The sequence below is a fragment of the Hyperolius riggenbachi genome, chromosome 1 (genome assembly GCF_040937935.1).
Source record: "Hyperolius riggenbachi isolate aHypRig1 chromosome 1, aHypRig1.pri, whole genome shotgun sequence".
Classification (NCBI taxonomy): Eukaryota; Metazoa; Chordata; class Amphibia; order Anura; family Hyperoliidae; genus Hyperolius; species Hyperolius riggenbachi.
The window spans coordinates 537532505-537654400 of NC_090646.1; the positions used below are offsets into that span (position 1 = coordinate 537532505).

The 121896-nt window shown below is 44.1% G+C and overlaps 2 protein-coding genes across 2 annotated transcripts; one reads left to right on the forward strand and one right to left on the reverse strand.

Annotated features, from left to right (window-relative positions):
* Nucleotides 1-26166: 26166 nt before the first annotated feature.
* On the reverse strand, nt 26167-52804 carry PHAX (phosphorylated adaptor for RNA export). Its single transcript, XM_068246798.1, has 5 exons — nt 52618-52804; nt 46902-47494; nt 45049-45169; nt 33719-33802; nt 26167-29081 (listed from the first exon to the last, which is right to left on the reverse strand). The coding sequence occupies exons 1-5, from the start codon at nt 52699-52701 to the stop codon at nt 28821-28823; spliced, it is 1143 nt and encodes a 380-aa protein (XP_068102899.1). The 5' UTR covers nt 52702-52804; the 3' UTR covers nt 26167-28820.
* A 6706-nt stretch (nt 52805-59510) lies between these two features.
* ALDH7A1 (aldehyde dehydrogenase 7 family member A1) lies at nt 59511-118998 on the forward strand. The gene is made up of 18 exons (XM_068246807.1): nt 59511-59725; nt 70876-70929; nt 74548-74613; nt 78907-78987; nt 81518-81641; nt 84739-84871; nt 88098-88142; nt 90228-90305; nt 94301-94398; nt 96721-96762; nt 102294-102388; nt 102491-102575; nt 106988-107094; nt 107204-107320; nt 111346-111443; nt 111816-111889; nt 114830-114905; nt 118597-118998. Exons 1-18 carry the CDS (start codon nt 59534-59536, stop codon nt 118649-118651), a joined length of 1620 nt encoding a protein of 539 aa, XP_068102908.1. The 5' UTR covers nt 59511-59533; the 3' UTR covers nt 118652-118998.
* Nucleotides 118999-121896: the final 2898 nt, after the last annotated feature.

Genomic DNA, 121896 nt, shown 5'->3' on the forward strand with positions numbered 1-121896 from the left:
AATAATATAATAACATATTCTCTTGACATGCATATTTAAAAAGTTCAGACCCTTGGGTAACTATTTATGTTGTTTTTGTTTTTTTTTAATTGTATTTTTTATTTTTAACAAAAAAAAGTGTATGTGGGTAATTTTTGGTGTGGGAGGGAAACTGTTAATTTTTAATGTAAAATATATTTTTTTTTAATTAAAAATGAATTGTGGTGCAGTTTACTATTCGGCCACAAGATGGCCACAGTGAAAAAAGTCCTAGATGCGAACGATTTCGCATCTAGGAACTTAAAAGCAGGGGAAATGTTTCCTGGGGGCAGAAATTCCGCGCTCTCTGGAGAGAAAGCGACGGTATTTCTGCGGGGAAGATAGATCGGTGAATGGGAATTATATTCCCATTCACTGATCGGGGGCTAGCGGTGGGCAGCGGGAGCGCGCGCGGGGGCGCGCCCGATCGCGCGCACGAGGCGGCGGCAGCAGCAGTGCCTATCTGGACTAGGAAGCTCTTCCAGATAGGCCGAACTGGTTAATATAAAATATCGTAATCCCCCTGGCTACTATGTTCCGGCCTGCCCTAAATGCAAATTCTCTAACGCAGGCTTATTGCACTGTATGTGGGAGTGTTATGCAGTAGACCACTTCTGGCTTAAAGTTATATCATATGCAAATAACATTTGTGATAAAGATTTATCTAAAGATGTAAAACTATGTCTATTCAACCATCATAATAATGATGGAGATGAGAGCAAAAGGAAACCCTCTGCCCTATACCACATTATCCTTGCTGCAGCCAGAAGAGTCATCTTCCAAATGTGGATACACCCACAACACCCGACTATCTCTTTACTCAAAAAGGAACTCTCCCACTTATTCATGATGGAAAAACTATATACACTGCAAGCAGTGGATAGGCGAGCCAAGTCCTTTTTCAAAACCTGGAAAAGATACATCATAGAGAACAAATAGTAGGGACTCTGGGACGATTGGAGCACAGACTGGAAGAGACAAACGAACCACCACCTACACCAGATTAGAAAGTGGTAAAACCTTCAGGAACAATCTTCTTGAAAAATAGTGTTTTTTTTTCTGAAAGAAAAAGCAGCAAAAATAAGAAACACACCAAGAGAGAAGGGGGGGAGGGGGGGGGAAGAGAATAGAGGGGGGGGGGGTAAGAATAGTTGTTGGGTTTAGCTTAATTATTTTTCTGTTTTGTTCCCTACAAGCATCTACGGGGATTGTTATTATTGCATGTCTTATGTCAATTGTTAGTCAGATCCCTGCGTGGAACCATTATGTACAATAAATATATGTTTTTTAAGGAATATTTCTGGAAAATGTCCTGAAAATTTGAAACAAAACATTTTTGAAAAAAAATAAAATACAATTGCTGTATAAAGAATGTAAAGGTTTACTTACCTGGGGCTTTTTCTAGCCCCATAAGTCATAAGTCTGTGTGTCTTTAACTACAGCTCCGCTGTACTGCAGAGTCCCGCTGTCAGTCCTGTAGTCTTCTTCGCATCCATAATTCAGCCCCCTCCTCTTGCCGCTATAGTTCCCCTTATGATCTACGGCAAACAACGCGCAGGTGAGCTGCGCTGTGTGCGGGCTTGTGGTGATTGAGGTCAGAAGGATATCTGATCTCAATTGTCACAAGCCCGCACACAGCGCTGCTCCCCTGCTCGCTGTGTGCAATGGATTGTAAGGAGAACTATAGCCGTGAGCAGAGCCGGATTAAGGCTAAATGGGGCCCTAAGCAAAGTAACTGATTTGGGCCCCCCCCATCATGTCGTAATAGAATCAGAAGATGCAGCTGCACAGCAATATGCCGCACACACCGGGCAGCCGAGCTACTGGTTGCTATGGGCAACAGCACGCTTTCCTCTGTGGGTGCACAATGCAGGGAATAGCAGCGGCAAAATGCAGAGTGAGAGATGAATGGCTGGGACATTTGCACTCAGGGGCTGGGGCACCCCTGTGAAGAGTGCGCCAGATATCACAGCAGCAGCACTTTCCCCTGCATCTCCAGCCTGGCAATAGCAGAAAGCTCTGGACACCGCCAAACCGGAAGCCGTTCCCCAGACAGAATTACATAACCACTCCCACCACCGAACAATCAATTTCCTCCCAAACTAGACAGCCACCATGCAGCCTCCATCCCAGTGAATACGATAGTCCAGCAGAGAAGGCAGCCGCAGTGGGGGAGAATGACAGCACCAGATGAATCACATTCACCTATTGCGATCCAAGCAATAGAGGTCCCGTCACCTGGAGCCCATCTGTCTCCTCTAGAGTGCTGCCGCTCTGTTACTACTACTATTACTTACTTCCTACTTCCTGTCTGATCTGAGAATCAGGAAGTTCAGAGCAAGCGGCTGCACTGTAGAAGAGACAGATGGGTTTCAGATGTCGAGATCTCTATCGCTTGGATCATGGATAGGTGAGTGAGCATTTGCCATCTGCTGCTATCATTTTTGCTGCAGCTGTGGTTCTCTGTGGGAAGGGAGGGTGGAGTGGGCAGCGGCAGAGCGCACAGTAGCAGGAGGGGGACCTAGGAGGAGAGCCTGGCTCTGAAGACAATCAGCAGCGCACGGCATCATTTGACAAGACAAGACAAATAATATTTATATCACGCTTTTCTCCTGGTGGACTCAAAGTGCCAGAGCTGCAGCCACTAGGACGCGCCCTATAAGCAGTAGCAGTGTTAGAGAGACTTGCCTACGGTCTCCTACTGAATAGGTGCTGGCTTACTGAACAGGCAGAGCTGAGATTCGAACCCTGGTCTCCTGTGTCAGCGGCAGAGCCCTTAAAGGGACTCCAAGCAGTGCCTGTGGATATGCCTTTAAGCCTACCCACAACTAATTCATTACATCCTCACACCTACCAGCATGATGTTTGTAATTATATCCCCCTGGGTTCCTTATATTTCATCGCATTGTGCTGAATCGAGCTGCCAACTTTGGAGAAAAGTCGTCCTGTGGCCGTGATTTCGATCGCAAAAATATCAAAAACTAAAAGGCATAGAGCAGCCGTTTATATATCCTTGGAAAGAGGAGAAAGAGAGCTTTAAAATGATATGCATCTTTCCATAGTTACTGCACTGCTCAGAGTCCCTTTAACCATTATACCATCCAGCCACCGCTGACTTTGGAGAAAAGTCGTCCTGTGGCCGCGATTTCGATCGCGAGAATATCAAAAACTAAAAGGCATAGAGCAGCCGTTTATATATCATTGGAAAGAGGAGAAAGAGAGCTTTAAAATGATATGCATCTTTCCATAGTTACTGCACTGCTCAGAGTCCCTTTAACCATTATACCATCCAGCCACCGCTGACTTTGGAGAAAAGTCGTCCTGTGGCCAAGATTTCGATCGCGAAAATATCGAAAACTAAAAGGCATAGAGCAGCTGTTTATATATCATTGGAAAGAGGAGAAAGAGAGCTTTAAAATGATATGAATCTTTCCATAGTTACTGCACTGCTCAGAGTCCCTTTAACCATTATACCATCCAGCCACCGCTGACTTTGGAGAAAAGTCGTCCTGTGGCCGCGATTTCGATCGCGAAAATATCGAAAACTAAAAGGCATAGAGCAGCCGTTTATATATCATTGGAAAGAGGAGAAAGAGAGCTTTAAAATGATATGCATCTTTCCATAGTTACTGCACTGCTCAGAGTCCCTTTAACCATTATACCATCCAGCCACCGCTGACTTTGGAGAAAAGTCGTCCTGTGGCCGCGATTTCGATCGCGAGAATATCAAAAACTAAAAGGCATAGAGCAGCCGTTTATATATCATTGGAAAGAGGAGAAAGAGAGCTTTAAAATGATATGCATCTTTCCATAGTTACTGCACTGCTCAGAGTCCCTTTAACCATTATACCATCCAGCCACCGCTGACTTTGGAGAAAAGTCGTCCTGTGGCCGAGATTTCGATCGCGAAAATATCGAAAACTAAAAGGCATAGAGCAGCTGTTTATATATCATTGGAAAGAGGAGAAAGAGAGCTTTAAAATGATATGAATCTTTCCATAGTTACTGCACTGCTCAGAGTCCCTTTAACCATTATACCATCCAGCCACCGCTGACTTTGGAGAAAAGTCGTCCTGTGGCCGCGATTTCGATCGCGAAAATATCGAAAACTAAAAGGCATAGAGCAGCCGTTTATATATCATTGGAAAGAGGAGAAAGAGAGCTTTAAAATGATATGCATCTTTCCATAGTTACTGCACTGCTTAGAGTCTCTTTAACCATTATACCATCCAGCCACCGCTGACAGGATGGCAAGGGCTGGTTTATGTGCTGATGGGGCCCCTTTGACTCTGAATGGGGCCCCAAGCGACTGCTTTTGTTGCCTAAACATACATATATCCAGGCACATCGCCTCTAGTTAGGACATTAAATAAATTATTAGGGAAAGGGAGGTGCTGAAGGGGGTGTGGCTAGAAACAGCAAAAATCAATTAACCCTTCGCACACTCACATGCAAATGTTCAAACAAATGCATTCACAGATTTACTCATCCAGGCACAACAGTTATCCCTACAGCTAAATTAAAAGCCAGGGTTTTAGTTCACAGAAGAATGCATTCTTATGCTTAGTCACCTATACTGCGTAGAAGTACCCAGGTAAACATAGGTGTCCTAACTCTGGCCCTGTAACATGCATAGTGCAGACATGCAAACACATTCATTGCATCAAACCTATCAATGGATTAGGAGCACACATCCTAACTTCCTCTCCTGGGAAAGACAGTGCATCTTACCAATCGCACAAGGGAGCTAATGTTATGTGTCCATGTGCACCATGCGCATACACCAGCATAAGCTGTCTGCATGCTGACAAACATACAGGGGAAGGGGGGAGTGCACCGAATTGGACCCTAGCCACAGGGGTCAATGATAAGAATAAACATACATATATCCAGGCACATCGCCTCTAGTTAGGACATTAAATAAATTATTAGGGAAAGGGAGGTGCTGAAGGGGGTGTGGCTAGAAACAGCAAAAATCAATTAACCCTTCGCACACTCACATGCAAATGTTCAAACAAATGCATTCACAGATTTACTCATCCAGGCACAACAGTTATCCCTACAGCTAAATTAAAAGCCAGGGTTTTAGTTCACAGAAGAATGCATTCTTATGCTTAGTCACCTATACTGCGTAGAAGTACCCAGGTAAACATAGGTGTCCTAACTCTGGCCCTGTAACATGCATAGTGCAGACATGCAAACACATTCATTGCATCAAACCTATCAATGGGTTAGGAGCACACATCCTAACTTCCTCTCCTGGGAAAGACAGTGCATCTTACCAATCGCACAAGGGAGCTAATGTTATGTGTCCATGTGCACCATGCGCATACACCAGCATAAGCTGTCTGCATGCTGACAAACATACAGGGGAAGGGGGGAGTGCACCGAATTGGACCCTAGCCACAGGGGTCAATGATAAGAATAAACATACATATATCCAGGCACATCGCCTCCCCCCTTCCCCTGTATGTTTGTCAGCATGCAGACAGCTTATGCTGGTGTATGCGCATGGTGCACATGGACACATAACATTAGCTCCCTTGTGCGATTGGTAAGATGCACTGTCTTTCCCAGGAGAGGAAGTTAGGATGTGTGCTCCTAATCCATTGATAGGTTTGATGCAATGAATGTGTTTGCATGTCTGCACTATGCATGTTACAGGGCCAGAGTTAGGACACCTATGTTTACCTGGGTACTTCTACGCAGTATAGGTGACTAAGCATAAGAATGCATTCTTCTGTGAACTAAAACCCTGGCTTTTAATTTAGCTGTAGGGATAACTGTTGTGCCTGGATGAGTAAATCTGTGAATGCATTTGTTTGAACATTTGCATGTGAGTGTGCGAAGGGTTAATTGATTTTTGCTGTTTCTAGCCACACCCCCTTCAGCACCTCCCTTTCCCTAATAATTTATTTAATGTCCTAACTAGAGGCGATGTGCCTGGATATATGTATGTTTATTCTTATCATTGACCCCTGTGGCTAGGGTCCAATTCGGTGCACTCCCCCCTTCCCCTGTATGTTTGTCAGCATGCAGACAGCTTATGCTGGTGTATGCGCATGGTGCACATGGACACATAACATTAGCTCCCTTGTGCGATTGGTAAGATGCACTGTCTTTCCCAGGAGAGGAAGTTAGGATGTGTGCTCCTAATCCATTGATAGGTTTGATGCAATGAATGTGTTTGCATGTCTGCACTATGCATGTTACAGGGCCAGAGTTAGGACACCTATGTTTACCTGGGTACTTCTACGCAGTATAGGTGACTAAGCATAAGAATGCATTCTTCTGTGAACTAAAACCCTGGCTTTTAATTTAGCTGTAGGGATAACTGTTGTGCCTGGATGAGTAAATCTGTGAATGCATTTGTTTGAACATTTGCATGTGAGTGTGCGAAGGGTTAATTGATTTTTGCTTTTGTTGCCTGGTCGGTAATCCGGCCCTGGCCGTGAGTGGAGGGGGCTTAATTATGGATGCACAGAAGGGAGGAAGAACTGCCACTTCCTCCCCGCTTATATTCGACGTTCTGCTCAGTCAAAGATTACAACTAAGCAGAACAGGGGATACAGGGGGCACTAGAGGGGGGAGGATGGTGCTGTGTGCTAGTTGCAGCACCAGTAATTAAACGATATTAAAAGTATGGTGGAGGAGGGAACTAGGTCAGGGGCACTTTAAGCGGTAAGATTTGGACAGGATAAAGCCGAAAAATAAGCATTTGTCTTTTTTTCAACTACTGTATTTTTTGGACCATAAGATCCTCCTGACCATAAGACGCACATAGATTTAGAGGACAAAAAACAGGGAAAAAAATATACTAAACCTAGTGCGTCTTTCCTCCCAATTACTATGTCCCCTTGTACCTTTTGTATCTCCCCTTGTACTTTTTGGTTTTCTCCTCTGTCCCTCCTGTGTCCTCCTCAGTCCCCTGCATCTTCCCCTGTCCCCATGTTCTACTTGGTCTCCTTGCATCCTCATCTGTCCCTTTGTGCCCTCATCTGTGTCCTCCTCTGCCCCCCATGGGTCCTCCTCTGTCCCCATGTCCTTATCCATGTCTTCCTCTGTCCCTCCTGTGTCCAGTGTCCTTATCTGTTTCCTCCCCTGTCCACCTGTCCTCATCTGTATCCTCCTTTGTCTCCTGTGTACTCATCTGTGTCCTCCTCTGTCCCCATGTCCTCCTCTGTCCACCTGTGTCCTCCTCTGCCCCCCGCATCATCAACTGTCCCCATGTCTCCTCATCTGAGTCCTCCTCAGTCTCCCCAGCTGTCTTACTATCCCCTGCACCGACAGTACCTTTGTGAAGCAGAATGATGCCTCTGCTGTCTCCTTTTTCATGCAGGCTGAATTTGATCCTCCCGCTGCTCCATTTGTTCATTGGAGCAGATGGTCTCGAGGGCAAGACTACAGCTCATCATTGGGGCCAATCACAGCACTACCTGACTTTTCTTCCCCACTTTTGGGGAAGAAAAAGTGTATCATATAGTCCAAAAAATTCATAAACATTAAGTGGATTAGGCTGCTAAGGGATCACAATAAATCCTACAACTAACTGATCATTGATCAGTGTGTAATGGGTAAAATGTAAAATCTATTCATACATGCTGCTGTACAGCCTCATAGAAACCAGTATGTGATGTACACATAATGAGATTCACTGGAAACCGCACCTGAATAACAATATTGAAGTAGTAGAGTCTTCTCAGGAATGTGATGAGGTGTGGCCTTACATGCAGCTGCACATCCCAGCTCACCTGAATAGTTAAACATGCACTTGTCACAAGAAACTCAATTCATTCCAGAGAATATGCTGTTCTAAGAATACTATACTAATATCAAGATTATTTACGGCTGCAGAATAAGAGCATAAAAGGTTCACTTCTGTATTCCTAACACTAACTTCATACTCCCTCTCCATTCTGTGCCTATGGGCTCCTTCTTACAAACTACTGACAAGTTGTAGGTTTATCACCTGGAAAGTGCAGCCACTGTCAATGCTGCCTGAGTTGTAGGGGTGGCAGAAATCAAGCGCTTGAATATCCCCATACCCAATCCAAGAACATCCAAGCCTGGGGCAACTACCTGCCAGATGTGGCATATAACGTTTTTTTTCAATATATGCTGAACTAATCAAAATGACAGGCATTCTGTAACCTGTTGTTCTTACTTACCGTGCTTGAATAAACTACCTCTGCATTGGAGTGCCGGAGTCCGCTTTTCTTTATTTCAGATTTAATCAAAATTATTACAGTTCATCACAGATTGAATTATTTGGTGTACAATACGGTCATTAGTCACATCTCATTAAGTTATAGAAGTACTTTGTTTGTTTACATTTATTTTTAATTTATTTATTTGTATTTATTTTACTTTTTTTGGGGGGGGGGGGGGGGGGCATATTTTAATGTAAGCAAGTTTGTTTGATTTTTTTTCTGAAATGTTGTTACTATATCACTTTGCTGTCATAAATCGTGTTGCGTAAATACAACTAGAATTTTTTTTCCATCAGCTGTTTAAAAAAATGTGAATATTTTGCAGGGGGTAATTCTGTTCTATACCTATTGCATAATTACCCATGATGCAGCTCATGTGGGAGGAGGGCCGGGGGCCAGGGACGCCTGTTTCTCCCCACCTCCCTCCTATACACAGACCTCCTTTTACACCTGGGCCCATATTCAATTAACTTTTTCTCCTGAGTAATCTACTAGGAGATACATTTCACCTTCTCGTTTAAGTAACCTTTCATAATTATACAATTGAAAAAGTACCGAAATGTTGGTGAAAATTTTTTATCAAAATTATTTGGAGTATTTTTTGCTTGCTGGTAGTTTAAAATGCATTTTATGACAAGGTACAAAAATATCACCTAGGAGAAAACTCAGGAGAAAAAGTGAATTACATATCGGCCCAGCAGTGCAGTCACAAAATCCAGCCTCCTCTTTAATGTGTTATGTCCAAATGCCCACATCATGCTTAGTGGCAGAAATAAAATCCACATTTTATTGGACATCCAGGAAAGGAGAAAATGGGCCTTTCTTTGATGTTTAGTAAAATTCAGATTTCATTGCTGCCACTTTTGTACATACTACTACTACTTTTGTTTAGTGAAAGGCTAATGAAAGGCTTAAGATGCCCATTAATGATACAATTTAGCGAATGATCGACCTTCAGATCAATAACATTGTATGGTGTTGATGGAGAGAATCGACAACAAATAACTGATTTGATTGATTGTTTCATTGATTCAACTCTCAGATTAATACCATTTGAAATTGTCTGAATGGGTAACTTTTTTATCCCATTTATGTGCCTGATTAATTGTTTTCTTATCACAATTATCTGATCGAAAGTTGGATAGTTTGGCAAAGTTGGGGTACATACACACAACTAATTTTGCCTGGCCAATTTACCACTTCCATGTAGTATAGAGATAACTTACACAATCTGCTCATAGTATTTAAAATCTGTAGGCTCTTATACTGCATACGAGTGGTAACATTGTCCAATCATTGAACAATCAAAATTCAATGTCGGTATGCAAAGTTGCTAATGATAAAATATTTTGTCCAATCTTACCATTTGTATGTAATATGAGGGACTACCTAAAATATCCATTCAAAGTATAATCACTCATTTGACCCTTCTACTACAAGGATTTGCTAAGATTGCACTAAAAAGACTGTATCATTAGCGGGCGCCATAAGTCCTGCACTGCTGTGGTACTGGTTGGAGTTTGAGTGGTGTTAATTGTTATCCCATAAGCTAATGGTGGCCAATGGTATCTCTCCAGTGAGGCCTGTGACTTTCTCCGGCCAACTGTTGCATAGTGACTTATTCTCTAATCTCTACATTTACAAGTAGGCAGCTGAGGCAGCAGGCCTCACTCTTCTCTTCTTCAGAAGAGCGATTTCCAGATAAAGACAACCACTTAAAGAGAACTACGCACCATTTCCCCCCTGCAGTTTCTCCTGATTTCTAATAGCTATAGGAGCTGCCATGTTTCTCCCCCCCCCCTTCCACCTGCCCTTATTTATCCACCGGGAATGTGTAAAGATAGCATCTGTGACTTCTCTAAACTCTTTGAAGCACAGTGTCCTACCCCCCACCCCTCCTCAGCTGATGAAAGCTTTTGTTTGTTTTCTGCTAATGTGTGCAATAAAATAATTACAGCAGTCCTTATCCGTCTGAAATTTATGCAGGTCAGTCAGGAACTGCCGTCCGCTGAAGTAAGGTAAGAAAAACCTGTTAAACTTTTAAATGTAAAAAGAAGAGGTAAAATGGAAGTTTTTTTATAATGAGCCACATTTTTAGCGTGCATTTTTAATGTGCTATTGAGATGCCCTGGGTGCTAAACATGGTGCTCAGTTCACTAAAGTCTCTGCATGGCTCTTCTGGTATATGAGGAAGGGGTTGCCAATGGATAAGAGCAGTTTCCACTATAGTTGTATTTATCCTTTATGCTCCTTAATAATCACTCACGTTATACAAAAACAATGTTATTTTGCTGAGTGAATAAATGTGTTTACTACAGCAGACACCCTCTTCCAGCAACTTGTACAGTCAAATTATTCAAAAGTATTGCACGCTAGCATGTGTTCACTTGAAATACCTTATACATTAGAATGAGTTATGGTTTGTTGTTTTTTAATTTCCCAGAACTTGATTGGGAGACTGAACTCAGGCTAGTATGAACATATTACCTGTAATGAATCGGCATCTAGGTTTGTATTTGATTTGGTATTGCTCCATTTTACAGACCTATTCATTCCTAACTGCAGCACCTGTGCCAGGCTATGGAATGTGTAGGAGGCTTGGCAGGAATGAAGTGATTTGTCAGGTGGAGATTTGCAAAGTCAACAACTATGTCTTACTAGATGCAGAAAGGCGCGGGAATCTGTTCTGTCCATTTGGCTGACTTCTGTTCTGATTATAATATTACACTGATGGCCACCGTTTTCAGCTCTTATTGTTGTGACCTGCAGAGCCAGGACAAGGTTCTTCAGCACTAAAGGCGGAGATTCCAAAGTGCATCCCCCCCCCCCCCCCTCGAATTATGCCTGCTCAAGTATAGGTAGCAGATGTGCCCGTAGTAATAGGCAGCCCCCTCCCTAGTTTAGATAGCCAGATGAGTCCCGAATTGTGCCTGCCAAAGTGAAGGTAGCAGATATGGCCCCAGTATTAGGTAGATCTCCCTCCCCAGTTTAGATAGCCACAGCAATAGAACCAATCACTAGCATGTAGGCTAGCAACACATCTGTAAACAACTTGGCCTTGTGCATGTGTACAGACTTTAAAGGACAACCGAGGTGACATGTGACATGAGATAGACAGGTGTATGTACAGTGCCAAGCTCACAAATAATTATGTAGTGTTGTTTTTCTTTCTTTGCCTTAAAGGGTTATTCGGAGGTGGTCCTGTACCTCATATGTATGCAGAATTGAGCAGCTGAAGCCTTATAGCATATTTCCTGTTCCTGGCGATCGTGTCTCCTCCACGTCCTCGTCAATTAGCAAGTGCCATGCTGCCAGCCAATCACCATGTGGTTTCAGTTCCTGCATGATGATTGGCCAAAATCTTAAGCCAGGTCCATACATCCAATTTTGATTAGCCAATCATTTTACCTCTTATATATAGTATGAGAGCTTACCTACACAACCTGTTTATCATATTCAAAATCTGTTCTAATACTACATGTAGGTAGTAAAATTGGCCAGCCATTGACGAATTAAAATTGGATGGGTGTACCAAGCTTTTGTCTGAAATGGCATATTGGACCCACAATAAAGATAGATGAAGAATAGTTGGATCTTTCCTAGTTTTCAATTTCAAAATGGTAAGCCTTCCAGGCTACCACTGTGGCTTTAATAGCCAAAAAAAACTATTGTTTACTATGGGCATCCACAGGGCAGGTTTAAGCAACAGCGGGGCCCCAGGGCAAAATAAACCTGCCCCCCCCAACATATACCCCGGAACAAAAATCGGCATTAGGGGACCTTTTTTGCAGCTGGTATAGTCAGGGTGTGAAGTCCCAATCGGTCGGAGCTCCACATTCTGGCTATCCCAGCCTGCATGGGGGACAAGGGGTTAAAAAGTTTCAGGAGGGGGGACCCCACATAATTTAAAAAAAAAAAATTCCCACACTCTAAACATAAAAAAAAAAAAATTGGGAAAATAGGAAAAAATGCCAGGGATCTTCATACAGCCATATTGCGGCTGTATAGCGATCCCTGGCCAAAGCGCTGCGGCTGCGTATAGACCCACTGGAAACCCCGTCAGGAAATTTATTGCGCTTTCGTTTGATGCATGTAAAATTACACTACCGTATAAAAGTATACTTTTTTCCTTCGAAATTTTAAAATCGATTTTCTCAAAAACTATAAGGTCTTTTTGAAAAATTGTTTTTCCTCTTATTCCTAATGATCTCCTTAACATATCCTGCAAATTTAGGGTTTCTAGCATTAAAGGTGGATTTGCTATTAACCATTAAAGTCGGCAGGTTTTTAAATGTGTATTTTTTTTCCTTTGAAACTTTACAATCGATTTTCTCAAAAACTATAAGGCCAATTTGAATTTTTTTTTCCTCTTGTAGCCACTGGGGGCCCCTACAAGCTCTGGGGGCCCTGGGGCAGCTGCCTCCTTTGCCTTAATTGTAGCGCTGGCCCTGGGCATCCAAAGCAATACCTACAGTGGGTTGCAAAAGTATTTGGCCCCCTTGAAGTTTTCCACATTTTGTCATATTACTGCCAAAAACATGAATCATTTTTATTGGAATTCCACATGAAAGACCAACACAAAGTGGTGTACACATGAGAAGTGGAACGAAAATCATACATGATTCCAAACATTTTTTACAAATAAATAACTGCAAAGTGGTGTGTGCATAATTATTCGGCCCCCTTTGATCTGAGTGCAGTCAGTTGCCTATAGACATTGCCTGATGAGTGCTAATGACTAAATAGAGTGCACCTGTGTGTAATCTAATGTCAGTACAAATACAGCTGCTCTGTGAGGGCCTCAGAGGTTGTCTAAGAGAATATTGGGAGCAACAACACTGTGAAGTCCAAAGAACACACAAGACAGGTCAGGTTTCAAGTTACTGAGAAATTTAAAGCAGACTTAGGCTACAAAAAGATTTCTAAAGCCTTAAACATCCCACGGAGCATCCCATGGCGGTAGTATCCATACCCTTGTCATATTTAAATAAACTATGTGTTTTAAATAAGTCTGTATGGGAAAGGAGAAAGCCTAGATTTTTGTCCATTGGTCAGGGTATCTTTACTGCAACTCTTCTTTAGGGCCCTTTTCCACCTGCAATCGCTAGCGTTCATGTTGAACGCTAGCGATTGCTGAATCGCAAAACCGGCGATTCCCCCGACGTTTGCGGCCGCGATTTTGCTATGCACTGCATAGCAAAATCGCGGCAATTATCGCTCCGCCGCGCGTTCGCGTTCCCGACAAAAGCGAATCGCGGTAGTGGAAATGACCTACCGCGATTCCTATGTTAAAAAGCAAACCGTAGCGATTGTAAAATCACTAGCGGTTTGCGGTTTTGCGATTCAGCCAGCGCAAACGCGCTGGTGGAAAAGGGCCCTTAGTGTGTTCTGAAATATTAATATTAAGACTCATGATTTGTGATTTGGTATTATTGACTTTGTACAAAATTCCCCAATTTTTTTCAATACATCTTGGACATAAACCAATGACTGTTCTTTAACTACATGACTTTTGATATTTAAAGCAGAATTATCAGAATTTTTATCAGCAGCTGTATGCTCCTCCTACCTTCTGAAAACCATGTTAACAGTGATTCCTTCCCCAAGTGTTCTGGTAGTACAAAGCACCTAGTGGCAGTGTAACGAATCCTGGAATCTGATCTGGTATTGACTGAAGGGTAATCAGTGTCTCGCTAAATTGCTTAAAGGACAACTGAAGTGAGAGGTATATGGAGGTTGCCATATTTATTTCCTTTTAACAAACACCAGTTGCCTGGAATGCCTGCTGATGTATTTGGCTGCAGCAGTGTCTGAATAACACCAGAAACAAGCATGCAGCTAATCTTGTCAGATCTTACAATAATGGCACATACACTTTCATATACTTGTTCGGGGTCTATGGCTAAAGCCCCATACACACACTCAACAGCGGTCTTTTATGCAGCACAATTATCAAACAACTTTTTGTGGTGAAACAAGTTGAACGACCCAAAAAATGTTGCTTGCCATTAAGGCTGCTCAAATCTGGAACCGGGAGATACCCGGGTAGCTGCTATCCGGATATCTCCCAGTAAACCTGTGCAGGTCAATCTTACCTGTCTGACGTCTTCTTCATCCGTCCCTCGGCGCCTCCCAACCCGGAAGGAGGAAGCGTTTGTAATCACGTGACCGCCGCTTGGAGCGCATCGTGGGAGGCGCCGAGGGACGGACCGAAGAAGACGTCAAACAGGTAAGATTGACCCCCCGCCCACCCCGCACAGGTAACTGGGAGATATCCTAGATAGAACTATCCAGATGTCTCCCGGATCCGGATTTGAGCAGCCCAGCTTGCTATTGTTCACACAACTGGTAAGACGTCAATCCAACTTTTGGATTGCCGTCTTATCAGCTGTGTGAACAACAGCAAACAACTTTTTTTTTTGGTCGTTCAACTTGTTTCACCACAAAAGTTGTTTGATAATTGAGCTGCAAAAAAAGGATCAGCAGGATAGCCAGGTAACTGGTATTGCTTAATAGGGAATAATAAATATGGCAGCCTCTATATACCTCTCATTTCAGTTGTCCTTTGAGTGTAGTACTCGTAGGTACATTAGCCCCTTTGAGGGGCAGTAACTGATATTATCAGTGCATTGTTCTCTGTAAAGCACTGTGAAGAATGTGAAAATATGATGTATATGTGTAATACAGGAATCAAAGCCAGGTGGTGCAGGTAAGAATATGAGGGCAATTCCTGAACTGCATTTTTAGGAGCTATTAAAACAAATTCTAATAAGAATAGAAGTCTATTCTATTGTAACCTGGTCTAGCTGAAAGTAGGACTGTCCCATCTCTGTGACTGGCAGTATATTTTACCACATATCACAACCATGCTACTGGTTTCAGTACATAGAGGTGATCATACAGTTTAAAGCAAAACCTCAGTTTTTTTGGCTACAGTACATTCACACAATATGCACATTGCGATACAATTGCAAGGCAATGGTGGTGAAAAGTCACCTCTACTGCCAACCAGGAAGTGGGAGGGGATGTGGCTGAGCTGTCACTTCACTCTCTCTCATTGGAGTCAATGGAGTGGGAGGTCTCTAGCTGCAGGCAGGTGTTTGCTTATAATTTCATTTTTATTGCGCAGACCTCTTCCGCAGCACTTTTCGTGTTTTATCATTATTTAGTACTTATAGCACAGACATATTCCGCAGCGCTTTACAGAGTACATAGTCTTGTCACTAACTGGCCCTCAGAGGAGCTCACAATCTAATCCCTACCATAGTCATATGCCCACTGTAGTCTAGGACTGTGGGAAGAAACTGAAGCGTCCGGAGGAAAGACACGGGGAGAATGTACAAACTCTATGCAGTTAAGTGTGCTGGCTGGGATTTGAACCAGGGACCAAGCGCTACAAGGTGAGATTGCTATCCACTATGACACAGGTCTTGGTGTCCACTATGGTTTACATCCACATAAGACATTTTGCTGCATTTTTATAATCTTAGTGTTATTGCTGGTCTAGAGGAAAGGAGGAAAAAGCCATTGAGACAGGGAACTAAGTCAAGCCTGCAGTGATTTTCCTGTTTATGTATACAGTTCTGAAAAAAACTGTTTTGTTTTGTTTTCACCTATTCACAGTATATACAGTGGAACAGGTTTGAGCAACTGAGTATTCAAATCCTATGGAGTATTCTTCAAACCCCATGTAAATGACCTGAATCACACCGGTACACATAAAGGCAACTGTTGCCTGCAGAGCAAAAGGAGACATGAGTGAAAGTGATCTAGAAGAATACCTCTTATAGTCTATATTTATACAGTGGTGTGAAAAAATATTTGCCCCCTTCCTGATTTCTTATTCTTTTACATGTTTGTCACACTGAAATGTTTCTGCTCATCAAAAACCGTTAACTATTAGTCAAAGATAGAATAATTGAACACAAAATGCAGTTTTAAATGATGGTTTTTATAATGCAAATACTCCAAATCTACATGGCCCTGTTTGAAAAAGTGATTGCCCCCCTTGTTAAAAAATAACTTAACTGTGGTTTATCACACCTGAGTTCAATTTCTGTAGTCACCCCCAGGCCTGATTACTGCCACACCTGTTTCAATCAAGAAATCACTTGAATAGGAGCTATCTGACACAAAGAAGTAGACCAAAAGCACCTCAAAAGCTAGACATCATGCCAGGATACAAAGAAATTCAGGAACAAATGAGAACAAAAGTACTGTAATTGAGATCCATCAGTCTGGTAAAGGTTATAAAGCCATTTCTAAAGCTTTGGGACTCCAGCGAACCACAGTGAGAGCCATTATCTACAAATGTGAAAAACATGGAACAGTGATGAACCTTCCCAGGAGTGGCCGGCCGACCAAAATTACCCCAAGAGCGCAGAGAAAACTCATCCGAGAGGCCACAAAAGACCCCAGGACAACATCTAAAGAACTGCAGGCCTCACTTGCCTCATTTAAGGTCAGTGTTCACGACTCCACCATAAGAAAGAGGCTGGGCAAAAACGGCCTGCATGGCAGATATCCAAGGCGCAAACCACTTTTAAGCAAAAAGAACATTAAGGCTCGTCTCAATTTTGCTAAAAAAAACAACATCTCAATGATTGTCAAGACTTTTGGGAAAATACCTTGTGGACCGACGAGACAAAAGTTGAACTTTTTGGAAATTGTGTGTCCCGTTACATCTGGGGTAGAAGTAACACAGCATTTCAGCAAAAGAACATCATACCAACAGTAAAATATGGCGGTGGTAGTGTGATGGTCTGGGGTTGTTTTGCTGATTCAGGACCTGGAAGGCTTGCTGTGATAGATGGAACCATGAATTCTACTGTCTACAAAAAAATCCTGAAGGAGAATGTCCGGCAATCTGTTCGTCACCTCAAGCTGAAGCGATCTTGGGTGCTGCAGCAGGACAATGACCCAAAACACACCAGCAAATCCACCTCTGAATGGCTGAAGAAAAACAAAATGAAGACTTTGGAGTGGCCTAGTAAAAGTCCTGACCTGAATCCTATTGAGATGTTGTGGCATGACCTTTAAAAGGCGGGTCATGCTATAAAACCCTCAAATAAAGCTGAATTACAACAATTCTGCAAAGATGAGTGGGCCAAAATTCCTCCAGAGCGCTGTAAAAGACTCATTGCAAGATATCGCAAACGCTTGATTGCAGTTATTGCTGCTAAGGGTGGCCCAAGCAGTTATTAGGTTCAGGGAGCAATTTTTTTTTCACACAGGGCCATGTAGGTTTTGAGAGTTTTTTTCTCACTAAATAATAAAAACCATCATTTAAAACTGCATTTTGTGTTTAATTATGTTATCTTTGACTAATAGTTAACGGTTTTTGATGAGCAGAAACATTTAAGTGTGACAAACATGCAAAAGAATAAGAAATCAGGAAGGGGGCAAATAGTTTTTCATACCACTGTACATATTAGTCATATAAAGTCCATTGTACTTAGTGGGAGCCTCATGTTATGTACAATAGTTCTAAAGTGCAATGTAGATTAAAAAAAAAGAATCCTAAAATCACAGATGAATAAAGGATTTCTACAGAGTACTGGAAAAATAAGGCTGCTAGTGTATAAGGCCCTGTTCAGACGGTCAGCGTTGTAGAACGCATATAAATTCAAAGAAACGCAAGTTGAAAAACGCATGCGTTTTCTTGCGTTCGAATGCATTTTCTATTGCGTTTTGCACACACACGTGACCCGGGAAACAGAAAAGAATTATGGGAACTGCAGAGGGAAACGTATGCTAAAACGCAATAGTACGCGTTTTTGATACGCGTCCATAGACTTTCTGTGCGTGACGGACAGAACTGCGTGCAGCAATGCGGATGAGAAACGTATGCATCTCATAAGCATACATGTGAACGAGGCCATTAGAAAACACTAGTAGCCGTTTCTATGAGTAAAATTTTTCTGTATGCATTCTGTAAAAACAGCTAGGAACGCACATAGTCTGAATGGGCCCTAACAACAAGGTGCAAAATAAATGCTTGCTGGTTGGGAAATACTGCTATATGTCTGGAGCCTTCTTACCATTGTGTGGAGCAGGGGGGTGACTGGTGACCATTAAGGTCCGTACACACGCCGGACTTTAGGCAACAACGGGTCCGTCGTTGCCTCCCGCTGGGTGGGCGTGCCAGTGACAGTCCGGCGTGTGTACGCTCTGTCGTCAGACTGATACGGCTGTTTCTGAGCGATCCGCCCGGCGGATCGCTCAGAAACATCCGTATCAGTCTGACGACAGAGCGTACACACGCCGGACTGTTGCTGGCACGCCCACCCAGCGGGAGGCAACGACGGACCCGTCGTTGCCTAAAGTCCGGCGTGTGTACGGACCTTTAGAAAAAGTCTTTCTAAGTCTTTAAAGCCCATAACAAGTCCGGGCCCATCTCTCTCTGTCACATGACAGCTGATGGACTCAGGGAACGACATGAGGGAGGAGCTGTATAGAATTAACAGGGAATCAAGCATGGTATCAACACTGCACTGCTCTAAATTATCTCATTGTGGGGGTCACATACAGGGCAGTGAGGAGGGAGCTATAACATCACAAATTTCCATCTAAACTGATAGGGAGATGGAGGCTGCCATATTCAGATTTCTTTTTAAACAATACCAGTTGCCTGGCATCCTGCTGATCTTTGTGGCATCAGTAGCATTTGAATCTCACACCTGCAACAAGTATGTGGCAAATTCAGTCAAAGATCCAGGCTTCAGGCTTGTTAAGGGCCCTATTCCACTAATAATCACAATTGATAAACGCTAGCGATTGCACGCCTTGTCACAATTTTTTTTTTACACGCGATCGAGAGCTTGCATATGTAATGCACTTGCAATGCAAAAATCGCAGTAAAAAAAAAAATAAACACTCCCGAACACAATCACACTTGTGTAAAAATCGAATTGCGGTAGTGGAAAATACCTACCGCAATTCCAATGTTAAAGTGGCAACCCTGGCGGAAAAAATAAATAAAATCGCTAACATTTTGCAGTTCTGCGATTCAGCATCACAATCGCTGCTACTGGAAAACGCCGCTATGGCTACCCCAGGACCTATGGCTGAAAGTAATAGAGGCAGAGGATCAGCTGGACAGCCAGACAATTTATATTGCTAAAAGGATATGTCCGAGCTATAATTAAACATGAGATCTACTTACCTGGGGCTTCCTCCAGCCGCTGGCAGCCTGTCTGCCCCTCACCGCAGCTCTGGTGTACCAGGATCCCCTCTGTTGCTGATGGCGACCTCGCCAGATCAGCATCTACTGTGCTTGCAAGCATGCCGCTCGCAATTGGGCTCACATAGTCTGGAGCTTTCTGTGCAGCCAACGGATGAGAGCAGGGCTGTTCGGGTGTCAAGCATAGCTGCGTCCCAGCAAATTTTGCTGCTGGCAGCCATTCAGGGGAGGGATGGGGAGATGCATGGCTGAAGTGAAGGAGAGGGCCTCTCCCCTTCAGCCGCACAGCTCACCACCCCATCCCTTCCCTGATTGGCCGTGAGCAGTGCTGGCAGCAGAAACAACTGCTGGAAGCAAAATTTGATGTGACGTGGCCACGATCTACCTACTGGGCCCCCCTGGTATAAATGCTGGTGGTTATTTTGTCTTAGGTACACTTTAGCCTCTTTAGGACCACAGAGGCTTACACCCCCTAGTGACCAGGCAATTTTTTACAATTCAGCACTCTGCAGCTTTAACAGTTTATAGCACAGCCATACAACTTAGCAGCCAAATGAAAGTGCAGGCTGCTTACCTGGTAGCAGTGTTTCGGCAAGTCCTCCAGGACGGCCCTCCTGAGATTGTGTTAGTCTCCCCTCTCAAATTGGAAACACCTTTAAAGAAATTAAACAATTAGCTCAGTATAAAGCCCACCCCCACACAATCTCCCTCAGTTTATTAAAAGAGAAGATTGTACAGTTTATAACCCCTTTATATATATATTCCATCAATAGGGCCGGGAACTAGGCGGCCGTCCTGGAGGACTTGCCGGAACACTGCTACCAGGTAAGCAGCCGGAACTTCCTGCCTGCGTCCTCTAGGACGGCCCTCCTGAGATTCAGCGAGAAAAAAATTTACCTTAGGGTGGGATGACTGCCTGCAGAACCTTACGCCCAAAAGCCTGGTCCTGGCTGGAGAGGAGTTCCACTCTATAATGTTTTATGAAAGTTGAGTGTCTGGACCAGGTTGCCGCCGTACAAATCTGTTCCAGTGAGGCTCCTGATCTTTCCGCCCAGGAAGTAGAGAGCGACCTCGTTGAGTGTGCAGTGACCTGAGCTGGCAACTCTATCTGGGCTTCCCTATAAGCTAGATTAATTACTTCCTTAATCCACCTAGAAATAGTGGATTTTGTCACTTGAACTCCCCTATTCGAACCACTAAAGGCTACTAGCAGACTGCTAGACTTCCTCCAGTCCCTGGTTCTATCTAGATAAATTAATACTGCTCGCCTCACATCTAGTGTATTCAATTTCCTTTCCTTCTCATTCTGTGGGTTGGAAACGAAAGAGGGCAGGATGATCTCTTGGGACCTATGAAAGGAAGTGGAAACCTTGGGTAGATAGGAAGGGTCTAATCTAAAAACAATCCTATCTGCGTGGATGACCATAAATGGGTCCTTAATTGACAAAGCCTGTATGTCACTCACTCTACGGGCTGACGTTATGGCAATAAGGAACACTACCTTGAGTGTAAGGAACTTTATTGCCACTGAATCTAATGGTTCGAATTTCCCTGTGGTTAGAAAATCTAAAACCAAAGATAAGTCCCATGGAGGAACCAACTTCTGCCGGACCGGCTGAGAGCGTTCCACTGACCTTAAGAAATTTCTTATATGGGTATCTGTTGATAAAGGTCTACCTAGAAATACAGAAAGTGCCAACACCTGAGCTCTTAAAGTACTTGCTGTTAGTCCCAGATGAACTCCTTGCTGCAAAAATTCCAGTATGGAGCAAATATTATCTGACCGGGAAGCATCCTTCTGCTTCCAGGATGAGAAAGTATACCATACCTTGTTATACTTCCTTCTAGTGCTAGGTTTTCTACAGGCTAATAACGTCTTAACCACTGGATCAGAAAACCCTTTTCCCTTTAACATCTGCTCCTCAGGATCCATGCAGTTAGTCTCAGGAATTGAGGATTCGGATGGTACTGCCCACTCTGTATCAAGAGATCCGGCCTGACTTGTAGGTGCCAGGGTCCCCTGACTGCTAGGTATTGAATCAGCGGGAACCATGCCCGCTTCGGCCACCAAGGTGCAATGAATATCACATGAGCCCTCTCCGATTGGATCTTTTTTAGAACCCTCGGAATTAACTTGAACGGGGGAATGCATAAAGCAAGCCCTCCGGCCAAGGTATTGACAGCGCATCTAGGCGATTCATTGAACAAGAAGGATCCAGGGTACAGAAATCGTCCACCTTTGCATTTTCTGGCGTGGCGAACAGATCCAGAGTGGGAACCCCCCAATTGGATGCTATTTCCTGGAAAACTTCCGGATTGAGTTCAAATTCTGATTCCTGACCCCAATTCCGACTTAGTGCGTCCGCACGTTTGTTGCAGATCCCCTGAATGTGTATCGCTGAAATGGATTCCAGATTCAGCTCTGACCATGCTAATATTTGAGATGTTAGCTCCTGGAGTTCCCGCACCCTGGTTCCTCCCTGCTTTCTGACATAGCACACAGACACAAAATTGTCCGAAAGCACCAGAACCTCTGAGTTGGCAATGACTGGATGTAATGCCTGCAGTGCTAGAAAGATTGCACTGAGTTCCCTGAAGTTTGACGACTTCTGAGACATCTCCAGATTCCATCTGTCCTGGACCTGATGTCCCAGACAATGAGCCCCCCAACCCCATGCACTGGCGTCCGTGTAAAGCTTTAGGGGTAACTCCTGGGCCCACTTGCGACCCAAACTGAGATTGGACGGAAGCATCCACCAATCCAGACTCCCTGATATCTGGACCGGTAGATCTACTCGTGCGTCCAAAGAGTGATGACTCCTGTTCCAAATAGACAGGAACCATGTCTGAAGTTCTCGCGAATGAGCTTGAGCCCATTCTACCGCTGGGAAGGCTGATGACATCAGCCCCAGAAGCGATACTATCTTCCGTAGCGGAATCCGTGAACTGATCCTGACTGAACTGACTTCTGAAATTATCCTTTGTACTTTCACGTCCGGTAAGAAGACACGCCTCACCGTCGTGTCCCACCGGAGCCCCAGGAATACCAGACTTGGTGCTGGGTTCAACTGTGATTTTTCCTTGCTCACAATCCAACCCAGTCTGGATAGTACCTGGAGAGAAAAATTGAGCCGCTCGCGTAAAATCTCCAGCGTCTCTCCTACAAACAGAAAATCGTCCAAGTAAGGGAGAACCCTTACATTGTGGAGATGAAGGAAAGACATAACCTGTGCAATTACTTTTGTGAAAATCCGCGGGGCCGATGAAATCCCGAACGGAAGGGCTCGATATTGAAAATGGCATACCGAGTCCCCCGACCGAATTGCAAATCTTAGAAACTGCTGAAAGATCGGATGGATGGGAACATGGAGGTAAGCATCCTCCAAGTCGACCGTCGCTAAAAAACTGCCCGGAAGAAGCAAGTTCCGGACCGAGGCTATGCTTTCCATTCTGAACTTCTTCTCCACAATGTAAGGGTTTAATGGCTTCAGATTCAAAATCATACGAAACTTTCCTGATTGTTTCTGAATCAGGAAAACCCTGGAGTAGAATCCCCTGTTCCGTTCCAGAACTGGAACCGGACAGATTACCTTCTTTTGAAGGAGAGATGAGACTGAATCCATCAGTGCTCTTGCTCTGATTGGCTCCCTGGGTAAGGTTGTTATTACAAACTGGGAGGGGGGCACGGATAAGAATTCTATCCTGTAACCGTATTGTATTAGATTCAAAATAAAAGGGTTTTGCGTGATCTCCTTCCAAAACTGAAGAAAATAAAGTAGTCTCCCCCCTACCGGTATCAACGAGTCATTTTGTAGGCTTAGTTGTGGTGGTAGGTTGGGGCCTATTGAAGAGAAACGGCCGTCCTCTTCCTGCATTATAAGTCCATCTTTTATTTTGTCCTTGTTTTCTGCGGTCCTGACTCGGTCTAAAGAAGGGCTTCTTACTCTGAAAGGGCTGCTTTGCTTTCTTACGTTTATCTGGAAATTTCTTAGCCTTACTTGAAGATCTTTCCAAAACTGTTTCAAGATCCCTACCAAACAGTAGGTTCCCCTGAAACTCCATGCCACAGAGCTTCTGTTTTGATGTCACATCCCCTTCCCATGTATTCAACCAAACTGCCCTGCGGGCTGAATTTATCAACGCCGCAGTTTTAGCTGCTGCTCTTAAAGATTCTGTAGCCGCATCAGCCAAAAAGGCAACCGATTTTAGAATCACCGGTAGGTTCTGTAAAATTTTAACATGTGCTGTGCCTGATTCTAAATGAGTCTGTAGACCTCTGACCCATTTATCCAAATTGCGAGCAATGCACATAGACGATATCGCCGGTTTAAAAGAGAACGATGTTGAGTCCCAAGCCCGCTTCAACAGAACGTCTACTTTTTTATCCATGGGATCCTTTAGTGCTCCCATGTCTTCAAAGGATAGGTCAGTATCCTTGGAATACTGGGAGAGGGGTGCGTCTAGCCTCGGACATTTGAATAAAGCTTCCTGTTCATCTAAATCAAAAGGGAACCTTCGTTTAAATGATCTAGGAATAAAGAGTTTAGTCTCTGGATCCTTCCATTGAGCAGTTATAATACTTTTAATGGCTCTATGCACCGGAAAAACTCTGGGCCCCTGATCCTCTAAACCCCTATAAATCTTGTCCTGAGGGGTAGTAGTAGATTTGGGCACCTCAATCTGTTCTGAGTCATAGACTGCTTTAAGAAGCTCTGAGGTGTCTTCGGCACTAAATAAATACCTAGGCACTTTACCCGCAGATTGAGGTACTGATGAATCTGAGTAGACCTCCCCGTCCTCTGATTCATCTGATATTTCCTCCAAGGATAAAGGCGCTGAATCCTCATCCGCACCCCCATGGGAGGGACCGAGCAACGGTAAAGGAGGGTCCCTTAATGCACTTGGAGGTACCGACCCCCCTGACGTGCTAGTCTGGGGTACCTGAGCCTGAGTTGTAATTACCTGCTGTATTACAGGAGAAGCGGTTAATTAGCCCTGTGGTTCTAGCTGAACTACCGGGGAAGATTGAACCGGACAACTAGGAAAGGCTGACCTAAGTGCCGTAAATGTAGTAGCCAATTCCTGTTTCATGGATCTCATCAGATCCAATAAAGCCACTGTGGTACTCTCAGGATTAGCTGTGGAAGAGGTTGATCTGCTAGACCTACTAGCCTTATCACAGTCCCCACATACTGTCTTACTAGACCCCTCAGGTAGCCTGACACCACACTTAGCACACTTTTTTGATTTTGAGGTGCTCTTAGCTGGTTTCTGCAAAGATAAACAAGATACAGGCCCAATAGTGTATTACTATATATGTAAATATAAAGACATGCTTAATACAATATAGCAATAATGCCTCTTACCGCTGGTTGAGATCCCGGCTGCTCAGGGTTACCAGCTGGAGGCGGCTCCTGTATCTCTGAGGCGGGCTCCATAGACTGCTGCATAGCCCCCTAGAGACTCCGGAGTTAGTGCAAGGCGTGCTGCAAGTGCGTCCAAACAAACCGCACTGCCTCCTTCCGGGATGGCTCTTATCCCCGCCTGCACGCGATGTACCGTACGCGTGACGTTGACGCATGCAAATTCTGCCAATGCGTCACGATACGCGTCGCGTCCAATGACGCGTACAATATGTCACATCCGGCGCCACCCGGAAATGTCAGTAGCGTCTATCGGTACAGCCGCCAGAGCCAGAAAAGCGGTGAACCGAGCAGGGTCTCTCCGAACCTCCTCCGATCCACAAGGAGTCCAGGTACCTCTGTCCATACCTCCATGTGCAGGTCGCACCACCATGCTGACCTAAACCGCTTCCCATTACAAACCAAACCAGTACTAACAAACACATGTAGGTGCCAACAGGCTCCCCTACAGCAGTACAATCCAGGTGCTTCCATGAAGAGTCTGGGAAACAAACTAAAAACTGAGGGAGATTGTGTGGGGGTGGGCTTTACACTGAGCTAATTGTTTAATTTCTTTAAAGGTGTTTCCAATTTGAGAGGGGAGACTAACACAATCTCAGGAGGGCCGTCCTGGAGGACGCAGGGAGGAATGAAACCTCCTTTTCTGCCCACCAACAGAGCTTTCGGTTGGTGGTATCTGATTGCTGCTGCAATTTTTTTAAAATTAGTTTTGTTGTTTTGTAAATAAAAACTGCAATTTTTCTTTAATTTTATCCCCCCCCCCCCCCCCCTCGAGATCCAACCACTATGAGAGGGATTAGATTGTGAGTCACTCCAGGGACAGCTAAGTGACATAGCTGTGGCCTGTACAGCGCTGCCCTAGATCAGAGCGCTGTACAAACGAAAATTGCCAGGTTTTTTTTGTTACATCCTGTTAGTTCCGATCACGGCTGACCACAGATCCCCGCAGTGCGTGACGTCAGGGAATGCTCGCACATTCCCTGCTAATCTCCGCCTCCAGGACCTGACACCAATCAGCGTTAGGCGGTCCTGGGGTAGCCACTCTGCAAACACCCATAGGCGTTAGGCAGTCTCAGAGCAGTTAAAAGGAAAAAAATATGGCAGCCTCCATATTCCTCTCACTTCAAGTGCCCTTTAAATATATTGGTGGGGAATTATCTAGAGTGGATGCCTGTATTTGTTTAATTTAAATTAGGCCCAGGTTTTATGACTTCCACTAGAGTGTATAAAATACATTCAAAACAAACAGCAGTACACACAATTTACTAGCAAATTATCTATCCAGTAGGTCAACCCAGGTCTTCATAAACGCAATCAACATTTCACAACACGGTTAAGGGTTATTTTTTTTCCAGTTTATTAAAAAAAAAAAAAAATTAAACGAAAAGCAGCATTTTTTAATTAAACAGCGAATCACCATCACTCTACAAGAAAAAAAGTGCACTTTAGAATGACTATGTAAGCCAGATTTTAGTATGTAAAAATATGGTGTGGTGTAAAGCGCCGTTTACACTAGTCAGATCAATTTATTAACATGTTATAGGGAATTCAGAATATAAATCCACAGTGACATGAAACTCATTAGAAATGACATTTACATTCATCTAATCCTTTTCATGAGAAAAGGATGGAAACATTACTACAAACTTACTTGTATCTTAGCTCCGCCTTACATTTCTAATATGTCTAAATGGAAATGAGAACAATGGCTTGTGAACAGAGGCATGGAAATAGTCCCGTATGGGAAGAAGCTGCTTCATGCACTTTGAACTGGTAGGAAACTTATAGATGATCAGCCCTTACTCAGAGCAGTCCGCTAAATGTAACATGCGGTTATTAGTCAGCCTTTACTGCCTCTGCGTGCAACTAATGCTTTCTTTTCTTTGGTTATGCCCCAACGTGCAAAACCAAAAGACAACAAGCAAATATAACTCAGAACAACAAATAAATGAAATGCAAAGACAAAGTCAAGACATATGGCTAAAGGGTGTGTGCTAATGCACATATGCAGTGCTACAACTGTTGTAGTGAGCTGCAGGTCCGGCTGAGTGCGGTGGGTCATAGGTGTGTGCGTGGGGGGTGCGTGTCTTTTTTTGATCTTTAAATGTCATTACTACGGTTATTCTTAGCTTTATGACATGTTTCGTAGAGTTTTGATGTGGCCTCTTATACCACGTAACCTTATCAAATGATAGAGCTGAAGAAAAAAATCCTTTGAGATCGCTGGACCCCCAGAAGCTCAGTGCACCACTCTCCTCACTTGTGAGCAGCTGGAGCGGCACACAAGCCACTTCCAGAAAATGCTGTGGAAGAGAGGAAGTCACTATTCTAAGGGAAGATGGGACAAACTTCTTTTTAAAATTAGACTACCATACATCTGATGTGCAGAAAGTAGAGACTGAAACAGGCTATCCTTGTAAAACCTTGGGAGTTCAGCTTTGAGGATTGGATGGCTTTCGCCTTAAAGACATAGTTGGTAGTTGAATAATAGTAAATCAAATAAAGGTAAACTCAAAAAGGGATAATACCTGAAATGATCGCCAACAATGTCACTTTATAACCACAATATTATACACACTATTATTTGAATGAATTACTGGCAGTTTTTATGAATGCAGTTAATAATAGTAGTATACCAACGGCTAACCTCTGACCCAATGAGTTATAGTAAATAAAAGGTAAACGCTAAAAAAAAGCTCTAGGGGTAATACAGTACCTGAAATTATACAGCCTGCAATGTCACCTTATAATCAGGATTATTGGCAAAACACAACACTACACTAAGCATTGTGAATATTAAATAATGTTTAGTCTACCTTTTCCAAAAATATTAATTCTAACCTATGCTTATACATTAACAGAAGTGGTCTAGTGTGACGTGTCTATTGGTAGGGATCACACTGCAACCCTGTGCCCACGCTGCCATGTCTAGCTATTCTCCTGAGGCAACTAGAAATGGACAATGAGATGCAAATAGGTTTATGCCAATTTAATGCAAATATATGCAGCTTGAAAATACAGCAGCATCATCATATGATTGGTCTGTTTTCCAACTGCATGCATTTTGCATGGCATCAGCATAAACATTTGCATTTCCCTGGTGGCATCACGGTAGCCTTTTGTTACTTGCTTCTTTTATAGCAGCACACACACACACACAACCAACTGATGTCACTCGTCAGGGATCAGCACCTGATCCCCTTGGCCAACATCACTGGGCCGGGCTGCACACACGCATGTCAGTTGTGTAGCCGAGTTGCTATGCACAGAGGGAGCAACGTCGAGCAGCACCTGCGTGATGTAACGTAGCGGCCAGGAAGCAGTGCAAAAATGGGATTGGCGTCGCTGGGGTTGAGTAGATCCACCAGGCAGATTGATCGTGGGTAGGGGGCGGTAGCTGCTGTACACACGCCTGATTATTGGTTGAGGCAGTCGTTATTGGTCACCTCAGCCGATTTAAGTCAGGTGTGTGTATGGGCCTCAATGTCTTTCTGGGATAATAAAAGTAAATGACTAGCGTGAAGGAAATGCCAACGGCAAAGGGGCTGCACCTGTGACTGGACTTGCAGGGGGGTCTTGTGGTCTCATCGGGAACACAACTAGAGAGTAAAAAGTAGTAATTGCTCATAAAGGATTTATTACTAGCAATAAGACAGTAAGCAGCCATACTATGCTTGAGAAGAACCTCCTCAGGACCCAGGCACTCGTGTCTGTAGCAATGCTTATAAGTTACTGATTACTTAAAAAAAAAAAAAAAGGAAAGGTCATAAGGCAGATGACAGACAGATGTACTTGATAAAGACTGACCCCAAAAAAACTGAGGCACATTTATTTAATAAGCAATATCAATTCTAATTTAATCTATATTTACTCCTTCTGGTGAATGCACTCATTTCTGTAACAAAAAAACAAAACAAAAAAAAAAAAAATAGCTTCACATCTGTACTAGTAGATGTACACTTGTGTAAAGTCCTAGAGAGATACGCTTTAAAAGGTTTCCAGGTCGTGGGAGTTGTCAATCTCAATGGCATCCTCTGTTTCTCCTTTCATCTCCTGATTCTCATCATCTAGAGATGCTAGAGCTTCATTAGTATCGCTGGCAAATGTCTCTCTTGATGTATCGTCATGTTCTTGAAAATTAAGGGACTTGATTGCTTCCTTTGCCTTCTTTCCGAGTATGTGACGCCACCTCTTTTTTGCAGCCTTTTTACTTTCATATTCCTTCTGATTTTCCACAAAAAATATTTCCTTGAAAAGATAAAAAACAAAAAAAAAAAAAAGTTGTGGTTAGCAAAAAACAAGCAAACAAAAAAACCACCCTACCAATACGATATTGTTTGAGTTTCTGCATACTTGAATTTCTGTCAGACTCATGCCCTCCAGCTTAAAGGACCACTGTTGCGAAAATCTTAAAATTTAAAATATAAGTAAACATATAAAAGACGAGAAGCGCATTTCCTCCAGAGTAAAATGAGCCATACATTACTTTTCTCCTATGTTGCTATCACTTACAGCAAGTAGTAGAAATCTGACAGAACCGGCAGGTTTTGTAATAGCCCATCTCTCAATCATGGGGGATTCACAGGGGATTTCTTTATTTTCAAAAGCTCTTAGTGAATGGCAGTTGCACCATCCAACTGCCAAAAAAAAGTGTATGGTGAGCAGGGAGGCTGGCCAGCATTTTTGTATAAAACTTCTTGAGGGAGTGTCTTTATAAAGAATAAAGGCCATGTTGAGAATCCCCTATGGAGAGATGGACTAGCATAAAACCTGTGGGTAATGTCAAATTTCTACTTCATAAAAGGGGCTTCAGAGGGAAAAAAAAAACAAAACAAAAAAAACACATTAGTACAGTGCTTTTCTCCTATCCGACTTAACCTTCTGCCGCCCGCGTCACGCCAGTAGGCGTGGCCGCGGCGGCAGCCCCAGGACCGCCTAACGCCAATTGGCGTAAAGTCCTGGGGCTCTATTTTGCATGAGATCGTGCGCATGGTGCGCGCGCATCTCATGCACGGAGGGCGGAGCTCCGCCCCGCCTTCAGTCTCCGAGCGGCTATTGCCGCTCGGGAGACTGTTAGACGGCGATCACGCCGTCTAATTACTTGGTGCAGCGCTGCGATGAGCAGCAGCGCTGCACTGGGGACAGCCGTGTGACACGGCTGTCCCCATGGGGGACAAGAGAGCGATCGGCTCTCATAGGCAGAAGCCTATGACAGCCGATCACCATAATTGGCCGGCTGTGGGGAGGGAGGGAGGGAGGGAATACATTTAAAGAAACAGGGGTTTTTAGAAAAAAAAAAAAAAACAATAATATTTATTTAAAGAAAAATAAACATGGAGGGAGCGATCAGTTCCCACCAACAGAGAGCTCTGTTGGTGGGGAGAAAAGGGGGGGGGGGGAAATCACTTGTGTGCCGAGTTGTGCGGCCCTGCAGCTTGGCCTTAAAGCTGCAGTGGCCAATTTTGCTAAAAATGGCCAGGTCACTAGGGGGGTTTAGCCCTGCAGTCCTCAAGTGGTTAAAGCACTTGAGAGCTGCAGCCACTAAGGGTTCACGCAGTAGGCCACCTTGCACTGGTGTCTTGCCTAATGACTCCTTACCAAATAGATGCTGGCTTACTGAAGGAGCCCAGATTTGAACCCTGATCTCCTGTGTCAGAGGCACCCGCAGGACGCCATGCCCCACTCCATGTGCTTACTTTTCTTCCTGGTAAGCACCAGCAATTTCATTCAGCGTGTGGACACTGTCTTCTTTCACACTTCCTATCTACTTGCACTTTCTTACTATAGCGTTCTTTACGCTATATTTGCACCCTCTTGCACTGACCCTGCACTTTTTTTTGCTATCCATGCACTTTCTACCTTCCTTCGGGATTCTACCTCACTTGTCATATTTTAGAAATATTTTATTAAGTTTGAGTACACTGTTTACTGCTGAGGCTTATTGGTCTATTTATTTATTTATGTGGCTGGCAGTGTGACTTATGAATTTGTTCCACACTGCCATTCAACTATCAATTGTGCCACTATTTATGCTTTGTATGTGGTGTGATACCTTATCAATTACTGTGACATTTATTGTCCTTATTTATTGATCATGTTTATGCATGGCGATCCTCATTGTTTAGGTGTTTTTATATATGTTTTTTGTAAATAAAGGGGATATTATACTGATTCATGTGAGTGGTGCGGTTTATACAGGGAACTACTTTCTCTTGCTTGTTTTATTGTAAACTATTTGGCCTAGTGCACACCAGAGCGGTTCTGCTGTGGTTTGCGATCCGCTTGCGGGTGCGGATCCGCTAGGGTAATGTATTTCAATGGGCTGGTGCACACCAGAGCGGGAGGCGTTTTGCAGAAACGCATACTCCCGGGCTGCTGCAGATTTTGGATTGCGGATGCATTTCTGCCTCAATGTTAAGTATAGGAAAAACGCAAACCGCTCTGAAAAACGGCACTTCAGAGCGTTTTGCCAGGCGTTTTTTGTTACAGTAGCTGTTCAGTAACAGCTTTACTGTAACAATACATGAAATCTACTACACCAAAAACGCTTCACAAAACCACAAAATGCTAGCTGAAACGCTACAGAAAGAAGAAAAAGCGTTTCAAAATCTGCTAGCATTTTGCGGATCTGCTAGCGGTTTTTGGTGTGCACCAGGCCATAGAGTTCCTTTCTGCACACTCATAGTGGACTACCCAGATACTTGGGTGCGGTTGATGGTGCTTGCCCTTTGTGTGTTGAATAGAGGCGGAGCCCTTTACCAAAATCCTCAGCAGTCCAATCTACTTTGTGTAGAATATCTGCCTGTCCCTGATTTTTTTTTTTTTTTTTTTTTCGAGAAGGAAACGTTTTTTTATTTACTGCACTTCTGGGCACAAGGCCAGTCTCCAAAAGTCTCTGCCTCACTGTACACTCAGGAATGAACCATTCCGAAGAAAGCTCTGCACTGGTGGCAAACCGATCTTGGAGCTGAATCATCTTTAAACAATGATCCTGGCCCTTGCTAGAAGTTTTTGGGTGCCCTGAAGCCTTTTCCTGAAGCCCACAATTGAACCTTTTTTTGGGGGGGGGGGGGTGATTAAGTTTATCTTCACGGCAAAGGACCATACGATTTATCTGATCACTCTTCGTAACATTCTGGAGTATTTGCATATTGCCATCATAAAAAAACTCAAGCAGCAAACAACCGTATTTGTGCCATTTTTAAAGGTGCACTATGGCAAAAGATTGTAAAATTTGAAATGTGTGCAAACACAGATAAATTTTCCAGAGTAAAATGAGCCATAAATTGCTTTTCTCCTATGTTGCTGTCAATTACAGTAGGTAGTAGAAATCTGACAGAAGTGACAGGTTTTGGACAAGTTCATCTCTTCATAGGGGATTCTCAGCAAGGCTTTTATTCCTTATAAAGATATTCCCTAAAAAAGGATTTAAACAATGATGCTGGCCAGCTTCTCTGCTCGCTAAACAGTTTTTTTGGCAGTTGGACAGAGCAACTGTCATTCACTAAGTGCTTTTGAAAATAAATAAATCTCTGAGAATTGCTGGATTGGTGAAGCCCCCCAGTGTGTGCCAGTATAGCTAGTATAGTGCACAGTATGGGTAGGTAGTGCCTCAGTATAGCTAGTATAGTGCCCAGTATAGGTATGTAGTGCCCAGTATAGCTAGTAAAGTGCCCAGTATGGCTAGTATAGTGCCCCAGTATGGCTAGTATAGTGCCCCAGTATGGCTAGTATAGTGCCCCAGTATGGCTAGTATAGTGCCCCAGTATGGCTAGTATAGTGCCCCAGTATGGCTAGTATAGTGCCCCAGTATGGCTAGTATAGTGCCCCAGTATGGCTAGTATAGTGCCCCAGTATGGCTAGTATATAGTGCCCCAGTATGGCTAGTATATAGTGCCCCAGTATGGCTAGTATATAGTGCCCCAGTATGGCTAGTAAAGTGCCCCAGTATGGCTAGTAAAGTGCCCAGTATGGCTAGTATAGTGCCCCAGTATGGCTAGTAAAGTGCCCCAGTATGGCTAGTAAAGTGCCCCAGTATGGCTAGTAAAGTGCCCCAGTATGGCTAGTAAAGTGCCCCAGTATGGCTAGTAAAGTGCCCCAGTTTAGCCAGTATAGTGCCAAGTATAGGTAGGTAGTGTCCAGTATAGCTAGTATAGTGCCCAGTATAGCTAGTATAGTGCCCAGTATTGCCAGTATAGTGCCCAGTATTGCCAGTATAGCTAGTAAAATGCCCAGTATAGCTAGTATAGTGCCCCAGTATAGCGCTCCCCCCTCCCGCCGCTGCTATTACCTGCTTTAGGCAGCGGCTATCTCTAATCCGGGTTCCCGTCTAATGTTCCATATAAGTGATCACAGCAGCACGCCCGGCGCTGCTGCTGTGAGATTGCAGAGGGCAGGAAAGAGCGCGGCTCCCTGTAGCGACGATCTGTATCGCCGTTACCAGGGGAACCGCTCTTTCCTGCCCCCTGCATCGTCACAGCAGCAGCGCCGGGCGCGCTGCTGTGATACATTTATACGGAACATGAGACGGGAACCCGGATTAGAGATAGCCGCTGCCTAAAGCAGGTAATAGCAGCGGCGGCCGCGGGGGGAGCGGGGCACGGACCACCCGACCACCAGGAAAGACTCGCATACAAGCCGACCCCCCAACTTTTGACCCCCTTTTTGGGGGTTAAAAATTCGGCTTGTATGCGAGTATATACGGTATTTGTATATGTATGCACATATTCTACATTTTACAATTTTTCGCCATAGTGGCCCTTTAAAATATTTGGCCATGACTGTATAATGAGCTGTAAGCTCTAGCAGAAAGATATGTCTGTAAACCAACAAATAAAAGAGGCATCTGTCAGTTCACCTTTATGTGGTGCAACCTGTGCACATACCTTCATTTGCACCGATGTAACATTTGGTGTGTTTTTCAAAAGATTTAAATAAACCCCACCGGGAGTTCTCCTTCTGCTTCCGTTCTGTAAGCAAACCAGAAAAAAAAATTAAATAGGATAAAAGCCACATCTGATGGTTTACTCTTCTATGGATTTTACTTATGGGCACTTATGGCCCATACTCACGAGGGACTTTTGTCGCCTCAACACGCGGCGCGCGCATGTTGCGGCGACAGGTCGCCCGTGAGTATGAGCCGTCGCGCGCGCGCGCACCCCGAACTGTCGCCCGTCGCTCATGTCGCCATGCGATTGAAAGTTTCAATCGCATGGCGACAGTCGCCGCCGCACCTCCCCCGCAACTGTCGCTAGTCCGCGTGAGTACGCGGACTAGCGACAGCAACCTCCATTGTGGTAAATGGAGCTTCCGGCGGGGGGGAGGAGGAACGTCGGCGACAGCTTCCGTCTCGCCGCTGGTCTCTCTTCCGCGTGTGTACGCGGAGGGACCTGGCGAGGAGCTGTCGCCGGCCTGTCGCCCACACGCTCACGTGTGCTGGCGACAGGCCACTTCTGCAGCCCGTGAGTACGGGCCATTAGGTTTCATAAAATAAGCAATTACAACCAGGTCCAGTCCAGGCAAGTGATGAAAACATCTTCATCAGCTGCAATAAAAAAATGTTTTTCTTTGAAGGTTATAATGCTGTTTATATTTTAGAGCAGAGAGGAAGTTCTGAGTTCAGGACCGCTTTAAAGTAAACCTGAAATGGGGACTTAAAGTGGATCCGAGGTGAACGTTTACTCATTGCATAATTGTGTTCCTTTCCTATTATTTATAGGGCATTCCTCAAGCCAAATACTTTTTTGTTTTTGTTTTAATACTCTAATTCCCTATAAACTAAATAAGCCACGCCCACAGGTTCAGAGAGCCTTGGCAGTAGAAAGGGCTCATGGGAGCTCAGTCTGGGCAGGAGGAGGGGGAGGTGTTACTGGCCATTGATTTCAGAGGCAGAGGGGAGGAGGGAGGAGGAGAGGGGATTAGGCTGATGGCTCAAGATACAGATAAGCCCGCCTCTGTGTAATGTTTACAAACAACATGGCTGCTGTCATTGTATCACAGGAAGAAATATTCTTATTCTATTAAAGCTGTTTGCAGCTAGATTTGCTGTGTAAACCATCTAAACTTTAGATAAGATATATAGACAAGTTACTTGTTATATAGTTAGTTTTTCATCTCGGATCCGCTTTAAAAAGAACCCGAGGTGGGTTGGTGAATTCATATTAGGACACAGAGGCACGTTCTGCATACAATGCCCAGCCTCTGTGTCCTTGCATTGTGCCTCCAGGCTCCCCGGGCTCTGCTGTCCCCTATTTAAAAAAGCGCCAGGCTAGCAACACGCATATTGTCGTTAGCCTGTTATTTACCTTTGACTGTCAGTCACCGACACTCCCCTGCCTCTGTCCCTCCCCTCCCCGTAAGCCGAATGGAGGAAGCTTACAGAGGCGGGGAGCAGCGCTATACAGGAGGCGGGGAAGCGGCGATGACTGACAGTCAAAGGTAAATAACAGGCTAGCGACAATCTGCGTGTCGCTAGCCTGTCGCTTTTTTAAATAAGGGACAGCAGAGCCCGGGGGGAGCCTGGAGGCAAACTGGAAGGGCACAGAGGCTGGGAATTGTATACAGAACGTGCCTCTGTGTCCTAATATGAATTCACAAACCCACCTCGGGTTGTCTTTAAGAATAAATTATATATAACTGGGGCTTCCTCCAGCCCCCTCCAAGCTTGTCGCTTCCACGCCGGCCTCCTCCGCCTCCTCTTTCGTCCGCAAATTGCCCCCAGAAAGTCCTCCGGTCCGGGGCCAACTGCAACGGGAACGTTCTGCGTCTGCTCAGTACTAATGTGCAGGTGCAAAACAATCCCGGCAACAGTAGCGAAACAGGGTAGTACGTGTGGTTGGACTGCGCTGACTGGAATGGCTTACCGGGGCCAGTTGTTGATGAACGAGGAGGCGGAGGAGGATGGCGTAGGAGCAGTAAGCCTGGAGGAAGCCCTAGGTATGTATATATTTTTTCTTAGGTCCCCATCTCAGGTACATTACGTACCAAGACAGGTTCCTAATTTACTGCACATTTCAGTTGTAATAAAGCAACCTCATATCTGCATTGAGCAATTCTCAGTATGGTCACATGATCAGTTTTCCTGCTCTTTATTTAAATTCCGTCTTTCCCTGAAAATAAGACACTGTCTAATATAAATTTTTTCCACCAAAATATGTTCTAGGGCTTATTTTCGGGAATGTCTTATTTTTGTGGGGGTGGCCAGATACCCCTAGTATCTAGCCAGATCTGCCCGCCCAGCATATACCCAGCTCCCCCCACCCCAGTATATAGACTTATCCCCCTAGTATTCAGTCAGTTCTGCCCCCCCCCCCCCCCCCCCCAAGTATATACCCAGACCCCTCACACCAGTATATAGCCTTACCACAAGTATAAAAAGTGTGGAGTAGCCTCTCTCTACTGCTCCCCCCACTGCTGCTGCAGCTGATTTACCTCCTCTACTCCTTACCCACCTCCTCCACAAAGTCGGATACCCCCTGCGGGTTGCGGCTGTGGCTAATGCTGTGCAGTATTCAGGTCTCAGATCAGCTGTGAATGCAGCTCAAGTTGTGCAGTAACAGAGCCAGTATGCAGGAAGTGATCTCTGTTTACTTCCTGTAAAGGGCAGCGCTGTTACTGCATAACTTTACCAAAGCTGCCTTTCACCGCTGATCTGAAAACTCAATGATGCACAGTATTAGCAGCAGCCTGCAGGGGGGGATCCGACTCTCTGAAGGAGGGGGGCCAGGAGTAGAGGTAAATCAGCGGCATGATGCAGGGGGAGGGGGGGGGGGGGGTTTGAAGCAGTGAGCATTACCCCAATTTCCCCAGCGCCAGCCGTCCTTGCAGATAGGGCTTATTTTCGGAGGCTGTCTTATATTTCAAGGGTGCTTGAAATATAAGATAGGGCTTACTTTCAGAGGATGCCTTATTTTAGGGGAAACTTTAAACTTTGTAGTGGACAGCACTCCCCAATGGTATCAATCGATGTGCCAGATCAAAGGTCCTGTAGCACTCAGGATCAACTTGTCATGAAGAAGTAGAGATCGGCACCATCTGATGTATTAAGCTCAAGTAGTTTATTGTGAAGACATCTTGACAATAAAACGACGTTTCGGAGGTGAACCTCCTTTATCAAGTTTCTGTCAGTGTCTGATTAACATTGAATCAAATTCTTTCTTTATATACACCTACCATGGAAAATAGACCAATTACGCCAGAGGGGTCGCCTTTGGCGACTAATCCCCTACTGTCACGCTCAGCGGACCTGATGGGGAACTATATATGCACATAAAAGCCACATCTGATGGTTTACTCTTCTATGGATTTTACTTATGGGCACTTATGGCCCATACTCACGAGGGACTTTTGTCGCCTCAACACGCGGCGCGCGCATGTTGCGGCGACAGGTCGCCCGTGAGTATGAGCCGTCGCGCGCGCGCGCACCCCGAACTGTCGCCCGTCGCTCATGTCGCCATGCGATTGAAAGTTTCAATCGCATGGCGACAGTCGCCGCCGCACCTCCCCCGCAACTGTCGCTAGTCCGCGTGAGTACGCGGACTAGCGACAGCAACCTCCATTGTGGTAAATGGAGCTTCCGGCGGGGGGAGGAGGAACGTCGGCGACAGCTTCCGTCTCGCCGCTGGTCTCTCTTCCGCGTGTGTACGCGGAGGGACCTGGCGAGGAGCTGTCGCCGGCCTGTCGCCCACACGCTCACGTGTGCTGGCGACAGGCCACTTCTGCAGCCCGTGAGTACGGGCCATTAGGTTTCATAAAATAAGCAATTACAACCAGGTCCAGTCCAGGCAAGTGATGAAAACATCTTCATCAGCTGCAATAAAAAAATGTTTTTCTTTGAAGGTTATAATGCTGTTTATATTTTAGAGCAGAGAGGAAGTTCTGAGTTCAGGACCGCTTTAAAGTAAACCTGAAATGGGGACTTAAAGTGGATCCGAGGTGAACGTTTACTCATTGCATAATTGTGTTCCTTTCCTATTATTTATAGGGCATTCCTCAAGCCAAATACTTTTTTGTTTTTGTTTTAATACTCTAATTCCCTATAAACTAAATAAGCCACGCCCACAGGTTCAGAGAGCCTTGGCAGTAGAAAGGGCTCATGGGAGCTCAGTCTGGGCAGGAGGAGGGGGAGGTGTTACTGGCCATTGATTTCAGAGGCAGAGGGGAGGAGGAGAGGGGATTAGGCTGATGGCTCAAGATACAGATAAGCCCGCCTCTGTGTAATGTTTACAAACAACATGGCTGCTGTCATTGTATCACAGGAAGAAATATTCTTATTCTATTAAAGCTGTTTGCAGCTAGATTTGCTGTGTAAACCATCTAAACTTTAGATAAGATATATAGACAAGTTACTTGTTATATAGTTAGTTTTTCATCTCGGATCCGCTTTAAAAAGAACCCGAGGTGGGTTGGTGAATTCATATTAGGACACAGAGGCACGTTCTGCATACAATGCCCAGCCTCTGTGTCCTTGCATTGTGCCTCCAGGCTCCCCGGGCTCTGCTGTCCCCTATTTAAAAAAGCGCCAGGCTAGCAACACGCATATTGTCGTTAGCCTGTTATTTACCTTTGACTGTCAGTCACCGACACTCCCCTGCCTCTGTCCCTCCCCTCCCCGTAAGCCGAATGGAGGAAGCTTACAGAGGCGGGGAGCAGCGCTATACAGGAGGCGGGGAAGCGGCGATGACTGACAGTCAAAGGTAAATAACAGGCTAGCGACAATCTGCGTGTCGCTAGCCTGTCGCTTTTTTAAATAAGGGACAGCAGAGCCCGGGGGGAGCCTGGAGGCAAACTGGAAGGGCACAGAGGCTGGGAATTGTATACAGAACGTGCCTCTGTGTCCTAATATGAATTCACAAACCCACCTCGGGTTGTCTTTAAGAATAAATTATATATAACTGGGGCTTCCTCCAGCCCCCTCCAAGCTTGTCGCTTCCACGCCGGCCTCCTCCGCCTCCTCTTTCGTCCGCAAATTGCCCCCAGAAAGTCCTCCGGTCCGGGGCCAACTGCAACGGGAACGTTCTGCGTCTGCTCAGTACTAATGTGCAGGTGCAAAACAATCCCGGCAACAGTAGCGAAACAGGGTAGTACGTGTGGTTGGACTGCGCTGACTGGAATGGCTTACCGGGGCCAGTTGTTGATGAACGAGGAGGCGGAGGAGGATGGCGTAGGAGCAGTAAGCCTGGAGGAAGCCCTAGGTATGTATATATTTTTTCTTAGGTCCCCATCTCAGGTACATTACGTACCAAGACAGGTTCCTAATTTACTGCACATTTCAGTTGTAATAAAGCAACCTCATATCTGCATTGAGCAATTCTCAGTATGGTCACATGATCAGTTTTCCTGCTCTTTATTTAAATTCCGTCTTTCCCTGAAAATAAGACACTGTCTAATATAAATTTTTTCCACCAAAATATGTTCTAGGGCTTATTTTCGGGAATGTCTTATTTTTGTGGGGGTGGCCAGATACCCCTAGTATCTAGCCAGATCTGCCCGCCCAGCATATACCCAGCTCCCCCCACCCCAGTATATAGACTTATCCCCCTAGTATTCAGTCAGTTCTGCCCCCCCCCCCCCCCCCCCCCCAAGTATATACCCAGACCCCTCACACCAGTATATAGCCTTACCACAAGTATAAAAAGTGTGGAGTAGCCTCTCTCTACTGCTCCCCCCACTGCTGCTGCAGCTGATTTACCTCCTCTACTCCTTACCCACCTCCTCCACAAAGTCGGATACCCCCTGCGGGTTGCGGCTGTGGCTAATGCTGTGCAGTATTCAGGTCTCAGATCAGCTGTGAATGCAGCTCAAGTTGTGCAGTAACAGAGCCAGTATGCAGGAAGTGATCTCTGTTTACTTCCTGTAAAGGGCAGCGCTGTTACTGCATAACTTTACCAAAGCTGCCTTTCACCGCTGATCTGAAAACTCAATGATGCACAGTATTAGCAGCAGCCTGCAGGGGGGGATCCGACTCTCTGGAGGAGGGGGGCCAGGAGTAGAGGTAAATCAGCGGCATGATGCAGGGGGAGGGGGGGGGGGGGGTTTGAAGCAGTGAGCATTACCCCAATTTCCCCAGCGCCAGCCGTCCTTGCAGATAGGGCTTATTTTCGGAGGCTGTCTTATATTTCAAGGGTGCTTGAAATATAAGATAGGGCTTACTTTCAGAGGATGCCTTATTTTAGGGGAAACTTTAAACTTTGTAGTGGACAGCACTCCCCAATGGTATCAATCGATGTGCCAGATCAAAGGTCCTGTAGCACTCAGGATCAACTTGTCATGAAGAAGTAGAGATCGGCACCATCTGATGTATTAAGCTCAAGTAGTTTATTGTGAAGACATCTTGACAATAAAACGACGTTTCGGAGGTGAACCTCCTTTATCAAGTTTCTGTCAGTGTCTGATTAACATTGAATCAAATTCTTTCTTTATATACACCTACCATGGAAAATAGACCAATTACGCCAGAGGGGTCGCCTTTGGCGACTAATCCCCTACTGTCACGCTCAGCGGACCTGATGGGGAACTATATATGCACATATAGCGTGCGCACAGTCTAGGAAAAAACTCTCCAGGCGGCGGGGCGGAAACGGCGCAGCCCGAGCCCACAGAGCGCACCGCCGACCAATAGGGGGACACCCAGTGTTGACATCACCATCAGGTCACGCCGTCTGGGCAAAGAGCCAATAGTATGCCTAGTACACGCCATACAATTTTCAGTTAGATTTTTCTGTTAAGCCCCATCTACACGATACAATTTTTTGTGCGATTTGATTCATCGATTCGATTCAATCCGACATGTCCGTTCGGGATTCATTTTGTGATGAATCGATTTGCATTTTGTAGATGGGGCTTAAGATTTTCTGTTTTATGTTGGGATTACACCATACATGTTTCTGTTAGATTCTTCTGTTAGATTTTTCTGTTATGCTGGGCATACACTGTAGGAACCTTCCTTATGAATCGAGCCGCTGATGGCTCGATTGATAATTTCCGACAGGTCGGATGACCCACCGGATCGATTCCCCGCTCAATCCCCGTGGGCGGATGGAAGATAAGGAGTGCCGTGGGGACGCGCCAGGAGTCGATCCGGCGACTAATCGAGCCGCCGGGTCGACTCGTGTATGCCCAGCATTAAGGTCTGTACACACGCCGGACTGCTGGCAACGACGGGTCCGTCGTCACCTCCCGCTGGGTGGGCGTTCCAGCGACAGTCCGGCGTGTGTACAGTCTGTCTGCGGATCGCTCAGAAACAGCCGTATCAGTCCGCAGTCTGTTCTGGGGGAGCATTGCAGTTTAGAAGGTACATTTTCCTATCATAAATAGAGCCTTCGAGGATAAACTGGCTCTTAATGTCTTCTTCTACTGAAACAACCTCAAGAGGTAGTGAATTTTCAATTAATATTACGACTCCTCTGTCCTTTCGAGAAGCATTTGCCATAAATACATTATTATAACTTTTTGGACTATATGGAGTAATCTTGGGTGGGAGTGAACCGTAAAATGAGTCTCCTGCAAACAAATTATGTTTGGCTTGTGCTGACTGAGGGATATAAATAGTTTTCTACATTTTGTGGGAGAGTTAAAATACCCTTACATTAAGGGTGAGTATTTTAAGAGTCAACATGGTACATCAAATACTTGGAGGAAGCTACCAATAGGTTGAGAAGTCATCCCATGTAGTTCAACATCATAAAACTTTTAACACGTATAATAAACCTACACACAGTGTAGTGCAAACCAGGGAGAGAACCTGGTATATAACAGGTGGGGGAAGAGCCCCTCCTCATAACACCTGCATCTCGAGGGCAAAAATGTTCACCTGAGCAGAGCATGATGCATAGCTTGATAGGAGCAGTAGTACAATTTTAGTCATAAACTGGAGGGAAGTCATTACTGTATATATAGGTTGAACCAATTACTGTATTAGTAATTGGTGCCATCTACTGGCACAAAGTATGGAAAAGCAAAGATATTAGCAAAGACATTAGCATTACGACCAAATGTAGACTAGTTCATGCCATTGTTTCCCCCATAACCATGTATGGCTGCAAAAGTTGGACACTAAGAAAAGCAGATAGAAGAAAAATCGACTCATTGGAGTTTTGGTGTTGGCGATGGTTGCTTTACATTCCATGGACAGCAAGAATGACGAAGAAAGAAGTATTGGAACGTATAAGACCAAACATGTCACTGGAAGGCAAGATCACCAGACTCACATATTTCGGCCACGTGATGCGATCAAATTCCTTAGAGAAAGACGTAATGCTAGGAGTGATCAGTGGCAAAAGGCAACAAGGCCGCCAGGGAACGCGTTGGCTTGATACCATCAAAGCTGACACAGGATTGAGCTTAAGGCAACTGGCAGAAAAGGTACAAGATCGGACAGCATGGAGAGAGCTAACCCATAGAACCGCCAAGAGTCGGACATGACTGAATGGATAACATCATCATCATCACTGGCAAACAGAGGAATAAATTGCATGACTCCAGATAAAGAAACATTATCGAGGCAGAGAGGCATAAAAAGGACAATGTCAAATGTTTTGGTAACAGGGACACCATCTAGCAGCAGAGGCTGTGGTTATCGCCTGCCTTGGCCCAGTTTCATCTAATGTGTGTACATAGCTTAATCTATGGCATTTGCAAAAAGCTTCACAATTCAAATATTTATGTTTAGATTGGAAATTCCAGTTCTTCGCTGTATCAAACCCGCCAGGAGTGTGGCCACATGCAAGTACCCTGATCAAGGTTTTGCACAGCTCTCAGCTGCATCAAGTAGTACAAAGCTTGCAGCTGCATTGGTCAGATCAGTATTAGACAGAAATACAATCATAAGACCCATTGCACAATTGCTCTGTTCCCTTCTTCCCAAACTGGACTTGGACAATAGCAGGGATTAGATTGCATGCACCTCTGACAGGACTATGTACTATGTGTGAAGTGCTGCAGGCACTGTCAGTGCTATACAAATACAAAATATGTCTTGCAGCTTTAAGAAATGCACGTGATGCAAATAGTTAAATAATCCTCCTAGCGTGTTATAAATTCCTGCTCCGCTTTCAGTGTGTTTGTCCTTAGCAAACATTCAGCAAAGCATAGAACCTGGGAAGCAGCGTACAGGCTGGCAACTACAAGATAATATGCCGATATCCTCTATAATCAAACCTGTAGTAACCAAATGGCTATTCTCTATCCTATACCAATACCACAAGAGGGCACTGATACAGGCAGTTCTACTCTTTGTGAACCGCTGCAGTTATGTGCAACAACTAATAGGTGGTTATTTATTCCATGCTGCAATATACTTGAATGGAGCAGATTATGAATACCTTGCAAAATGGATTTAGCATGAAATGATCCAAAATAGCACTAAGCTAACTGAAGAAAGTATTGTGCTCATGCATTTGCCTGGGTTGTGGTCACCTTTTCTTTTTTTTGTTGCCTTTATTTTTTGTTGCTATTGATTGCTGCTACTGTAGTAAGTGGTAATTTGTTAAAAGTCTAGAAAACTTCTTAAAAAAAAAAAGTTAACTGAAGCAATAGTTGCAAGCACCTTATGCAAGGCATTGCAGGACGAATTATCAAGGTGAAGGGTTTACACATTTCCAGCACATGGGACAGAACTATGGAAGCAGCCATATCTGACCTGCTTCTGAAAGTACTTTGTGTGTGGCTGTAATGCTGACCCGCTGGTTATAAGGCTTTCTGACTTACTAACCTGGAAACCGTAGGTAAGTACAGGAGTGTTAGAACTTGACATTTGCATATTCTTTCCAGGTGAGCGATTTACAAGGCCAAGTATTACAGCCACAAAATAAGCTTTTTCAGCAATGGCTGTTTCAGCTGGGCTAATTGACAAAGGCTGTAGAACCAGGGCTGTGGAGTCTGAGTCAAAGGTTCCATAAACTGAGGAGTCGGATGATTTTTATACAGACTCCACAGCCCTGTGTAGAACAATAGAGAACATAAGTGATCCTGAAAACCTGCACTGGATTTTGTAAAAATGGTGACAAAAGCTTGTAACTCATCAGTGTCAGACTGGTTTCAAAATTTACAAAATGGCTGCGCTTCCAGTAGTCCAGGTCACTTTCGGTAAAATGGACAGTACCCTAAAATAGATAAAACATGGCGAACATAGTGCCCAGTACTGTATGTTTAAAAACACAAAGAGCACCATGTGTTGCACTCCCCTGGGATGTGCCACCACCGGACAGAAACAGGGCAATGGTCCCCCCTCGTGAATCCACTCACCGGAATGACTCTTGCACACTGTGTATCATATATCACGTGTATAAACTTCCAGGCAGGCGGCTAGCCCCTGAATGAGACACATGACGAAATGCGTCGGGCGGAGCAGGATCACGCTGACGTTCCTACCGAGAGACGGCAGGCTTCCAGTGGACGCACTACCCTGAGTTCCGTGGCCAGGGTTGTCCTTGTCTGAAGTGCTGTCGCCTTCAGGTATAATAAAGTTTGCTTTTATGTGGACCCTGCTGCCTGCCTGGAAGTTTATACAGATGTGATATATGATACACAGTGTGCAAGAGTCATTCCGGTGAGTGGATTCACGAGGTGGGGGGGAGGGGGAACATTGCCCTGTGTCTGTCCGGTGGTGGCACATCCCATGGTGCTCTTTGTGTTTTTAAACATACAGTGCTGGGCACTATGTGCGCCATGTTTTAAGTATAAAAAAAAAAAAAAAAAAGAAAGAAAAAGACTTTTATTAAATATACAATATAAATATTGATTAAAACAAAAACACTGGGGGAGCGATCAGACCCAACCAACAGAGAGCTCTGTTGGTGGGGAGAAAAGGGGGGGGGGGGGGGGGGAGGAGAGATCACTTGTGTGCTGTGTTGTGCAGCCCTGCAGCTTGGCCTTAAAGCTGCAGTGGCCTATTTTAGAAAAAATGGCCTAGGCTTGGGGGGGGGGGGGGAGGGTAAAGCCTGTGGTCCTTAAGTGGTTAAAAAAAGTTGAGTGAAGAGTGACGGGTCTGGTTAAAAGTCCCTAGAACAGTGTTTCTCAAACCTGTCCTTGTGACTGCCCAACAGTGCACGTTTTGCAGGCAACCTCGCCTTTGCACAGGTGGGGTAATTAGTGTCTCAGCTACATGGTTTGAGAAACACTGTGCTAGAAGAACATGGGCTTCCATATTGATCTTTTAGCAAGATACATTTCCATCAGTGGTGTGGATAAGTCAAGGTACTAATGCAAAAAATCTTACCATAATAAAAAGGCCGCCATTCTGCTCCACTTCAGCAGTTTCTGCTAAAATTTCTAAAGCCTTTTTGGTGCCAAGGGTTTTCACTACTCGCTGTATCAAATCCTTCTTGGGCTCCCGGAGCCTACAGAGATACACAAAACATATTTATCTCACTCTCTTTCATACCTATCCATTATTTTTTTTGCAGAAATAAAGAAGCAGGTGATTAAATGTTGACAACTTCTGTATTGAATATAGTCCAACATAGAATAGCTAAAATATGGAAACTGTAGAAAAAGAAGCTACTCAGAGCAACCACATTTCTTTGCCCTCATAAGTCTGGTGGCCAGTCATGTTCCTCAGCAGGTCCTTATGGGCCTGTTTTCTCTACCTCCGAATATGCAACATTTGCCCGCATGGGAGCCGGACGTGAAATTATGCCTATTCAGACAATAGGCTTGCCGGTGCGATTCTGGACAGCATGCTGCAGTTTTCTGTAGTATGCATCTGAATCCCTATAGCTCTGCATGGCATGGCTATAGCGATTCAGCTGTACAGCAGCACGGGTGCGGCATCAGATTCAGAAATGGACACACCCCCTCCCAAATGGAAATAAGGCCTAACAATTTACCTCTGTTACTGCAAAATGCCAGGGCTGTGGAGTCGGAGGAATTTTGGGTATCTGGGTCAGGAGCTAATGAAACAGAGCTCTGCTGTTAGCGTGAGATCAATGGGTGCAGCATTAGCAGAGCGGCAAGAGTGAAGAGACTGCGCGGCATGCCCAATTGAAAAAACTACCCCTTAGCACAGATAAGAGCTGCCAAACAATGTAGTTTTCGAAGACCAAGGTCTGGAACCAGTTAAAGCAGCAGAGACAGCCATACCATCGCAGGAAAAAAACATAACATAACATTTTTACGTCTTCTGACTGAAGCCAATTCTGATGTCATTTCCATCCTGACCCCTTTTTATCTCCTTGAAAAATCACTGCCATAACCATCTTGTTTTGTAGACACCTGAGCACAGCATAGATCGTATTTCAGCAGCTTCACACTGAACTGTCCTCAGCCAATGGGTGAGGAGCAGGAATGTGGGAGGGGAGATGACAAGCTTCCTTCTCGTAGGCAGTGCACCAAATAGATAGAGAGATAAGATGTATTACAGCAGAAACATTTATGATTAGATTGGAATGCTTGCAATGCAGGGTCAGGTTGCATAATAAACACACGGCAGTGGGTAAATAGAATTTGATTTTGTGGCTGACAATCCCGCTTTAAGCAATAGGAACTTAACTCCCGTAATGTCTCTAGGATTCACTCATGGTAGTGAACGAGTAGCTGATCAGAGTATAGAGACAAAAAGTGTACACATATGGATAGCAGGTATATCTATTAAGTTCTGATTTTTTAATAATATGTTAAGATTATCTTTCTAAAGCTTTAACTGACAAAAATGTCATAAGGTTGATAAAAGAATCGCAGCATGGCGGCGTAGTGATTAGCCCTCTTGCTTTGCAGCGCTGAGTCACCAGTTCAAATCCCAGCCAGGGCACTATCTACAAGGAGTTTGTATGTTCTCCCTGTGTCTGCATGGATTTCCTCCGGGTACTCCCAAAACATACAGATAAGTTAATTGGCTTCCCCCTAAGTTGGCCCTAGACTATGATACATACACAGACATATGACTATGGTAGGTATTAGATTGTGGGAGAGTTAAGTGGCAAGACAATCTCTGTACAGTGCTACGGAAGATGCCAGCGCTGTAAAAATACTAAATAATAATAAAAAATCCTGAATTCATTTCAGGCAACAATTTGCCTTATACCTTGCCTGCTTGGAACTCAGCAAGAATAACCAATATGACCATAAACTTACCTATATGCTATTTCATCGGCAACCTTGTCTTCGGGATCATCATCTGCTATTTCATATCGACCTTTGTAGTTCATCTCTAGCCGCTCACCAAGCCTCTCTTTCACTGGTCGCTTCCTCTTTAGGTGACCATTCTCTTCTTTTGGCACACGGTCTTTGTCTTCATGCATATACTCGTCCAATTCTTTGTCTAACTTTTCTTTTTCTTCATTGCTTTCTTTTGCCATCATTTTTTTGGCCAAGATATAATTATAAGCCTCTGACTGTCGACTCATATCAAATTGGCCATCCATGTCCATAATCCCCAGCTCAGCAGCTACAGCCTCTTGTGTCTGCTCCTGAAGCACCGCCCCCCAGATGTTATTCTTTCTCGCTGGCCTGTTCTGGACAGGTACAGGAGCCACTGTTGGTCTTGACATCTGTGGAGGTGGATGTGAAGACTTCTGGCGTTTACGTTTCCACAGGGATCCCTCATCTTCATCAGAATCAGATGCACTGTCATCACTAGAGTCCAAACTTTTAATGTTTCTGTAAGGAGCGGTGGACGGAAGAGCTGTGTTGCTCCTGTACCCTCTAGATTCAGGTAATTCAGGCTTCTGCACAGGATTACATATTACAGAATTATAATAAGCCATTTGCAACATGGATAAAACAGAGTACACTTTGCGTTAATGTATAAGCTATATACTTGTGTATAGGCCCACCTGCCAATAAGCCCACCCCCCTTAATTTGTCTAAAAATAGGTCAAAAGCTATGACCCACCATAGCTCGCATGCAGAGTGTTTGTTGGAGCACGCTGTTGGGTGCAGGGTGTGTGTTGGAGAATGTGGCAGCATTTGTCCTCACTCTAGTCCCTGCTGCAGCTTCTGAACTAACCTGTAGAGTTCCAATTTCACTGTCATGTGACTGAAGGGAGCCTGGAGCTGTGGTGGCCAGTTTAGAGGTTGCAGGGTGGACACAAGCTGCAGCTGCATGCTACAGCACGCTCCAACATACACACAGCATGCACACTCCAACACACACATGCCACAGTACACTCCAACACCAGCTCTGCTTACAGACAGGGGCCCTGATGTATATCACCCAGGGATAAGCCATCCCACCACCACTTTCAATAAAAAGAAAATTATGTTGTATACATGAATGTTACACAAATAGTTTTGCTATTACGGTAATTGCAACAGGTAGCCCCCTGTTAATAAATAAGATAGGGACAATACATTTGTGCATAACCTAACTTTGTAACGCATAATTAGAAATCACAGAAGTTGGTCTACTATGAGAAAACTGGTGTAGGACAAAGCCACTTGAAGGCCTAAAATCCAAGGTATGTAGAGTCTGCAGCAACTGGGATAAGTCCAATAATTTTCATTAATACATGCAAAATTACAGGCGATATGAGTTAAGACACATTGACCTCAATTCACTAAGCTTAGTCAAACACTTTATCAAATGTTTCATAATTTAACTCATGGGTAAAATCTAAATTTGAATTCACTAAGGTGTTATATATTTATCAAATGTTTAATCGATAAAACGTTCAATAAATCTATAACACCTTAGTGAATTCAAAATTAGATTTTACCCAAGGTAAATTATCAAACGTTTGATAAAGCTTAGTGAACTGAGGCCCTAGTGTCTGAAACATGTTAGCCCCATTGTCTGTCTTTTGGCATGTATGAATAAAGTGACTGATTTTATTGGACTCATCATAGTGTGCTACAGACCTTCATATCTTTAACATTTCCCGCCCTTAATGAGACACAGCAATCAATAGACCATATATGAAATGCAGCTAGTATTAACCCACATTTAAAAATCTGCAGTCATTACCGCACATATGAAATGCAGCACTCATTATGCCACATACGAAATGTAAATTACATTTCCCCATGTATGAAAATTAGCAGTCATTACCCCACATATGGCAGTCATAGAGCAGGCTATGTGAAAGGTACTAGCACTACCAATATTGGGTTCCTAAATAGCAGCTACCATTCCACAATTTGCCCTTTACGTTTACTCTGGAACAAATTGTAGATCAATATCCAAACAGATACATTTCTGGCATAGAAACTTTCCTCAGAAGAGACTTTCAGGAGTGAAAGGGCCATTGGCCAATCTAGTGCCTGCCACCCGTCCATACACCCGGTTTGTGCACTCTTGCTCACCATTTACAGCCATGAAGTCAGCACTGACGCTTAACAAAAGCCACAGCAGTGCCGGAGATTGGTCTCTCTTCATTGGACATACGAAAATCAGCAGTTATAACCATATATGAAATGTGGCACTCATTAAGGCACATAAGAAATGCAACTAACATGTCCCCATATATTAAAATCAGCAGGGATTTCCCCAATTGTAACTCAACGTTTCTCATCCTAAACCACAAAACATAAGCAGGCAGAACACCTCCTTGAATCACAAAACATATTGCTCTTTTATCTTCAGCCCAGACTAACATGGATCCCTCTTCCCCTTCATAGTTTTTCCTGGTGCTCTGGCAGTTCCCCTTCCCCCTCTAGTGTGGTCTAGTGGTTCCACCCATAAAGCGAACCTCCGGTAAAAAAAAAAAAAGTCATACTTACCAAAGGAGAGGGAAGCCTCTAGTGCTGCAGAGGCTTCCAATGTTCTCCTTGTTGGGACACACTGTATGGGCTGGTGCACACCGAGCGGCTTTTTGGGCGTTTTCAGATCCGCTTGCGGCTGCGGATCTGCTTGGTCAATGTATCTCAATGGGGTGGTGCACACCAGAGCGGGAGGCGTTTTGCAGAAACGAAAAATGCCTGGGTGAGGCATTTTTTGGATTGTGGATGCGTTTCTGCCTCAATGTTAAGTATAGGAAAAACGCAAACCGCTCTGAAAAACGGCACTTCAGAGTGGTTTGCCAGGCGGTTTTGTTACAGAAGCTGTTCAGTAACAGCTTTACTGTAACAATATATAAAATCTACTATACTGAAATCCGCAGCAGCAATCCGCAAAACGCTAGCAAAACGCCATAGAAAAATTTAAAAAAAGCGTTTAAAAATCTGCTAGCATTTTGCGGATCTGCTAGCGGGTTTTGGTGTGCACCAGCCCTCAGTTCCCATTGCTGCAGCCTAACCACTTCCCTTCCCCTAAAGTCATGGGCTTAGGTGCACTGTAGTTGCACAGCCTACCGTATGTCTGCGCCAGCCCTGCTTAACCCTGCTGGCGTTTTGCTAAAAATCCGCCAGGGGGCAGCAAATCCGTTTTTTTTTATGTTCTTTTTCATGTAGCAGGACAAGGTCTCGCTACATGATGCTCAGCGGCATCCCCCCAGCCCAAAGAACGGGAACTCCTGGAGGGCTTCCCCCGTCGCCATGGCGACGGGCGGGATGACACCACTGACGTCAAAGGGGACTCCGATCCACCCCACAGCGCTGCCTGGCACTAATTGGCCAGGCAGCGCACGGGGTCGGGGGGGGGGGGGGGGGCGGCCGCGGCGCGACGAATAGCGGCGGGTAGCGGCAGCGATCGCATTGCACGCGCAGTTAGCAAAGTGCTAGCTGCGTGTAGCAAAGAAAAAAAATTATGCAAATCGGCCCAGTAGGGCCTTCCGGTGGCATAGCCCGTGCTAAGCACGGGCTTCCCGCCAGGGAGGTTAATGAAAACCTGAACTAAAAATGAAGTCAAAAGAAACATACACAAGTCATGCTGGCCTCCGGTGTAGTCTACCTCTCAATCTCCTTCTCCTCTCCTGCATCCTGTTTGTCCTCTGTGATCAAGGGAAATCTCCGTCCTCCATTTTGAAAATGGCCATTACCCCATAACAGCCTCCTGGTCGGCACACTGTTAAACTGTAACATCGCCCACTTGAACCATAGGGAAATATGGATATTACCTGGCACATCAGTTGTCCTCTCAGCGATAAATGACAGCAACTGATATATAACTGAAAGCAACTGATATATTTCAGTTTTGACAAAATGTTGTCAGAACTGGAAGGGATCATTGTCAGAAGAAAATGGTGAGCTTCTGAGAAGAACTCATGGCAAGGCAACTATGTAATGTTAAAGAGACACTGAAGCGATAAAAAATATGATATTATGAATTGGTTGTGTACTATGAATAATTACTAGAAGATTAGCAGCAAAGAAAATATTCTCATATTTTTATTTTCAGGTATATAGTGTTTTTTCTAACATTGCATCATTCTCTAATATGTGCACATTACACAACACTCAGCATTCAAAATGATTCTTTCAGAGCAGTCTGTGAACTAATGACCTCTCCTCTGGCAGAGAAAAAGTAAACAGTTGAGATAATAAAAGTCAGAAGACAGCCCTCTCCACGACTTTTGAAAGTCGTAGAAATGAATGGCTTTTTTGCATAGAGATAACAACTAGAGTGTCTTAACTCTTCCTGTACTGGAAACAATTAGACTGATGTATCTGAAGCTTAATGTTTTATTTTTTAGCTGTACTACACATACAAATCATATCAATTTTTTTTTCGCTTCAGTGTCTCTTTAATTTGAAGTCACCTCATGTGTATATTTTAAATAATTTTACTCAGTTCAGGTTCCCTTTAAGTGGGGAAAAGTAGTTTAGTTGTATTGACATGGGGCTTCTTCCAGCCCACCCCCCTCACCCAGATTGTATATGAGGTCCCAGTCCTCTTCACTGTGCAGCTCTCCCTCCTTGGATTCAGTGCATGTGCAGTTTGTAAACCTTGCAACTTTGCATTGCATGGAAGTGCAATCAAGGAGGAGCATGACTGGGATGGTGCATGGGGTGACAGCGGCACAACAGTGGGGAGGTCACCAAATGACTTTTTAATGATGTGCTGGGGAGAGGGGATTGTTGAATCTGGTTTGTTCCTTCTCGCATAGTACTTCCAGGGTGTAACAGGTCATATAACTTGTTGTCTGCAGTGCATTTCTGGATACCGTGCTCAAAACCATGCATGTTCCACAGCATCTCACCATGCTACGGAACAATGTGCAGGGTGTGCACTGGGTTGTGCCCACATTGTAAACCAGGCAACACAATGCATAAACTTACCATAAGGGGCTGTGAAAATAGCTTAAATGGAACCTGAACTGAGTAAAATTATATAAAATAAACACATACTTGCAAATTAAGGACTGCTCTTACCTCAAGTGATCACTTCCAGTTCTGACAATATTTTCTCAGAACTGAAATGTACCAGTTGCTGTCAGTTACAACTGAATGTGCCAGTTAATGTCCATGTTTCCCTATGGCTCAAGTGGGTGATATTACAGTTTAACAGTGTGCTGACCAGGAAGCAGTTATGCGCATTTTCAAAATGGAGGACAGAGAATTCCATTGATCACAATAGACAAACAGGAGGCAGGAGAGGAGAAAGAGATTGATGAGTAGACCACACAGGAGGTAAGTATGACGTATTTATGTTTATTTTTGACTTTTAATTTTCAGTTCAGGTTCTCTTTAAGCTGTATATAGATGCAAAACTGGTAATATTACTAGATTATAATTAGCTCACTCAGAATTCATCCCTGGGGTTTCTAACAATTCCTTGGGCATAAACGACAAGCCTTATACCACACATAGTAACCCCTTGGCTCCCAGCTTGGGAAAGCACTGGCCCTTGTGTGCAGGTGGATCCCTGCAGAATGACAGGGGAGCAGGGTAATGGCAGCTATGGCAGAGCTGCAGCACACACACCATGCATTCTGCACATTGCTATGCAGCCCCGTCACTACACTTCCGCTACCTGCTGCGCTGCCTTCTCCGCAGCCATCATGTCACTATCGGAACCGCTCAGCTCCCCGTCTTCCAGCTGTTCACCCTCCATCATCTCCCGGGCGGCCGCTATGAAACTGGAAGGAAGGAGGAAAAGCTGCAACCACTGGAGAGTCCACACTGCTTCCGGGGGAGAAGAGGGCGGGAAGCGTCTGGCTGGGCCTGGGAAGTGCGGGGGGATTAGGAGAACTGCGGTAACACGATTCTGCATTCAGCCGTATGTTTCCTAAAAAGCGGGCACTGTGGATGGGCGCCAGTGGTGTGACCCGCAATGGTCATTATTGAGACGATAGATATTTCACCATGCCTGCAAAGTATGCAGCTTCAATTTATACTGTTTGTAGTGGAGCTAGAATTATAGTAATAGTGTCTTATTAACAAAACAGCATTATGAGGCACTATAGGCAGGTGTGGGACGTTTTTAAATGTTTGTCTGGAATTTTATCGAATTTTGATATAATAAATTGATTAATTCTTGTTATTACACATTATACCGACTACTTATGATTAATATAGCTCCCAACTGTCCCTCTTTTGGAGGGACAGTCCCTCTTTGGGAGCCGGGTCCCTTTGTCCCTCTTTCCTCCCCATTTGTCTCTCTTTCAGGACTTCGTCCCTCTTTCTATGTAAATATACAGGTCCTTTTAAAAAAATTAGCATATTGTGATCAAGTTCATTATTTTCTGTAATGTACTGATAAACATTAGACTTTCATATATTTTAGATCCATTACACACAACTGAAGTAGTTCAAGCCTTTTATTGTTTTAATATTGATGATTTTGGCATACAGCTCATGAATACCCAAAATTCCTATCTCAAAAAATTAGCATATCATGAAAAGGTTCTCTAAACGAGCTATTAACCTAATCATCTGAATCAACTAATTAACTCTAAACACCTGCAAAAGATTCCTGAGGCTTTTAAAAACTCCCAGCCTGGTTCATTACTCAAAACCGCAATCATGGGTAAGACTGCCGACCTGACTGCTGTCCAGAAGGCCATCATTGACACCCTCAAGCAAGAGGGTAAGACACAGAAAGAAATTTCTGAACGAATAGGCTGTTCCCAGAGTGCTGTATCAAGGCACCTCAGTGGGAAGTCTGTGGGAAGGAAAAAGTGTAGCAGAAAACACTGCACAACGAGAAGAGGTGACCGGACCCTGAGGAAGATTGTGGAGAAGGACCGATTCCAGACCTTGGGGGACCTGCGGAAGCAGTGGACTGAGTCTGGAGTAGAAACATCCAGAGCCACCGTGTACAGGCGTGTGCAGGAAATGGGCTACAGGTGCCGCATTCCCCAGGTCAAGCCACTTTTGAACCAGAAACAGTGGCAGAAGCGCCTGACCTGGGCTACAGAGAAGCAACACTGGACATTTTTTAGCACGACCTGGCACCTGCTCACAGTGCCAAAACCACTGGTAAATGGTTTACTGACCATGGTATTACTGTGCTCAATTGGCCTGCCAACTCTCCTGACCTGAACGCCATAGAGAATTTGTGGAATATTGTGAAGAGAAAGTTGAGAGACGCAAGACCCAACACTCACCGCCACGTGGACCGGAGCGTACTGCGCAGGCCCAGTAGTTCTGCGTCTGCACAGTGCGCTCCGGTCCATGTGGCGGTTATTGGCAACACCACTCGCACAGGCGCAGTCGGCCTGACGTCATCGCCAGGGACCGGGAGGCAGCGGCAGCGAACAGCTGACTGCAGAGCTGCGACGAGGGACATGCTGGGAGCTTGGGGTTGGACGAAGCCCTGGGAAAGTATTATTATTTTCATTAAAAATGCCTGATAACTCCTTTAAGGTTAGGCATCAGACACAGACAGGTAGATTGTGCAGAGAAATGGGGTTAGGCATCAGGTACATAGTTTGTGTGCGTGGGGGGGGTGGGGCTGTTAGTCATCACAATATGAAGATTTGCACACAAGAAAGATATGGCTTGGGCTGGGGATGCCGTGAAACGGACCTCTATTTTGTGTTGTCCCCCCAGGCCAAAAGGTCCCAGTCCTCCCCTGAACAGGGTCCAGGACTCCAGGTGGATTCCTGAATTTTTAAGGCCGCTGCTAGCTAACAAAAACAATAACATTTTTTTCTTGCTGTGTGTACATGCCTGCATAATTTTTCTGCCTGCACTGCGTCTGCAACAACAAAATAAAAGGCATGTACATGTGTCAATTCCCCTTCGTGGTCACAACCTTGCTGTGGTGAAGGGGCTTGCGTATCACAATGAAGCAATGACCGCCGGCTATATGAGTGTGTTGGGGGGCACACCCAAGATAATAAGGTTGTTGCTTCATTGTGGACAGATCAAATTCGATTAGCTGGACAGTCACTGTTGTCCTGTCATTGAGCTACCTCAGCCCAGCGACCATATGTGCTTGAAAACTGCCATCGCCTGCACTGTGGTCATGGTGCGCACCAGTCCAGCACAGCCGTCACTACACAAACAGCTGTTTGCGGTGTGTTACACAGTGAGTTTGGTCTGTCAGTGAAACGCTGCTGTGCGTCAAATCCTGATTTTTTCCCCGGGACTTTTGGCGTGTATCCCACTCCGCCATGCCCCCCTCCAGATGTTAGACCCCTTGAAACATCTTTTCTATCACTTTTCTGGCCAGAATTAATGTTTGAAGTTTTGAAAGTTCGCCTGCCCATTGAAGTCTATTGCGGTTCAAAAACTTTGCAGGTTCGCAAACTTTTGCGGAAGTTCGCGTTCGAGGTTCGCGAACCCAAAATCGGAGGTTCGAGCCATCTCTACTTCTAATCACACACTTTCAATCACGCTCCCATTCACACACTTTCAGGCCTCGTTCACATCTAAAAACGTAATCGCAAACGCAAGTGTTTTGCGATTTTGTGCGGTGTTTTTTTTTCCCCTCCCAGCGCTCCACTGCGCACTGCGTTTTTGGTAAAATCGCTTTTCTATGCGCTTTTCCAGTGCGGTTTTTATATTCACTCCCTGATGCAAGTCAGGAAGTGAACTCTTTAACCTGGAAAAGAATAAATACAATGTATTAATTCTTAAATAGGCGAACACAATCGCTGCACAAAGCGATTTTGTGAGCGCTTGCGTTTTTCCTATATCTTCCATTGAGGCAAAATCGCCTCAAAAATGTTACAGGCACCGCTTTGCTGAGCGAATCGGAAACGAACCGCTCAGATGTGAACTCTCTCAAAGGGAGTCATTGTACAAGGGAACACTGACTCATCTCTTCCGGGTTTCCTGTGATAGAGCTCGCACTGCTGTTCTTCTCTGTCTCCAGCATCGCTCACTCTACCTCTGCTGGCAAGTAGAGTGAGTGGCGCTGGAGACAAGAGAAGACCAGCAGGGCGTGGAGCTTCACTGCAGGGAACCTGGATGAGGGGAGTCTGTGTTTCCTGCCTGCTGTGCTAATTTCTAGAGGGGGGAGCACTGAAGGGGGGCCCAAGGGGAAAGGGAGGAGTGCCCCCTTCCTGCGGCTGTGTGTGCCCGCTTCTCTCCCCTCCTGATCGACGGCCCTGGCTATTGCAAAGCTTACTAGAGGGGGTGGTGCAGACCCCTGCAGCACACAGGGTGGTCTCAACCGCTGCGACAATGGGCCCTACGCCACTGATAGCACAAAGTAACTACACCAGTGGGATGTATACAATGGCCTCAATTCACAAAGAATGAACGCATTAGGTAATGCAGAAAACAGCTAATTTTACAGAACATCTGGTCCACCCTCAATTCACTAAGGGCTATGCCCCACTAGAGTGCTTGTAGTTGATGGCTCTTCCAAAGGCACTAGGCTAGTGAACGTCAGAGGCAAACTCACAGGAGCATTTGCCATTAGGGAACTCACAATCGTGGGTCCCTGCAACATTTTTGGAGCGATTGCACTCCAATACAAAAGTTAGGAAAGCAGCAAAATTGCTTTTCAATGGCTGTACAAAAGAGTTTTTGCATCCATTTTACTACCTGAACCCCCCAAAAGTTAATATCGCCAATAGCAATTGCTCTGAAAAAGCAAGCACTAAAAACAAATTGCTTCAACAATCACCGGAAATTGCTATAAAATCGCTGCACAAAACACTACCAAAGACAATTGCAATTACGACAGGGGATCTGTAGAGCATACGAATGAAATCTCAGCTGGGAGACTTGGGTGCGGGATACAGCCGATATACGGCTTACTCTGCTCCTGCACAAGTCCCGGCGGCGTTAATTACTATTCCCTCTCCAGGTCTGCGTGGATGGTGGAGAATTATGTAATTCGGCTTCCAGCTATTGGTGGCGGCCGAAATTACAGTGTAACTTCAGCTACGACTTCTGATGGCGCCAAAATTACTCACTGTGCGCTGCTACAGCCGTAATTCCTATTACGGTCTATGGTGGCGCCAGGCTGCGCCCAAATCTCCTGCGCTGTATTTCACATGTTTGTCTATAGTGGGTCCCTGGCCTAAGACTGATACTGCATTGAAAACAAAAATTACTGACTAGTGAGCTTGGCGGGATTTCTGGTAAGGCCACACAGGCCATGGCCTAGGGCACCAGATAAACAAGGGGCAGCCTGCAAGCAGTGGGCTTTTCTTGCAGATTAAGTGTCTAAACAAAACCAACTCCACTTTTTGCACCAGCTAGCAGCTGCCTCTACAGCTGCACTCAGTTAATCAAGAGTGAATGATTAGCAAGCAGCCAGACCTGGTCCAATGACATAACAGCAGCTGCAGGCGGGTATGGAAGGCTGGGTCTGTGCAGCATGTGGTGTGTGTGTGTGTGTGTGTGGGGGGGGGGGGTGAAAGGACCCAGGGGAGTGCCAGCAAATAGTACAGAATACAGAAGGTAGTCTATCACACTCCCCATTTCCTAGTTATTGAATGGCCAGTGGTGGTCCACGTCACATTAACATGGAGACAGCAGCAGGTACAGGACTCCTTTTTACCTGTTGCTGACCCTACCCACTGTCCAGTTGTGAGCCACTTTTGACTACGTGGGTGTGGTGGACGGCTTACACCATGCCCTTCACCTACAGATCGCTGTTTAATTGACCATTGTCCCCGTGTGACGTGATTGGTTCATAGAGATCTCGACACTAATTGCCATAGTGGGCACCGGCAGTTTGGCACAATTTGCGTCAACAAAAAAATTGGGGAGGGGGGGAGTGGGACAGAGGTGGTAAGATATTGTTTGGTTAGGGGCACCTGGTAATAGTGAGCCTTGGGTGGTAAGAAGTACAAATCCGGTCCTGCTAGTGAGGTAAATTACCGACTTAGGCAGTAAATACCTCAATGTCAATTTACAAGAGGATTTGGGGGGAAAAGCAAAATAGCTGTCGCTAACTGACAAACAGGCATGCAGTGTAATTGACAGGCAAAGGAGACAGCCAATAGGAGTAGCCAAACTATCCTGCCACTCACTCCATTGATGCTTATACTGCCGGACAGGACAGCAGCATGCACTAGCAGAGCTGTGGTGAAGTCTGGGCTGCACTGAGCTGATTGTGGCAGACTGTCACCATCGAGAGAGAGGGGCAGAGTAGACCAGCATTCTGCACTCTTACTGAAGAAATAGTTCCAGCATTTACAATTGGGCTCCTGCATGTTTACATTAAAAGAAGGTCTAAAATAGCGCATGCGGTATTTGACCAAATGAAAATTGATTAGAGACCAGCCTTTAGCGAATCGAGGCCAGTATTTGTACAGTTAGTCAGTAAAGGAACCATCAGGCAGTTTTAATATATATCTGATTTTCTTACCTGGGGCTTTTCTCCTCGCAGCTAGTAGTTCTGCGCCTGCGCAGTATGCCGCGGACAACGTGGGCTGGATTGACAGAGGCACTTCACGCAGGCGCAGAAAGGACAACCTCAAGGTTGTCCTCTGCACTGTGCTGGGACCCTGGGCTGGCAGCTGCAAATGGAGCTGTCAGCATGGGACAGCTAGCTGCGAGGGACTGGAGAAAGCCCCAGACCAGGTAAGTAAATCAAATATATATTAAAACTGCCTGATGATTCCTTTAAAGGTAACACCTAAACAACTTTTGTTGTTATGTGTTCGGATTCTCTCCATGACTAAGGCCTCGTTCACATCAGGGCCGTTTCTGTGCGCTTTTCACAGCGCAATGCCCTGTGCGATCAGCAAGGTATTGATTTTCCCATGTAACTAAATGTAGCTGGTTCACATCTATGCACTGCGCTGAGCAGCGTTACAAAAACGTAGGGTTGCATGCACTTCTGTGTGTTCAGCTGTAAAGCATGAAGTGAAAGGACACGCAGCTGTAAAGCACACATCAATGCAAGTGAATGGCTGCGCTTTTTTAGCGCATAGAAACGTGTACAAGTGCATAGAAGCGCATGCGGTTTTTTTACCCCTAATTGGAGAAAAAAATACATTTACATAGAAAAACAAAGTTTTATTGACAACTGCTACTGCTACAATAAGCAAAACGTGCTTTAAAGAAGCGCAACGCACAGAAACGCGCACTAAAGCGCATGCGTCTTTTACCACGCGTTTTTGAGCACAGCAGATGTGAACGAGGAGGCCTAATACTGGACTACACGCAACTAGTATATTTACACAGTTCTCTGTCAGGCAAAAAAGAGGGACATTAGTAGAAGTAGAGATTGGCACCTCCAAAACAGGAACAATTGTAAGGTATAATAAAAGAAACAATGCTGGTACTAGTACTATTATAAAACATGTCTGCATTTCTTCAATGTGAGAAGCGAGATCTAGCAGCGTGCAGCAGGTGGCGGTAAGCTTGGTCTAGCCGAGCTGTGAGTGATACAAGCTAGCAGCCTATGCTGATACATCAGAGTCATCTCGTGTGGGCTGAGCCTGGGTCTTGCCAATGGCAGGCTCGGAAAGCTGGAGGTGGGTCTGCTCTCGCAGATTTTATTAGCCAGCTGCATCTGCCAGTGTGAATACACCATGCTGCAGCTAACACTTCCAGTATCCAGACATTTTCTGCTGAAGAGGAAAATCTTCTCTTCCTGTTGTAGACAGGCTGCAGCTATGTCTAACCTGCTAGTAAACCAGCCACAGTATTCCTGGCTGAAAGAGCTGGGACTGAGGGAGGACAACGATGGTGTGTACAATGGTACATGGGGAGGAAAAGGAGAGGTATGTCTGCAGCTAGCTTTGTGTCTGCCAGGAAGATTTGGGCACATGCCCAGGTTACATGTAGCATTGCTTGCAGCTCTCTGATGACGTGGAAAAGCAACATTTGGTTATTTTAATATCATCTGATTCTGCTCTGTGGACAGAATAGTTGAATTGTAATTAGATTACTAATGCATTCAGATTTCCTAACTGCCAATATTCTGCAACAATGACTTTTCCTGCATATTCATGATTCTGATAAATTACTTGTTTGTTGATAATTGGATGTTTATTTTGAACACTACATAGAGATGGGGTAAAAACATTAGGTGAATTGTTTGCACTACAAGATTCAGTACTGACATATTTTATTTCCCTTTAACTAATTCAGATTGCCTGGCTGCCCTGCTGATCCTCTGCCTCTAATACTTTTAGCCATAGACTCTGAACTAGCATGCAGATCAGAGATGTTTCTGATTGAAATTTGTCTGAATTAGCTGCATGCTTGTTTCAGGGTTCTGACACAAACACTACTGATGCCAGAAAGATTAGCAGGATGCCATGCAACTGGTATTCTTTAAAAGTAAATAAATATGGCAGCCTCCATATGCCTCTAGCTTCATAAGCTCTTTTAAAGTGTATCTGAGACAAGACACATCTCAGGTACCATACTCACCTGGGGCTTTCTTAAGGCTGCGTATCCCTCAATGTCTCCCCGGGTGATTCCTGTCACCCGTAATTCAGCCTGAGTCGCTCTTCCTCACGCATGCGCAAACCCGGCCAGGTGTGCTTCCCTGTGGCGCTCCCATGGCTGGGAGCACTCTGCTCTTGCACAGTACTACTGCACAGGTGCAGAACGCTCCCAGGGATGGGAGCGCAACAGGGGAGTGTGCGATGAGGCATGACTTGGCCAGGCTTTAGGGCTGAATTGCGGGTGTCGGGTATCACCCGGGGAGAAGGTGAGGGATGAGCGGCCTTAACCTCCTCAGCGGTATGGACGAATATATACGTCCATCACCGCCGGAGGTCGCCGCTCAGGCCCTGCTGGGCCGATTTTTGCGAAATAAAAAGCAGCACACGCAGCCGGCACTTTGCCAGCCGCGTGTGCTGCCTGATCGCCGCCGCTTTGCGGCGATCCGCTGCGAGCAGCGGCAAAAGAGGGTCCCCCCCCCCAGCCGCCCGAGCCCTGCGCAGCCGGAACAAAAGTTCCGGCCAGCGCTAAGGGCTGGATCGGAGGCGACTGACGTCAGGACGTCCATGACGTCACTCCGCTCGTCGCTATGGCGACGATGTAAGCAAAACAAGGAAGGCTGCTCATTGCGGCCTTCCTTGTTTATTCTGGTCGCCGGAGGCGATCAGAATGACGCTTCTGGAGCGCCCTCTAGTGGGCTTTCATGCAGCCAACTGAAAGTTGGCTGCATGAAACCGTTTTTTTTTTTTTTTTTTATTTAAAAAAACCCCTCCTGCAGCCGCCATGGCGGTCTTAATAGAACGCCAGGGAGGTTAAGGAAGCCCCAGGTAAGTATGGAACCTGAAACGCTTTTTGTCTTAGGTTCCCTTTAAGGTCTCTTTTAGACCGGAGGCTGATCTGCACCCTTGTCAGACAGTTCAGCCTCCCAGCTAAACCTCCTGGGCAAATTCTGCTAACAAGATTGGTTGATTGCACCCTCTAAAACTTCTAGGTTTTGGATAGGTTATGATAACTACGTCCACAATATTTGGCCAATTGGTCAGTTGCATAATGTACACGTTATAATAAACGTGAACTGCAATGGGGGCTGGACATAGATTTTTTTTTTTTTTTTTTTTAATACAATACACATCCTGCATGCAGTGAGTTAAAATGTGATCTTTTAGGCCTCTTTCACAGTAGGACGTTGCGTTTGATGCGACGTTAAAGTCGCACAACGTGCCCCTAACGCAGCGCATGTAGGTTATGACATTGGATGTTATTTTGCACTGCGTTGTCTCCTTGGTGAGCTTTTTTTCGTCGCATACTGATGGAACGAAAACGGCGCATGCGTTACATTTAAAAAAAATAAAAAAAAATTACTGAGCATGTGCAACACACAACGCAGCAAATTTATTGCCGAACGCACAGCATGCAGTACTTTCTAAATATTGTTACACACAACGCACAGACTTTGTATTGCTGTGCGTTAGTCTGCATTATACATTTTTATAACGTGCGACTTTAACGTCCCCACTGTGAAAGAGGCTTTACAACGCAGAACTGTGAGCAGGCCCATAGAATTGTATGGGCAGTGAGTTGACCTGCAGAACTATTCCTCAGCATAACTGATCACTGTGATTGGAGAACTATACCCTATGAGACTTCCTGCTGGGTCACCTAAACCAGTGTTCCCCCAACCCTGTCCTCAGGGCCCACCAACAGTGCATGTTTTGTGGAAATCTACAGAGGGAGTTAATCAGCTCTGCTGAGACACTAATTACCTCACCTGTGTGTTTGTGGTTTTCTGAAAAAACAACATATAGGCCTAGTGCACACCAGATCGGTTCGGCTGCGGTTTGCGATCCGCTTGCGGGTGCGAATCCGCTAGGGTAATGTATTTCAATGGGCTGGTGCACACCAGAGCGGGAGGCGTTTTGCAGAAACGCATACTCCCGGGCTGCAGCAGATTTTGGATTGCGGATGCGTTTCTGCCTCAATGTTAAGTATAGGAAAAACGCAAACAGCTCTGAAAAACGGCACTTCAGAGCGGTTTGCCAGGCGTTTTGTTACAGAAGCTGTTCAGTAACAGCTTTACTGTAACAATACATGAAATCTACTACACCAAAAACACTTCACAAAACCGCAAAATGCTAGCTGAAACGCTACAGAAAAAAAAAAAAAAAGCGTTTCAAAATCTGCTAGCATTTTGCGGATCTGCTAGCGTTCTTTGGTGTGCACCAGGCCATACTGTTGGTGGGCCCTGAGGACAGGGTTGGGGAACTCTGACCTAAACCATACTAGTGACCACTTTTGGTTTGTTGTTTTTGTTTTGTGTTTTCTGCATGGCCTTAGGCCCGGTTCACATTAGCGTTCGCTATCTGGTTTTTCCGGATCTGATCCGGACCGCATACTGTACAAACGGAACGTACGTTCCGCATAGCAATGTAAAGTCTATGCGGACGTTCACACGTGCCCGTTCCGTACAGTACGGAGCCGGATCGGATCCGGACTCCGGACTCTTTTCCAACATGCGCTATTTTTTGTGTCCGGATCTCTGGCCCACGCATCCTGACGGGAGCCTGACCTGAGCCTGACAGCACCATCAGGAACACAGAAACCAATGGGGAACGGAAGGCACAGAACACACTGCCTACAAAAACCTGACGTTCTACCCCACTTCCTATGCGTATGCAAGCGGCCATTTCGGATGGGGACACATGGGCCAAGCATGTCTGGAGTGGAGCAGCAGTGACAGACGTGCTGAAGCTGTTTGGCAGAATGTCGGAGGTGGAGGTGAGGCCTACAGCGGAGGAACCTGATTTTACACGTGCACCAGTTGCACCTTCTGCTGACCCCAACATTTTTTTTTTAATTTTTTTTTTAAATTTCACTTTTTTTGCCCACGGATCCGGATGGCAGCCTGATGCATGCCTGATACAAACGGTCCAGATCGGAACCGTACGGTTCTGATCAGGATCCGGTCCATTTATTTGCCAAAACGCAAGTGTGAACGGGGCCTTATACAGTCTGTACAGCATGCTGTTACTAATAACATACTGGCCTACAGGGTACTACAGTATTGACAGTGCAGTGTCTTAAGGACCCATTCACACCTAAAATCGCTAAATGCTAATGATTTGTTATTATTTTCTGTGGGTGATTTTTTTTTTTTTTTTTTTTTTTTTTATTTATTTTCTTTCCCCCGCGGAAAAATCACTGGACAAATTAGAGTTTTAGGAGCATTCGCGATTAGTGGTTCTATATATGCTAATGGCGATTGCTCCAGAATTGCCGGAAAATTGCTGCAGGTAGTGTGTTTGCGATTAACGATAATCGCGAAACTCCTGCGATCGTTGCAAATCACAGCAGTGAGAACACTGCCATAGGCTAGAATAGCACTAGTGAGTAGTGGATTAGCGGGAAGTGTTAATGGGTCCTAAGAAGCACATATTAGGTGTCTGAGGTGAATATAGCTTATTCTGGCTGATGACTATGCTACATTTATTTTATTTTTTTAGTAACTAACTTATTCCCTTACAAAGGCCTAGTGCACACCAGAGCGGTTCGGTTGCGTTTTTAGGAATGCTTGCGGCTGAGGAAACGCTTGGGTAATGTATTTCAGTGGGCTGGTGCACACTAGAGCGGGTCGGTTTTAGCTGAAACGCAAACTCCTGGGCTGCAGCATTTTTTGGATTTTGGAGGCGTTTCTGCCTCCAATGTTAAGTATAGGAAAAACGCTTGCTAAAACGCCAGATTAGAGCTGTTCTCCAGGCGTTTTTGTTACAGTAGCTGTTCAGTAACAGCTTTACTGTAACAATATCTGTAATCTGCTACACAAAAAGGCTACCAAAAACGCTTCACTTTAAGTAAAAAACGCTACACAAAACCACAACGCTTCATAATAAGAAAAAAACGCTTCAAAAACTAGCCTGCGTTTTGCGGATCTGCTAGCGGTTTTTGGTGTGCACTAGGCCAAAGTATTTGTGGTTCTGGTCCCCTATAACTTAGCTAGGTACTCAGTAAGACTGCTATAAAACTGAGGGAGGGTTCACACATTTGTCCATGTAATGTGTGTTTTACCGTGTCACCCATGGTCAGCTGACAGTAGCTGTCTGTCAGCAATGGGAATCACATGCAGTGTGCAATATTATGCTGCAAGTGTTTTTGTGTGGTGTGTGTGTGTTTTTTTTTTTTTTTTTTTTTTTTTTTTTTCCTGGCTAGTGGGAACTGCATTCAAATGGTAACAATCGATTAAAATGAGCTGTCACGTTGACATGCAATTCTGTATGCCTGGAAACCACATCCGATCACCTCAAGTGTGACCCCTGCCTGAGTGTCATGGTGGTGCTACAGCATTGCACCTATTTGCACCTGCTTACCTTCATTTACTCACAGTGATCATCAGACTAATTGTATAGATGCAGAGGATTATTGTGCAGCTATGACTCATTACATTTAATGGCATGCTACAGGAATAGACTTGTGTATTTGTGTATTGTGTATTGTGACTTGTGTATCCGGCATTGTGTTTCAATGTATGGTTGTTTTTCCAAAAGATAATGCTTACAGTTTGGATTTTAAGTTTTAGTGAATATGAGTAACTGGATGTGGTTCTCAAACTTACTACAGCATGAAGCCCTTTATGAATGACCATGTTTGCCAAGGACCCCCTGTTGAGGGCTACATCATCTCGAGCACCCTCTAACACATGTTTGTTGGAGGTACCCTGTAATTATGCATAAACTCTTTTCACACATTTACTTTTGCTTTTAATTAACTAATAATCCTTATTCAGATTTGTTTACATATCATTTTTTTTTTATTTATAGGAGTACTGTAGGGGGGAAAAAGTTGAACTTACCTGGGGCTTCTAACGGTCCCCTGCAGACGTCCTGTGGCTGCGCAACCACTCACCCATGCTCCGGTCCCCTCCGCCAGTTCACTTTCGGAATTTCCGACTTTCAAGTCAGAAAACCACTGCTCCTGCGCGGCCGCGTCCTTGCCGCCACTGACCTCACCGGGAGTGTACTGTGCAGGCACAGTATGGTCTGCTACTGCACAGTACGCTGCCGGTGATGTCAGCGGGAGTGATGGCGTGGCCGTGCAGGCGCAGTGGTTTTCCGACTTAAAAGTCGGAAATTCCGAAAGTGAACTGGCGGAGGGGACCGGAGCATAGGTGAGTGGTTGCGCAGCCACAGGACCTCTGCAGGGGACCGTTAGAAGCCCCAGGTTCCAGTATGTCTGCACTCCCACCCAGTTGTGTAGCAGTGACGCTTGTACACCTGTTGTAGAGTGTGCAAGCCCAGGATGCACCTGACTGCTGTAAACACCTGGGAGGGAGCACAAACATCCAGATATAGTGTGAGTGGGACAGAGCAACGTAGTCAAGCTCGGCCAAACCGGTGTGACATGTAAGCCTTGGGCCTATAATCTAAAAGCCTATTTAGATTACCATTTGTGGTTTCAGTTCAGGTGTCATTTTGCAGTGTTCCCCAACCCTGTCCTCAAGGCCCACCAACAGTGCATGTTTTGTAGAAATCCACAGAGGGAGTTAATCAGCTCTGCTGAGACACTAACTACCTCACCTGTGCATGTTTGTGGTTTTATGCAAAACATGTACTGTCAGTGGGCCTTGAGGACAGGGTTGGAAGGACAACTGAAGTGAGAAGAATATGGAGGTTGCCATAATTATTTCCTTTTAAACAATTCCAGTTGCCTGGTAGCCCTGCTGATCTATTTAGCTCAGGGCTTTTCAACCCTGTCCTCAAGGCCCACCAACAGTGCATGTGTTGCAGAAAACCACAAACTTGTACAGGTGAGGTAATTAGTGTCTCAGCAGCGCTGATTAACTACCTCTGTGGATTTCCACAAAACATGCACTGTTGGTGGTACATGAGGACAGGGTTGAAAAGCCCTGATTTTAGCTGACGTAGTGTCTGAATCCCACCAGAAACAAGCATGCAGCTATTCTTGTCAGATCTGACAATGTAAGAAACACTAGATCTGCTTCATGCTTGTTCAGGGTCTATGGCTAAAAGTATTAGAGGCTGAGGTTCAGCAGGACAGCCAGGCAACGCGTACTGCTGAAAAGTAAATAAATATAGCAGCCTCCATATCCCTCTCACTTCAGTTGTCCTTTAAGGCAGTGCTGTGGACTTTAAGGACTCAGAGGCCATTTTTACACCTGGTCATAGCATTGAGGTGGGGGGGGGGGGACACTACATTAATTTGACCTGCAGCAGAGTGCACCGAAGGCCTTGCTTCCATCTGTCCGCTTTTTACTAAAACATCAATGTTACAGATTGAGACGTGTTGCTGAAAAGCGGTTGGAAGCTACGCCTAATGCAATGAAACTGGCCTTGTGTAAAAGGGGCATCGGTGATGCGTTTTTTTTTTTCTTCTTGAAAAGATATTTATTTGTGTAAACCTAAAACCTGCATGTAGGGGCATCAGAAGGAACATTAGAGTAAGAAAACAAGGCTTGGGGGTTTATTTCCGAAAGGAGTGTCGCCCAAAAGTGGGACAGTTGTGGATTATGGAGACCTGCCAGCAGCAATTGTAGGACCACAGTCTAAGTTCACCATGATAGAAGTGGATGAGAAGAAGTGTTTGTTCTAGTGTTTCTCCGCTTTTTAGGCATATTGCCCGTATTTTTTTGTTGTTGCATTTGTTAAATGACAACTGAAGCAAGAGGGATATGGAGGCTGCCATAATTCTTTCCTTTTACACAATACCAGTTGCCTGGCAGTCCTGCTAATCTGTTTGGCTGCAGTAGTGTCTGAATCACACACCTGAAACAAGTATGCAGCTGATAGTCAGACCTGAAACAAAGCACCTGATCTGCATGCCTGTTCAGGTTCTATGGCTAAAGCCTGGTACAAACATCCAATTTTGATTGGCCAGTTTTACCACTTCTATGTAGTAGAGCTTACCTCACAACCTTTTCATAGTATTTAAAGCCTGTTGGCCCCCATACTACATGGAGGTGGCAAAATTGATCAGAAATCAGAAACTGTATATGTGTATTGCACCATAAAGAATACATAATGCCTAATGATAAGAAATCAGATTTACTTACCTGCAGGAATGGGCTCATGAGTACTCACAAGTGGCTAAGCACTCAAATTCGTGATTTAAATGAGGCTTAACTGCCTCAGGTGTGCGGCGGAGAAAGGTTATTTCCCCATAAGTCCATCGTATATTGTGCACTCCAAACAGCTTGCACGCGCCCTATTGGATGCAAGCCTCACTATGTGCACTTCCTCCAAGTGCACATAGGGTTGCAACGCGTTTAATAGGACTCGTGCAAGCTATTTGGAGCGCACAATATACAACGGACTTATGGGGAAGTAACCCCTTGTTTCCCCGCCGCACACCTGAGGCAGTTAAGCCTCATTTAAAGAGTAACATTTAAAGAGTAACTGTTAGCCCAAAAAAATCAAATTTAAATCTCTATTGCAATGTGTTAAATAGTTTGTAAGGGAGCCAAAAAGGCAATGCTGAAGTTAAAAAGCAATCTAATTTTTTTACTGTGTGGCTATCATTCAGCCTTTTCTCCAAGCTCCTAAGGAGGACGCAAAGCCGCATCACAGATACTGCCCTGGGGGGTCGGACAGACATTGGCTCTTGGGGGGGGGGGGGGGGAGCGGACAGACATCGGCACCTGGTCCTGGGGGGGGAGAGGGGGTCGGGCAGACATCGGCACCTGGTCCTGGGGGGGAGTGGGTGGTCGGGCAGACATGGGCATGCTCTGCAGTATCTGTTATGCGGCTTTGCGTCCTCCTTAGGAGCTTGGAGAAAAGGCTGAATGATAGCCACACAGTAAAAAAATTAGATTGCTTTTTAACTTCAGCATTGCCTTTTTGGCTCCCTTACAAACTATTTAACACATTGCAATAGAGATTTAAATTTGATTTTTTGGGCTAACAGTTACTCTTTAAATCACGAATTTGAGTGCTTAGCCGCTCGTAAGTATTCATGAGCCCATCACTGGTTACCTGGAGCTTCCTCCAGCCCCTAGAAGCCTATGTGTCCTTCGCCACTGCTCCACTTTCCGCTAGTCTCCTGAAATCTCCTCTGCAGCGGCCGTAGACCTGGCCAGGTTGGCGGCTTCTGTGCATGTGGGAGAGCATGGTCACGCTTCCATCGCTACAAGCGTTTTGCGCAGGTGCAGAACGCTCCCTGCGACAGGACTGGTAGTGGTGTGGCTGTGCAAAAGCCACAAACCTGGCCAGGCTAACGGCCACTGCAGAGGTGACTCCAGGAGACTAGCGGAAAGTGGAGCTGCGGCGAGGGACACATGGGCTGGAGGAAGCCCCAGGTAAGCCCCCCCCCCATGAGCTATACAGTACCGCGTCTGCTGTTGGCTCCGGGCTCTGTCGTCCATCCAAACACCCGCCCCACATGGTTTCCAGCGTACACGTGGGCGCATGTGACTGCGTTACTCCGGCAACCACATCAAGCTCATGTATGGACGGAGGAGCCTGGAGGCATTGGCGGATAGGTAACGTATGGTGAACTGAAGGGGCACATTCCACATTAGGGTTACAGCGTCGGGCCAGTGAGGCAACGGATGCGGCGTCACAAGGCCATTTCCGGATCGATTTCAGCATGACATTGATCGGGAATCTGCCTGTAGTGTATGGGCAGCTCTATCAGGTTTCATCAGAGATCTGTCTCTTGGTTGGTCTGCCCATACATCCTCTGACATTGTTTGTTGTCGTTTGGAGGTCTGGTGTCCTAAGAAATGGCTCTTCCTCCAAGCACAAATGGCTCTCTGCTCACATGGTTGCTGTTGGGCTTACATGGATGCGTAGTAATGGTTGTACAAATGCTGTGACCATTCATGAGGAAAATGCAAGTGATTAGCATCAGCAGTTAATATGCAATAAGCAGGAGGTAGCTGATTATCCATGTGAAATGGGGGAACTCACAATATGGGCGTTGCTGCATGTGAACGCACTGCCCATGTTCACGCCTCTGCAATGTAACGCACCAGGTTATCCTAACACACTTTCTGCAGTGGGTTTCTGGATAATGTGTATGATACAGCGCACCCTATGTAGCATTTCTTCATACAATGAAAATAATGTGCAGGTGGGCATTGCGTTCCAGTGTACCACAGGTCAGTCACACCAGCAGAAGTTTAGACACGTGATGTGCAATATAGGGTATTGTATGATCGGCTGTAATTTTATATAATAGACTGCCGTACGTCTGCAAGTTATAAGACATATTTATTTCCTTTTAAACACTGCATATTTCCTGGCTGTCCTGATAATTCTTTCTCTAATGCATTTAGCCATAGACCCTGAACAAGCATGCAGATCAAGTGTTTCTGACTGAAAGGAAGCCAGAGACGACACATACTTACTGTTTTATACGTACCTGGGGCTTCCTCCAGCCCCAGGCGCACGGATGCCGACATCCTCCGGTACCGGGTCTCGTAACTTCCTGCAGTCGCGGCCAGTCTGCGCAAGAGGAAGTCCGCTGGAGATATACGTAAAGAACTCCCTTCCTCTTGCGCAGACTGGCCGAACTAACGGGACCCGATACCAAAGCTTAAAGAGAACCAGAGATGAAGCACCCTCTTGTATTTTACCTTATAAATCAGTGGGAACATGACAGTAAACACCTAATCTGCCCTTTGTTTCATTGTTCTCTGTGTAATCTGATTGTTATCACCTCTGATAAGAATCCCCGACTGAGAAGTCAGGCTGCTCCGTCTAGCTTTGCTACAGAAAGATTATAGCTAAGTCTGTCTTCTGTGGTGTTATTTCAAGCCCAAGCCTGCCCCCTTGTGGCTTTGCTATAATTACTCAGCAATAATCATTCCCAGCAAAGCCAGATTTAATTGCTCAGTCTGGGATTCTTGTGACTGCTGATAACAGACACTTTTAGCAGTGAGGACGAAACAGAAAGCATGGTAAGTGTTTTCTCTAATGTTCTTACTGATATACATGGTAAAATACACAAGGGTGCTTCGTCTCTGGTTCCCTTTAAGGCAGCAGAGGATGGCAGCGTGGCAGCGATCCATGCACATGGGGCTGGAGGAAGCCCCAGGTATGTATAAAACAGGAAGTATGCGACGTCTCGGGTAAACTTGAAGTCTGACCGGATAAGCTGCATGCTGGTTTCAGGTGTGCGATTCAGGCCCTGTTCAGTGGTCAGTTGCATTTGAGAATAATTCTGCATGTCCACTCACTGCCAATGCAATTCTCTGGGGCTGCAGGCTTTGTATTGAAGTCTGTCCAGTCTCCATTGCAGTTCTCAATATAACGCATACATTATACAACTGACCACTGTGAACGTAGCCTCAGACACTACAACGGCCAGAAAGATCACCAGGCCAACCAGCCAGGTAACTTGTATTGTTAAATTGGAAATGACTATGACTGCCTCTGTATCCATCCTGGTTCAGGTGTCCTTTGATTTCAGTAGCAAACTGAATTTATTAGTTTTTTGTTTTTGTTTTAATGCTGTCTATTATTCTGTCCAGGTGACAACATCGTATTGTCCTTCAAATAATTTACCCATCGCCAGAGTTAGGCAGGTAAGAATTTGTTTACTTTCCTAATGGCAGAATATGTTTTTGTTTTTTTGTTTAAGCACTAATTTTAATATTGTGTTTCTCGTGAATGAATTTGCACACTTCAAGTTCACAGCATTATTTTAATTAAAACTGTAGCTATTTGTACCCTGAACTATACAGACCAGGAATAATCATCTCCTAATGGCTTTAAATGTAAATTCAAACCACTTTCAAATGGCTTAATAATCCCACCTCAGTCATCTAACAAATGGCTGGTCACTTTCCACAAGCCATGAAACAGTGACTGGAGATTGTTGCAGCCACTTCAAGTGCAAAGATTCAGAAAAAATATGGCCGTTCTCAGTGTGTCCCTGTAGCCCCCCCCCCCCACACACACCTACCTGCCTACCTTACCACATGATTGCTCCGTTGTCCCAAGCTTTTTCCTCCAGAGCCCCCCCCACCCTTCCCATATACACCTACCTTACCACATTAATGTCCTGTTGTCTCCAGCCCTTTCCTCCAGAGTACCCCCCCCCCCCTATACACCTACCTGCTTACCTTACCACATTATTGCTTCGTTGTCTCCGGCCCTTTCCTCCAGAGTCTTAAACACCCCCCCCCCCCCCCACCCCATATGCACCTACCTACCTTACCACATGATTGCTCCGTTGTCTCCAGCTCTTTCCTCCAGAGTCCCTTGGAATGCTCTCCCTGGACTGGCAGGAAAGTTGCTGAACATGTATTCCTGCCTTTGAAGCACGCCTGACTTGAGCAGAGGTGATTTAAGGTACCATAACTGTCAGTTTTGCAGTTGCAATCCCTTCCCTTAAGGGTAGAATGCACATTAATAACCTCTCAGGTTGAGCTGACTGTTATGGACCAGTCGCTCTGCCCTGTTCTCACTCAGTGCTAAGATGTGAGATTGTAAATTCCTGTATGAGATACAGCTTAACATAAAGAAAGACATGTAGACTCTACATTAAAACTTTCATCATAGGTTTGCTTTATTATATTGCGTTCTTTTATACATTTTCTGAACCTCTACCAAAAAAAAATTCATTCCAGTGTACTACTTGTTTAGTGTTTTAAAGCACCATTTAAAAGATGATTATAAATGGTGTACGTAAAAATAATGTAGTTTATCCATGATAAAAAGGTATAAATAAATCTTGTCCTCATACCCTGCTCGTGGTATATGGACCCTCATCTCGTCATTTTTAAAGAATACCTGTAACAACCCTGAGAAAAAAAAACAAACATACCTAAGCTCTGGATCCCTTAGAGCCTTTGTAGTCCTCTGTGTCCCCTCGAGGGGACACAAACCAGATCAGGAATGCTCTAAGGGTTCCAGAGCCTTCTTCTTAGATTAAAAAAAAAAAACAAAAAAAAAATTCTTTCTTAAAACCGAAAGGTATTTGCAATAATTCAGGTTGGAGTGAGCTCTGAGATTTCTCCAAGTGCATCACTGCTGAAATATGCAAATCTATAATATTAACAAGCTGACACATTATTGTATTCCAGCGGATCTGGAGGTGTGGTTAGCTTACAGGGACAACAAAGAGAAGATTTGCATATTCAGCAGTGATGCGTTGTGGGACACCTCCTAGGCTCACTCCAACCTGAATTATAGCAAATACTTTTACTTTTTTGTTTTCCATAGCATTTTAGTAAGAGGGCTTGTTGGTCCAATGTAACTCTTCTTAAGGGAGTGTCATTTCCCCCCCCCCCCCTCTACGTGGTCACAGGTAGGCAGTGAGATTTTATGAAAAAAAAAAGTTGGATTAGTTAGTCAATGGGCCATATATGTATATGTTTAATTTAGTCAAATACTGCTCGCTCCGATGCTGAAGGAGGCTTCGAAAAGTCTTCGGGAGCCCGAGTGATCCCGAAGACTGGCCGCACCATACTGCGCAGGCACAAGAGCTCTCTTGTGCACTCTGGAGCGGCCTGTCTTTGGGAGGACTCTGCTCTTAAAGACTTCTGAAGTCCCCCACGGCGGCGATTGGAATGGAGGAGCTGCCGCGGCAACGAGTGGACCAGGAGAGAGAAGGCTCATTAGGACTGAGAGCCTTCCCTCTCCTTAGGTGAGTATCTGTTTTTGTTTCTTTTCCAATACAACTCCCATTTGCTTTAAAGGAAAGGTTCAGGGAGGGTGGGTAAAAAATAAAAATCAATTTCCACTTACCTGGGGCTTCCTCCAGCCCGTGGCAGGCAGGAGGTGCCCTCGCCGCCGCTCCCCAGGCTCCCGGTGGTCTCCGGTGGCCGGCCAGGCCGGCTGCCAGGTCGGGCTCTTCTGCGCTCCAAGGCCCGGAACTTCTGCGTCCCACGCCGGCGCGCTGACGTCATCGGACGTCCTCCGGGCTCTACTGCGCATGCGCAGTAGTTCTGCGCCTGCGCAGTAGAGCCCGGAGGACGTCCGATGACGTCAGCGCGCCGGCGTGGGACGCAGAAGTTCCGGGCCTTGGAGCGCAGAAGAGCCCGACCTGGCAGCCGGCCAGGTCGGGTCGGCCACCGGAGACCACCGGGAGCCTGCGGAGCGGCGGCGAGGGCACCTCCTGCCTGCCACGGGCTGGAGGAAGCCCCAGGTAAGTGGAAATTGATTTTTATTTTTTACCCACCCTCCCTGAACCTTCCCTTTAAAAACGTGTTAAGGCAGTCAGCTTAGTACTACTGTACGTAATAATAATATTATTATTATTATTATTATTATTATTATTATTATTATTATCATCAACATGGGGGAAAAGTCATTTTATATTGCACTATAATCTGGCTAGAGATATGCTTTAACGCTGATTTTGAATTTGTTTTTGTAAATCATCCACTCATGAAACACTCTAAGAAACACTGTGCCAATATATCACATACTTCTGATGGAAATGGGGTGATGAGTTTGCAAATGTGTCCAGCATTTTGGCAGTGTGCTCCCTGTACTTAGGTACAGAGGTCAAAGCTGCAGTCTTTGATACATGATCTGTAAGCGAATTTACACTGACTAGACACTTTGCTTGAAATGCTCCACCGAAAACTGTGCACACGTGAAGACATTTCATAGGACTAAATTATCTTTTATGATTCTTTTTGGGGACACTCTACTCTACTCTGACAGATAAAAATTCTCAGCAACTTGTAATGGTAGCTTTCCCAGCAGAACTCAAGCTGCTCACCTTTCTTCTTTTCTAATGCAGGTGGGTGGATTCTGGCCCTTATTGAGTGCTGGGTTTAGTACTGCGTTATTGGCAGGTGCCTGGACCATCAGCAGGCAAAATATTAGCTCCATCATCCCCTCCAAAAGCCAAAATAACGATATGATTGCCAGTAGTCTCTTTACTAAGTGCCTGTGCCACTGGCATCGGAATCTATGTGTTTAGCCCAATCTACACGATACGATTCTTTGTGTGATTCGATTACGATTCTATTTACGATATGAATAAATTGCAAAAAATGGCAAATCAAATTGAATCGAATCCCGATCGGACATGTCAGATTTAATCAATCGTAAATCGAATTGTAATCAAATCGCACAAAGAATCGTATCGTGTAGACGGGGCTTAACAGGCTTCAGATAAGAGTGATAGGTGATAGAGTAGCTTGATATAGCTTTTCTTTCATCTCCATGTTGCCTTTCTGTTTCAGGGCACACTTGAAGAATACAATGAGACTGTTCTCAAAACAAAGGAGGCCTGGCATGTCTGGGCAGATGTGAGTATGAAAAGATCCTGAAGTACATTCAGGTGCCACAGAACACCTCCTGGGTGATTTTTGTTCTTCATTACTGTGTGTGGTCCTCACATTTTGCAGGAAAAGAAATCCCGACTCTTCCTGTTTTAAAGTAAAACTCCAGTTTTCTTGAGAGAGAAAATATTCAGTCACTCTAATACATTGCAAAGATATTGGCAATCGTTAAAGGCCCAGTGGTTGGATAGTGCAGTGTTCTCCCCAGATTTTTTTTTTTTCCAGCCGGGTGGCATGAAATAGTAGCCGGGTGGGGCAAGATGAGAGAATGCAGGGCCGGTGCTTCTGTGTGCAACTCTGCTTATAGCATAGGAGGAGGTGAGCCGGTGACAGCTGGGTGCTCACTAAAACTAGCCGGGTGGAGTACCTGGCTAAAAGAGCCTGGGGAGAACACTGTAGTGGTTAAGGGCTCTGCCTCTGACATAGAAGACCTGAGTTCAAATTTCTGCTCTTCCTGCTCAGTAAGCCAGTACCAATTCAGTAAGGAGTTCATGGGTGAGACTCCCTAACACTGCTACTGAGTGCGTTCTAGTGGCTGCCTCGCAAGCGCTTTGAGTCCAACAGGAGAAAAGCGCTATACAAATATAGTTGTTATGTTTTTACAGAGCATACAAGACAGTCCGTGCACAGCTTCCTAAAATCACATTTATTTTCCCATAGTTTTTCGCCAGCAGGCAAGAACAGACATGTCACATTTCAGTCAACATATGTGCAGTAGATCAATCTGACCTGTGTGGAGGGCGGATGCGGGAGTGTGACCAGGGGATGAGAGGACGGCGCAGCAGTCGTTTCGCGCCGGTGTGGCGCTTGATCACGTGCGTAAGTCCCAGGGCAATGGCGGCGTGTACGGACTTCCGAGAGGTTGTCAGGAAGCCTTGCCCACCACGCTCGCCATTGGCCCACAATGCTGGGGAGTGAATGTGTTCGGGTTGACTGGGAGGAAACTGGCCATGTGACACCATAGGAGTGACAGGGAGTGCATCCACCTATTGGGTGTGTTTGTAAGAAAAGGGGAGGATCGCCTAGCCCAGCGAATACAATAACATTGTGCTTTTGTTTATTCAACAAGTGCCACAGATAGCGTGCTCGTGTTACATACATTTTTAGGCTAACATGCCGCAAAACTAAACTCATCAATTGGTGAAAAAACCTAAAAGTGAATAAATACAAATACCCAATTATGGAAGACCCGCATCGCCCCGAGTATACCTTATTGTCATGACTGTTCCCCAGTCTCCATCTACTGTTATTAAAAGAAAAACATCTTTATATAAACATATTCATTAAAATCACCTCATTCCCCTACTTAAAAACACTATGAGGTGAGAGTAAAAGAGAAGGGGGAAAAAAAGCCTAGGGACTAATCTCTAGGTTGGGACCTTATTGCACCCACCCACTCTCATACTTTTCCCGGCCCGACCACCATTAGTCCAGCCCCGACCTGGACCTCTTCCAGGGTATTGTTGCAAAAAACACAAAGGAGGAGGAAAAATGCTGTCACCAAGCCCTTCAAAGGGAGCGTAGGAGAGTAACGATGCACCACAGAGAAAAAAGAGTGCCATGGAATCAACACCATTGACGTCCGATAGGGCTTGACCAGGGACCAAATGGGCGTACGCTGGGCATGACAGTGCATAAATGGAATGGTCTTGCTCCGGGGGGGGGGGGGGGAAACAACCACCAGGGAAGTAAAGTCCACTCTTCCCCCGGGGCAGGTTGTGAGCATCGCCACCAGAATTCTGGTGACATCTCCTGCCACATCAACCTCCATAATCCGTACGCACCAGGCATGCCCATGAGCTGCGGTACAAGGTCCCCCAAACCTGAAAAGCCCCTGAAAGAGTGGGGGAGCACTTCAAGTCCATCAAGTCTGGGAGGGGGTGCCCTCGCTTAATTGAACATGTTAGAGAAGCCCATGGAGGCAAGTCCAAAAGCTTGAAATTTGCGGGACTTTTACATGTTACAAACCCCAGAAGGGGAGGGAATAGGGATCAAGAGTTAACCCGACGAGAATCTCGTGTGATTCTACGTACGGAAGCAATGCGGCCTTTAGGCCTCAATGACAGGTTGGAACTATCCTGTTTCCTCGATCCTTAGCGCTTAGGACTTCTCCCATCCCTGGACTCGGTGGAGGACGTGGGGGTGCTCCCCCTCTCTCCTGCCCCATTGGAAATGGCCCCTATTTCTTTTCCTTCCCCTATTTCTCTCCTCTTCTTTTCTTTCCTCTTTCCTTTCTGATTGTATTCTCCTCTCTATCTAAAGAGCTCCTCTTTTCCATACATTGAGGGACCCCTCTACTCAGGCAGAAGAGGACATATATATAGGGATGCATAGAGTAGAGGGGTCCCTCAATGTATGGAAAAGAGGAGCTCTTTAGATAGAGGAGAATACAATCAGAAAGGAAAGCGGAAAGAAAAGGAGAGAAATAGGGGAAGGAAAAGAAATAGGGGCCATTTCCAATGGGGCAGGAGAGAGGGGGAGCACTTTTTTTCCTTCTCCGCTTTCACTCTCACCTCATAGTGTTTTTAAGTAGGGGAATGAGGTGGTTTTAATGAATATGTTTAAATAAAGATGGTTTTCTTTTAATAACAGTAGATGGAGACTGGGGAACAGTCATGACAATAAGGTATACTCGGGGCGATGCGGGTCTTCCATAATTGGGTATTTGTATTTATTCACTTTTAGGTTTTTTCACCAATGGATGGGTTTTAGTTTTGCGGCATGTTAGCCTAAAAATGTATGTAACACGAGCACGCTATCTGTGGCACTTGTTGAATAAACAAAAGCACGATGTTGTATTCGCTGGGCTAGGCGATCCTCCCCTTTTCTTACAAACACACCCAATAGGTGGATGCACTCCCTGTCACTCCTATGGTGTCACATGGCCAGTTTCCTCCCCCTCAACCCGAACACATTCACTCCCCAGCATTGTGGGCCAATGGCGAGCGTGGTGGGCGGGGCTTCCTGACAACCTCTCGGAAGTCCGTACACGCCGCCATTGCCCTGGGACTTTCGCACGTGAACAAGCGCCACACCGGCGCGAAACGGCTGTTGCGCCGTCCTCTTATCCCCTGGTCACACTCCCGCATCCGCCCTCCACACAGGTCAGATTGATCTACTGCACATATGTTGACTGAAATGTGACATGTCTGTTCTTGCCTGCTGGCGAAAAACTATGAGGAAAATAAATGTGATTTTAGGAAGCTGTGCACGGACTGTCTTGTATGCTCTGTGGAATCTGTTGTTGTTGTTGTTTATACTAGCCCAGAAGCACGCTTTCTCACATACATCAAGCAGTGAAGTGGACTAGGACGGAGGTGTTACTTAAAGGTGCAGAGGACCTTTCTATCCCCCCACCACTGAGTGCTAGGCAATCCAGCTCCTTTTGTGTGTTATGTTTTTATTTTCCTTTTGATTCCATAGATAACCATAGATTCCTTAGATGCAGAAACAGTGTCACGGTTTTGATAATAGAAAGATTTTATTAAGTTCGACTTGACCAAGCTATGATGATGTTGTTACTACAATACAACTTGGTCAAGTCGACTTCAATAGATCTTTCTATTATCAAAACTGTGACACTGTATCTGCATCTAAGGTATCTATGGTGATTTATGGAATCAAAGGAAAATTTATTATTATTATCTGGTCATCTTTATGTGTACAGACAGTCCCCGTCTTGCGAACGGCCCACTGATATAAATGGTCTGAAATTGTGGAAAAAAAGACCTTAGTTTTTGAGAATATCCTATTTTAATAAATTCAAAGAAAAAATTTGTTAGACTGGTAAAATTACATTTTGCTTTGGTACACAGAGGGCACAGGAAAATAGAAGTGACACGGGGGAACTGGAGGTAGAAGGGACAGAGATGGCATTGTGTTCTGACTTATGGACTGATTCGTCGTCCTTTAACTGGGGACTACCTGTATTATCTTTTAACATAGAAGTCCTCACCGCCGTGAATCCAGACATTTTACATGAATCCATATGTGCTCGTGATAAGCGAAGTGTCAATTACATGAACCTGAAAATAAGTACCGGTATTGTAATAAATGGCACAGTAGGAGAGTGACAGGATTGGCACAAACGCGGTTCCTTATTTAAAACCGCTTTATTGTAATAAATCCTCTGCATAAAGGAAATAACATTTTGTATTTGGGACACAGCAGTAAAACCTTGTAAGCAGTGCATTAAACTGTTTGAGCATCTCCAAAGCCGCAACTTACCTCCTTTTTTTGTTTTTGATTGTTTTTGTTTAGGTACCTGCTCCTAAACGTGGAGAAATAGTGAGACAAATTGGCGATGCCCTTCGGAAAAAGATTAAAGTTCTTGGACATCTGGTATAGTAAATCAAGCCATGTTCAGACCAGCTACTGAATTGCGTAGAAGTTATACGACAGCCATTTGATACAAGAGAGGTGTTATTATGCTGTCACTGAAGTGGTGCTACTGATTCCTGTTTTAGACTGCAGCTGTGCTAATTTATGGTTTGATCACTTACCATTATGTTATCTGGTTGTTTGAAGCACACGATATCTCAAAGGTTCTATCAAGGATTTATGTGCAGTGCTACGGAACACTGAAGTGTTAATTGGAAGAAATATGATGTCTTGCCCATAGGAGCCAGTTAAATGTTGGCTTTCGTTTTGTAAATGCACTAAAAAAAAGATGTCAAGTGGAATCTGTTTATGGGCAGTTCAAGTTTTCTTTCCTATGATAATTCGAAAACCCAATAATATTCAGTTGGACATATTTCTTGAGGGGTACTTATAACATTCCATATAGTACATTCCATAAGTTCTGCAATCGGTATACAGTGGTGTGAAAAACTATTTGCCCCCTTCCTGATTTCTTATTCTTTTGCATGTTTGTCACACTTGTTTCTGCTCATCAAAAACCGTTAACTATTAGTCAAAGATAACATAATTGAACACAAAATGCAGTTTTAAATGATGGTTTTTATTTAGTGAGAAAAAAAAACTCCAAACCTACAGCCTCCCTCCCTCTCCCAGCCAGCCTATCTCTGCCGATCGCTCTTTTGTGCCCCAAGGGGACAGCCGTGTCACACGGCTGTCCCCAGTACAGTGCTGCTGCTGATTGCAGCGCTGTACTATGTAAATAGACTGCGATCACGCCCTCTAACAGTCGCCGCTCGGAGACTGAAGAGGGGGCGGCGCGCGATCTCCTGCAAATCAGAGCCCCAGGACTTGACGCCAATTGGCGTTAGGCGATCCTGGGGCTGCCGCCGCGTCCACGCCCGTTGGCGTGGGGCGGTCTTTAGGTAGTTAAACAACTTTTCAAATGTCCGCCCCCTGGGCTTTCCACAAGGATGTATCTGCAAGCAACTCAAGAGAAACCGACCATGTGTTAAACCAATTTAATACTTAAATTAAAAGCAAGTTATGCCTGGAGCTACAGGTCACACACGCTGAGTCTGAGGTGGTCGAAAGGCAGTGGAGACACTGAAATCCTGCCTAACCAAAGGGATGGTGATATGCAATGCTGTGATTATACTTTTAACATGTACGGGCATTACTTGCTTTTAATTTAAGTATTAAATTGGTTTTAGACATGGTCGGTTTCTCTTGAGTTGCTTGCAGATACATCCTTGTAAAAAGGCCAGGGGGCGGACATTTGAAAAGATGTTTAGGGAATCTATTTGGTGAGTGGGGACATATGGGGGTGGGAGCGCCTGAGCCCGCAGGTGATGGACCCCTTCTGTGTTCACACTCCCAGTGTTTATGGATGTCTGTCACGCAAGGGTGTAATAAGAGGTGTATGTATGTATTATTATTATTTTTTTTTTTCCCTATCTTAAAGGCGTTTCCTTGCAGTCATATCTGAGATTGAAGGTTGATTGTGCAAGTGATCGCAACTGCTATAGAAGGCTTTGGCTATTGATAAACTAAGCACGGGAAACTCAGCTATTCTATAGATGAGCTTCGATTATGTAGTGTTTGGGTATAGGGAAGGATAGAGATTATAGGCCCGCCACCTGCCCTCTACTCCTGTACCTGTATGTATGAGTTGGGGGTGGGCCTCTGTCCCTCTGTGGAGGGGGGGGGGGGGGAGGGTAGAAGGAATGGCCCTCTATACCTGGTTCTGAAAAAATTAAAATGTTCCCCTTCTTGAGCTTTTTGTGTCTTGGAACACTTTTTTTTTATTTTTAGTAGTTTTATTCATACTCTAGACCTGTTCACTCAGCATGAATCATTATTACGTCTGGGACATGAAAGGATAGTGACCCTTAAGGTGAGCATACACTTATAGATGGTTACCTGATGTGGCAAAACAATCTATCCCTCTCCGATCACAATCTCCTCAGATTTATTTATTGTATTTATAAAGCACCAACATTTATGGGTGACATACAGCAATCCAAATCATGCAGCACAGTATGAGAACAAGGTAATGCTTAGTCAGTCACTCTCACATCAGAGGGATTCGCCACAAGGCAGCACATTATTAATTGATCAATTTTTAATAGATTTCCATATATCAGTGTTGCACAGTCTGATGCGATGCTATGGGCCATCAATTGACTACTGCTCCTGATTCACCCTTGACTAATGGAAAATTTTCTGTCCGATGTATTTTTAGGTTAAAATCTTGGGGCAATACATTCAGAATGATCAAACCTACTGGGAATTGAACAAGATTAAGGGTGTTTTTTTTTTTTTTTTTTGTTTGTTTGTTTTTTCTATGGACATGGCAGATGTAAATCTGCATCCAAATCCCCATTGACACTGCAGGGGTATTCAAATGAGTTTTAGAAGTTGTATTGTTTCTTTTTTGTTTTTGATGGTCAGAGTTTGGTTTGAGTACTTGAAGTGTTCATGAATTTAACATTCTATTTATTTTCCATGCCAGGTGTCTCTAGAAATGGGAAAAATCCTAGCAGAAGGTGTTGGAGAGGTCCAAGAATACGTCGACATCTGTGACTACGCAGTTGGCCTTTCCCGGTCTATTGGAGGACCCATATTACCATCAGAAAGTAAACAGTTTTTTACACTTTCAAGAAGGATCCCCCCCCCCCCCCTTCCACAAAAAGAAAAGTAGAGGATAAATGTTACTGAATGTTACCATATATAGAAATAGGGTGAAGGTATACATGTCACATGACTGGTCATTGTAGCATGCTGTCCCAACTACAAACTTGTGTGTAGTAGTTATTATTATTATTATTATTATTATTATTATTATTATTATTATTTATTTTTATTATTGTTTATAATTTTTTTTTTTTTTTTTCCTCCTAAAGATGCTGACCCTAGTAGGCTTAGCCTTGTGCAGTGGCCTCTTCCTGCACCTCAGTGTCTCTAGTGCACAGTAACATCACAGCATGTGTTGCACCATGGAACAGCCTGGTGTCAGAGAATACACTATAGGATATGTCAGTAGTATTTTTAGATAACCGTTTCAATATCTAATTCAAATAGTAAGATGTTGCAATGGGCTGTTCAACCTGGTCATACAAAAACTTCATTTCTAAGACCAGAGAAGTACTTTAAAATTATCCTTATTTAAAGTGATTATCTTTTAACCCTTACAGTGAGAAAATAAAGAATGACAAAACGTTTAAGCACTTTCCTCGTGTAGTACCCAAAGGGCATAACAATTTGCTTTGAAAAAAAAACAAACTTCTGAATGTGGGGAACAGATTTATAAGTCAAATAGGTCAATATTTCTCTGTATGGAAGCTGAATAAACATTAGGTTGCCATCTGAGCTAAATTTTTAGATCCATAAGACTATGGGATTCCTGGAAAGTCCTATTGAGGAGGAGGACTGTAGATGCAATGGTTTCGCATTATTTAATTTTTCTCTTCAGGTTTGCCTTATGTTTTGAATTTTACATTTGTTTATTAAGTTATCCATTCTGCTGTATAGCGGGAACACTGTGCCAACTTAACGCATGACTAATTGAAATGGGGTGATGAGTTTGCAAATGTATCCAGCATTTTGGCCATGTGCTCTCTATACTCCGGTACAGAGGTCAAAGCTGCAGTCCCTTTCATAAATGATTTGCAGGACAATTTACACAGACTAGGCACCTTGCATGAACTATCCCCACCTCAAGCTATGTACACATGGAAGAAAGTCATAGGGCATATATGGGTTTCCTGGCTATAGGTTTAGAATGCTAGTTGATGCATCACTTCACATACATGGAGGGGAGGAGGAGGAACACTCCATTGTGTACAAATACACACATGTATGTTATGTCTCTGGTTTCTGCTGAGGCTGTCTTTAAAGGGAACCTGAAGCAAGAGGTATATGGAGGCTGCCATATGTCTTTTATTTTAAACAATACCAGTTGCTTGGCACTCCTGCTGATCTCTTTGGCTGCTGTAGTCTATCTGAAGCACACATCTGTGTCTGAAGCATACAAGCAGGTGTATAATCTTGTCCGATTTTTGTCAGAAACATCTGATTTGCATGCTTGTTCTAGGTTTATGGATAAAAGTATTAGGGGCAGAGACTGCCAGAAAACTGTTATTATTTAAAATGAAATAAATATGGCAGCCTCCATGTACTTCTTACTTCCCCTCTGTGTAAAGCTCTCCACTGGCTCCCCATCTGCTTCAGGATCAATGTCAAAATTCTGTGCTTGGCCTACAAATCTGTGCACAGGACCTGCCCGACCTTCATCTCCGATCTTGTCAACAGGCATATATTGGCCAAACCCCTCCCATCCTCCAACTACCTGCCCCTGTTTACACTGCACATATCTAAAGGCTCATACACACATCAGACTATGGTCTTTGGAAAATGAAAGATCACAGACCAATCTTACCACCCTTCATGTAGTATGAGAGCCATACTCTACACAGTCTTTTCTATGGAGCTGAACTCCACATAAGAAAAAACTCTTTGCAAGATGCTGCACACACAGATGCTGTACAGACACAAAAGATCAGTATCTGCAAAAGATCTGTTCCTACCAAAAATCCATCCCTGCAAATTGCAATGATAGTCTATGAGATCTGCAGATCATCGTACACACATGATTTAACTGACATTCATCTGCATATCTGGCAATCATCTGCAGATCTGAAAATCCATCCTGGTGGATCTGATCTGCAGATGAATGTCAGTTAAATCATGTGTGTACGATGATCTGCAGATCTCATAGACTATCATTGCAATTTGCAGGGATGGATTTTTGGTAGGAACAGATCTTTTGCAGTTACAGATCTTTTGTGTCTGCAAGATGCTGCACATACAGATGCTGTACAGACACAAAAGATCTGTAACTGCAAAAGATCTGTTCCTACCAAAAATCCATCCCTGCAAATTGCAATGATAGTCTATGAGATCTGCAGATCATCGTACACACATGATTTAACTGACATTCATCTGCAGATCAGATCCACCAGGATGGATTTTCAGATCTGCAGATGATTGCCAGATATGCAGATGAATGTCAGTTAAATCATGTGTGTACGATGATCTGCAGATCTCATAGACTATCATTGCAATTTGCAGGGATGGATTTTTGGTAGGAACAGATCTTTTGCAGATACTGATCTTTTGTGTCTGTACAGCATCTGTGTGTGCAGCATCTTGCAAAGATTTTTTTCTTATGTGGAGTTCAGCTCCATAGAAAAGACTGTGTAGAGTATGGCTCTCATACTACATGAAGGGTGGTAAGATTGGTCTGTGATCTTTCAGTTTCCAAAGACTATAGTCTGATGTGTGTATGCACCCTTACTCCCATGCAAGACTGCAGGATTTCATTAGGGCTGCCCCCACTCTCCGGAACTCGCTCCGACCAGCCAGCAGACTCGCCCCCACCTTTTATACCTTCAAACGAGCACTCAAGACTAACCTCCTGAGGCATACTGTTACTGTGCGGTACATAAAGATCAGTGGGTAATGCAGAAAATTCTAATTACAGTAAACAATTGTTCAGTTGTCTAATGGAAGAAATAATAATAATTTATATTAAATTAGAAAAGCCCATATATAGTTTTTTGCCTGTTTTCAAAAGGCCGGTTGCGTTGTGCTGCAGAAAAGTGACCTGTTTTAGTCAATACTTTTTTTTTTTTTTTTTTTTTATGTTTTTTTTTTTTCCCCTCACATTTTAAGGACCTGGGCACGCCTTGATCGAGCAGTGGAACCCTGTGGGTTTGGTTGGAATTATTACTGCCTTCAATTTCCCAGCAGCTGTGTATGGCTGGAACAATGCACTGGCTCTGATCTGTGGGGATGTCTGTCTCTGGTAAGTACATCGGTTTAGTATGGCAAAGAGCAATGTATGCAATGAATTGCTCCGTAGCATAGTTCTGACGGTACTAATGAATTCAGTCTGATTGTTTGTTCTAGTCTGTAAAATAAGTCTATGTACTGTAAATGTTGAATTGTGGCTGGTCTACAGTTTTTTAATTGGACCTGGTCAATAAGATGCTAATCATTCTTGATTTACTAATTTATAAAAATGTTTACAGCTAGGAAGTGAACAAATGCAGCAGCAGCTTGAATTTTTTCTTAAAGGACAAATTAAGTCAGAAGAATATGGAGTCTGACATATTTATTTCCCTTTTAACAATACCAGTAGCCTGGTTATCATGCTGATCTATTTGGCTGCAGTAGTGTCTGAATAACACCAGAAACAAGTATGCAGCTAATCTTATCAGATCTGATAATTATGCCAGAAATGCCTGATCTGCTGCATGCTTGTTCAGGGTCTGTAGCTTAAAAGCATTAGAGGCAGAGGCTCAGCAGGATAGCCAGGCAACTGGTATTGCTTTAAGGCCTGGAACCCACTGAAATCCGCAAACGCAACCGCTAGCGTTTTGTCTGAGCGGTTTGCAAGCGGATTCATGCGCGTTTTTGGTCGTGTTTTGCAACATTGTATTTTTTTGCCCAGCGGGTGCGTAGCGTTTTGCGTTTTGCGTTTTTATCCTGATTGGTCCTGTGAATTATTTTTAATTTTGTTACAGTGTGCTGAACCGCAAAACGCTAGCAAAACCGCTCAGTTTAGGTTTTGCTGAGCGTTTCTGCTAGCGTTTCAATACTTTACATTGAAGCGCTAACGCTCCCAAAATGCTGCAGGTCCTGCGTTTGCGTTTCTAGGAAACGCAAACGCTCCTGTGGAAGTTGCCCCATCCATTAACATTAGCCCAGCGTTTTGGCAAACTGCTAGCGTATCGCAGTGCTGCCAAAACGCTGCCAAAAGCGCTCCTGTGGGTTCCAGCCCTTAAGGAAATGACTGCCAGCCTCCATATCTCTCTAGCTTCAGTTGGCCCTTAAACCTTTGAAGAGTTTAAAAACCTATGGGGGTAAAGAATGTGTCTCTGCTGCAGAGCCGTTTCTCTCATGAAGCAAGGTGAAACGTTTGCATCAGGCAGCAAATATTACAGGGGCAGCATTTTTGTGCAAAGAAACCGCAGAACCCATCTGCAAGCCAAAGCACTCAATGAGTCATGTATATAGAAAAATAGAAAAACTTTTTATTTTTTACATTAAAACTCCCTATATTGGGATAAATGAGTCAACATAAATATACAACTCAGCATTGAATATAAAAGAAAAGAATACAACGGTCTGTAAGCCCACTCAGCATGCCCTATGGTGGCCACCTGGATGTAATAGTATCCCCTTAGAGCGATAAAGGTCGCCTGCTAGCCTGTATAGGCGTAGAGTATATATGGGTATACACTTTCATGGATGGTAATGGAGTATATCCATTGGTTCAAAAGTATGGTGGTAGATAGCACATTGCAAGAAATCACTTCCACTATCCAATTGTCAGCTAGAATGCTTGTGGATGTCCAATCACAACATCCAAATAGATTTTCAGCAAGCAACAAAAGTTCCAGCTCTGTAACAAGTAATGAACTGTAAAGCCTGTAGATGTCCAATCGCAACATCCATGTAAATATTCGTAAGGCAAGGAAAGTTCCAACTTCATGCAATAACTTTGTTTTATAGCTACCACTCCTGGAAAGATTCCATGCGTCACACATCCATGCACCGCTTCAGATTGTCCATCTGAGGTAGAAGGGTGAGATGTAATAAAGGTCCGCAAGCATGGGGGAAACATCCAGGGATATGAGCTGCGAGCTGTGGTGGGCTAAATTGTCGACCGGTTTCGCCGGTAATCCGGCTCCTCAGGACCCCAGACCGTGTGATTGCTGAGTATAACATCTCCGGCGCGCCCCACGCCATAAAAGGCGTCTCACCCGGAAGCACGTCATCCGCAACCAAAGTGAGGCGCGGTCAGTGCGTTCCAGGCAGCTCGGGTCCGCCGGAAGCCAATCGGCTCGCGCATGCCCTCAGCATTTTTGTACTGTGTTTACACTAACAGCATGTAGTCAGAGTAGGAAGAGAACGATGCTCACAGCCAGCCAGTGTGTTATTGTGTTGAGCTGCAGCATGTCATGTGAGAACATTAAATGAAGCAGAGTAAATTGTTGGGTGCTGTGCGATCATTCCAAATCGGGTGAGGGGGCGCATCCTCACAAGTTTGCCTCAGGCAGCAAAAAGTCTAGAACCGCCCCTGACCTGCTGCCACAATGAGGGATGTCCTGGTGGTTGGATCTTCCCAATTCACATAAACTCCATTATTTTGCTAGACTTACTGCTGAGGACTGGTTGTCCACATTTTAAGATAACTGCTGGTCTAATTGCCTACATTTAAAAGATACCCGATGCCGGTGAAAAAAAATTGTATATTGTACTGCATCCAAATTTTTTTTATTTATTTTTTTTTATTATTTTTTTTACAAAGAAAATAAAGTGCCATCTTGTGGTAAAAAATACAATTCAAAACATACAAATCAATGGCTATACGATGGTGGTCACAGCATGAAAATACAACAATCAGGAATACCTGATGGAGAGAAGGCGAGACAAATAACATTTTATATTGCGCTTTTCTCCTGGCGGACTCAAAGCGCTTGAGCTGCAGCCACTAGGACGCGCTCTATAGGCAGTAGCCGTGTTATGGGGGTCTTGCCCAAGGTCTCCTTACTGAAAAGGTGCTGGCTTACTGAACAAGAAGTGCCGAGGTTCAAACTCTGGTCGCCTGTGTTAGAAGCAGGACCATTACACTATCAATACATTCTGCTTTTCATCTTTTACTTCAAGATGGCACCATATTTTGCTTTTAAATAAAACTTTACTGTTTCCCTCCACGGGCAGCAGATGGCAGCGTTTGTACTTCAAAGTATCCAACTAGGCTGGTCGCCACATCTGCTTCGTTCACCGTATTGAATCGACGATACTCGTGTGTCCCCGGGTTTCTGCTGTGGCGGACTCCTCCGTTCGTTCTTGGAGCTGGAAAACTGATCGTTGCCAGGCAGAAGCATGGGGATCTTCCCATTGGTTACAAAAGATGGGGTGGGGGGGTGGCCTAGGCTACTTTTCCGCCTCTGGTGTGATGTGAGCAATGTGCTCCACTCTTACAGCTAATGTAAGATAATCTGTGATTTTTCTTATTTTAGGAAGGGAGCTCCCACCACGTCTCTTATTAGTGTGGCCGTGACCAAGTAAGTTCTATGCCATTGTTTAAACCACTTTCCAAATAACAATGTTATTATTAGAAGTGAAACATTTTATCTGACCTAACATGACCATCGAGTGTTCTCTAAAAAACCAAAAAAAAAACTGAGCCTATGCCCAATGCCTCCACTGCATGAGACTAAACTGAGCCAACAGTGGCCACGTACGGCAAGACCTCAATCACTCCCTGTTCAGATGGTAAGGTAGGCTGTAGGCATAGATTCTGTCACCTTGTCAGCTAGATCTCAGCAGCAATCTGAGAAACTGTCAATCTAATGCAGCTTCATTGCTCAGTGCAATACAACTCTATGTGGCTGCCAGTCCTCCACTGCTCCTGTCCCTGACCACTCCAGGAAGGTTTCTGGTCAATAACCTGTTTAAATTGAATTGAAAGATGGTTGTTGGTGTCAATACATTGCCATTTTTTTTTTATTAGAGTGATAGCACCAGCCTGAAAAATCAATGGCCAGCTTATCAGCAGAACCAACACCTAACAATAGATTGTGAGACTACTTGTATTATTCCTGTATAGAACCATCCCTTTTATGTCAGTGATTAGTCATATATGCAACATAGATATTCATTGAGATGCCAAGCATTCCTGCTTGCATGCAAATTGTATGCTGATTAGAATGGGGATAGTCAAACGCACATCCTGTTGGTTTTTTTGTTGTTGTTTTTTTTTTTTTTAACTTTAAAGTGGACCTGAACTTCCTCTCTGCTCTAAAAGATATGCAACAGCATAATAACCTTTAAAGAAAAACATTTTTGTTACAGCTGACACAATTCCTGCAATAAATCAGCAGTGCCTACTTCCTGCTTTCATGGAAGCAGACATATTGTTAACCTCTTGTATTTACAAATTAGCTGCTCTGCAGTGCCAGAGGAGATACCGGAGCTGACACATATGAGAGAGAAAATTACGATGGTGATTAGTCACAGATGAGGGAGGAATTAGACTAAACTCTATAAATATTTACAGGATCTGTATTCCTTCTTTCCTGTGCAAGAGTTCAGGTCCATTGTAACCGCAGTCCCTGCTTTACCCACCCCGTAGAGAAGCAGATAAACTGCAACGTTCAGGATTATGATGACAAATTGATTTGCTGTATTTCTCAAAACCTGCAAATACACTGTATGTAGTAATTGCTCAGTAATTTTGCAGAATAATTCTTCATGTGCTCTCACTGCCCTTACAATTCTATGGGGCTGATCACAGTATTGTGTTGTAACTGATCGTGTTATTCTGAGGGTACGTACAGACATACGATAACGATCGTTCGTTCTGAACGACGAACGATGTTAAAGGAGGTATCGGCCGATGATCGTTTGAAGAAAGGCTACTTTGAACATTGTTCGTGTACGAACGATCTTGGAACGAGCGTTGCGTGCGCAACATGATGTATAAACTGATTTCAAACACAAGTGTCAAAAAGAACTGTTTGAGCATGTGCGAAGCTTTGAGAACGAACAACGAACGATCGTTGTACAGACATTACTTTTTGAACGATGGTCGTTGGAAAAGATCTGGCAGAATGGATCGTTCTTTACCAACGACATATCTCGTTGGTCGGTCGTTTTAATGATCGTTCGTGCACTTTTTACGAACGATCGTCGGGCAGTGCCGTCGGTAACGATCATTTTAAACGACTATAGTCGCATGTCTGTACGCACCCTAACTCGCTGCATGTAGGCTTTGTATTAGTCTCTGTCCAGTCTCCACTGTAGTTCACATACATTATAACCTGTTATGGATCAGACCCCTGTGAGCCTAGCCTTAGCGTTACAAAGCTGTACGTTGTACATAGCATGAATGACGTGATGAGGATGCCTGATTAGGATACAGATGTACATCAGGAGCGTATAGTATAACAAATTACAGCATGGTCAGATACTCTGAGGAAAAGCAGAGACGTTCGTATAACCTATGTATGGATCATACTGTTGCTATTTGTCACTGTACTGCAGTTTATTGCACTTGTAAACCTTGTTGCTGACTTTAAACACACTTTTTTTTATATGCAGCAACTGTTCTTGGAGTATATTTTAACACCATTCAATGCACTTTTCAGAATAGTTGCTCAGGTTCTAGAAGACAATAAGTTGCCTGGTGCCATCTGCTCCTTAGTATGTGGCGGTGCTGACATTGGGTAAGTTCACTTACTACCTCTCTTCTAAATTGATGATGGTCAAATAAGTTTCTCGGTATAACAACTATTGTGGTAAAAATGGTAGAGCTTACTTGTAAAAGTGTAATTATAAATATAAGATATGCATTTGTCCCAAAGTAAAATGCACTATATAAATGACTTTTTCGCTTATGGCATTGTCACCTACCTTCCAGTAGGCTGTAAAGAATCTGACATAACGGACAGGTTTTGGACTAGTCCATCTCCTCAGGGTTTTTTTTTAAAGCAGACACAAACACTTTATATTTTTTTTTAATTCAAAATATTTAGTTGCACCACTCTGACACATACAAAGATAAATAAACACTCCTTCAAGCCTATGAGCATTTCAGTGCATGCTTTTCACCCTTCTCTTTCCATAACTAGGGTTATACAGGTGGCAGCCATTAGCAATTCCTCCTTTGCCAGACACCTCCTACTCCACCAGACTGCCAGATTCTGTTCCGGCAATATGAAAGGGAGAGGGGTTCCTCCAATAAATGTAAAATTTGACTCAATTTTACATTTATTGGAGGACTTGGCTCAAACCATTCATGCCACGTCCGTAGCAGCTAGAGCCGAAGGGACGCCCTAGTCATGTCCCTGCAGTTTTTGGGGTGTGCAGGTGACCGTGCGGGCAGATGTCCGCAATCGCGCTGCTGCTAGCAGTGGGGATTGGCTGCAGGGGACTAAAGTTCCCTCTGCCAATCCGTACATGTCCGCCGAAAAATAAACACTTTTTGTTCAAAAACAGTGTTTATTCTGTATTCAAAAAACAATTTTATATGTGCGCTCACTTAATTATAAACAAGCCACCTTCAAAAGCAATCAAATAATCAGATTACAAATGTCCATAAACTAGAGTCCATTACCTATATGTCCATGGATCGCAGAATCCGTTCACCAAAGCATATGATGTTAGCTGTAAAATCTTCAAGAAACTGCGTAGCAGACTCCTCTTATAGTGATTGCAGTCGTGTGGTTAGGAGCGGCACACCTTTCCGTATGTTGAGGGTGCTGAACCTTAGATGCAAAAAAGGTAGTTTTCTTTCACCATAATGTGTCAACACTAGGTAACCTACTATACTCTGTGTTGACACATTATGGTGCAATAAAACTACCTTTTTTGCTGTTTTGGGAAGCTGGTGTGCGAACCTATTCTTGGACTCTTCCTCTTATAGTGATGTCACTCAAAAGAAAAAAAAAAGCATAACCATAGCGTGATACTGTATTATTAATTTGCCTCCTTCCCATTCACTAGTGCTACAAAACAAGTCTGTGTATGCATCCACATCCAGGGTCTCACAGGTGTTCACCATGTGTTATGGCTGCCAGGTCACAGACAGCAATATGAGCCTCCAACCTCAGAGATATACACCCTCTCCCTGATGCATGCAGATACTCCACAAAATCACACGTGGCCTCTCACCTTCTATTTATGCCATCCAAGTTTATAAGACGGCTTGCTCGCTTAAATTTCTCCCGACATGTGCCAACCACATATCATCAGCAGATGGATCATCAAAGGAGCAACGATTCCATGCCCACCTACCAAACTAAAGGACGCCTCATAGCGTAAAACCATACAATTTATTTAAAATATTAAAATTGGTGCACTCACATGTTCCGATTAAAAACAAGCGTATCACACTGTAGTATCCTCCACGCAACTGCTCACTGCCTGTAGCTCCGCCCTATGCGTTTTGTGCATGCGCACTCATCAGGGGCTGGAGGCGTCTGGTCATTCGGCGTCTTAAATTCATTCCCTATCCTCTATCTCATACAATGGGCTGTGTTGCCCTTCTCCAAAATGGCCGCCAATGTATTTCCACCCCTATGTGACGGCACTTATCTGCGCTCAAACATTGTGGGCCAAGTGTTCCTTCCTCCAATTATATGAGGTCACGTCAGACTGGGCGAGCGCATCCACAGCGCTCATCGCAGACCATCCCCTGGGCTCCTATTGGATACCCAGAGCAAGTCATCAAGCGCAAAGTGCACCGCCCTCCAGCATCCTCTCGTGACCTTCAATGTAAACAAAGCTGGCGATATCCCGGCCTAGTGATAGGCTTGAGAATATTCTTAGCCAAAATATTTGAGTTCTATCTACCAATTGTGGGCAGTCCTCAAGCCCCCAATATCAATACATATAAGCAGTAAGTTCTACATCAAAAGGCCAAATCTGCATCGAGAATATACATGACAGGTAGAACAGAATGGCATTCCAATATAATTAGACCAAACCATTTCAACATATATGCACAGTATTAAAGGTCACAGATGTATATACAATATACATTTTACCCCAGAATGTACACTAGTGCCCGCATTGTGTGACCAGGCACCCACTGCACATCACGTCACCTGCCTGCGCACTCCATTTGGAGTAGTTGGGTGGCTGATGGTGTCACGAGTCCTATGGGTACTGTGTTATGGTGCAGGTGATCGAGGGGTTGGGTAATGTGGGAGGGGCTTGTGTGCGCAGGCATATGTCATGTGGTGCAGTGGGTGCAATGCCTTTTCAGTGCTGCTGAGTAGATTTTTAGTCTGGAGGTTCACTTTAAGAGACAAAGGTTGTCCTGCGCAACCTTTAATGTAAAAAAAAAAAAAATTGAATGCTGAACATTGAATAGTGCCCAGTCTTTTGGTACATTGGAGTTTTACGACGAGAGAGAGAGAGAGAGCGTTTTTTTTTTTATCCTTGTTTTCCCATTAGAATTCATAGATCAATATGGCAGCCTCCATAATATTCTCACCTCGGGTTCACTTTTTAAAAGTGCAACGCAAAGACAGAGGGCCCAAGTTTTGGTGACTCTTTCCCCAGAAAATTCACATAATTGTGCAGGTTTTCTCAAGAAAATATGACCCCAATATGCACAATCCTTATCAGATATGACCCCAATATGCACAATCCTTATCAGATATGACCCCAATATGCACAATCCTTATCAGATATGACCCCAATATGCACAATCCTTATCAGATATGACCCCAATATGCACAATCCTTATCAGATATGACCCCAATATGTACAATCCTTATCAGATATGACCCCAATATGCACAATCCTTATCAGATATGACCCCAATATGTACAATCCTTAGCAGATCTGACCCCAATATGCACAATGCTCAGCAGATCTGACCCCAATATGCACAATGCTCAGCAGTTCTGACCACAATCAGCAGCACCACCTGAAAAAGAAAAGAAAAACCCATTTACTCACCTAGTCAGAAGACCTCCTGTTCCGACCTCATCATCTCCCGACCTCCTTGTGGTGCGCAGCTCAGCTCCCACGATCCTCTTCCTTCCTGCAGCAGCCTGCATTACCCGGCGAGCAGGGCTACGGGAAAATGGCCGCCCGAAGCCCTGCACTGCAGACTCCAAGTCTGCAGAGCAGGGCTTCGGGCGGCCATCTTATCGTAGCCCTGCCTGCTGCTCCAGGCTGCCGCTGTGAACTGACTCGGCGTCTCTTAGATGCCTGAAGTCAGTTCACGCCAGGGGTTGCTTTGGGGGTGCTTGGACAAATTTAGGGGGTGCTTGAGCACCCCCCTGGTGCCGCCACTGTCTGGATGTGAAGTGGTTAATATTTACAGTTTATAAACTACTCAGCATTCTAAATGATTTTGCAGAGTAGGCTAGTGAACTTTTGAACTGTTCTCTGCAGGAAAAAACCCACAGTGCCAGACACTTGAGATAATAAGCTTCAGAAGACATAGCTCTCTGTGAGTTTGAAAGTCGTGAAGCTCAATGGCTCTTTTGCATAGATAACTGGAGTTTTTTAACTCTTCCTTCACTGGAAACAATATTAGACTTGTATGTCTGCTCCTAATGTTTTATTTCTTAGCTGTACTAAGCATACAAATCATATCATAATTTTTTTTTCTTCAGTGTCTCTTTAAATTTATTGCATGCAGTATACTACATGTCTGTCATTTCATATGAGGTTTTTGACACTTTATTCTCTCTTTTCTTAGCAATGCTATAGCCAAAGATGAGCGTGTGGATTTGGTGTCTTTTACTGGCAGCACAAATGTTGGGAGGCAGGTAGCTCTAAAGGTTCAAGAAAGGTTTGGTAAGTTTATTTGGAAAAGCGATCTCTGATGCCCTGCTTAGGACAGTTTGTGTGTTTATATTGGTCTATATAGTTGGTGTAACTTGCGGCTATATTCTGTGTTAGGGCTGCATGTGCACTATGTTGTAGGTATCACTAAGACCTATTAATACAACTACCACAATGCTCTATTTTTCTCGTGTGACTAAATGCTTCTTTTCAAAGGGGCTGCATTGTGCACTATTAAGGTGTAAAATTCATACATACCTGGGGCTTCCTCCAGCCCCCTTTTGCCTGATTGCTCCTTCGCCGCCGTCCTCCCGCCTCCTGGATCCTCCGTTATTGCTTCCGATAACTTTGGCCAGTGGGGGCATGCGCAGTGCGCGCTCCCCTATCGCGCTCCCACATTCGGTAGCTTTCTCCACCTGCGCAGTAGTACTGTGCAGGTGCAGAATGCGACAGGGGCGTGCGCCATGGCTGCACATGCGCAGTTAGCTCTGACTCCTGAAGTTATCGGGAGCAATAACTGAGGATTTAGGAGGCAGAGGACGACGGCGGGGGAGCAATCGGGCCAGAGGGGGCTGGAGGAAGCTCCAGGTACGTATGAAATTTTTATTTTTATTCTCAGGCTTACTTTAAAGAGAACCTGTAACAAAAAAAAAAGTTCCTCGGGAGGGACTGCCTGCAGCTACAGGAGAGGGGGAAGCCTCATTGGGACCCGGAGGCTTCCCAGCCCCCTCCCCTGTAGCTGCAGGCAGTCCAGCGCTGGCTCTCCCAAAGTGTCCCGGAATCCTCCCTCGACAAGCGCTGATTTATTTACCTTTCCTGGCACCAGCGGGGGCACTGTTGTGGCTTTCCGCATGGAGATAGGCGAAAATAGCCGATCTCCGTTGGGTCCGGTCTACTGAGCAGGCGACTTGCGCCTGCGCAGTAAGTGCCTGCGCAGTAGAGCGGCCCGACAGCGATTTCCGCCTATCTCCGAGGCGGAGAGCCGATCCTGCGCCTAAATATTTACATCCCTGCTGTTCGGGGAGCTTTATCACCGCTGCCGTGGGACCAAGGACGACGGAAGAAGCCTCAATAGGATCCAGAGGATTCCCCCACCCCAGGTGAGAACCCCCTAGGGGAGGTTTTTCTCAGTACAGGTTTTCTTTAAGGGGTCTTTTGGAGCCTTATTTTCTCTTGTTATAGGAACAGTGTCATTTTAGTATAAAATTGAAACCTTAAAGAGAACCTGTACTGAGTAAAAATATTTAAAATAAACACATGAGGTAACTTCAAATGATGAGAGGAACTGATGGCAAGGTAACTATGTAATCATAGTTACCTTGCCATCAGTTCCTCTCAGAAGCTCACCATTTTCTTCTGACAATAATCCCTTCCAGTTCTGACAATATTTTGTCAAATCTGAAATGTATCAGTTGCTGTCAGTAAAATATCAGTTGCTGTCAGTTATAGCTGAGAGGAAAACTGATGTACCAGGTAATGTCCATGTTTCCCTGTGGCTCAAGTGGTCGATGTTACAGTTTAACTGTGTGTTGACCAGAAAGCTGTTATGGGTAATGGCCATTTTCAAAATGGAGGACGGAAAATTCCCTTGATCACAGTGAACAAATAGAATGCGGGACAGGAAAAAGACACTGAGGAGTAGACTACATGGAAGGTAAGTATGACTTGTGTATGCTTATTTTGACTTTTTTAATTTTCAGTTCCGGTTTTCTTTAAAGGTCAACTGAAGTGAGATAGATATGAAGGCTGCCATATTATTTTCCTTTATAAGCAATACCAGCAGCTCCCACAGAACTCTCCCGACGGCCGCGTGCCCCATCGCCGGGAGAGTTCTGCAGGAGCGCAACGAGTGAGCGCACGCGACTGGACTGCGTAGACTTGCAGAATTACCCGGCCGCCTAGCATAGGATCCAGGTGCTGTGGGAGGACTGTAAGGGACCGATCAGCCTGAAGGGGGCTGGAGGAAGGTGTGTATAATTTTGTTTTATTTTAGTCGTCTCAGTTACACTTTAATATGATCCTAGCCTTAGTGACCGCAACATATTAAAAAGTAATTTATGGTGCATTTTACTCTAGGATAAATGTGCATCTTATATTTTTGTGTATTTACTATTTTCACTAGTGGTCCTTTAATAAAATGTTCCACTTTGTATATGCAGTAGCTCCCAGAACATAATGCATTGTAAACCATGCAGATGGGTACACTTCACATTTATAAACCTGGTCTGGATGTCTGACTAGGCCTGCTATGCTGCACTCTAGTGGGCAGAGGGTTGTACTTAACTATTTTTTAGTACAGAATTTACGACTGATATTTTGTGTTTTATTTCAAAGGGCGAAAGTTACTTGAACTTGGAGGAAACAATGCAATCATTGGTGAGCATGAAGTTATTTTATGATGAAACCATACCTTTATTTAGCATTACTTTGCAATTTTTTTCTTCTTCTGTGTTGTGCAAGGCCTGGGAGTCATCAGTTGGATGTACATTAATCTGACAGACATTGGTGTGCGTGCAAATAACTTGTAACTGGTCAGCCGCAGAGTATATCCAGCATTTGTTTTTCCTATGTACTGTGGCGTGTGTGTACATGTGTTTCATTTTCTCCTTCTTTAGTAGAGAATCTCTAGTTAATGTAAAGGTAGCAAAACACTATACAATAAAATGATCCAATTTTATGGCACTTTGAAAATAGTCTGATTCCTGGAAAAATTGAATTTTTTTTATTCGATACAAATTAATCGGGAATGGTGGATTTTTATGAAAATTGAATTGTTTAATATAGATAGGTTTTTTTTTTTTTTTACACCCAAGCAATTTTCTCAGTTTCCAATAATTTTTATCACAATTGGGGAAAAATAGAACGTGTTTGTTGCATAGGTCATATTTTTGAAATGTTACAATGTCAGAAAAATTGATTGCTATTCTTGAATTGAACAGATATATTTAAAAAAATTGTATGGTTTGTGTGCGGCCACCTTTTTAGATAGACCTGTGGCATCTATTCCTGGCTACCTGTACTAGCGCACCTATTCCAGGACAGAAAGTGGGATACCAATACATATCTGGTATCGTTGGATTCAGCAGAATGCACAACTTGCAGGTTCGTTACTCTAGAACAGGCATGGGCAAACTCGGCCCTCCAGCTGTTACGGAACTACAAGTCCTACAATGCATTTGCCTTTATGAGTCATGACTGTGGCTGTCAGACTCCTGCAATACATTGTGGGACTTGTAGTTCCTTAACAGCTGGAGGGCCAAGTTTGCCCATGCCTGCTCTAGAACCTACTGCACTCTATGTGAAAGTACCATAGAAATATATAATCGCATCGTGCTGGTATGTGATTTATATTTTTACGTTGCAATGGACGCAGTTTGAAAGGACCCTAAAAGGTAGTGGAATTCAGTTATGGATGGGTAGAAGTGAACAATGGAACATTGACCTAGACATGCTTTCAGATCTATTCTTTAGATCTCTCTGTTGATGGCTACTGCCATCGTTTCGAGATACTACACATTCTTTACCCAAAATCATAAGGAGAAATTGTTTTAGGTGAAGGCTATTGAAGGTATATGCAAAATAATAATAATAATAATAATAATAATAATAATAATAATAATAATAGAAAAATCTGAGGGATGATTCAGGAAACCTGGTCTGATTAAATTGCGGTAAAAGCATGGGAAAAGCATGCAGCTGTTGCCAAGAAGAGTTTATGAAAAGGTTCGTTTTTTTTTTTTTTTTTTAACCCTAGACGACAACATGCATTTATAAGAAGAATTCTAAGCACGTGCTCTTTGCCTTATTTGTTCAACTTAGCGGGCGATTTGTATATTTTTTTTTTTTTTATTGATCTAGTCCAGTGCTGTCCATGTACAACTGACGGACCAAGTCAGGCCTAAGGGCCACACTCGCTTGTGTGGATTGGCAGGCCCACCTCTTGTTTGCGCTTGGCTTTGCGCCTTGAAGCAGAAACATTGATGCTCTGGCCACTCCAGTTGCAAAATAAGGTGCTAGCCAATACCCACTGCTCATGAAGATAGACAGCACTGATCTAGTCAATAAAGCTTTAAATGTGGAAAGAACAAATTCTAAGCAGTGCCAGTGCTCCTGGGAAAATTGCAGATGCATGTCTGCTATAATTTTTAGCAATGCTCCCTGTGGCATGATACGACCTAAGCAAGGGTTGCAAACTTTAGCCACCTGATAACCTGTAATTTTGTATGTTTTTAACTGGAATGTTCTCTTCAATGTAATTGCTTTCTTTAAACAAACAAAAATATATATATATGCGTCACGTAGCAGTAAATTGTATTTTATTTTTTTTATTACATTTTATTTGAAAAAATGTTCATGTGGCATAGACAAGGCAGCAAACGAGTAGGATATCAGTTGCGGATAGTAAGTGACTACATCCAGGTTGCACAAAGACAATTATCCAACACCGCTCACTATGCCAAATTACAGGGGGACCCCACAAAAGGCTACAGGATGACACTCAATAGGATGGTTAACAGATTGCCTGCAAACATCAGACTACATGTAAGGACCCTTATCCCTGAAGAGCCTAGAACAGCCTGCTTTTACATGCTTCCCAAGATCCACAAAGAGGGAAACCCAGGCAGGCCCATAATCTCAGGGAGCGAAACTTTTTTTACAGAGAACATCTCAGGGTGGCTGGAAAACATCTTGAAACCTCTTGTCTGTAAAAGACCAAGCTACATTCAGGATACCACCCATCTCCTGAACAAACTGACAGCCATCGGCCCAGTACCTGAGGGAACCATACTGGCCACGATGGATGTAGAGTCCCTGTACACGAACATTTCCCATGATGATGGTATTGCGGCCTGCCGTAAATATCTTCAGGGTCAGGGCATACCTGTAAAGCCTATTGCTGGACTGATCAAATTCATTCTCACTCATAATTATTTCACTTTTGAACAGGACCTCTATTTACAGCAGATGGGCGTGGCAATGGGTTCGCGATTCGCACCACAGTATGCAAATCTCTTCATGGCCAAAATCAAAGAGGACTACCTCAATGCATGTGGAATAAAACCCATGGCCTACTTCCGCTTCATTGATGATATTTTAATCATCTGGTCCGCAAGTGAGGATGATCTTCTCCAGTTCCACAGTAACTTCAATGCCTTCCATCCTACAATCAAATTGAAACTTGCCTACTCTCACACAGAGATTAACTTTCTGGACACCACCATATGCATCAGGGGTAACAACATACAAACCTCTGTGTATCGCAAACCTACAGACCGTCCTACATACCTAAGATATGACAGTTTTCATCCTAAGCACATTAAGAACTCTATAATTTACAGCCAAGCAATAAGGGCCAACCGGATTTGTTCTGACAGGATGGACAAAGACAAGCACCTGGATCGCCTTAAGAACACTTTCATTAAACAAGGTTACAGTCCTCCTATGGCTGAGGCCCAAATCAGGAAAGCCAGCAACATCCCCAGGACTGAACTCCTGAAATATAAGCAAAACCAGAAAGAGGAACGTGTCCCTTTGGTTGTCACCTACAACCCACACCTGGAAATCTAAAGGATGATTGCTAAGGAACTACATCCCATTTACACAAGGATCACAGACTGAGAACGATATTCCCTAAACCTCCCCTCTTGTCATATAGGCAACCACACAATCTAAAACAGATGATTGTCAGGAGTTCTTTGAATAGGCCTCAACAAAACGGAACATCATCCTGCCGACAAAAAAATATGTGGGACCTGCAGACACATTTACTCCACTGACAGGGTAACGATACCAGGTTCACAACAGGAGTACAGAGTACAAAGTACATTTTTCCTGTGGTTCCACCAATCTGGTATATCTGATTGTGTGCTAAATGCCCCAATGTTATGTACGTGGGAGAAACTGGACAAACTCTGCGCAAACGTATGAATGTACACAGGCACACTATTAAAGATACCAAATCTGGACTCCCAGTTGCTATGCACTTTCGGTCCAACTGACACAGCATGGATGATCTTCGTGTCACTGCCCTGAAGGGGGCTTCAAAACGTCAAATGATCGTTTAATAGCAGAAACAAAATTTTATAAATTGGTTCAAAGCTGTGCAGAACGGTTTGAATAAGGACAACAACTTTCTATATTGGTATGAGACTGATGATATTTGAACTTTTCTAAGCCATTATAGCTGAACTTGTGAACTAAGAATTTATGATACCTCTGTGTCAGTCCAACTCCCAGGTATGTGAGCAGGGAGTAAACAAGGATCCTGATCTTTGCTTAACCCCCTTGGCGGTATGAAAAATACCGCCAGGGGGAAGCGCAACAGTTTTTAAAATTTTTTTTTTTTTTTTTTTTTTTTTTTTTTTTATCATGTAGCGAGCCGAGGGCTCGCTACATGATAGCCGCTGCTCAGCGGCATCCCCCCGCCCGCTTCGATCGCCTTCGGCGATCACCGATCAGGAAAGTTCCCCCGTCGCCATGGCGACGGGGCGGGATGACGTCACCGACGTCGGGACGTCATTGGGAGACCCGATCCACCCCTCGGCGCTGCCTGGCACTGATTGGCCAGGCAGCGCTCGGGGTCTGGGGGGGGGGGGCACGCGCCGCACCGGATAGCGGCGATCGGGCGCGCGGCGGCGGCGATCGGGGTGCTGGCGCAGCTAGCAAAGTGCTAGCTGCGTCCAGCAAAAAAAAAATTAAGTAAATCGGCCCAGCAGGGCCTGAGCGGCACCCTCCGGCGGCTTACCCCGTGTCACACACGGGGTTACCGCCAAGGAGGTTAAAACCTCTAACCCCAGGTCTATGGTCTGTGTGAATTAAGGCATCTTAATGACATGTATTTATGCTTGAAAAAATATCTGTTTTCCCTTTTGATGTTGCATGTATAAAGCTGTCTGTACCACCAGTTTGCAAACTAACAGGATATAAGCCAGACGAAGGCTGCAAGGCCGAAAGCTTGCTTATTTTTATTCATTTTTAGTTAGCCAATAAATGGTATCATCCTGATATAAAACTTCTTGGATAGTAATTGCTAGCTTCATAAGTAAAATAAATTGTACATTAGTAGTTACATAAAGCGTAAAGAGAAGGCATTCTATACTGTATTCCTTAGGACTGTTTGGTAGAAAAAGGACAGACTTGCTGAATCGTTCTCATGTTCTACCACAATTTCACATCCGAACTGGGTAATGGAAAATATCCTATAGACAATTAAAGGATACATGAGTCAAATAAAAGAAACAAATTTACTTGCCTGGGGCTTCCTCCAGATCCTAGAAGCCTATGTGTCTCTCGCTGCAGCTCTGCTCTCTGCCAGTGTCTTGGGTCACCTCCGTAGTGGACCCCTCCTGCGCAGAACACTTCTGGATGCAGCTAGTAGCTCGCGCAGAAGCCACCATCCTGGCCAATAGGCCGGGGGCGTTCTGTGCAGGAGGGGTCCACTATGGAGGGGACCCCAGGACACTGGCAGAGAACGGAGCTGCGGCGAGGTGCACATGAGCTTCTAGGAGCTGAAGGAAGCCCCAGGTAAGTAAATCTGATTTTCTTTTATTTGGCTCCTGTATCCTTTCAGCTCACAAGATTTCCAAAATTCCCCCCTAGAGATATACATGTTGTGACAGTTTTCTGGTTAAACCTGAATAGCTATAAAACAAGCTGCGGCTAGAAATTGCTAGGCCTGTTGACATTTGACTTAATGTGATCAAATATAGAATCCTTTAAAGTGCATTTAATACCTTTTTAATTAATTTTGACAAGATGTCTGCTAGTCGGCTGGGTCTCTGCTTGATGTTTAGGTCACAGGCAAGCACACTGCATTACCTCAGTAGAGTTATGAACTGCTTATTTTAAATGACAGATTGGCTTGACAAAGCTATAATGCAGACTCTGTTATCTGATTGTGTCCCCAGTGTTTGAAGATGCTGATCTTAATCTGGTCACCCCATCTGTTCTGTTTGCTGCTGTGGGGACTACGGGTCAGAGATGCACCTCAGCTAGGCGGCTGGTAAGAAATGATTAGTTGTGTCTTGGGACTCTCAGGGCACAGCTGCTATTTTGGCTGGATTGATTGTATTTTGTGTTCTTACCTAGTCTTCTTTGTCTGTAGTTCTTACATGAAAGCATTCATGATGACATTGTGCAGAAACTCTCCAAAGCCTACGCACAAGTCCGGATTGGAGATCCCTGGGAATGTGAGTACATTTACAGCAAATCTGCTGCTTTCTATACCAAAGTCAAACAAAGGTCTGCAGTACATGCAACTACACTCACTACATAATGTAGATGTGTTTCCAGCAGGGCTGTGGAGTTGGAGTCTGAGCAGTTTTGGGTACCTGGAGTCTGTGGTTTTATAAACGTCGGAGTCTGGAGTCAGTCGGATGATTTTTGTATCAAATCCCAGCCCTGGTAAATATTAGACGAAGGAGTCTGAGCCATTTTGGGTACCTGAGTTGGAGGTTTCATAAACTGCGGAGTCCGAGTTGGAGTCGGACGATTTTTGTACTGACTCCACAGCCCTGGTTTCCGGGTGCCACATGGTGGATAGGGATGTTTGGCATTGCAGAATTTCGAATGTGACAGAACTTTGTCTGGAAAGGGAGTCCAAGTGGATTTCTGCCATTTACATTGAAGTCCATACCACCAAATATCAATTCCCCCATACATGCCATTGTTGCCACATTTGCTAGGTATGTTGGGGGGGAATAGCGGGAGCGAGTAAAAAACAGATCAATTTTGAGAAAATCTATCAAAAAAAAATTCAAAGAGAATTTTTTTTTTTTTTTTTTTAGCTTGGTAAAATATTTATCTGTGGTACACATTAGTAAGCTTTACCGCATGGGTCGATGCACACTCTCTTCCTAATTAGGAACTGAGCTATTTCTCTCCATGAATGAACTGGGCTTTTCTCAAGCAGTCAACCTCCCTACCCACAAAAAAAGGACACACTTTGGACCTAATTTTCCATTCAGAACTCCTAATATCCAATGTGGAAATTGATCCAGTAGTTTGGTCAGACCACCACACTGTCCACTTCTCCTTTACAGCACCGGCTACAAAACACCAAATGAAAGCACTTATAAAATATTGTTCCTCGAAAGGTTTGACACCCCAACACTTTCAGAACAGCCTCAATCTAGGCGGACTGACAGATCACAACTCAGGCCTTGAATCCATGGTCCTTAAATATAACCACGATGTCTCAGCCGCCATAGCTCCCTTAAAGATTAAATGTTCCGAACCATTACATCACGCTCGCTGGTTTGACAACTCTATAAAGTAACTAAAGAAACAGGGACGCAGACTGGAATGAAGGTGGCGCAAACATCAGTCCCCTGATGACAAACTTTCCCTAATTGCTCACCTGAAAAAAAATATCAAACGATTAACAAAAAGGTCCTTATTCCTGTCTCACGAAATTGCAAATGCAGCCAACAGACCTGCCCAACTCTTCCGCACAGTTGAGTCTCTGCAATCCATCTGGCAGGAAATCCAGCATCAGACCTTCACAGGAACTGTGCGAGAAATTTGCCCACTTCTCAGACAGTCTCCTCCATACCATCTGCCATTCAATTCACAGCCCCAGAAACCCATGCAGAGCCATATAACCGGGTCAAAAACAGCCTACCACCATGGTCTGATTTTAAGGTGATCACTGAAAAAGGCATCTTGGATATCCTCTCAATCCTTCGCCAGATTACCTGCGATCTGGACCCTGGCCCCACTAAGTCCATGTTGAAATGCCCTGAACTATTTACACCGCCATTCCACAAAATAGTCAACGGTTCCTTACAAGAAGGGTGGTTTCTCTCTACTCTGAAAGAAGCAATCGTCAAGCCACTACTCAAGAAACCATCCTTAGACCCAGATGCTCTAAACAGCTACAGACCTTACTCGAACCTCCCCTTTCTGGGAAAAGTTATTGAAAAGGCTGTCTACCTCCAACTTGAAGCCAGGCTCTCCAGAAACCACATCCTTGACCCTCTTCAATCTGGCTTCAGGAAATATCACAGCTGTGAAACAGCCCTCACCCAGATTTGCAATGATCTGCTCATTGCAAGAGACAAGGGTCAATGTTCCATTCTGATTTTGCTCGACCTCTCAGCGGCTTTTGACACAGTCGATCATGAAATCTTGCTCAACAGGCTACAAGAGTACTGTGGCATAGATGACATTGTTCTCTGGTGGTTCAACTCCTTCCTGGCTGGCAGAACACAAAGGGTAGCCTTAGGGCCCTTCCTCTCCAACCCTGTACCACTAAAATATGGTGTACCTCAGGGTGCAAAATTATCCCCTTTACTTTTCGCCATATACATGCTGCCACTTGGAGAAATTATACAAAAACATGGCCTGACATATCATTGCTATGCTGATGACACCCAGCTATATTTGTCATTCAAACCTGGCGTCACAGACCCTACTCCACAAATAAACGCTTGCTTAGCTGAGCTTCAGGAGTGGATGAATAATATAAACTTAATGCTGACAAAATTGAGGTTCTTGTTAGGTCAGGGCTCAACAGCAAAGCAGCCCCAGTCTCAACCAACACCACTAAGGATAGGGAGCTCAGACCTGAACAACTCAGACTGTGTGCGCAGCCTGGGAGTACTGAATGATAGGAAATTTAGCTTCAGGAATCAAATCTCAGCTGTTGTGAAACATTCCTTCTTTGGTCTAAGGAATATTGCAAGGATTACACACCTAATCCCTTCAGAGGATCTTCCAACCCTCGTTCATGCCTTCGTCACATCAAGGTTAGACTACTGCAATGTCCTCTACACAGGCCTTCATAAGAAAGACCTACGCCGCCTGCAATTAGTACAGAATGCCGCCGCAAGGCAGTTAACGAGCCAACCCTGCCATTGCCGCATAACACCAACCCTGTGCTCACTCCACTGGCTACTGATAAAATGGAGAATTCTGTTTAAGATTGGCTTACTGACATTCAAATCCTTGCACAATCTGGGCCCTGGATACCTGAAGGACTTGTTGCAACTGCATCACACTCCCCACAATATTAGATCAAAAGGACGTAACACCTTGGTCACCCCCAGAGTCCACCTCAAAACCTTTGGAGACAGAGCCTTTTGTCATGCTGCCCCTACAGTTTGGAACTCCCTGCCACACCCAATCAGGACAGCTCTATCCCTGGAAGCATTTAAGTCTAAACTGAAAACCTACCTCTTCAGTCTAGCATTCATGAACATCTGACTATCTCCTCTGTAACACAACCCAGCCTGCAACGCTGTATTGATATGAGACACAACTATGCGCTTTGAGTCCTATGGGAGAAAAGCGCTTTACAAATGTTATTGTATTGGAAGTTTGGTTTTTTTTTTTTTTGTTTTTTTTTTTGTTTTTTGTTTACATATTTTTATACAAAAAAAAAAAAAAAAAAGCATAGGGTCCTCCCTTCCAGAGTCTCATTAGCCCATTGTTGACTATGCATGCTAATATAGTCATCATTTGGACAAAGCCAGTGTGGGGCTCTGCTCCCTGAGATATACCAGCCTTGCATGGTCCTTGATAGGGAAAAGGGGGGGGGGGGGGGGCTCTGGAAGAGATGGACAGTAAAGCCTCTCCCATAACACTTGGCCATGGACAAAAATGTGATCACAAAGTCCTTTGTTTATGGTGGTATAGTGGTTAGGGTTCTTGCAAGGCTCGTCCCCCGGTTCGAATCCCTGCCAGGTCAACATTTGCAAGGAGTTTGTATGTTCTCCCCGTGTCTGCGTGGGTTTTCCTGGGTACCCCGGTTTCCTACCACATTCCCAAAAAAATACAAATAAGTTAATTGACTTCCCTCTAAATTGGCCCTAGACTAAAATACACACACACACACACACACACACACACACACACACACACACACACACACACACACACACACACACACACACACACACACACACACACACACACACACACACACACACACACACACACACACACTCCTCAGCACTGCGGAAGATGTCGGCTCTATATAAATTAATAATTACTTTTTTAAATTAATGGTCCCACACCAACCTCCTCGGAAATTACCCTACACCAATATCCTCTCCATGTGACAGCCGCCAACAACCGCACTTTCCAATGCAAAACTTGAAATGTGGAATTCCGCAGAATAAAGCCCTTTCTGTAGAACTAACCTGCTAAATGTTGCACTTCAATGCAGACAACAATACAGTTGGAACTGGGTATGGCATAACTATGCAATATGGCTGTCTCCAGCAGTGAAGGTTCTGTGAAAGTGAGAGAAAAAAAAAGCTGTCTGCTGCTCAGTTTCAGTGCAGGTGTATCCAAAATGTTTCTGTTTTTGTTTAATTTCTTTAATAAACAAACATTAATCTCTTCTCAGTGCATATGCTGTGACCTTGTTTTACAACTGTACTACTTGTATGACTCTTTCACTAATTATGTTCGATGCTTCTTATCTATATTCTTATTTAATAACTGCAATCTAAAAATCAATTGTAAGCTAAATCCTGTAGACAGAATGTTTTAAATTAATCTTGACCTGAGATAATCCTGACCAGTCTCTGTATCATTCCACATACATTTATAGCATTACACCGATCTGTTAGAAGTTTTGTATCTGTCTTTCCAGCTGACACATTGTGCGGGCCTCTGCACACCAAGCAGGCTGTGGAAATGTACCTCTCTGCCATTGAACAGGCTAAATGTGAAGGTGGCACGGTGGTGTGTGGTGGTAAGGTATGGAAAAGAAATGTATTACAGCTAATTGAATTTAGATGCGAAAATACCAATGTTTGATAACCTCCCCCCCTTTTTTTTTTTTTTTTTATTATAACTCCCTACAAAGGTAATTGACCGTCCAGGGAATTTTGTTGAACCTACCATTATGACTGGCCTTCCCCATGACTCTCCAATTGTACACAAAGAAACCTTTGCTCCGATACTTTACATCATAAAGTTCAAGGTAAATGATTTTCATTACTCATTTGTATTTAATAGTAACTCCCTCATCCTTCCCACTAGGGATTGTTAGACATGACCAATACATACCAGGCTTAGCTTTGTGCTGATCAATGGCATGGCCAAACCGTGCACTGTGCAAATAGGTGATGAATTTATCGGGATCTGGTGTAGGACATTTCTTGTTTTTTCTGTGGCTGCATTGAGTGCTAAAGGAAATGGTGAAAGAAAAAACTAAGGCTACCATATTGATTTCTTTTTAAAGGCTATTACTAGGAATGATTGGAAAGTGCAATTTCCGATTCCGCGGAATTCCGTCAGCACTAAATTCCGTAACTGTTACATTCCGCAGTGTTCTCCCCAGAATTTTTTTCCAGCCGGGTGGCATGAAATAGTAGCCGGGTGGCATGAAAAAGTAACCGGGTGGGGAGAGTTGAAAATGCAGGGCCGGTGCTTACAGCATAGGAGGAGGTGAGCCGATGACAGCTGGGTGGTCATCAAATCTAGCCGGTCGGCTAAAAGAGCCTGGGGAGAACACTGTTCCGTCTGAATTTTTGTTCTGACGGTAAAATTTAAGTAATCTCAATTGAAACCTTGTTTTTGATAAATCTTAGGCCATGGGGCCTAGTGGCTGTTCCACCAGTCGTTTTTTTTTTTTTTTTTTTTTTTTTTGCGCAACAGGAGTTGTCGCGTAAGCCATGGGACCTAGAGGTGGTTCCACAGCGGGCATTACACTTGGTGCTGAAATCTGATTTTCATGCAGAAATCTTGTTGTTATCACTTTCAGCTTCTTCTAGGGTCTTCCTTGTGACTGGCTTAGCAATTCCGGAATTCCGTCGGAACGCTATAGCAATTCCGTTCCGATACGACGGAACGGAATCGCCAATTTCCGACCAGAAAACGGAATTCCACGGAATGCGGTGAGCATCCCTAGCTATTACTGTAGTTTGGTATTTGACTGTGATGCTAGTCTTTTGGCTTTAGCAGCATCTGAATCAATGCATGGAACAATTATGCAGAATAAATGCCTGGTCTGTACTACAAAGGCTGGCATATTCTGGGGTGCTGACAAATATTTTTTCAGAAAAGTTACATAGGTAAGCAAACTTATTATGGATCAAAATGCTAAGTAAACCTGAATGTTTCTATGCTACAATACCAAGATACAATAGGAGAGGGAAAGGGGGCTTTCACAGTTTGAGCTTATGGCCTAGAGAGACATGGGACAGACACAAAAGGTGTTTGAGAGGTTGGGGTGATGGTGGCGGGGTGTTAGTGTGCCAGGACCTGGCTCTGCAACAATCTAGCAGAGACATTTAATGGTACTGGCTCAATCTTGGGCCATTGCAAACAGCACTGGTCTGAAGGACGCACCTTTTTCTCAGCAGTAGTGAAGTTGTGGCTCATGCCATAGGCTGATGGGAACAAATGCGTGTGCACACATGCGCTTCTGCAGAATAGTCCACTTTATATAAAAATACTATTTGCACTAAAGGTGTAAACATCTGTTTTGCAGGATGGAATTTCCACATGTTCCCTTCTGACCTTTTTCACATATTGCAGGCAGCTGGAAAATAAAAGTTCTGCTTTTCTTCATGTGTTCCTGACACCAGGGAGCAGTCTATTCCTGATAGTTTTATGTATGTGTCACTGAGCCCAGGTCCAGGCCCAGTTCTTGTATCCTAGGCAGTTTCTCCATAGAACACATTTGTAATCAAATGAAGATGAAACCACTTTTTCCTGAGGCAGAACGTCATTGTCTTACTAGGGTAAGAATGGAGGTGTATACAAACATTTGACAGCTGAAACAACTGTCTGGGATTGTTTTACCTCAGTCTTATGTCTGTATAGACATTCCTGGCCTTCTGTGTCAAAATGCATGATGTAAACAGTCTGGCATGGTGGAACTGTTCGTTCAGTTGCTTTGTTCCGTGTGCTGCAGGGCGCCTCTTTATTTTTCCCTCCATAGAACACTATATGTCACTTGGGTTCTTTGGGTGGTACATTTTGCTAAGGGCTACTTTACTGTAAATTCCTTTTTAACAGGAAGAATAAGAAAAAAAAAAAAAAAAAAAAAAAGGAAAAAAATTCATTATTTCTCAGTTTTCGGCCATTATACTTTTAAAATAATACATGCCTCCATAATTAAAACCCACATATTGTATTTGCCTAATAGTCCCGGTATTACACCATTTAAATTATGTCCCTATCACAATGTATGGCAACAATATTTTATTTGGAAATAAAAGTGCATTTTTTTTCCGTTTTTTGCATCCATCACTATTTACAAGCTTATAATAAAAAAACAAAATAGAAATATTTCATCTTTACATGGATATTTAAAAAGTTTAGACCCTTCGGTAAATATTTACATTTTTATTGTAATTTTTTTGTTTATTACACATTTTATTTGGGTATTTTTGGGAGGGTGGGATGTAAATAGTATTTTTTTTTTTTTTTTTTTTTTTTTTATGTAAATATGCTTTTTATTTTTCACATGTGGCTGTAGTTTTACTTTTTGGCCACAAGATGGCAACCTTGAGTTTGTTTACATGACGTCACTCTAAGAGTAACATGTACGCTTAGGGGACGTAAGAGGCAGAAAAAGAAAAAGCGAGGCTTCCGAGAGAAGCGGTCGCCTTTTCTGCCAGGGAAAGGGATCCATAATCGGGCACCATGTCCCGATTCATTGATTCCTGGGCTAACTATCCGCGGCCGGGAGCGGAAGCGCACATGGCCTTCTGGACGTAGCCTCTACGTCAGAGGGCTTAAATGGTTAAAGGGGTTCTGTGCATAGTTTTTAAAAACAAAAACTGACACTTACCCGCTTATACCGCCTCCCCGGAGCTGTCCTGTCCCACGCTGCCCTCCTACAATCCTCTGTTCCCCATCGCCGTTGCCGGTCTAATTATTTGTCTAACTAGAGCACATGTGTCAAACTCCAGGACTGGAGGGCCAGATCCATGCCAGTGTTTAGGATGGACTGAGAAGGAAAGGAATGTGTTCTACCTGATGGACCACACCTTTCCTGATTCAGACCATCAATTAATTTGAGCTGTGTCAAAAATGTGTGAGGCTCTTGGCCCTCGTAGGACCGGTTTGACATACCTGTACTAGAGGAATGCAACTGCACCTGCGCGTCCTAGCTTCCACTCACGGGAGCTTACTGCACAGGCACAGTACAAAGTACAGGCGCAGTTGCATTCGTCTAGTTAAATAATTGGATGGTGGCCGGCGACTGGGAATGGAAGATCGCAAAGGATGGCACAGGACAGCTGCAGGGGGGGCTGGTAGAAGCCCCAGGTGTCAGTTTTTGTTAAAAACTATCCACAGAGCCCCTTTAACTACTTAAAGACTGGTTAATGCGTCAAGTCCGCCGTCTTTCTACCGAGTACAGCGCTGTGGTCGGCAGCAGCACTGTACTGGGGACAGCCAAGTGACATGGCTGTCCCCCTGTCACATAAGGGAGCGATTGGCTGTCATAGGCTGAAGCCTATGACAGCCGATCGCATCATTGGCTGACTGGAGGGAGGGAGGGAGCAGGGGGACAATAAAAACGAAAAGGGCACCTTTTAAAAAAAAAAAAAAAAAAAAAAAGTAAATATTAAAAACAAACATTGGGGGGGGGGGGCGCGATCAGACCCCACCAACAGAGAGCTCTGTTGGTGGGGAGAAAAGGTGTGTGTGTGTGTGTGGGGGGGGGGGGGGGGGGAATCGCTTGTGTGCTGAGTTGTATGGCCCTGCAGCTATGCCTTAAAGCTGCAGTGGCCCATTTAGTTAAAATTGCCCTGGTCATTAGGGGGTTTACCACTGCAGTCCTCAAGTGGTTAAACAATGATGGAAAGATTCTCCAGTTGAGCCTGGATCATATGACACCAGTGTGCAATATCCACAGCGTTCATGCCAACTTCGGATTAATACAGTTTGATTTTAAAGACTTAGGCCCAACAGATCTCACCTTTGCATGCTTTTCTTCTGTCCATTGCTAATATTTATTTTTACTTTTTTTTTTTTTTTTTTTTTATATAGACTGAAGAGGAAGCGTTTGCATGGAACAATGAGGTGAAGCAAGGGCTGTCCAGCAGCATCTTCACAAAGGACCTGGGAAGAATTTTCCGTTGGCTCGGGTACAAATTTTATATACTCTTATTATAAATGAGTGTTGAGATAATAATAATAATAATAATAATAATTCGCAATTGAAAAAGGAGATGTGGCTGTGCCAATGTATGAGACACGTGCATGTCCAGATAGCTACATATACAGTCAATATAAGAAGAAATATGGTGGCATTGTCTCATGTAAAGAGTTGCAATTTATTGCACAAACGCCAGCATGGATACCGTGGTTAGCAGTGGGGTTAGGAATCACCTTTTTATTTAAGTGTAAGTTATTTCCAATACAGGAAATAAACATTTAATATGCATTCTGGGGAATTATACCATGCTTTTAAACTTGTGGTTTTGTTTTGTTTTTTTAAATCTTGTGTTTCTTACCAGGCCTAAAGGGTCAGACTGTGGCGTAGTGAATGTCAATATTCCAACCAGTGGAGCGGAGATTGGCGGAGCATTTGGTAAGTGCCAGGTTTAACTACCCAAATATTACACATCACACACATTCTGATTAAAATATTTAAAAAAAAAAAGTATTTAAAAAAAAATATTTAAAAATGTTTTTAACCACTTCAGCCTTCATGGTTGTTGGCATATGCATTTGAGCAATTTTCACATTTCAGTGCTCCTCCCATTCATTTTTTTTTTTATATTATTTTTATTATTTTGTTCTCTATGCTTTTTAACGGGGGTAAACATGAAAAAATACACAATTTCTCAATTTCCATGCACTATAGTTTTAATTTAAACAATGATAAAATGCACACATTTGATTTGCCCATTTATCCTGGTTATCCCAACATTTAAATAATGTCCCTATTGCAATGTATGGGGATAATATATTTCAAAATAAAGTTGTATTTTTTTTCTACATTGTTTTCTCATTGTACCCTAGCAAAAATTACTACCCCATTGTCAGGAACCGGCCCACGGCACGCCTGCGTATCCGGTTCCCGACTGCGGGTTTGACCAGATCGAGAGGGGAGCAGCCTTATTCGAACTAAAACAAGGCTGTGACCCCTCAAACACTTCTCACTGCCACCACTAGCTGTTGCTAGACACACTCCTCACTCTGACGTCGAGCTACTCGCACTGGCGTTTTCGTACGTTGGGTCAGCTGCGCGCTTTAGGCCAACGTATGACAAATGCCCCACACACACACGCACAATTGCAATCTTACACTGTAGTGAAGCAAACCACTAACAGTCGTTCCGAACGATACTGTTAGCCACTCCGAGACTTCCCACTCTGCTGTCGAGTACGGAAGTGCCCCATACACACAATGCAATTACAATCTTATACGGTAGTGTTGCTCAGTCATACAATCAGGCATGGACTTATACACAGTTACACTTCAGTCTCTTCTAGGCTATGAGTGTTAGTTTAGTACAGCAGAAGTCAAACTTATTATATAACGATTTAATATCCCAGGAAAAAAAGTGGATCAATGCAGAAAATAATATATACAAAAGATTTACAAAAACAAAGTAAAAAGTTACAAGATAAGTCTACAAGGATACACAGCAAGATAAGTTTGCATAAAAATAAAATGGGCTAAACGTTAATTGAACTTTTACCAGAGCAAATGTCCAACCGTGGAGAGACAAGAATTTTCCGTTTTTTTTTTTTTTTTTTTTTTTTTTCTTCTCCATTGGTATCCTCTCTAGCGATGAGCTGTGATTGTCCCAGGCTGCTGTTTTATAGCAAAATGTGTGCCCCGTTGCCACCCCAATGTCCCAGGTCCAGGAACAATCCAATTTCCTGTTTAACGCGTGCAACCTGAAAGCGTTCCTGTGTTAGCGTTTGATCTTTTCAGAGATTTCAGAACACTTCCATAAACCCAATTTCCACAGGTAAAACTATAGTCTAGTCCATACATCAAAAGATTGGGGGGGGGGGGGGGTGAAGCTTCCTGGCTGTCATATGTAAATTCCTGGCCCTGTGCTTGTGTGAGCTGCGTCAAAGCATACTGCAGTCAGTCCAGGTGACAATTGCTCCCAAGCACAATACAGTGTTTCCCAGAAAATCAAAAGGTAAGGACATGACTGGCTATGGGCATAATTAGCCATCTCCTAATTAGAGGCTAGGTAGACAGTCCCTACTTGAATGTCTAGGTTCTTTTGCCTATTCAACGTAATTGACATATTCAAATGCAGAAAATGGCAGAGTTAATTTACATGTACATACAGGAACTCCATGAAGCCAGCTGCCAGCCTGGCATACCTACACCTCTGACATAATATACAGCAGATAGAAAAATGAAAACCTACGCCTGTATTATCCCAACATCATAACTAGCTGCCATATTCCTGACACCCATATATGCAAAAAAAACAAAACAGTAATATACCCTCATGGCATACATATGTAAAAAGCGGAGTCCCTAAGGTAACAATTTGTGTTCTATTTTTAATTCTGTTACTTTGTTTTCTTTTTACAAGCTTTTTATTTTAGTACAGAATACATGAAAATAAAATGTTGCTTTTGATTGTTTGTCACTAAAATGAATTGCCAAAACATGCAGTTGGCCTTAACCCTAAAATCTATTCTACAACCTATTACAGTTAGTAATGTAAAGTGTGCATGTGGCTTTGTATTTTAGCGCCATACTATGTGTGCATAGCTCCAGAAAAAGGCAACAAAAGTAACCATTATGGAAAGCTAACTAGGGCTATTCAAAAGTAGGTGTTTTGTAATCTACCAACTCGTGTAGTTTAGCTGAAACTTTCTCAAGTTTGCTCATCATTTTAAAAATGACATTTTATTATATTTTTCAAATTATGGATTAAGTTATTCCCATAAAAATTAGGTAGGGACCGAGTCCAAGCTATGAGACGCATCAAACGTTATTGTACAACTCATTATGATTAAAATTAGGTCACATATATGTCATTTGATAACTGGATGTACAGCAATCCATTATTCTCATTGTGTGACTGGCTTTTTTTGCAGTTCATTCAGATAAGGGCTGGTTGGTGTTAGGAGTAGGTAGTGGGTAGTTAGGGTTAGGAGTAGTTGAGCAGTAATTGGGGTTTGTGGCAGAGGGTTTTCTCTCAGACCTAGCGCCTACATCCAGGTGGCATGAGTGACCACCTTTTTTGGTCGTAGGAGCTACATCCATTCCGTTCATTATTAAAGTAGGTCTTTATTACATCCACGAAGTGGAGCTAGCCTGTTAAACACTACAGCATATTCATACACCAAACTCTACTTCGCTCACCTTAAATGGATCAATTGCAACTTCATTTAATTAGTTTATGCTTCCAGAAACTATACAGACCCTCTGAAAACATACTTGTCTATCAAACCGTTACATTTATGGCTAAAAGAACCGTTTTTTTATCTATCATATTTATTTTATTAACTGTTTGAGAACATGCGTTTTATTTTACCTTGTAAAGGTGGTGAAAAACACACAGGTGGAGGAAGAGAGTCTGGAAGTGACTCCTGGAAACATTATATGAGAAGATCAACATGGTAAGTAATGACCTCTCTCTCTTCTAATTTTAACTCTCTTCTGGCTAAAAAAAAAAAAGGCCATTGGGAGAAAACACTATTCCAACTCTGAGCTGCCTGGCTCTTCTACTGACCGCATATGCTATTGCTCCGTTGTTATTGCATGATGAAGCGGGATCAAACCTGCAAAACTCATTGCCCTGTCTCCCGGAGTATGTAAGTAAACTTATTTGACAAACACATTGGCAATTTTTGTGTCTGCTTGGAGGAGGTAAGTCCACCACTGTCTCCTCATGTTTTGGACTTTTTAGATACTTTTATCCTTTTGGCGCCTCTGTATCCATACTACTTTATTCCAACTCTTAGGCTGCTGTCACAGTGGGACGTTACAGGCGCACGTTAGAGCAGCCTGTAACGCAGCCCAACTCACAGTAATTAAAAATCAATGGGCTGTTCATAGTGCCCACGTTGCATTACATCGTAACGCTGCACGTTCTATGAAAGTGCTGCATGCTGTGCGTTATACGTGGTTTTAGCCGCGTTAGACTGTTTGCACATGCTCCGTAATGTTGTTTTATTATTTTTTTTGTGTAGAGAAGGGAAGAGTCCGCTATTTTGCCTAGCCACATGGCTAATTAATATTCACTGCACTGCAATGCCGGTTCTCTTCCTGCTAGCATATGAATCATTCTCTGCCTGCTAGCAAGGATTCATATGAATCATTCTCTGTTCTCTGCCTGCTAGCAAGGATTCATATGAATCATTGCCGGTTCTATCGAACGAAAACGGCGCACCAAGAGCCGCACAGCGCGGCTCTATGTAGCGTCCACCTTTAGCACCACCATGCATTGCTTTAGGGGACCGTTATGCGACCTTAAGGTCCCCTGCAACGCAATGTCCCACTGTGTAAGAGCCCTTAGGCTCTCAATGGTCCTTATTCCTCCACCTCGTTAGTACACAGGTATAATTTGGCCCCACTGCTGTATTATTTTCATATACCGTATTTATTTGCAGCTGACCTCTTCTCTGCGGCACTTTAAAGTTCATCTTATCACTAACAGTCTATGGTAGTTAGTGATTGTGTTTTGTAACTAGGCCTCAGAGGAGCTCTCAATCTAACATACCATAGTCTAAGTGCTTAGTGATTGGGATTTTGCAAAGCGACTTTGCACATTCCTTTAAGAAAAAGCACTTGAGGCCTGTTGCTCAAAATATTAGTGTGTTCCACTTGCTGTGTAGAGATGGGCCGGACATCAAATTTAAGATTGGCGAACACCTGTTTCTGCAAAAGTTCACAAACAGGTGAATCTCCATAGACTTCAATGGACAGGGACTGTTTCTGGCCACAAACGTGATGGAAAAGTTGTTTCAAGGGGCCTCTGGATGGGGCATGGCGGAAGGGGATCCATAGCAAAAGTCCCACCAAAAATTACGTAGTTGACGCAGAGTCCTGTTTCAATCTATAAAGGGCAGAAATCGCATTGCATTCCTAAATTGGTGGAATAAAGTGCTTTAAAACGTCCGGCGTGTGTACTCGTCCATCAGGTAGTGTAAGAGTTATGCTCACTTCACATTGATAGACGAAACACTGTTTAATGCACTGCAGTCCGCAAACAACTGCAAAGACCGTTAGTGATTACGTCAAGTGTGCAATTATCTCTTTTTAGCAGCTGTGAATAGACTTCAGGAGCTGTGCCTAGGCAGCTATGACACACAGTAAACACTGAGGCTTAGCCTTTCAAAAGAGAATCCTAGTAAAAAAAAAAAAAAAAAAAAATCCCATTTATTGTAAAGAATTTTTTTTCTCCATAAAGGTTATTGTGCTGTGACTTATCTTTTAGAGCAGAGAGGAAGTTCTGAATTTAGTTCCACTTTAGGTGAATGGAAGAGGTGAGTGACAGCTCTGCCACACACCTCCAGTGTCTTGATTGTGAGGGGTGACTAGCAGCAGATTGGACACTCCTCTCTCTACTTAGAAGGCATCTCTCCTCCTCAACCCCAGGGAAAGGAAAAGACTGCAGTAGGAGACCTCTTATCTGTGCGCCAGTGATGATCAATGGAGGCTGTTACGAGTGATTACTTGTGATTCAAATGAAGTTTAATTGGCGCAGGTGTGCGGAGGGGATACAAGGGGTGATTTACTTTTAATTCCGCCGTCCGACCTGCGTTCCAAAGAGCTTGCACGAGTTCTGCTGGTCGCTTTGCAACCCACACCATGGCGCACTACCTCCTTCAAGCCGGAAGGAGGAAGTGCACTGGTCTGAGATTTGCGACCAATAGGACGCGTGCAAGCTCTTTGGAACGCAGGTCGGACGGCAGAATTAAAAGTAAATCACCCCTTGTATCCCCGCCGCACACCTGCGCCAATTAAACTTCATTTGAATCACGAGTAATCACTCATGATTACTCGTAACAGCCTCCATTGATCATCACTGCCATGTGCATGGGACTGGAGGAAGCACCAGGTATATATATAAAACTTTTATATCCTCTCAGCTCTGGTCCACTTTAAGATATTTGGAAGATTATTATTATTATTATTATTATTATTTATTAGGAGATCTTTTACAAAAGTTGAAGCTGGATAAAGCTTTAACTACCAATCAGAACAGCATAAAGCTGCAAGTATTGAAATAGACATATTACAAACCTTTAGAACCTGAACAAGTGAGCAGAGCTACAGTATGGATTACATTCAGGTCTCACAATTCACATTTACATTACAATATTGGTGCAGTCTGACCACATCTATGTAATATACGGTCTTCTGCCTTCTTTTATACATGTCTAAAGGCTAATTCAGTGCATCAGCTGCATTGTAGAACAATTCTGCATGTCATCTTACTGCCCATACAAGTTTATGGGGCTGTTCACATCTCTGGGTTGTAACAGATTGTGTTATTCTATCTCGCTGCATGCAGGCTTTGTATTAAAGGGAACCTAAACTGCCGAAATAAGACTGGGTTTCTACCAGCCCCCTGCAGCCATCCTCTGTCCACACCATCACAAAGCAACGCCCTCTGGTCCCCCGCATCGACCCTCTGTCATTTGCGCTGCCCTGGTCCACGCACCTCTCTGTATGTGCAGTATGAAAAAATCTATTGTAAATGCACAGAACGCTTCCATCGATGGGAGTGTGATTGAGGACGTGCGTGGCTGTGGTGCATGCACAGTGGTCATCGGCCGTGAGAGGGTCACTGTGGGGGACTGGAGCATAACTTAGTGACAGCGCAAGAACAGTGCGGCTGCAGCGGGCTGGTAGAAGCCCCAGGTAAGTTAAACATTTTTTTTTTTTCTTCAGGCTGAGTTCCCTTTTTAAAGTCTCTATCTCCAGTCTTCATTGCACTTCACACACATTGTAACATGTGCGTTATGCAACGGAGTACTGTGAATCCAGCCTAAAGGTTTTACACAGTACTGTGTTCAATTTATTTTACCCCTGTATGTGTGGCTGTGTGTTTGGCGAGTGTGATGTGACAGGAGGATCGGCCGACCTCATTGTGGGCACATTGTTTTTTAATGGAACAAATATATTTTTTATCTTTGTAAGTTAGCAATAAAAATGTATACATTTATAATATAAACAGTGTATGTTATTGATTGGAGTGTACTCTTCCTCTAGTTTACCCTTACAATTTCTCTTTTGATTCAATTTATTCGTGTTTTATTAAAGCCATCTCTTGAGTGACTTGTGTACATTTTTGACTTCCAGTACCATCAACTACAGCAAAGATTTACCCTTGGCACAAGGAATAAAGTTCCAGTGAATCTCCAGTAGGTGGCAGCACTGTAGTTATACATCAGTAATTTCTGACATTGACAAAGACTTCTTCATACTGACAAATTTACCTGCAAAGTTGTGGAAAACCTCTTCATTTCCTGTTAACTGATTAATAAAAAAAAAATCAAATGTAACTGTTCACTCTATAGAAGATACAGTGCCAAGTCTTCATCATTACTGAGGATCCTATTAGCTGCTGAAAGAATCTATCCTGTGTCCATGTTCAGACGCTAAAACATTTCTGAACACAGTATATGGAAACTAAGCCTTATGTTCTGTAGTAGACACAATGTTTGTACTATTAGATTTGTTTAGTAAAATATATTTCTATGGGTTGTGTCTTATTTTATCTCCATCTAAAATCTCAGTTTTTTGCCACGTGTAATCTTCTGGAAACAAGCTCTTGCTATCTGACAGTCACATGTACAAGCTGCTTATAGATGACCAATAGTCTGAGAAGAACCTAGCTGATGCAAATTCAGTCATTTCAGGCCAATGGGCTTACTGTTCTAATGGTAGCAGGGCCTGATGTATCAATGTGGGTGCATGGAAAATAATGAGAGAGGGAGGGAGTGCAGACTGTTGGAACTTCTGAGTACAAAAGCTGAAGAGGTAGATTTAACATTCCATTAACATGGGGAAAAAAACTTTGCAGATGTTTGTAAAAAAAAAAAAAAAAAAAAAAAAAAAAAAAATTTCCTGCATCATGTTAGGAATTTTGATAACAAGAGTCCTTGACTAACATTTCATAATGCTGGCTTTCAGAGATCTAGGTTCTTAATTATAAATGGAAACGTGAAAATGGGTGTATAGAGTGCTTGGTATTTGGGGTGCTGTCATAGCCCCAATCTCAATACATTATTATGTTTTTTTTCCTGTGACTGTTCACAGCTCAATGACAGTAATTTGATAAAATGTGTACATTGAATTTGGAATAATGATTGTGCAGACATACCAATTAAAGAGGACATATAGTAGAATGAAATTATTCAGCACCTCCATTTTTGCCTTAAAGAGAACCTGAGGTGGGGATCTTGGAACGAAATCTATACACAGAGGCTGGGTCTGGCTATAGTGCCCAGCCTCTGTTGCTATTTGAATCCCTGCTAAGTCCCCCCTGTGCTCCGCTCTCCCCCACAAATTACAGCCGCGCCGGCGACACGCAGCGTGTCACAGCGGGCTGTATTTTACCTCACTAGTGTCACTCACGCCGCTCCCCCGCCTCCTGCAGAGCGCCGGTCCCCTCCCACGTCCCTTCCCTCGCCGCTGATTGGAGGGAAGGGACGCAGGCGGGGACTGGCGCTCTGCAGGAGGCGGGGGGAGTGGCGTGAGTGACATTAGCTAGGTAAACATTGCCCGACAGCGCGACTGTAATTTATGGGCTAGAACGGAGCGCAGGGGGGACTTAGGGGGGATTCAAATAGCAACAGAGGCTGGGCACTATAGCCAGACAAAGCCTCTGTGTATAGATTTCGTTCTAAGATCCCCACCTCGGGTTCTCTTTAAAGAACAAGTGACACCCATGCTAACCTTGAAATAAAAACAAACAAACACTCACACACTCACTCTCTCACTCTACTTCTTACATAACATGTATTGTGCTATCCACGTAATGATTCCTGTGAATTTTATAAAGGAAAAGCATAAAATACTATTCTAGGCAGTGGCCATCTTGCCACGCTAATGCTGACATATCCTCCCTGACTCTTGTCCCCCCCCCCCCCCCCCTCTTTGGCACTAGGGCCAGTGCTCCTAAAGTATGTGATAATGACAAATCATAAAAGCAGAAAAAGTTTTGAATGCAGGATTAGCATCTGTATCACTTAAAGAGAACCAGAGATGAAGCACCCTCTTGTATTTTACCTTATAAATCAGTGGGAACATGGCAGTAAACACCTAATCTACTTTTATGAACATGAGATAATAAAACATCACATTTACTACCGGGAATGTGCCATAACAAATACTCCCCCCCCCCCCCCCCCCCTCCTAACTAGACCTCCTAGTCACATTTTGGGAGTTTTTGTAAGAGACAGCTAAAGTGTAGAACACATACAAGTATCTCATATAAGTTAGTACACCTCTCACTTTTTTTAAATGGGACAACACTGAATATATCACACTTTAATGCAGTGTAAAGTGGTCAGTGAACAGCTTGTGTAACTACATTTCTGTCCCATCAAAATAACTCAACACACAGCCATTATTGTCTAATCTTCTAGCAAGAAAAGTGAGTACACTCCACCTAATGTCAAAATTGTACCTAATGAAACAGTAAAAGCTTAAAAAGTAGATTTAAATATAAAATAAAACTGGTGGATGTCTAAAAAGTAAACTTTAGGAGAACAGGTACAATTTTTTTTTTTCTCATCAGTAGCATGGATTGATGCATAAATTTGACACTGTGCTAGTGCAGAAGCAAAGGTGCATTGTTACTGATGTGCTGGGGTCAGGGGTGCAGAGGTAATCCTAGCTTCTTCTGAGGCCACGTGCACTGACCCCGGCACATCTGTAACAAGTACATTTGCTTGTGCCCTTGCACAGTGTTGAATGTATGCATCAATCCATGCTACTGTATATATTTGCACTTTACTGCAAATTGAATTAAACTTCATAGTGCCAGAATTCATGCTCTCCAGCATAATCCTACTCACCAACATAGATGTAGGTGAGTGATTCTTGTTTTGTTACCATGCCTCTCTCCAGCCCCGATCTCGTCACCACTGCCAGGTACAGCGCAGGTCATCTCTAGCGCATCGGGACTCGGCGTCATGACGCGGATCACTGAATCCTGATGTTTCGCACAGAGAAGACTGGAGCTGTGTGCAGCGGGGGTGATGCGATCGATGCTGGAAAGAGGCATGGTAACAATGCAAGAATCGCTGCAGGGGGTGGGCACCTTTAGCTAAATAACTTACACACGGGCTCATCTAGCTGGCTAACCTGTACTGGGAACACCTGGCTCTACTAGAAAACCTGGGCCGCATGCTTGACATTGTCAGGCATACCACTTTCAGATAATTTTTCTTGCCAGACACTGTCAGGCATACCACCCAGGAGGTGAAAGACACACCTATACACTGATTGGTAGCTTCCTTTCATGTTCAAGAATGGCTATGAAAAAAAACGGTGGAAAAAGTTGAAGAAAATAAATAACACAGCGGATTGCTGCAGGGGGTGAGGGGGTCACCTATACTAGGGCACCTATAGCTGGCTAATCTATACCTGGCT

Bases quoted from the DNA above. Each gene is read 5' to 3' on its own strand.
- PHAX (XM_068246798.1), bottom strand. From the start codon at position 52,701: ATGATGGAGGGTGAACAGCTGGAAGACGGGGAGCTGAGCGGTTCCGAT. The intron at 47,495-52,617 runs GTAGCGGAAGTG...AATCCTGTGCAG, and splicing joins CGGAGAAGGCAGCGCAGCAG to AAGCCTGAATTACCTGAATC. The intron at 29,082-33,718 runs GTATGTGCACAG...TATCTTTTCAAG, and splicing joins TTACATCGGTGCAAATGAAG to GAAATATTTTTTGTGGAAAA.
- ALDH7A1 (XM_068246807.1), top strand. From the start codon at position 59,534: ATGCTGCAGCTAACACTTCCAGTATCCAGACATTTTCTGCTGAAGAGG. The intron at 81,642-84,738 runs GTAAACAGTTTT...TCACATTTTAAG, and splicing joins ACCCATATTACCATCAGAAA to GACCTGGGCACGCCTTGATC. The intron at 107,321-111,345 runs GTAAATGATTTT...TTTTTTATATAG, and splicing joins TTTACATCATAAAGTTCAAG to ACTGAAGAGGAAGCGTTTGC.